Genomic DNA, 129772 nt, shown 5'->3' with positions numbered 1-129772 from the left:
GGCCCCACCTGGAGTATTGTGTTCTGTTTTGGAGGCCGTACCTTGCGAAGGATGTTAAAAAAATGGAAGCGGTGCAAAGAAAAGCTACGAGAATGGTATGGGATTTGCGTTCCAAGACAAATGACCAAAGACTTGCTGACCTGAACATGTATACCCTGGAGGAAAGGAGGAACAGGGGTGATATGATACAGACGTTCAAATACTTGAAAGGTATAAATCCGCAAAAAAATCTTTTCCGGAGATGGGAAGGCGGTAGAACGAGAGGACATGAAATGAGATTGAAGGGGGGCAGACTCAAAAAAGATGTCAGGAAGTATTTTTTCACAGAGAGGGTGGTGGATGCTTGGAATGCCCTCCCGCGGGAGGTGGTGGAGATGAAAACGGTAACGGAATTCAAACATGCGTGGGATATGCATAAAGGAATCCTGTGCAGAAGGAATGGATCCTCAGAAGCTTAGCTGAAATTGGGTGGCAGAGCAGGTGGGGGGAAGAGGGGTTGGTGGTTGGGAGGCTAGGATAGGGGAGGGCAGACTTATACAGTCTGTACCAGAGCCGGTGATGGGAGACGGGACTGGTGGTTGGGAGGCGGGAAATACTGCTGGGCAGACTTATACGGTCTGTGCCCTGAAAAAGACAGATACAAATTCAAGATATGAGTTTATCTTGGGCAGACTAGATGGACCATGCAGGTCTTTTTCTGCCGTCATCTACTATGTTACTATGTTAGATGACCTATTAAAAAATTACATTCAATCTGTGCAAATTTGTATTTTAGTAACCCATGAAAGTTCAGATTCAAATGCTATTCATTTTTCAGACTTTGACTCCAATTAGAGACAGAAACCTAGGATTCTAGTATTTTGAAGGCTATAATACTGTGTAATGATATTTTCATGTGGTTAATTTTCTTCAGTGAGAAGATGATAGCCTATCATTCTTTGCTATGAAGTTTAATTGAATATCCGCATTTTCTGCTAATTAATGCAGTGATTTGTTAGGCTGACAGTCACAAATGAATTTTTTTTCCCAGAGAATTGAAAGCAGTTTGAAAGAAGAATTGTTTCTATGATACCCAAGAGGGAGAGAGCTCAGAAAATTAGCTTCTCCTTTTTCTAATCCCAATGATGCTAGAAGACTGTTTCTAATTTTAGTTAATGCAAACTACATTTTATTTACTACAGTGTTGATGGTTTTTATTTCAACTACTCTGCGAATTTCAACTGTCAAAATCTATGATACTCAGGTTGTAGCAGAATTTACGCCAATCTTTGGCATTGAACATATTTGTAATAATAGTTTGGTAAATTTAAAAGGAAGGGCTGGGACTTGACATACCACCTTTCTATGATTTTTGCCACTACATTCAAAGTGGTTTACATAGTGTGTACAAGGACTTATTTGTACCTGGGGGAATGGAGGATTAGGGGGGAATTGAACTTATTTCCCCCAAGCTCAAAGTCTGCTGCATTAACCCCTAGGCTACTGCTTGACCTGTTGTATAAAGTGGTTTCTAAATTAAGGCATCACAAAGGGGTATGCTTAGTGTGAATTCTATAATGGCATTAAGATGCAACTAAACCAATATAGAATAATAGCACAAAGCCACTTAGAAAGCGCGAAAACATAGGCGCAACAGCTTACACCAGCTCAATGGCAGGTGTAAGTTGGTGCACCTATGTTTGCCTTGCAATGCACACAACTGATAGCATTCTATACGTTCTGCACATTGCTAGGTGGAACGCCCATGACACGCCTAGCACTTATGCGTGTAAATGGCAAAAGCACATCAAACACATCAGATTCAACATGATCATATCTAGATCTGCACTACCCAAGCTGCAAAGGACGTAAATACAAATCAACTTACGCATCCAGCTTTTCCGACATAAGCACACAACTGTGGAATGCACTACCAAAAGCCTTGAAAACGACGTACGACCACCTAAACTTCCGGAAATCACTAAAAACTAACCTGTTCAAAAAGGCATACCCCACCGATGCAACATAAACACCTGTCCCCTGCAACACAACAAAACTAAAGTATGTAATGGACAAAACTCAACTCTTCCGATGTACGTTTCCCTAATGTGGCCGTGCCACATGAATTTTATCTCACCACAACATCACTTTGTGTTTGTTTTCACTGGAGTCTGCAAATGCCTCTCTGGTACTAGGTAAGCCACATTGAGCCTACAAACAGGTGGGAAAATGTGGGATACAACTGTAACAAATAAATAAATATATAACTAATTAGTGACATCATTGAGGTGAATATAGTTTATAGTTTATTTAAATTTGCTAGACAGCTCTAGCTACCAAGGCAGAGCAGAGTGGTGTACAGACTGAAAATCAATTTGAACGAGAAAAGAACTCCATTTAATGCTTGGCAAGAGAGGGAAGCACACAAAGGGAGGCAAAAGAAAAAACAATATAAAAAAATTAGGGCTCCTTTTACAAAGTGGCAGTAAGCCCAACGCGAGCTTACAACTCGCTATAAAGGAAGTATCACCGGGCTACCACAGTAGCCCAGTGGTACTTCCCACCCCCCAGCGCATGTCATATCTGGCGCTACAAAATTACATTATGTAGTGGAGGAGTGGCCTAGTGGTTAGAGCACCAGTCTTGCAATCCAGAAGTGGCAGGTTCAAATCCCACTGCTGCTCCTTGTGATCTTGGGCAAGTCACTTAACCCTCCATTACCTCAGGTACAAACTTAGATTGTGAGCCCCTCTAGGGACAGAGAAATATCCAATGTACCTGAATGTAACTCACCTTGAGCTACTTCTGAAAAAGTGTGAGCAAAATCTAAATAAATAAAAATAGGCACCATAGACATAGTGCCACATGTTGTCCAGTTACCGTTGGGTTAGTGCTAGAGCCCTTACCACCTCCCCAATGGGTGGTGGCAAGGGCTCCCCTGCCTCTAAAATGGCCACACAGCAAGTGCCTCACTTGCTGCATGACCATTTCTTAAAAAAAGAAAGACCTACCTTTTACCCGCTGCGGTAAAAGGTGGCCTCAGTGCGCATCAAAAAGGTCCCCCTTTGCCACAGCTTGGTAAAAGGGGCTCTAAAAAAGAGATATAAAATAAAATAAAAAAGCCTCTCTATAGTGTTGCTATTCTATAAAGTTGGGTACACAACTGAAACTAAATTCTATATATGGTGCCTAAAAAAATTAATGCTGAAAAATATAGCACTTAACGCTTTTCTATAAACAGCATTTAAAGTTGGATGCCATTTAGAAAATAGGCACAACTGTTTACACCAACAAAACCTTCATGTAAATCCCTTGCCAAAAGTAAGCACAGATCCCCTTTATGAGTAGCCTAGTGGTTAGTGCAGTAGACTTTGATCCTGGGGAACTGAGTTCAATTCCCACTGCAGCTCCTTGTGACTCTGGGCAAGTCACTTAACCCTCCATTGCCCCTTGTACAAAATAAGTACCTGAATATATGTAAACCGCTTTGAATGTAGTTGCAAAAACCTCAGAAAGGCGGTATATCAAGTCCCATTTCCCTTTATAACAATGTACGTAAATTACAGGAACACCAGTGATCCACCCATGACCCTCCTGTGGCTGCACCCCATTTCTGGAGCTGCGTGTAATATCTCTGTGCAGATCCAGGTCCGTAAATATAGGTGCGTAATTTTGTAATTAATGCCAATTAGAACGGATGATTGATTGTAAGGGCCCAATTATTGACACTAATTGGCTCCTTATTCAATTAAATTGTGCACGCAAATATGGGCACGTGCCAAAATTTGCACACAAAACTTAAAGCACCATTGATAGAATTCAGGGGTTTGTACCTAATTGTAGGCACTTTTTATATAATTGCCCTTCACATGTCTTAGGTATGATTTTTCTTCTTACTATAATAAATATATCTGCCAACTAAGCTATATATAGATCGTGTGTAAGGGCATTTTTAATATGACGTTGAAATGGCGAAATAAGTGTTTATCATAAAACATTTAAAAACTGTAGAAAAAAATTAAACGTTTTATGATATTCAAAAATAGATAAAAAATATGTTTTGAAAGGCGACATATCGAAAACATCATAAATGTTCAAAGATAAATGTTTCCACCAATCGAAAATACACTATGCAAAGCATGCAATTGCAGTACTGGTCCTCGCACAGAGAAAATTTCTGCGGCAATGGCAGGACGTTCCCTAGGCATGCAAAACATTCATATATACCTTTGCACTTGGAGGAACGTTCCTCAGTGGGCCAGTGGCGTACCAAGGGGGGGGGGGGGCGGTCCGCCCCGGGTGCACGCCGCTGGGGGGTGCCGCGGCACGCGCCTGCTCTGAGTTCGCTGACTTCGCGCGTTCGCTTCAGCTCCCCCTGCCCTGGAACAGGTTACTTCCTGTTCCAGGTCAGAGGGAGCTCCAGCGAACGCGCAAAGTCAGGGAACTCTGAGCAGGCACGCGCTGCGGCACCCCCCCAGCGGCGTGCAGCCGGGGGGGTTCCGCGCTGCATCAGGGGGGTGCTGCAACCGGGGGGGGGTCTGCACTGCATCGGGAGGGGGGGTGCTGCACCTGGGGGGGTGGGGCGCCGCCCCGGGTGTCCGCCCCCCCCTAGGAACGCCACTGCAGTGGGCACAGCTATGGCTTTGAGAAGGGAGCCTAATTTTTCCTTGCAGGGGTCAGAGTTCCTGGTCCTCCTGTGCCTGACAAATCATGATGCACCACCACTTCCTGCCCCCACACAATGTCTCCATGAGGGCATGGAGATCAATAAGGAGCAGCTTGGAAAGGTGAGTGTGAAGCATTGCCCCCAGGATCACAGCACCACTCATGTGCAAGCAACATACATAGGCAAGGTCACATACATAGGCAAGGTCACATGCACTGAGGTCCCTTTGTTGTTGCAATATATGTTATTGCTTTTTCATAAGAAAGTAAAAATAACATTGCTGAAATCAGAATGTACAGAATATGCAATGACAACTAATTATAGGGCCTCCCCTCCACTTACCATACAATGCCTGAACCCTATTTCTTCAAACTTGTGTTGTGCAGATTCATGAGTGCCCATAGCCAGACCACCCTCTCTGGGGACTAACATCTCTGATTTCATTGTTTCCACAGTTCCCTGATATTTATTTATTTATTTATTTATTGCATTTGTATCTCACATTTTCCCACCTATTTGCAGGCTCAATGTGGCTTACATTATTCCGTAATGGTGATCGCCATTTCCGGTATGAGGAAATACAAGTTGGTAACGCATACATGTTCATAAGAGAAAAGCAGATTATAAAGAGTTCATTATCAAGATCAGAGATACAGTGTTGTAGCGTTAGAGTTCATTCGTAACCATTGTTAAGTCAATCAGGTATATGGAGTTTGGTTATGTCATCTTGTTGGTGCTACACCTCAGACATATCCCTCAGGTACAACAACTAGCCCTAGTTGTCCCCATCCCTGCTTCATGAGAGCCAGTTGCACCACTATGCAAGCCATGTTGGATGTGTTGGATCTCAGTTGAAAACCTTTTACATACACAGGGCACATTCCAGCTGCTGAGGAGCCCTACCCAGGACCAGCCCATCCCGGAAAAGCCTGCCTAGAACCAGCCTGACCCAGATCAGTATGCCTGAGAACAGCCTGCCACCAAGACAGCATGGGAGGAAGTCACAGTGAACCCTGGAGATGCCAATTCCTTCAAAGTTTCAAGATGATTAAATCACTTGATATACCACTCAGGGAATAAGTGGTGCTTAGATGACAAGCTGGTGCTGGGCAGGCTTGTACGGTCTGAGTCCTGCATATAGCAATCTGGTTTAGGATGGGCTGTAGAAATCTTTGACGGAAACTCCAGCAATTTGGAATGTGAGTACAGGGCTGGGCAGACCTTTGCAGTCTGTATCCTGCAAATGACAAGACAGATTTGGATAGGCTGGAGTGGGCTTTGACGGTAACTCCAGTAATTGGAACATAAGGACAGAGACAGGAGGACTTCTACAGCCTATGTCCCAGAAACACCAAAGAAAGACAAGAATCAAGTATATAATATCACTTTCATTGGTGCTTTAATCTTGAATTGAGAAGGAATATGACTGTTGCCTCGCCTCACCCTATGCTTGGAATAAACTTCCTGAGCCCTTACGCCAGGCCCCCTCCCTACCCGTCTTCAGATCCTTGCTCAAAGCCCACCTCTTCAATGTGGCCTTCGGCACCTAACCTTTATACCTTTCAGGAAATCTAGACTGCCCCAATTTGACTGCCCCTACTTGACTGACTGTACACTTGTCCTGTAGAGTGTAAGCTCTTTGAGCAGGGACTGTCCTTCTATGTTAAACTGTACAGCGCTGCGTAACCCTAGTAGCACTTTAGAAATGTTAAATAGTAGTAGTAGTAGTAGTACAATTCAAGTCTTTATCTGCCGTCACTTACTATGTTGCTTTTCATTAGTCCGACATGTTTCAGCTACTTTAAAGTCTTTCTCTTTGATTTAGTACCCTATCCAGCTTATAATCGAAAGAGAAAAACGCCTATATTGCGACCCAAATTGGGAGATGGGCGTCTTTCTCCCGTGGGCGCCCAAATCAGTATAATTGAAAGCCGATTTTGGGCGTTTCCAACTGCAATCCGTCATGGAAACAGGTAAAGTTGATGGGGGCGTGTTGGAGGCGTGGTGAAGGCAGAACTGGGGCGTGGTTATTGGCCAAGGAGAGATGGGCGTCTTTAGCTGATAATCGAAAAAAAAAAGGCGTTTTTACCGCAATTTTGGGTCACTTTTTTTGGACCCTTTTTTTTCACGAACAGGTCCCAAAAAAGTGCCCCAACTGACCAGATGACCACTGGAGGGAATCGAGGATCACCTCCCCAGACTCCCCCAGTGGTCACTAACTCCCTCCCACCAAAAAAAACCCCACTTTAAAAACTTTTTTCCAGCCTTTATGCCAGCCTCAAATGCCGTACCCACCTCTATGACTGCAGAATGTGTTCTATCCTGTGACAGCCTTTCCCTGGTTCTGATGTGGCTCTCGGGTGAGTGTGACACCTTTTCTGTTAAGGGCACTGCAGAGTCACATCAGCAATGCATTGTGGTAGGTGTAGGGTATTGGGCTCCGTGATTCCACTAGCTTGTGGCAAATGCTCACGATGTTGGTAGTTGGTAGGCTCTACTCCCATGGTGCTTTTCCCCCTGCTTACTGGATCAGAGTGTGCCCTGTTTTGTTTCCGGTAGTCCATGAGGTAGTGGTCATTTTTGTAAGCCAGTTTTAGATCCCTTTCACGTGTTAGCCACATTACAGAACTTAGTTCTTCCTTTGAATGTGGCTGAAAGAGGGCATTGTACACCATTCTGCCAGCTCTGACCTACTGCTAATCTCAGTACCAGGGAGACTCGTTGCCAGTGGGGCACAACCTCTGATCTGCAGTTAACTGTGAGTAAGCGTGCTTATTCCAATAAAGGACGTTTTCGGAGAGATTAGTTTTCAGGTGTCAACTGGTGTGCCAATGTTATGTAGCAGCAACAAGTCCTAGAGGCCTGTGTGTATGCAGGTCCCTGGAGCACTTTTAGTGGTTACCACAGTGCACTTCAGCCATGCGGACCCAGGCCCATCCCTCCCCTACCTGTAACACTTGTGCTAGTAAATGGGAGGCCTCCAAAACCCACTGTACCCACATGTAGGTGCCCCCTTCACCACTAATAGCTATGGTAGTGTTGTACATTTGTGGGTAGTGGGTTTTGGGGGAGGGGGGTTGGGTGCTCAGCACCCGTGGTAAGGGAGCTATGCATGTGGGAACGTTGTCTGAAGTCCACCGCACTGACCTCTAGAGTGCCCAGTTGGTGTCCTGGCATGTCAGGACGGCGAGTGTAATACAAATCGTGGCCCCTCCCATGACCAAATGGCTCGGATTAGGACGTTTTTGAGCTGGGCGTTTTTAGTTTCCATTATCGCTAAAAAAAACAAACGCCCAGCTGAAAAACGTCCATTTTTTTCGAAAATACGGTCTGTCCCGCCTCTTCACGTACCCGTTTTCGGACATAGACGCCCATGGAGATAGGCGTTTGCGTTCGATTATGCCCCTCCACATCACTGGGGACCTGCTCTGAGTTGCTATGTTATGAGCTGAAAATCTTTGCTGAACACAGCCTTACGAGGCATTATAAACAGTTGCCTAGGTGGAGTGTTGATCCATTTTTACTTTTTAGATTTGCCCCTGAAGCAGGTAGTAGCCTAAACATGTTGGGCTAATGAACTAATGAAAAGCGATTTGGATTCAGTATTTCTACTGATAGTAAGGTGGTTTTTAATATTTAAAGACATGGAAAATTGAAAAATTGGCTCTCTGTTGCTGCTCTGTGCTTGTGATGTAATTAGATTGCAGCACTTTGGACCTCTATTTTTTTGCCTATTTTTCAGCACCATATACAGAATTTAATCCCTAGAGGGTTCTCTGTGACACCTATTCTGTAGAGAAAAATAGATGTTTGATTTCCTTTATTGAATACTAGAGTAACAGCTAAAACATGTGCCTAGAATTTCAGCATGAGAACTTAACGCCGGCCATAGAACTGGAGTAAATATTTGCACCTAAGTGCCAGAGAATTCTATAGGTTACTCTCATAACTGTATGCCCTGCCTATGCTCCATAAAGACTCTGCCCATGTATATACCCATCTGTCAAATAGGAACTATGGAAGATCGCATGTAAGTGGATTTTCAGCATTTATTTATTCACATATGTGCTCACATATGCAGGTAAAAGCTGACATTTTAATCATTTATACATGTAACCTGTACATACATGTTAGCACCTAATTTATGGAGAGCTCACTAAAGTTGTGAGCTCAGAGAGTGCAGTTCTGTCCCGATGCCATAAGAGGATGTCATTCACTCGTGTGCCTGACTCAGTCCTACTTCTCGATGGAAAATTGGCACAATTGTGGTGGTTCGTTTCTTGTCCTTTCTATCCCTTAAGTTGATTTTCTGAAAGCAAAGTCCCTTTTATTTCCTGGGAGATGATAAAAAAATAAATTGCTGGGTGTACTTTTCTTATTTATCAGCTGGTGGCACTGTTTGTTCACAGATAAAAGCATGACTGCCTTCTTATTCTCATTCTCCCCAGATCTGGCTCTGGGTTATTTATCACCTTGCTGTATTACTGGATTCTTTGCTGCGTTTATCACTAATGCTGGCAGGCTTCCCAGCTAAATAGTACAAAGTCCCATTTACAAAGTAAAGATCCTCTTGCTTCTTTCATCCCATGCCCTACCTCTCTTGTTGTGTGAAGTGTTCCATAAGTAAACAGGTTTATGGCAGTCAAGTCTTGTGCATGCTTTTAAGCAAGGATTTTAAAAAGTTAAAAATGAGGCCCAAGGAGATATGAGGTGACAGTTGACATTCGGCAGGCCATTTATTTCAACCTTGTAAATATTTGCATTTATTGTCAGCAAATACTGTAAAACTATATCACAACCATAGTATTTATTAGTGGTTTTCAGTCCAGTCCTTGGAACATACATGAAGGGGCATTTTCAATATGACTTAGTAACATGGAGGGGCATTATTGAACGGCACCAGCCATCTATATGGCCGGCGCCGCAAACAGCGATCCCGAACCACATTATCGAAAAAGATGGTTCACCATCTTTCGTTTCGATAATACGGTTCGGGCCGGCCAGATATCAGAGATGGCCAGGTTTGAGATGGCTGGCATCGGTTTTCGCCGATAATGGAAACCGAGGACGCCCATCTCAAACCCAGCCAAATCCAAGGCATTTGATCATGGGAGGGGCCAGTATTTGTAGTGCACTGGTCCCCCTCACATACCAGGACACCAACCGGGCACCCTAGGGGGCACTGCAGTGGACCTCAAAAATTGCTCCCAGATGCATATCTCCCTTACCTTGGGTGCTGAGCCCCCCAAATCTCCCCAAAACCCACTCCCCACAATTGTACACTACTACCATAACCCTAAGTGGTGAAGGGGGGCACCTACATGTGGGTACAGTGGGTTTCGGGTGGGTTTTGGAGGGCTCACATTTACCACCACAAGTGTAACAGGTGGGGGGGTATGGGCCTGGGTCCACCTGAAGTGCACTGCACCCACTAAAAACTGCTCCAGGGACCTGCATACTGCTGTCATGGAGCATGGAGCTGGGTATGACATTTCAGGCTGGCATAGAGGCTGGCAAAAAAATGATTTGTAATTTTTTGGGGGGTGGGTGGGAGGGGGTTGGTGACCACCGGGAGAGTAAGGGGAGGTGATCCCTGATTCCCTCCAGTGGTCCTCTGGTCATTTGGGGCACTTTTTGGAGGCTTGGCCCTAAAAATAAATGGACCAAGTGCAGCCGGCGAAGTGCTCGTCAGAGCCGGCCTTTTTTTCCCCATTATCGGCCAAAGCCGGCCATGTGTTAACAATGCCCCCGTCCCGCCTCCGCCCTGCCTTCCATACCCTGCGGAACCGCCTCCTTTAACTTCGGCTGGCTCTGCGATGGAAAGCAGTTAGAGCCGACCAAAATCGACTTTCCATTATACCGATTTCGCCGCCTTCAGGAGATGGCCGGCCATCTCCTGATTTGTGTCGGAAGACGACTAGCAATCTCCTTCGAAAATACGTTGGATAGTAACATAGTAAATGACGGCAGATAAAGACCTGAACGGTCCATCCAGTCTGCCCAACAAGATAAACTCATTTTACATGGTATGTAATACTTCATATGTATATCCGAGTTTGATTTGTTCCTGCCTTTCTAAGGGCACAGACCGTAGAAGTCCGCCCTGCACCGGTTTTATTCTCCAAATACTGGCCTCACCTTTGAAAGCGCAGCAAGCAGCAGGAGACCACTTTTTCCTTCTGTGTCCCGCCCTTGCGGAAGTTACGTCAGGCGAGGGCGGGACACGGAAGGAAGGAGTGGTCTGCTGCTGCTTGCTGCGTTTTCGAAGGTGAGGTGCTTAAATTCCATGCCAGGGAGCGATGGAGGAGCGACGGAGTGCGGGCAGGTCAGACTGCGGTGGCGGCCCCCCCCCCTGGAGGCCTGGGCCCGGGGAATTTTGTACCCCTGTCCCCCCCTCTCGGTGGCCTTGATGTGGATTAATACCTTTCAAATATTTGAATGTCTGTATCATGTCACCCCTGTTCCTCCTTTCCTCCAAGGTGTACATGTTCAGGTCGGCAAGTCTCTCCTCGTACAGTTTGCAACATAAATCCCATACCATTTTTGTAGCTTTTCTTTGCACCGCTTCTAGTCTTTTTACATCTTTAACCAGATACGGCCTCCAAAACTGAACACAGTACTCCAAGTGGGGCCTCACCAACGACTTGTAGAAGGGCAACAACACTTCCTTTTTTCTGCTGGTTATAAGAAGACGTCTAAATAACATCAGAGATGTTTATTGGGAAACATCGAAAATCAGGTGAACATAACCAAAAATATATATAAACATCTGCTGAGATTTGAAAATGAAGAAATATATGTTTCAAAACTAGACATACCCAAATGTCAGTGGTAAACATCTCCACCATTCGAAAATATACTGCGGAAAACCTTGAACTACAATATTGGTTTCCGCGGTCTGAAAACGAATGCAGTAGGATCAAGACATCACCGTGGCAGTGTCAAGATGTGACAATCTACATGTCTATATATTGCACTGCACGTGGAGAAACATTCCTCAGAGTAAGAAAAATGTATCTGAGAAGGGAGCCAAATTATAGCGTAGCAGAGCTGAGCTCCTGGTGCACCTGTGCCTCAGGCACAAGAGACAGAGCAGTACACCACCTGCCCCCAAATCATAACTCCATGAGGGTATGGCAAAGCATCTGAGACATCCTGGCAAGGTGAGTATGTAACAGTGTCCCCAAGGATCACAGTACCTTCATGTACAAGCATCAGACATAAGCAAGGTCACATGCACTATGTTCCCTTTGTTGATTGCATAAGAAATAAAAACAACTCAGTGCAGAAATCACAATGGGCAGAACATGGAATCACAAGTTATTATGGAGTTCCCCTTACACTATTCATGGGAAGCAATAATGAGGGGCTGGACCAGTGGTGTGCTGGAGCCAGCTCGCACCGGCTCGCAAGAGCCTGTTGTTAAATTTATTAGCAGCTTGCGAGCCGGTTGTTAACGAGTGCGAGCCGGCTCGCCTCTGCTCCCCCGGTCGTCCATCATCCGTCTGCCCTCTGCAGCTCTGCTCCCCGATAGCCCTGGTTTCCTTCTTGTGCTGTCGCCCTGCCTTTAAAAATTTTATTTTCCCTCGAGGCGCACCAGCGTTGAAGCGAAGGCAGCAGGCTCAGCTCGGTTCCAGCCTTCCGTTCCCTTTCTTCACATCATGGCTCCGCCCTCTCCTGACGTATTTCCTGTTTGCGCAAGGGCAGAACCATGATGCGAAGGAAGGGAACGGAAGGCTGGAACCAAGCTGAGCCTGCTGCCTTCGCTTCAACGCCGGCGCGCCTCGAGGGAAAATAAAATTTTTAAAGGCAGGGCGGCGGCGCAAGAAGGAAACCAGGGCTATCGGGGAGCAGAGCTGCAGAGGGCAGATGGATGATGGACAACCGGGGGAGTGGGGGGGGGGGCTGGAAGAAGGCAGATGGAGGGGAGGAGGGCAGGGGGGAGACAAGTGTTGCTGGACATGGGTGGATGGAGGGGAGAGGAGGGTTGCTGCTGGACATGGGTGCATGGAGGGCAGGGGAGAGAAGGGTTGCTGCTGGACATGGGTGGATGGAGGGCAGGGGGAGAGGAGGGTTGCTGGAAATGGATGGAGGAGAGGGAAGGGAGAGAGAAGAAATGCTGGATGGATGGGGGGGAGGGAAGAGTGAGGAAGGAGATGAGAAGAGGGAAAAGGAAGAGAGGAGAATAACTGCACATGGATGGTGAAAATAGGCAGAAGCTGGATTCACTGGACAGTCAAGTCTGCGGAGGACCCAGCTTTTACTTACAGATGTAGGGCAAGAAATGAAAAAGAAAGGCGGAAAGTAAAGAAATAAATGGAAAGGAAGCCCTGGAAATGGAGTTAAGAGGACAGATAGCAGCAGAATCGGATACTGGGCCAGCATGATCAGAAAAACAAAGTCACCAGACAACAAAGGTAGAAAGAAAAATCATTTAATTTTCATTATAGTGTTTGGAATATGTCCACTTTGAGAATCAGGTGCTCAACATTAAAAGTTTATTTTTATTTACTTATTTATGGCATTTTATCCCACATTAAACATGAATTAGATTGCCCCCCCCCCCCCAGGCTCTCTCCCCGGCTATAGCCAGCTCTGCAATTTGGGGGGGGGGGGGCACAGAGGTGGACGGGGGGCGCAGAGGTGGACTGGGGAGAGAGCCTGTTGTTAAACATTTACCAGCACACCACTGGTCTGGACATATCTGTACCCTCTCCCCACCATCCAGGGACATGCATACATAGTGATGGAAATGTTGGCAGCTGGCCACTACCTTGAAAAGCACAAAGGCACCACTACCTTACTCCACTGCCCATCCCCATCTCTCACCAACAGTACACACCCTGCACAAAAAGACCACCATCTCACCGTTTGCCTCCATGGCTCCCACAGCTCCCACAGCACCTGTGCCTGTGTAATGCATGTCCACTTCCGGAGGTTCCCCCCCCAAAAAAATTTGTAAAAAGAATAATGTATTTGACGGCAAGGCCCATCACCTCAACTGTCTCCACCAACTTGTGTTTTGCAGCCGCTTTGGAGGGTATCATGACATTGAGTAGCTCTAGCGCCAGTACCGCCCAAGCATAGAGAGGACCCAGCGCTAATCCAACGCATTTGGGAGTGGCTCAGGGCACAAGGTACATAACACCCTATAACACCTCTATCCCCCCATTAGGCCTGAGGATGCAGCAACCCTCCTACAGTGTGCCCCAAACCCCCTTATCCAGTAGAATGTGTGGCAGCCCCAACTATGAGATGTCATAGAAAGAAATGAGGGAGGGGAGGAAGCCTTCTGATTACCATCCTCCTGCTACCACTACAAAAGCAAATTTGCTAAATAGATACTTTTGTTCTGTTTTCACAGAAGAGAATCCTGGAGAAGGACCGCAATTGACTGGCAAAAGCACGAATGAGAATGGAGTGGATAGAGCACCGTTCACTGAAGAGAGTGTGTATGAACAACTTGAAAATCTAAAGATGGACAAAGCCATGGGACCGGACGGGATCCACCCCAGGATATTGAGGGAGCTCAGAGAGGTTCTGGCGGGCCCTCTTAAAGATTTGTTTAATAAATCCTTGGAGATGGGAGAGGTTCCGTGGGATTGGAGAACGGCGGACGTGGTCCCTCTTCACAAAAGTGGTGATAGGGAAGAAGCTGGAAACTACAGGCCAATAAGCCTCACTTCGGTTATTGGAAAAGTAATGGAAGCGATGCTGAAGGAAAGAATAGTGAATTTCCTGGCAGCCAATAAGTTGCAAGATCCGAGACAACATGGTTTTACCAAAGGTAAATCGTGCCAAACGAATCTCATTGAATTCTTTGACTGGGTGACCAGAGAATTGAATCAGGGACGTGCTATAGATGTAATCTACTTAGATTTCAGCAAAGCTTTTGACACGGTTCCCTACAGGAGGCTCTTGAATAAACTTGACAGGTTGAAGATAGGACCCGACGTGGTGAACTGGATTAGGAACTGGTTGACGGACAGACGCCAGAGGGTGGTGGTTAATGGAATTTGCTCGCATGAGGGAAAGGTGAGTAGTGGAGTGCCTCAGGGATCGGTGCTGAGGCCAATTCTGTTCAATATATTTGTGAGTGCCATTGCCAAAGGGATAGAAGGTAAAGTTTGCCTTTTTGCGGATGATACTAAGATTTGTAACAGAGTAGACACCCGGGAGGGAGTGGAAAACATGAAAAAGGATCTGCGGAAGCCAGAAGAATGGTCTAAGGTTTGGCAATTAAAATTCAATGTGAAGAAATGCAAAGTGATGCATTTAGGGAGTAGAAATCCACGGGAGACGTATGTGTTAGGCGGTGAGAGTCTGATATGTACGGACGGGGAGAGGGATCTTGGGGTGATAGTATCTGAGGATCTGAAGGTAACAAAACAGTGTGACAAGGCAGTGGCCGTAGCTAGAAGGTTGCTAGGCTGTATAGAGAGAGGTGTGACCAGCAGAAGAAAAGAGATTTTAATGCCCCTGTATAAGTCGTTGGTGAGGCCCCACCTGGAGTATTGTGTTCAGTTTTGGAAGCCACATCTTGCTAAGGATGTAAAAAGAATTGAAGCAGTGCAAAGAAAAGCTACGAGAATGGTATGGGATTTGCATTACAAGACGTATGAGGAGAGACGTGCTGACCTGAACATGTATACCCTGGAGGAAAGGTATTAATCCGCAAACGAACCTTTTCCATAGATGGGAAGGCGGTAGAACTAGAGGACATGAAATGAGATTGAAGGGGGGCAGACTCAAGAAAAATGTCAGGAAGTATTTTTGCATGGAGAGAGTGGTGGATACTTGGAATGCCCTTCTGCGGGAGGTGGTGGAGATGAAAACGGTAACGGGATAAACATAAAGGAATCCTGTTCAGAGGGAATGGATCCTCAGAAGCTTAGCGGAGATTGGGTGGCAGAGCCGGTGGCCGGAGGCGGGGCTGGTGGTTGGGAGGCAGGGCTAGTGCTAGGCAGACTTCTACGGTCTGTGCCCTGGAAATGGCAGATACAAATCAAGGTAAGGCATACACAAAAAGTAGCACATATGAGTTTATCTTGTTTGGCAGACTGGATGGACTGTGCAGGTCTTTTTCTGCTGTCATTTACTATGTTACTATATTACTATGCAAAAATGCCCACCTTGTCACACACACCTATCTAGCATATAGCAGCCTGGGAAATAAAAGAACAGCCACAAAAACACCCACAGTGGGAATTGAACCCACAGACCTTATATTCATGGATCACAGCACTAATCCCTACACCAAACACAGAGCTGATAGAGGAAAGATCACTGACCACAGAGGGCCCTCGTTGCATCTTTTGCACCCCAAATGGATCCTCCTTCATGCCCCCTAACCCACACTCATTGGAAAGACCACGTCCAGCTCCAAAGGGCCGTATGCTGTCCTGTGAGACATCCCTCAAGGCCCAAGCTGGGGACCCCTGAAATATCCACATTATGTATCATGTCCCCTACCTCAACGCAAGCGGCGTCCTCAGGCTGTGCAGGGTCCCGTCGACACGCACACTTGACTGGCACAGCTCTGAGCCATGTGTGTGTAGTTCTCTGGCTGCAGGCTCCTTTATTGCTTTGCTTCCATGCACCTGGCTCTGCTCTTCCTCTGCCTGGCTTCCCTTGCTTCTCTCCTATTGGTCTTCCGGTTCCTCCTTCCCCTGGTCTTGTCCTATGGCTGTGCCCCTTCTCTCTGCTGATGTCAGACGCCAGCACTTTATCAGCTGAGCTCTCTCTAGACTCCTTGCTTCGGCTTCCACTTTGGTAGGTGTTACTTGCTCAGTAGTGAGCTTCTCCTCTACTTTGTTCTTCGTTGCTGACTCTGCCTGTACCTGGATTACTCTTGTGTCTGCTGCCTGCCTACTGACCTTGCCTGTACCTGGATTACTCTCTTGACCTGCTGGCTGCCTACTGACTCTGCCTGTACCTGGATCACTCTCTTGCCTGCTGCCTGTCTGGCCATCACGTTCATCACCCCGCTTCCTGCTCCATCTCATAAGCCCTGCAAGCCGCCTGCACCTAGGGGCTCAACCTCTGGGGAACGGCAGTCAGCGCAGGTGAAACCCGGAGTTGTCCGGCTGCCAAGCAGAACCTGGTCCGAGTACCGGGCTCGGCAGCGCTCTACTTGGTACAAGAACTCACAAGTCTGACATTATGGAGTGTACCCAACATCTGCCATTGGAACATACACATGTGTACATTTCCTCCCCCCCCCCCCCAGCCACCCCCAAAGTATGGTCATGAGTTATGGGCTATGTGCAGCCACCACCATCAGTCAGCCGCATAAAACAACCAGCATGACTACCCCATAGTTAGATGACCCCCAAACCTATCTTTCCCATCTTCACGTTGAAAAACCACTATTTTTCTGGGGATCCCAGCAGAGGTGGCCAGAAGGATCTATGCCAATGACAGGGTCCCCTGCCATTGCTCAGCCTGCTGTACAACACCTATGCATGGTCATGGACACACACCCACATACCAGTCAGCAATGAAAACAATGGCCCCATCTGTCCAACAGCGCACTGCCAACCCATCATGCATGGCCATTACTGCCCTCCAGGGTTCCCTGTATGTCATCTCATTGGTGGAACTTCTCAGACATGTCCCCCAGATAAAAACTGCCCACAGTTGTCCCTATCTCTGGCTCCCAACAGCCAGTTGTACCACTATGCAAGCATGTAGGACATCTTGATCTTAATTGCAAACCTTTTACACACACAGGGCACCCTCCAGCTGCTAAACACCAGCAAGCCCCGGACCATCCTTCTGAAGCCCAGCAGTGAAAGGGTATAGGAACCACAGGCCATCATTCTCCCTTACCACTCCATTCTCCAAGTTTGTGGCTATAGGCCATCTAGGAATGGGGCCTTTTCTGACTTTTGTCAAGGGGCCACATATTGCCTTGCTAGGTCCTAGGGGCAGGCTGACCCTTCAGTTGGTGAAATGGACAGGAAAACTGTCTGATAGACATCTGCCAAGAATGTTGCCACTGCATGCACATATGTTTGAAGACACAATCCTGGCTCAGCACCTGGCAGCCTGATATCTGGTCTCTGCTTGGGAATGACTCCACCTTCGCATACCTTACACCCAGGAGCACAGGTAGTATCCCTCTGGGGGATTAGGGTAAGGTTTGGAAGGTACGAGAAGTAAAGGAGATGATCCATGACCTGCACATAAGGAGACTAAACAGATCACCAGAACAGCAATGTAGATAACAATATGGACCAGAGTGACCATTTACTTCACCATTGGCCTCTATAGTCATTTGTCCCCTGGGGGTTAACTATCTGGCCCTTCTACAATACCATTGCTGCCACCTGAGATCTGTTCTGAGGGGAAGTTGGCGTTGATGGGGCTGCATGGTCTGTGACAGAAGCGTTGGCAGACACCTGGCATGCTGGTCCCCAAGTCCAGCTTCATGCTGGAGGGTTGAACCTGGGTTGCATCACGGTGGCCTGTGACAAAGATCCTACGTATATATGTGGCCTGCTGGGCCCAGGTAGAGGGCCACATGTACTGATGTGGGTCACAGCCTACTTGAAGCATTTCCCTGTCTGTTCCTTACAGCTTGCATCGAGAGACCAGCCCCATAAATTCCCTTGATCCTGTAGCCTCACACCCTTTTGACACATGGCATAGAGCTGCTCAAAGTAAAGATATGTTGCCTCGCATTAGCAACCTGCTTGGTATCAACCAGCAGTTATCCATAGTCAGTGCCTAGACTATAGTTTACTCCCCATTCGGTATGCCTCTGTACCCACAACCAACATGAGGGCTTGGAAAGACACGCAAATAGATACTTTCTATTGACATATTTACATACTTACAGCAATGGTGTACATTGATGAAGAGCAAAGGGAAATCAACTACATACAGGTATGGGGGTACATACATGAGTGAGGAGGCAAAGGAGCTGTTTATTTCATCACAATATCAACCATTCAGGTACTACAAAGCAGGGGAGTTTGCCCATAGAAATAATCAGCCTTCACCGGGGATCAGCAGGCCACAGGCTGGGGTAATAGTGTAGCTACCAGGTCAGAGCTGCCTGCAGGGCCTGAAGATCCCCCTCGAACATCATGTCCTTTTCCAGGACACAGTCGGCAGCCGCGTGTATGGAGAGTCTGGTCACGTATGGCTGCAGCTTGTTTTGCCACTGCTGCTGCTCATCTAGAAAAGCTGCAGTGACATGGATGGGTGTGTGGGGGGATTGGGGACAGAGAGGAGGCAGACACTGGATTGGGGGGAGAAACAGAGAGAGAGTTTAGGCTGGATGGAAGGGGGAGCATGAGGGACAGCACAGGATGAATGAAAGGAACTGGGTGAGGCATTTAGAGATGCAGGCAAGGTGAGGCCTACATTGACTGCTAGCACTGACTGAAAAGTGCCAGTAGCAAGATAGGTGAGACAGGCACTGACCTTAAGGTGGACTGGCACTGGATTATTCCTGCATGTCCTGGCCTGGAGGAGTCACAGAGGTGCAGTATAGCAGCCCTATCAAGTGTTACCTAGTAAGGGATTGCTGGTCAATGAGATCCATGAAGTGGGTCCTGGGACTAAATACTCTGGAATTGAGGTATATCCTCCTGGGCCTCCTCTCCAAACTCTCACCAACATCTAGCAAAGCATCAGCCACAACAGCACTCAGCACATCCATGATTGGCGTGCAGGTGTCCCAGAGATGTACTACAGGTACAACTCACTAAGCCTCCTCTGTGCACTCCTCGAACTACTGCACCCAGTGAGACTCAGCACCAGCACCCAGCACTCACTCTTCCAGCACCAACACACAGTCCTCACACAATTGGCAGCAACACACAGCACAGTCTCTCCCTGCACCAGCACACATTCCTCACACAATCTGCTGCAGCACAAAGCACAGTGACAAACTGGGAGTGGACAAACAGAGGAACAATGAGAGACAGAAGACAAGCAGTTAGGGGGTTTGGGGGCAGTGAAGGTGGGGAAAGGGGGTGAGGTACAGAACAAGGGACAGGTATGGCTGGAAGGTTAGCAGGTGTGGGCAAGAATGGGGCAAAGAAACAAAGGTTACAGACTGCTCAGAAACTCTCCACTCTTTTTCACAAACCAACAATTCCACTTCTCCACTCTCCAACACAGCAAAATCACAAATGGGTCTGAAGACAAGTTCGGTCTTATACTAGTCACTTTTAAAGCATATCTAATTCACAATGTTTTTCTTTCTGGCACAAGGAAATCATTTTGCTATCCATTATCGCAAAAAACCAAAAACCAAAACCCAGACCAGCATCTGCCCCCTATCTTTACCCTCCTCTTTGGTCTAGATGTATCCTCTACTCCCATCCCCAAGTCCTGTGTCTCTCCCTTTCCCATTCTCCCTCCAGCACATATTGGACTTAAATTTATTTTTTTAATTTGATACTATGGTTTAAGCATTTTCGTGTTAGAAACACATCCATCTGCCCCGTGCACCACTTTTTGCACGTTCTTTTCTTTTTAAAATAAGCCCCTTTACTGTCTTTAATGAGATGGTCTGAAGAAGCACAGCTCCAAACCCCCCCCCCCCCCCCCCCCCCCCCCCCCCCCCCCACAACATGGGTCCAGTATCTGTTAACTTTGTCCCCTCCTCCCTGCTCCTGCAAATATATACAAATCAGCCCCACCAGCATTAATTCCCCCTTTCTCACCAATTCCTAATTCATTCACTTTCTTCCTGACCAATCACTTCCTTTTCCAAACTCAACTCAACACCACTCACCCTTAAATCACCTAACTCCACCAGCCACACTAAAACACACCCTCTCCTCATCAGATCCCAACTCCTTCTCCCAACCGCCAACGACTCCGTAACCAAGGATACGGAGCTTTCGGTGACATTCCAAGCCCTTCCCAACCAATCAGCCACCTCCCTCAAAATTCCGAGCTTCACTGCTGACCGGCGGAATCTTGGCCAGCAGTGCTAAATCCCCATTTTAATTATGATTTCCCATAGGAAATAATGGGAAAATCAATAATTAAAATAAAAACCCAACTAAACATTATCCAACCTACCCCAAAATTCCCATACACAATAAAACTTTTATTCCCTACCTAGCTGTATTTTCAAAATTTAAATTTAACCCTTTTTAAACCATATCCCACTATTTTCCCCCAAAACCCCTTTTAAAAATCTCAAAATAATTCAAAAAATATCCCAAAAATTCAAACTCCCCCCTCTAAACCTACCCCGTCGAATAAAAAAAATTAACCCTTTCAGAACCCCTTTAAACAGCACCCTATCAAAAACTCCCACTTAAAATATGCAAATTCGAAATCTAACCCGCCACAAAAATCCCCCAAAATTCCCCGACCCCAAAACTGAAAACCAAATTAAAAAAACTCAAAACCCCGATTTTTTTTAAATAAAAAACGCTATTTTCACAATTTTAAATTAAATAAATTGAAATTTCGGGTCACCCCATACCTGAAAGAAGAATTTCTTCTCACTCGAAGACTGTTGTTGGTTCCGGTCCCGGTCCTCCGGTTTTCAAAACGGAACTAAAACAAAAAAACTTCCGAGGCCGGCCCAAAATTTAGGCCCCGGCTTCGGCCTAACCGCGGAAATGCGCGCCCGCGATTCGTGCATGAGGCGCGCCGCCTCATGCATGAACTCCTTCGCTCCTCCCGCCCATCTTCATCTTCCGGCCCACTCCAGGCCTGCAGAACGGGCCTCTCCCGCTTCTTCGGTGCCTCTGCGCCCACGACCAGACCCGATCCCATCTCTCCTGGTCCGGGGACGTCCCCAATCAAACAAATCATTAAGAAGCTTCAAACCGCTCAAAATACAGCAGCCAGACTCATAATTGGGAAAGCGAAATATGAAAGTACCAAACCCCTAAGAGAAAAACTACACTGGCTCCCACTAAAAGAACAAATTACATTCAAAGTTTCCACCCTGGTCCACAAAATCGTTCACGGGGAAGCCCCGACCTATATGTCAGACCTTATAGACTTGCCTAATAGGAATGCAAAGAGATCATCACGCACATTCCTCAATCTCCATTATCCTAACTGTAAAGGGCTAAAATATAAATCCATATACGCGACCAGCTTCTCATACATATGCACGCAGCTATGGAACGCACTACTGAAGGCCACAAAGACAACGCAAGACCTAACCATCTTCCGAAGGCTACTGAAAACAGATCTTTTCAAGAAGGCATACCATTAAAAAAAAAAACCTCAATACCATGGTTTAACGAAGAACTGAAAGAACTAAAAACACAGGTCAGAAGACTAGAAAGAGCATTGAGCAAGAAAAAAGTCGAAAACACACTTAAAAACTGGAAACAACTACAAAGAAAATACAAATACACTATCAGACAAACTAAAAGGACGTATTATAAAACCAAAATAGGACCAAACTACAAGGATACACACAAACTCTTCTCACTTGTAAATAATCTCCTAAATACTACCACGGTTGCATCCAACAACACAGATACCCCATCAACAACCAATCTTGCAAATTACTTCAAGGAAAAAATCATAAAGCTCCGACTCATGATACCTACTAATGCAACGGATTACACAAATATCCTTGAATGCCTAGACCCAAAACCTGAGGAATGCCCAGTAGATCAATCATGGACCAACTTTGACATGATCTCATCAAATGAACTCTCACACTGGCTCGGGAAATATGCCAAATCACAATGCAAACTAGACATCTGCCCTAATAATCTAATAAGATCCGCACCCAATCATTTCAAAACAGACCTCACGAACCACGTAAATCACAGGCTTCAAAATGGGCTCTTCCTCACGGATAAGGGAAACATCCTACTCACTCCGCTACCAAAAGATGCTAAGAAAAGCACAATGGACCTAACCAACTACCCTAACCAACTACCGCCCAGTAGCATCAATTCCACTTACAACTAAACTCATGGAAGGCATAGTGACGAAACAACTTACTGAATACCTAAATAAACATTCAATTTTGCACGACTCTCAATCAGGATTTCGATCAAATCACAGCACCAAAACTGTTCTAGTGTCCGCAATGAACTCATTTAAACAAACAATTGCAACTGCCAACAACATACTACTCCTACAATTCGACATGTCCAGTGCCTTTGACATGGTTAATCATGAAATACTATTACATATACTAGAATACTTCGGAATAGGAGGCACAGTTCTCAAATGGTTCAAAGGATTCCTGACCACAAGATCTTACCAAGTAATAACGAACGCGGATAGATCACTTCCATGGACACCTGAATGTGGAGTTTCCCAAGGATGCCCCCTCTCGCCAACCTTATTCAACCTGATGATGATACCTTTGGCCAAACTGCTAGCCAATCAAGACCTCGACCCCTACATTTATGCAGATGACGTTACAATCTACATCCCGTTCAAGCATGATCTAAATGAAATCGCCAACGAGATCAACCAAAGCCTCCAAATAATGCACACCTGGGCAGATGCATTCCAACTAAAACTTAATGCAGAAAAAACACAATGTCTTGTACTCATCTCACAACATAACACAAAACACTTCTCTACCATAATCACACCATACTGTTCTCTCCCTGTCTCAAAAAACTTGAAAATTCTTGGAGTCACCATTGATCGAAACCTCACTCTCGATGACCACGTGAAAAACACGACGAAAAAGATGTTCTACTCCATGTGGAAACTTAAAAGAGTAAAACCTTTCTTCCCGAGATACATCTTCCGTACCCTGGTACAGTCAATGATAATAAGTCATCTGGACTACTGCAATGCATTATACGCGGGCTGCAAAGAACAGACTATCAAAAAACTACAAACTGCCCAGAATACTGCCGCCAGACTCATATTTGGAAAAACTAAATATGAAAGTGCAAAACCCTTAAGAGAGAGGCTCCACTGGCTCCCACTTAGGGAACGCATTACGTTCAAGATCTGCACGATTGTTCACAAAATCATTCACGCAGACGCCCCAACCTACATGCTAAACCTCGTAGACTTACCTCCAAGAAACGCCACAAGCTCATTCCACAAATTTCTCGACCTGTACTTCCCCAGCTGTAAAGGACTAGATACATGCTACCACATTCTTGTACCTGGGCACGCAATTATGAAATGCACTGCCTACAGACCTGAGAACTATCGACAAAAAAATATCTTTCGCAAATCTCTGAAGACATATCTCTTCAGCAAGGCATACAATGAGAACTAATAGCCACACCAATTCACCCGACAACCCACTCAGTCAAGATAGCTCACCTAATTTAACTACTTTAATCAATCCTTTCCTTCCTCTTTCTACCCTTACTTAACCTCTGCACAATATTAAATGTAACTGTCACCCTGCAATGACAATGTTAACAAAACTATGTAAGCCACATTGAGCCTGCAAATAGGTGGGATAATGTGGGATACAAATGCAATAAATAAATACATTAATTAACATTCATCTTAAATGCTAACTAATAACACTATCTATACAAAACCGAACTCTTATCATATTACTGATGAACCTCTCTGATATCAATGAGCAAGCACTACCACTTTCAACCTATGTTGAATAGAGACTCTCTATAGTCGATGACCTAATGTATGTTACAATCCAATCTATTACTCAGGAACCTTCATGCAATACCATAATGTATTCTTTTTTATCATGTATGTATGCACATGGTATATATATATATATATATATATATATATATATATATATATATATATATATATATATATATACCATGATCTGTTCCGTATATGTTATGTTCCATGTATGTTACCATGTATGTATGCACCTTAACGCAATACCATTTGTCATCCTGTTACCCGGAAATGGCAACCGCCATTACGGCAAATGTCAGCCACATTGAGTCTGCAAATTGGTGGGAAAATGTGGGATACCAATACTACAAATAAATAAATAAATAAACTGTTTTTGCTACGTTATCTGGCAACAAAATCCAGAGTTTAATTACATGTTGAGAGAAGAAATATTTTCTCTGATTCATTTTAATTGTACTACTTTGTTGCTTCATTGCATGCCCCCTAGTCCTATTATTTTTGGAAAGAGTAAACAAGTGATTCACATCTACCCGTTCCAATCCACTCATTATTTTATAGACCTCTATCATATCTCCCCTCAGCCACCTTTTTTCCAAGCTGAAGAGCCTTAGCAGCTTTAGCCTTTCCTCATAGGGAAGTCAACCCATCCCATTTATCATTTTCGTCACCCTTCTCTGCACCTTTTCTAATTCCACAATATCTTTTTTGAGATGCGGCGACCAGGATTGAACACAATATTTGAGGTGCGGTCGCACCATGGAGCCATACAAAGGCATTAAAACATCCTCATTTTTGTTTTCCATTCCTTTCCTAATAATATCTAACATTCTATTTGCTTTCTTAGCTGCAGCAGCACACTGAGCAAAAGGTTTCAACGTATCATCAACGACGACACCTAGATCCCTTTTTTGGTCTGTGACTCCTAACGTGGAACCTTGCATGATGTAGCTATAATTTGGGTTCCTCTTTCCCACATGCATCACTTTGCACATTAAACGTCATCTACCATTTAGACGCCCAGTATCCCAGTCTCGTAAGGTCCTCTTTTAATTTTTCACAATCCTCCTGCGATTTAACGACTTTGAATAACTTTGTGTCATCAGCAAATTTAATTACTGTACCTCACTAGTTACTCCCATCTCTAGGTCATTTATAAATATTTTAAAAAGCAGCAGTCTCAGCACATACCCCTGGGGAACCCCACTAACTACCCTTCTCCATTGAGAATACTGACCATTTAACCCTACTCTCTGTTTTCTATCTTTTAACCAGTTTTTAATCCACAATAGAACACTACCTCCTATCCCATGAGTCTCCAATTCCCTCTGGAGTCTTTCATGAGGTACTTTGTCAAACGCCTTATAAAAATCCAGATACACAACATCAACCGGCTCACCTTTATCCGCGTGTTTGTTCACCCCTTCAAAGAAATGTAGTAGATTGGTGAGGCAAGATTTCCCTTCACGAAGTCCATGTTGACTTTGTCTCATTAATCCATGCTTTTGAATATGCTCTGTAATTTTTTTCTTAATAATAGTCTCTACCATTTTGCACGGCACTGACGTCAGACTCACCGGTCTATAATTTCCTGGATCTTCTCTGGAACCTTTTTTAAAAATCAGCGTTACATTGGCCACCCTCCAATCTTCCAGTACCACACTTGGTTTTAAGGATAAATTACATATTACTAACAATAACTCCGCAAGCTCATTTTTCAGTTCTATCAGTACTCTGGGATGAATAACATCAGGTCCAGGAGATTTCCTACTCTTCAATTTGTAGAACTGCCCCATTACATCCTCCAGGTTTACAGAGAATTCATTAAGTTTCTCCCACTCGTCAGCTTCGAATCCATTTCTGGCACCGTTATCCCACCCAAATCTTCCTCGGTGAAGACCGAAGCAAAGAATTCATTTAATCTCTCCGCTACGGCTTTGTCTTCCCTGATCGCCCCTTTTACTCCTCGGTCATCTAGTGGTCCAACCAATTCTTTTGCTGGCTTCTTGCTTTTAATATACCTAAAAATAAAATTTACTATGTGTTTTGGCCTCCAACGCAATCTTTTTTTCGAAGTCCCTCTTAGCCTTCCTTATCAGCACTTTGCACTTGACTTGACATTCCTTATGCTGTTTCTTATTATTTTCAGTCGGTTCCTTCTTCCATTTTCTGAATGATTTTCTTTTAGCTCTAATAGCTTCCTTCACCTCACTTTTTAAACTTGCCGGCTGTCGTTTGGTCTTCCATCCTCCTTTTTTAATACGCGGAATATATTTGGCCTGGGCTTCCAGGATGGTTTTTTTGAACAGCATCCACGCCTGATGTAAATTTTTGACCCTTGCAGTCACTCATTTAAGGTTTTTTTTCACCGGTTCTTCTCATTTTATCATAGTCTCCTTTTTTAAGGTTAAACACTAACATATTTGATTTTCCATGTATACTTACTTCAAAGGTAATATTAAATCCGATCATATTATGATAACTTATCAAGCGGCCCCAGCACCATTACCTCCCACACCAGATCATGCGCTCCACTAAGGACTGGGTCTAGAAATTTTCCTTCTCTCATCGGCTCCTATACCAGCTGCTCCATAAAGGAATTTTACCTCCCTAGCATGCCCCAATGTTACATTTACCCAGTCAATATTGGAGTAATTGAAATCACCCATTATTATTGTGTTGCCCAGTTTGTTAGCATCCCTAATTTCCTTTAACATTTCTGCATCTGTCTGTTCATCCTGGCCAGGCGAACGATAGTACACTCCTATCACTATCCTTTTCCCCGTTTACATATGGAATTTCAATCCATAGTGATTCCAAGAAGTATTTTGTTTCCTGCAGAATTTTCAATCTATTTGATTCAAGGCTCCTGTTAATATACAATGCTACTTCTCCACCAATTCGATCCACCCTATCACTACGATATAATTTGTACCCTGGTATGACAGTGTCTCACTGGTTATCCTCCTTCCACCAGCTCTCAGAGATGCCTATTATATCTAATTTTTCATTTAGTGCAATATATTCTATCTCTCCCACCTTATTTCTTAGGCTCCTGGCATTCGCATATAGACATTTCAAAGTATGTTTGTTGTTCCTATTTACATGATGTTTAGTACTTGACGATAATAACTTGCAATCTTTTGTCTTATTTTTATTTTTATTTAAGGACACCTGCCAGCTTATTTTTGAAAGAGAAAGACGCCCATATTTTGACCCAAATCGGGAGATGGGCGTCCGTTTCCTGTGGGCGCCCAAATCGGTATAATCAAAATCCGATTTTTGGCGTCCTCAACTGCAGTACATAACAGAGATGAACAAAGATCACGGGGGCGTGTCGGAGGCATGGCGAAGGCGGGACTCGGGCGTGGTTATCAGCAGAGGAGAGAAGGGCGTCTTTAGCTGATAATCGAAACAAGAAGGGCGTTTTGGACAAGAATTTGGTCCGCTTTATTTGGACCCTTTTTTTCAGGTCCAAGTTCCAAAAAAGTGCCCCAACTGACCAGATGACCACAGGAGGGAATCGGGGATGACCTCCCCTGGCTCCCCCAGTGGTCACTAACCCCCTCTCACCCAAAAAAACCCACTTTAAAAACTTTTTTTCCCAGCCTGTATGCCAGCCTCAAATGCCGTACCCACCTCCATGACAGCAAAATGTGTTCTATCCTCTGACAACCTTTCCCTGGTTCTGATATGGGTCTCGGGTGAGTGTGACACCTTTTCTGTCACATCAGCAATGCATTGTGGTGGGTGTAGGGTATTGGGCTCCGTGATTCCACTAGCTTGTGTTAAATGCTCACGATGTTGGTAGTTGGTAGGCTCTACTCCCATGGTGCTTTTCCCTCTGCTTACTGGGCCAGAGTGTGCCCTGTTTTGTTTTCGGTAGTCCATGAGGTAGTGGCCATTTCTGTAAGACACTTTTAGATCCCTTTCATGTGTTAGCCACGTTACAGCACTTAGTTCTTACCTTGAATGTTGCTGAAAGAGGGCATTGTACACCATTTTGCCAGCTCGGACCTACTGCTAATCTCAGTACCAGCGAGACTCATTGCCAGTGGGGCACAACCTCTGATCTGCAGTTAACTGTGAGTAAAGGTGCTTATTCAAATAAAGGACATTTTCAGCGAGATTAGTCTTCAGGTGTGAACTGCTGTGCCAAGGTTATACACCAGCAACAAGTCCTGTCCCTGGAGCACTTTTAGTGGGTACTGCAGTGCACTTCAGGCAGGCAGACCCTGGCCCACCCCCCCCCCCCAACCGTAACACTTGTGGTGGTAAAAGGGAGGCCTCTAAAACCCACTGTACCCCTAAGAGCTATGGTAGTGTTGTACATTTGTCCCTCCCACGACCAAATGGCTTGGATTGGGACGTTTCTGAGCTGGGCGTTTTTAGTTTCCATTATCGCTGAAAAAAAAAAAAAAAAACGCCCATCTCAGAACTACTACTACTACTACTTAACATTTTTAAAGCGCTACTAGGGTTACGCAGCGCTGTACAATTTAACATAAAAGGACAGGCCCTGCTCAAAGAGCTTACAATCTAAAGGACAAGTGAGTAGTCAATTCGATAGGGACAGTCAAATTGGGGCAGTCTGGATATCCTGAAGGTAAGAGTTAGGTGCCGAAGGCAGCATTGACGAGGTGGGCTTTAAGCAGAGACTTGAAGATGGGCAGGGAGGGGGCTTGATGTAAGGGCTCAGGAAGGTTGTTCCAGGCATAGGGTGAGGCGAGGCAGAATGGGCGGAGCCTGGAGTTGGCAGTGGTGGAGAAGGGTACTGAGAGGAGGGATTTGTCCTGTGAATGGAGGTTTCGGGTGGGAACATAAGGGGAGATGAGGGTAGAGAGGTAGTGAGGGGCAGCAGATTGAGTACATTTGTAGGTAAGAAGGAGAAGCTTGAACTGAATGCGGTATCGGATTGGAACCAGTGAAGTGACCTGAGAAGAGGGGTGATATGAGTATATCGGTTCTGGCGGAATATAAGACGTGCAGCAGAGTTCTGAACAGATTGAACGGGGGATAGATGGCTAAGTGGGAGTCCGGTGAGGAGTAAGTTGCAGTAGTCAAGGCGAGAGGTAATGAGACCGTGGACGAGAGTTCGGGTGGTGTGTTCAGAGAGGAAAGGGCGAATTTTGCTGATGTTGAAGAGGAAGAAGCGACAGGTCTTGGCTGTCTCAGAAGGGACCAAATCCATGGCATTTGGTCCGTCCAAACAGTATTTTCGAAACGAAAGATGGACGCCCATCTTTTTCGATAATACGGTCTGTCCCGCCTCTTCATATACCCGTTTTCGGACATAGACGCCCATGGAGATGGGCGTTCGCGTTTGATTATGCCCCTCAAGATCTACTTCTGTCTCTTTTGCAACCTCACTATCAGGATACCCTATCTTCCCTGTTTTGGTGATATCTTTGAAAGATACCTTATCCCGAACCATGCGCTTTTGAGCGACTGTTGGCCTTCCCCCCATTTCTAGTTTAAAAGCTGCTCTATCTCCTTTTTAAATGCCGATGCCAGCAGCCTGGTCTCACCCTGGTTAAGGTGGAGCCCATCCTTTCGGAATAGGCTCCCCCTTCCCCAGAATGTTGCCTAGTTCCTAACAAATCTAAAACTCTCCTCCCTGCACCATCGTCTAATCCACGCATTGAGACTCCGGAGCTCTGCCTGTCTCTTGGGCCCTGCGCGTGGAACGGGTAGCATTTCAGAAAATGCTACCCTAGAGGATCTGGATTTGAGCTTTCTACCTAAGAGCCTACATTTGGCTTCCAGAACCTCTCTCCCACATTTTCCTATGTCATTGGTACCCACATGTACCAAGACAGCCGGCTCCTCCCCAGCACTATCTAAAATCCTAACTAGGTGACGCATGAGGTCCGCCACCTTCGCACCAGGCAGGCAAGTCACCAGGCGATCCTCACGTCCACCAGCCACCCAGCTATCTATATGCCTAATGATCGAATCACCAACTACAACAGCTGTCCTAACCTTTTTCTCCCGGTCAGCACTTGGTGCGAGAGGATAGTACATCCCTGGTGGGCAGGTCCTGGCTACAGGAGTACTTCCTACATCACCAGGGTGATGTTCTCCTCCAAGGTAACACAGGGGCTAACAGACTGGAGATGGGACAGGGTGATGTGCCTGGAGGAGGGGGGTGCTCTCTCCGGGTGCTATGAATGCAGGTGCTGTATATCTCAGTGGGGGAGGGGAAGACATCCAAAGTGGAACTTAGCATGTAAAATGTTGTTAATACAGTTGAATTTTTGGTTCAATCATAAGAAATAGAAATAAAACAAAACAAAACAAAGAAAAGAAAATAAGATGATACCTTTTTTTATCAGATCAAAAATTCAGAAAATTTTTTCTGAATTTCTGTCCTGAAGAAGGATGACCTTTGAAAGCTCATCAAAAAATGTATTTAGTTAGTCTAATAAAAAAGGTGTCATCTTATTTTCTTTTCTTTGTTTTGTTTTATTTCTATTTATTACCTTTAAAAGTGGACTAACATAGCTACCCTACCACTTTACCCAAGATGATTCAATCATGAATTGATAATGAGTGTAACTGTTAGGCAGACTGGATGGCCCATACGGATCTTTATGTGCCATCATTTACTATGTTACTATGTGAAAGAGATAGTGTGTAAATGCAAGGGGTTGTTCATCTGTGTGGAGCATAGGCAGTGCTGACACATGTACACTGCTTACAGAATACTGTCTCTTACATGCACCTTTACCATATTTTGGTGTTCACAGACATGTCTGTGGCTGGGGTATTTGCAGGCACCTAGTTTTTAGGCATCCCTATACTGGGGTGCACTAGCAGTGGCGTACCTACCTCGGTTGCCATCCAGGGCGGAGCACCCCCTCCTCCAGGTGCATCACCTCACCTGGGTGAGTTAGAATATATTGCACTAAATGAAAAATTAGATATAATAGGCATCTCTGAGACCTGGTGGAAGGAGGATAACCAGTGGGACACTGTCATACCGGGGTACAAATTATATCGTAGTGATAGGGTGAATCGGATTGGTGGAGGGGTAGCATTGTATATTAACGAGAGCCTTGAATCAAATAGATTGAAAATTCTGCAGGAAGCAAAACACTCCTTGGAATCACTGTGGATTGAAATTCCATGTGCAAAGGGGAAAAGGATAGTGATAGGAGTGTACTACCGTCCGCCTGGCCAGGACGAACAGACGGATGCGGAAATGTTAAAGGAAATCAGGGACGCAAACAAACTGGGCAACACAATAATAATGGGGGATTTCAATTACCCGCAAATAGACTGGGGTAATGTAACATCTGTACACGCAAGGGACATAAGATTTCTTGATGAAATCAAGGACAGCTTCATGGAACAGCTAGTTCAGGAGCCGACAAGAGAAGGAAAAATACTAGACTTAGTCCTTAGTGGTGCTCATGATCTAGTGCAGGGGGTAACGATACGAGGGCCGCTTGATAACAGTGATCATAATATGATCGGTTTTGATATTGGCATTGAAGGAAGTGAAACTAGGAAATCAAGTACGCTAGCGTTTAACTATAGAAAGGGTGATTACGACAAAATGAGAAAAATGGTGAAAAAAAGACTGAAAGGAGCAGCTCGCAGAGTAAAAAACTTGCATCAGGCGTGGATGCTGTTTAAAAACACCATCCTGGAGGTTCAGGACAAATATATTCCACGTATTAGAAAAAAGGGAAAAAAGACTAAACGTCAGCCGGCGTGGCTAAACAGTAAGATAAAGGAAATCATTAGAGCCAAAAAACAATCCTTTTAAAAGTGGAGAAGAGAACCAACTGAAAGTAACAGGATAGATCATAAGGAATGCCAAGCCAAATGCAAAGCGGAGATAAGGAGGGCAAAAAAGGACTTTGAGAAGAAATTAGCGTTGGAAGCAAAAATACATAGTAAAAACTTTTTTAGATACATTAAAAGCAGGAAACCGGCCAAAGAGTCGGTTGGGCCGCTGGACGAAAATGGTGTTAAAGGGGCGATCAAGGAGGACAAAGCCGTAGCGGAGAAATTAAATGAATTCTTTGCTTCGGTCTTCACCGAGGAGGATTTGGGGGGGACACCGGTGCCGGAAAGAATATTTGAAGCGGGGGAGTCGGAGAAACTAAACAAATTCTCTGTAACCTTGGAGGATGTAATGGGTCAGTTCAGCAAGCTGAAGAGTAGTAAATCACCGGGACCTGATGGTATTCATCCCAGAGTATTAATAGAACTAAAAAATGAACTTGCGGAGCTACTGTTAGAAATATGCAATCTGTCCCTAAAATCGAGTGTAATACCGGAAGACTGGAGGGTAGCCAATGTTACTCCGATTTTTAAGAAAGGTTCCAGAGGAGATCCGGGAAATTATAGACCGGTGAGTCTGACGTCGGTGCCGGGCAAGATGGTGGAGGCTATTATTAAGAATAAAATTGCAGAGCATATACAAAAACATGGACTGATGAGACAAAGTCAGCACGGATTTAGTGAAGGGAAGTCTTGCCTCACCAATCTAATGCATTTTTTTGAGGGGGTAAGCAAACATGTGGACAATGGGGAGCCGGTTGATATTGTATATCTGGATTTTCAGAAGGCGTTTGACAAAGTGCCGCACGAAAGACTCCTGAAGAAATTGCAGAGTCATGGAATCGGAGGTAGGGTATTATTATGGATTAAGAACTGGTTGAAAGATAGGAAGCAGAGAGTAGGATTGCGTGGCCAGTATTCTCAGTGGAGGAGGGTAGTTAGTGGGGTCCCGCAGGGGTCTGTGCTGGGTCCGTTGCTTTTTAATGTATTTATAAATGACCTAGAGATGGGAATAACTAGTGAGGTAATTAAATTCGCCGATGACACAAAATTATTCAGGGTCGTCAAGTCGCAGGAGGAATGTGAACGATTACAGGAGGACCTTGCGAGACTGGGAGAATGGGCGTGCAAGTGGCAGATGAAGTTCAATGTTGACAAGTGCAAAGTGATGCATGTGGGTAAGAGGAACCCGAATTATAGCTACGTCTTGCAAGGTTCCGCGTTAGGAGTTACGGATCAAGAAAGGGATCTGGGTGTCGTCGTCGATGATACGCTGAAACCTTCTGCTCAGTGTGCTGCTGCGGCTAGGAAAGCGAATAGAATGTTGGGTGTTATTAAGAAGGGTATGGAGTCCAGGTGTGCGGATGTTATAATGCCGTTGTATCGCTCCATGGTGCGACCGCACCTGGAGTATTGTGTTCAGTACTGGTCTCCGTATCTCAAAAAAGATATAGTAGAATTGGAAAAGGTACAGCGAAGGGCGACGAAAATGATAGTGGGGATGGGACGACTTTCCTATGAAGAGAGGCTGAGAAGGCTAGGGCTTTTCAGCTTGGAGAAGAGACGGCTGAGGGGAGATATGATAGAAGTGTATAAAATAATGAGTGGAATGGATCGGGTGGATGTGAAGCGACTGTTCACGCTATCCAAAAATACTAGGACTAGAGGGCATGAGTTGAAGCTACAGTGTGGTAAATTTAAAACGAATCGGAGAAAATTTTTCTTCACCCAACGTGTAATTAGACTCTGGAATTCATTGCCGGAGAACGTGGTACGGGCGGTTAGCTTGACGGAGTTTAAAAAGGGGTTAGATAGATTCCTAAAAGACAAGTCCATAGACCGCTATTAAATGGACTGGAAAAATTCCTCATTTTTAGGTATAACTTGTCTGGAATGTTTTTACGTTTGGGGAGCGTGCCAGGTGCCCTTGACCTGGATTGGCCACTGTCGGTGACAGGATGCTGGGCTAGATGGACCTTTGGTCTTTCCCAGTATGGCACTACTTATGTACTTATGTACTTATGTACTCCCTCTTCCGAGCAAGGAGTGCACTGAACAGTCACGCCGCTGTCAGCTCTGCCTGTCCCCCGCCCCGGAACAGGAAATTGATGTCACATGCGCAGGGAACCGGCAGAGCCTGCTCAGTGCACCTCCTTGCTGCCTGCCAGTGGCGTAGGAAGGGGGGACGGTGGGGCGGTCCGCCCCGGGTGCACGCGCTGGGGGAGGGGGGTGTTGGCTCGCTGGTCCTCTGCTCTTTCTGCCCCGGAACAGGTTACTTCCTGTTCCGGGGCAGAGAAAGCAGGGAAGCAGCAGAGCCGACGCAGCTCCCAGTGACGTGCACTGGGGGCGGATCGGCCCTCCCGCCTGCCCCCCGCTGCAAGGTAGGGTGCGTTTCGGGGGGGGGGTGCACTCCTGAGGGGGGGGGGCGCCGTGCCCTGCACCCGGGGGGGTGCGCAGCGGCGACCCGCCCCGTGTGTCAGGCACCCTCGCTACGGCACTGCTGCCTGTACCCGGGTTATGGCACTGTGCACTAGCATTCTGTAACAGAATCTGGGCAGCCAGACACTGTTATTGAATAGGCATTCACTATGCAGCATTGGGGAAACTAAAAGGAGGCATCCACATAGAATTACCCCCTATGTCCATCAAATGATTCTTTTGACATATTTTGAAGAGGAGGGGCCGCTGCTACAATTTCCTGCTATATACATATTTCTTCTACCTTCTCTGTTTGCTATCTCTGTGGGGCCATTTGAAATTTGGGTGTGTTTTCCTCTGCATCATTCCACAACCCACCGCCTCCATTTTTCAAGGTATATTGTAACTCAGTATGACTGATAACATTCCTGTTGACTTTTATTTTTCAAACAAACTTGAATTAGGCCTTGTATTAATCCTCCCTCCTTCCCCCTCCTCCTTTTGGGTACCGATCAGGAGGAAGCAGCTGCTAATGGTGCCCTGCTTAGAGTTCACAGCCAGTAAGGAGGAAGTAAAGAAACACTGAGATATCAGGCCTGAAGAAGGAGGCGTGCCTCAGAAGAAGGAGAATCAGATGAGCTGCAGTACCTCCACACAACCTCTCCAGCACTTCAATTGGTCTTTCATTACAGGATTCTTTTGTCAACTTTCAGAGTTGAGTAACACCAGTTGTTCCTCTTCCTCTTGCCAATCCCATCACCTTCGTTCGAAACCTTCTCCTTTTTTTTTACTTTACTTCTCATTGTTTTCACATTTTTCTGCATTGAGGACCCAGTAGTGCCAGATACAGTCAGTTCTCTCATCCGCTGTCGCTCGACTCCCCATAACGATGCAGGCCATCAAATGTGTGGTGGTGGGAGACGGGTAGGTATCACTTCCCTATTTTTAAATGTTTGATCTGTGTATATTTAGGGTTTTTTTTTTTCTCTTTTGGAACTTCCCAAAAAGGCCTCCTGGCCTCTCTTGCTCACACAGTGGCTTGTTGCAGTGTAATATGTGTTGAGATTCTGTAGCAAGCTAAGAGGTGGTGGGGGTACAGGAAGTGCTAAGGTGATGCAGAACGACACTAAAGAGTTTGAGGACGGGAAGGGTTGGAGGGCAGTAAGTATGAAAGATCTTGTGTAGGATGGCTGGGACTCACCCTTTCTGAATATCCCAGCACTGTCACTGCTCACAGAGTAAAGTGACAACCTAACTGCTATAGATGTACATTCAGTTCATTGATAACTTAAAAAAATCAAGTGTGTGCTAAATCTATGTAACACATGTTAACCAACATGCAAGAACATGGGATATGTCATTAAGTTGATTAATGTGTGTTAATAACAAATGTGGAAACAAACTGGAAAAAAAAAATCCAAAAATCAGAGAAAAGCACAAAAATGACTCAAAAATGAACCAGTTCTTTTTTGGACGTTCCTAAACTGTAGATCATAAGGAGCAGAGGAGTCTGACTGGAATTTTTCATTCCAAGGAGATTCTCACTGTGAAACACAGCAATAGAGGAATTGAAAAAAATCTGTACTGAGTCGCCTGCTTCATACAATCCGAACAGGTCACCATTCTGTCACAAGTCAGGGTGTGAATGTCATTTATTTTTCATTTTGTTTTAGAGAGTTTTCCAAGTGGCTTTTATTTATTATTTTTTTTTTTTTTTGGGGGGGGGGGTGGAATTTTTTTTTTTCTTCACTTCATTTCCGGCTTTAGCTTGTGCTATTTCCAAATAGCATTCATTTAAACCAAAAAAGGAAATAAAAAATGAACTTCGTTGTAAATGCTTTTTCAATCATACAATGCAGGTCCCTATCACAGATGGCCTGTACAGCAAAAAGTAACATCCAGAGGGAATGCAAATGTGACACCCATCAGGTTTAATCTGTGAGGGTATGTTTGTGAACCTGGGAGAGCGAGGGTTCTGCCTTTCTATTTCTGGAATATTCAAGAGCATCTTCACAGGAAAAAAAAAAGTAGCAGGTTTTACAGTGCTAGTTGGGTCTGTCTGGCTCCAGTAATTTAGAATTCTATGCAGCAGTGAATGAGACTTTTCAGCCTTTTTCACAGCAGTAACAGTGAACTTCTTAACAACACCAAATAGTCCTGCAGAAGCACTGAATGGGTTAATGCTAGTACCAGGAGAGAGTCAGTCATACAGATCTTTTTCATATGCCACAGATGAACTGTTTTTTGGGCTTGTCTTGTCTGCACTGTGTAAGAACTTCCTGTTTTAGATCACATGAGGAAGTCTGCACAGTAAATATCAAACTAACTGCAAAGTCCTAGAAGCAAAATGGAGAAATAAAAAAACAAAACAAAACTAGAGAGCACAGATACCACTTTGAAGGGACATCTGTCAATCCCAGGGACATGTAAAAGCTATATATTCCAGGGCAATGAAAGACAGCAGGGGGGAGGGGGAGTCAGAAATCTTTCATCTTTGGTTAAGTGGTCTTTTAAAGTATGTATGTGTATGTGTGGTTGGGGGGGGGGGGGCTCTGCTGTACATCACAGCTGAGATGCACTGACAGCTGGGAGGAGGTGAGGAAAGGAAGGGTCTCTACTAGAAAAGTAGGGGGTGCTGCAGTTTAAGAGTGAGGTTTATTGGAAGAGCTGTATATGGGTGTCATTACTGGACTACCAGGGAATGTTGGATGAAAGGATCACATCCCTTCCCCCATTTATGTCTCCCTTAATCTTACCCCATCCCTGGGATCCAAAAGGGAACAGTTGCTCTTACTTTGCCAGCGCCACATTCCTCATTGGTGATCCTTTTTGGATCCTTAGAATAAGTTAAAATAAAAGGGGTGGCACTAAATCAATGGGATATGTAGAAAACAAACCTGTAGAGCATTCACAAAGGATAAGTTTAGTCAATAGGAAGGAGAATGCAGGCTGGGCAACCAGGTTTTAGTATATACTGCCAATAGCAAACACTAAAATATTGGAAAACTGTAAGGCCCACTCCCCCCTCCCCAATGGAAAAATCCTACAAAGAAATGAAAACCAAAATAACAGGAAAGCCCTGCACATGCATAGCTTGTACAGTTGTGTGGTTTCCAAGGTGCATCTATTTGAGCTGAATTTAAAATGTGGCTGGCACAATGGAGATCTGTTATCAAACACTCACCATAAAATCCCAGTTTGAGAGCAGTAAAATGTCAGAAGTGATTTTTATGAGTCATAAAAAGGAGTAACCCATTAAAAAGCTAATTGTAATTTCACGATTTAATGGCAACACAAAGTCACATGGTCAATAGCATATATATACCATTGTGTTTGGGCCTAAGACCAGTGTAAACTGCCAAGATAGACCTCATGCTGTATATCAGTCACAAATAAATGGATAAACAACATTGATTGGCAGTACACTGCTATGATAAAGGTCACTCAAATTCACAGTCTCAGTCTATCTTGCAGTTACTCTGCCAAGAAAATAATGATGGTTACAGCTCAGGAAAGATTTTGTCCTTCAATATATTAAGTTCATGTCTTTTTGAAACAGAAAACGTGCTCTATGCCCAGCCACATTAAAAAATTAAGAAAGCAAGATGAACTAGGGCATGTTACATCTCAAATTACTGACCAGGCTAGATCTGAAAATTTCAAAATTTCTTGCCCCCAAACAAACCATTTTCCATACATACAGTAGCAACACAGTACATGACACCAGGTAGTCAGCCCAGTTATTTCGGTCTGCACTGCTAGATATATGTTCCAGTTGCAGGCCATAGAAGCCTGACTCCTTGTAGAATCTCACCCCTTATCGAAAGCTTGTGGTCAGTCTTACAAGGTGTTTTTTTTTCTTGTCCTCAGGAGCACTGGCCTGCTAATGCGCAGCTGATGCTCCAAAGGATATCTTAAAGGGCCTGGTGCTAGAGGAAGTGTCACATGAATCTACCCCCTCCCCCTAGAAAAGACCCCTTCCACAACCACCATCACCCCAGAAGACACCTTCTTAGCAGTGGCGAAGTCATCGGTGGGCCCAGATGTGCAGGAGCCAGTGGCGTAGCCAAGGGTGGGCCCAGGCCCACCCAGTAACAGCATACCTATGATGTGGCTGGCAGGGATCCCCAAGCCCCACCAGCCAAAAACTCCTAAGAACTGTCCCTCCTGCATACCTTGTAAATAACAGATCTTCATCTGCAGTGAGCAGTGACTAATACATACTGCTTGCACTGACCCCACAGCCTTTCTTCTGATGTATTCCCGCCTATGTGGAAAAAGGAAGTTGCATCAGAGGGAAGGCTGTGGGGCCAACATGAGCAGCATGTACTAGTTGCTGCTCGCTGACAGTGAAAATCTATTTAAAAGGTATGTGTGTTTGGTCGGGGGGGGGGGGGGGATATTTGAGAGACCATATAGCATGCAGGCAAGAGAGAGAGAGACCAAATCACTTGTGGAACAAGGCGGACTTCTTCTGCCCACCAATCTTGGGCCCAGGCCCACCCAAAATTGGGTGTCTGGCTACGCCTCTGGCAGGAGCCCACCCACTGTGGGCTCAGACCCACCCAGGAACAGTATTCCCTTCTGGTAGTTGGCCATGATCCTGCTGAATTCTTGTCTGAAGTCTCCCAGACCTCAGCAGCCCAGTTCTGTACTTGGTGGCAGCTCTATGAGTTGCCAACACTAGTACCTGTGCATTCTCAGTTTTCACGCATGTGCCAAAAACTGTTCATGCCCTGAAAACTGAAACATACACAGGCACCAGTGTCAGTAACTCATGGAGCTGTTGCCAACTACACAGCTGAGCTGCAGAGTTCTGGGCATGGGAGGAGAACTTTAGCTGGCGAGGCTTGGGGATCCTCTGCAGCTCAGATAATTATATTTTTTTTAAAGTTCAGTTTGTGTGAGGGTGGGGGTGGGGCACCAGAAAGGGCAGAGAAGGTTTTGAAAGGGAGAGAAGCAGATGTCTTTAGACTAACCCAAAGGAAAGCATTCCACCATGGCACCCCCCCCCTGCCCAACAAGATCCCCCCTCCCCAGGACTCTGTGTAGACCTCACTCGCCCTGCCCCCAGGACCTATCAGGGATTCCCCTGGTGTCAAACACCTAGGGCAGGAGTACTCCTCCATTATTCCTCCCCCATTGGATGCCAGGTTCAAAACAGTGCTGGCTCAACCCTAGTGGTTGTCTCACAATACTACTGCTAAGGTTTAAGCTGCCAAATAAGGGCATCTCCTTGAGCCATCATTTTACTATCACACTAATCATTTATATAATAAAATGTTGTCTTTGAGAACCTGTTTTGTCTATAGTAGAGAATGACAAGGGGACAAAGTTTCTTCCCTGTCCCCGTGGGTTCTGTCTCCATCCCCACCCCATCCCCGCAGATTCTGTCTCCGTCCCCGCCCCATCCCCACAGGCATCTCTGTCCCTGCTCCGTCCCTGCAGGTTCTGTCCCCATCCTCGCCCCGTCCCCATGGGCTCTGTCCTCATCTGCAGAAGCCTCGTACAATTATGATTTTATATTTAAACTAGCCGTTAAGCCCGTAACAACGGGCTAGTTTTTTGTTTTCCTATGGCCTCCTCCCCCCCCCCCCCCCCGTCTACCAACCCTGCTTTCTCCCCTGCCCTCTCCCCAAGTCCAGCAACCCTCCTCTCCCCCCTCCCATCTGCTCCATCCACCCGTGTCCATCAACTGTTCTCTCCCCTACCCTCCATCCTCGGGCTCCCATCCACTGCGATTGTGACCTCCTGTGCCCTGCCGTCCTGGCACTGCCGCCGCCACCGCCTTTGACCCTCCCCGGCGTCATCCCCCTCTTTCCGCCATCGTCGTGTCGTCAGTTCTCCATCGCTGTGTCTGTTTCCCTCAGTTCCGCCCTCTCCTTCCCTCCCTGCTCCCTCCTCCTCAGATTTCCATGCCCATGTCCAAGCCCTCCTCCCTATTGGGCTGTACTGCTGGTGGAGGCGGGGCTTGGACTTCTGCACTCTCAGCGTTCCGACTCTACTGCGCATTTGCAGGTGAGTTGGTCACTTACCATTTATATGTTTGATATTTTTATTAAAGTATAAAAAGGAACAATATGCTGTGCAACTGTTGTGTATAAATTACAAATAGAAAACAACAATAACAGCGAGCAGCTATAATAACCCTCCTCACCACCACCCTCTACCCTTCCAACCCCAACAATAGCTGATTTCTACTACCCCAAGGAATCCTAATCCACCCTGTTAAAATGTCCAGGGGCGCAAACCGGTCTGTATTCCCTATGATTATGAAACTGTTATGATTTTTTAATCTGTGGATGACTAAGAAGTCATCAACAATCTCAGGATTCAGTCTAGCTCTCCTGTCTTCTACAGTCCTTCCTGCAATAGAAGACGTCTTCTTAGAAGATGTGTTAGTAGCGGGATGTACAGGATCCCCCATGCAAATTTTGATGGTTGTGGCCAGCAAGTTTGCTTGTTTTTCCAAAAAATCAAAATACCGTTGTCTGCATCACTCAAACATAAATAACAGCCCACTTCATTAACAGATTTCAAATTAGAGAATGATACGGGGACAAAGTTTGTCCCCATCTCAGTGGGGTCTGGCCCCATCCCCACCCCGTCCCTGTGGGATCTGTCCCATCTTTCTCCTACAGTCCTTTAGAATCTCCCTATTCTTCAAGAACAAATCAAACCAGATTCATGAGGGGCAGAGCTGTAACTAGGATTGGCCATGGGGGCAGAAAATTGACTGAAATGCAACTGTGAACTGGTGATAGACGTGAAGGGGCATAATTGAACAAAAACGTCTATCTCCATGGGCGTTTATCTCCGAGAACGGGTCCGTGAAGGGGCGGACCGAACCGTATTTTCGAAAAAAATAGACGTCCATGTTTTATTCGACAATTTGTGAGCTTGACGTTTTTGTTTTTCAGTGATAATGGAAAATGAAAGCGCCCAGCTCAAAAACGAATAAATCCAAGGCATTTGTTTGTGGGAGGGGCCAGGATTCGTAGTGCACTGGTCCCCCTCACATGCCAGGACACCAACCGGGCATCCTAGGGGGCACTTTTACAAAAACAAAAAAAAAGGTAAAAGAGCTCCAGGTGCATATTACCCTTCCCTTGTGTGTTGAGCCCCCCAAATCACCCTCAAAACCCACTGCCCACAAGTCTACACAATTACTATAGCCCTAAGGGGTGAAAGGGGGCACCTACATGTGGGTACAGTGGGTTTGGGGGGTTGGGCGACTAATAAGCATTAAGCAGCACAATTGTAACAGGTAGGGGAGGGATGGGCCTGGGTCCACCTGCCTGAAGTCCACTGCACCCCCTAACAACTGCTCCAGGGACCTGCATACTGCTGCCAGGGAGGTGGGTATGACATTTGAGGGTGAAAATAAAAAGTTGTGAAACATCATTTTTTGTGGTGAGAGGGGGTTAGTGACCACTGGGGGAGTCAGGGGAGGTCATCCCCGATTCCCTCTGGGGGTAATCTGGTCATTTAGGGCACTTTTTGGGACCTTATTCGTGAAAAAACAGGGTCCAGGAAAAGTGCCCTAAATTCTAGCTACAAACGCATACTTTTTTTCCATTATCGGCGAAAGGCACCCATCTGTCCTCGGCCGATAACCACGCCCCAGTTCCACCTTCGCCATGCCTCCGACACGCCCCCGTCAACTTTGTACGCTTCCGCGATGGAGTGCAGTTGAAAACGTCCAAAATCGGCTTTCCATTATACCGATTTATTCGTTTTTGTGAGATAAACGTCTATCTCCCGATTTGGGTCGAAATCTAGGCGTTTTTCTCTTTCAATTATAAGGTGGATAGGAGCCTACTTTTCAAAATGATTGGGACTACTAAACTGAAGATAGTTTACCCCTTCTGAATACAGTAAATGAGTTAGCTCAGTGCTAGGGGTACTCAAGCATCCATTGTACCGTCACAGTCAACATTTTTAGTAGCAAATAAAAGCCAGGAAGAATGCAGGCAGTAGCCTTATATGTCACAAAGGTGCTCTGTGCAACACACCCCCAAGTGCTCCCATTGAACTCCTGCCCTGCCCACTTACATGAGGTCAGCAAAGGAAGCAAGTGGATGGGGTGCAATTCTGGCTCCTCAGCTTCGCTTGCACCGGCCGGCCGCACATAGCTTGCTACTACAGCCCTGAGTGCAGTTTACCTTCTTCCATCTAGATTGGAGAGGAAAGGATGAAAAAGTGAAAGAGATTTGAGGTACAGAGTTATGGAGACATGGCACATATCTGTTGGCCTGCAGCCAGGCACTAAAATACCTAGTTACAGCTCTGTTAAGGGTTGTGGTTAGCACATTCCTGAGCTCTTCTGTTTTTTGTTTTTCTATTTGCAAGAAATGGACTCTTATTGTCACATTTGCTCGCAGATTGCAACAGTTGATATATTTGGATGCTCTGTGAAAACAGTACCTGACATATCAATTTCTGATGGCCAACCATCTATAACTTTGGAGCTGGCTCTGCTTTAATCAGCTCTATATCTGCCATGGATATTTTTTGATTGAATATGTCTTTTACTGATTTGTCTAGTACAACTAGCAGTGCACACTGGTTTGCTAGACAAACACAACAGGAGGACGATTGGAGGATAAAACACTTTATTCTTGAGAGGACCCGACACGGCACCATGTTTCAGCTAAGAGCTTGCTTCACGGGTCTAGAATCAAAACAATGCATGATATAAATCGAATATCTATCTATCTATCTATCTATCTATCTATATATATATATATATATATATATATATATATATATATATATATATATATATATATAGTACATTGATAGGAAATGTATCTAAATCATAAAATAAATAATAAATAAGCTATGAATAATATACATATACACAAGAAGTAGATTTATATAAATGAATGTATGAAAAAAGAGGGGGTACTGAACAATTAAATATGCATATACATATATATAATAACTATAATGTGTAAAGGATTAAAACAGATGTGATATATTAAAAATAAATGCAAACAAATTCAACATTACAGATAAAAAACAGCAAATGGTTATGAAGCAGAACAACACACCTTTATGTGGTTTTTCAGTGTCTTTGAACTTATGTTGCAGTCTGTAGAAAAGAAAAAGGAACATAAGAAAAAAGGTTATAGTGAAACATTATTGCTCCCAATGGAAGCACTAGTCTGTAACATTACATTAGCTAGATATATGGATAATGGAAAGTCTGTCTTGAAAGATTACTAGGCCTGCCTCATGAGATTATCAGTCTGTTGTTAGGCATGTGCACAACCCCCAAAATATAGTTAATCTTTGTCTTAAACAAAGGTTTTGTGATTTGCATGATGTTTTTTAAAGATGTTTTCATACATTCATGGATTTTGTGTAGACAATAACATGGGGACGGAGACCTGCGGTAACGGGGATGGAGACAGAACGGGGATGGGGATAGAGCCCGTGGGGATGGGGATAAACTTTGTCCCCATGTCATTTTCTACTTTGAAGCCTGTTAATGAACTGGACTGTTGTTTATGTTTCAGTGATACAGACAACAATATTTAGATTTTGGGGGAAAACAAGCAAACATGCTGGCCACAACTAGCAAAATTTGCATGGGGGATCCTGTACATCCTGCTACCAGTACAACTTCTGAGAGGACATATTTTATTGCAGGAAGGACTATGGAAGACAGGAGATCTAGACTGAATCCTGAGATTGTTGATGACTTATTCATCCACAGATTTAAAAAATCATAACAGTGTTTCATAGAGCATATTTCTCCCCCGCTAAGGCATACAGAACGGGTTGTATTTTGTACCCCTGGACATTTTAACAGGGTGGATTAGTATTCCTTGGGGTAGTAGAAGTCAGCTATTGTTGGGGTTGGAAGGGTAGAGGGTGGTGGTGAGAAGGGTTATTTCAGTTGCATATTGTTATTATTGTTTTCTATTTGTGATTTATAAACAACAGTTGCACAGTATATTTTTCCTTTTTATACTTTAATAAAAAGATTTAAATGTAAAATCATATGTTTGAGGCTTTTGCAGATGAGGACAGAGCCCACAGGGATGGGGATGGGATGGAGACTGGGACAGAACCTGCGGGGATGGGGCGTGGACAGAGACAGGGCCTGCGGGGATAGGGTGGGAATGGATACAGAACCCACGGGGACAGGGACAAACTTTGTCCTCATGTCATTCTCTAATTTTGTGCATATTATCAGGGTGATTCAGTAACATGGGCACCTACAGTTAGATACACCACACACATGCATGTCATTAAAATACTGGCACATGCATGTATGTTGAATTTTCGCCTAAATGCTATTCCATAAATGCACACGTATATTACATAGTGAGTATAGGTGGACATACACATGGGTAGCATGTAGGTGGAGTTAATATTGGACTTTCACTTATGCATGTAGTTTCCAGAATACCATAAGTTACATGTGTATCACGGGGAACATAGGTACACATATTTATACCAATTCTATAGCTGGCATTAAGTATGTACATCTATTCACATATGTGTGTATATTCCTGGTTACACTAGTATACTATCCAGCTTATTTTCGAAAGAGAAAGATGCCCATATTTCAACCCAAATCAGGAGATGGGCGTCTTTCTCCCGTGGGCGAACAAATCGGCTTTCGATTAAACCGATTTGTTCGCCCACGGGAGAAACCGATTTGTTTCTCCCGTGGGCGAACAAATCGGTTTAATCGAAAGCCGATTTTGGTCATCTTCAACTGCACTCCGTCGCAGGAATGAACAAAGTGGACAGGGGCGTGTTGGAGGCGTGGTGAAAGCGGGACTGGGGCGTGGTTATCGGCCGAGGAGAGATGGGCGTCTTTAGCTGATAATCGAAACAAGAAGGGCGTTTTTGACGAGAATTTGGTCCGCTTTATTTGGACCCTTTTTTTTCAGGTCCAAGTCCCAAAAAAGTGCCCCAACTGACCAGATGACCACCGGAGGGAATCGGGGATCACCTCCCCTGACTCCCCCAGTGGTCATTAACCCCCTTCCACAAAAAAACCCCCCACTTTACAAACTTTTTTTCCCAGCCTGTATGCCAGCCTCAAATGCCGTTCTATCCTCTGACAGCCTTTCCCTGGCTCTGATGTGGCTCTCGGGTGAGTGTGACACCTTTTCTATTACACGCACTGCAGAGTCACATCAGCAATGCATTGTGGTGGGTGTAGGGTATTGGGCTCCGTGATTCCACTAGCTTGTGTTAAATGCTCACGATGTTGGTAGTTGGTAGGCTCTACTTCCATGGTGCTTTTCCCTCTGCTTACTGGGCCAGAGTGTTTTGTTTCCGGTAGTCCATGAGGTAGTGGTCATTTTTGTAAGCCAGTTTTAGCTCCCTTTCATGTGTTACCCACGTTACTGAAAGTGGGCATTGTACGGCATTCTGCCAGCTCTGACCTACTGCTAATCTCAGTACCAGGGAGACTCTTTGCCAGTGGGGCACAACCTCTGATCTGCAGTTAACTGTGAGTAAACATGCTTATTTCAATAAAGGACGTTTTCGGAGACATTAGTCTTCAGATGTCAACTGGTGTGCCAAGGTTCTATAGCAGCAACAAGTCCTAGAGGCCTGGAGCACTTTTAGTGGGTACCACAGTGCACTTCAGGCAGGCGGACCCAGGCCCATCCCCCCTACCTGTAACACTTGTGCTGGTAAATGGAAGGCCTCCAAAACCCACTGTACCCACATGTAGGTGCCCCCTTCACCCCTAAGAGCTATGGTAGTGTTATGCATTTGTGGGTAGTGGGTTTTGGGGGAGGGGGTTGGGGGCTCAGAAGCCGTGGTAAGGGAGCTATGCATGTGGGAGCTGTTTCTGAAGTCCACCGCACTGACCTCTGGGGTGCCCAGTTAGTGTCCTGGGATGTCAGGGGGGCCAGTGTGCTATGAATCCTGGCCCCTCCCATGACCAAATGGCTCGGATTAGGACGTTTTTGAGCTGGCCGGTTTTAGTTTCCATTATCGCTAAAAAAAAACAAACGCCCAGCTCAGAAACGAACAAATCCATGGCATTTGGTCTGTACAAACCGTATTTTTGAAACAAAACAAAGATGTCCATTTTTTTTCGAAAATAAGGTCTGTCCCTCCTCTTCACGTACCCATTTTCGCACATAGATGCCCATGGAGATAGGCGTTCGCGTTCGATTATGCCCCTCCATGGTGCTTATATTTACAAAGGCAGGATATGGATGTACAACACTGCAGAAAGTTCAAATAGCAAGGGGCTTGGTTTGGGTAAGCTTTGAGTGGGACTAGAGAGGGCCCAAAATATAGATGTGCAACAGTGATTACAGAAGGGGAAGGGATAGCCATGTCTAAAAGGAATGACCTCGTTATTTAGATCTGGTACAGGCATGTCCAGGTTTCAGAAAGGTGCTCTGATTGAGCAGCTGTCACTCATAGGGATTAAGGCAGTGGTTCCCAACCTTTCTCGGTTCAAGGCATCCTTATAGGCAGATGATCAAAAGCCCTGCACTGTTCCAAACAGTGCTCTAAAAATAGCACTGGAACAGTGCAGGGCTTTACCGCACCTATGATCAGAGATAATTGCATGCAAATTTAAGCACGCAATTCTCTCTGGTTATGGGGTAGATGTGCAGGAGGATTGTATCTGAGCACATGCTCAGACACAATCCTCCCACACTTGTTTGACAGGTCTGGGCTGTCAAAAGCCCAGACCTGTCAAACACAGGGGCTGGAGGTCCATGGGACCACCAGACCCCAACTTCCCCCGCCCAAGCCATGCGATACAAGTGCTGGAGGTCCGACGGACCGCCGGTCCCCCCCAACCCGAACCGCCCCCCCCCCCGACACAGGTTCAGCAGTCCCAGAAGGAACCCCGAGCCAAGCCAACCCCCCTCCTCTCGGCAACAGGGGGCTGGAGGTCCGACGGACCTTGTCCCCCTGACTCCCCAACAGGTTTGGGGGGGGGGCTGGATATCTGGTGGGTCTCCAGCCTCCCTAACCCTTCCCCAACATCCCTCGGATGTCCATGGTGGCCCAGTGGGCTGCGGGTGAATCCCCCCCACCTGGTGGTCTAGCTACCCTTCCCACCCCCCCTACCTTAAGTCTGAGGAGGGAGGTGGCCTCCCTCCTCGTCCATTGGTGCCGACTGCAAAATGGCGGCACCCAGCCCTGTCCAGTGCCTGAATGTGACTCATCTTGAGTTTGGACTTGGAAAATGAAAACAATAAGTCCAAATCCAGCCCCACCCTCCAGCAATCTTTCTTCCCTGGACCTGATACACCACATCAATGGCATGTTCAAGTTATTTTAAACTATCCACACACTGGAGGAGGGGGGGGGGGGGGCAAAGATTCAAAGACACTGACTACACATTATAGGAAAATAAATTTAACACAAAAAGGTATTCTGGGGTGCACCTTTAATCCCCTGTGCCTCTTACTGCCTCTGCTGTGCCCCCTCAGTCTGTCTGCTGCTCCTGTGTGCTGGAACCCAGGTTAACATGATAACACTGCTCTGCCGCCAGGTCCTCCTTCCTGACGCATTCCCTCCCACCTATGTGGAAACAGGAAGTACTTCATATAGGAGGTGGGGTGAGGCAGAAAGAAGGACCCGACCTGTGGTCAGGGACAGAGCAGCGTTAACGCATTAACACACTATAAGGTCCCGGCACACAGAAGCAGGAGACCAATCAGCCTTCTGTCTGTGTGCCCGCTTGCCAACCAGAAGCCTTGCCTTAGAGGCCGGGCCCAAGGGAATCTTGCCCCTTCTCTCAGAGGCCCTGGTAGAGCCTGGGATTCACTGCGGCTGCTTCTCCCAGGATATGGTGGAGGCATGCATGTGCAGGTGTGCTTATTCTGCATTTCCGCCTGTGGCACCCCTGTGAGTTTGCTGTGGCACACTAGGCACTGCAGCGCACAGTTTGGGAAATGCTGGATTAAGGTATAATACCTCCTTAACCCCCCAGAGTTTCCTGCCTTTTTCCCTCTGCCTTTGAAAGTGAAACCAGAAAGGATGATAGCTTCTGGTATTATGGGCATTCTGCACAAAGCAGCAAGCAAATCTGAGGTGTAGCCTTGAGGTTAATGCAGTGTTTTGTAAATCAATTGATACCAGTTCAAATCCTACTTCAGCTTTCTTTTTTTTAATTGTGAGCCCTTCAGAGACAGAAAAATACATATTGTACCTAAATATATAAGACACCTGCAAGCCTGAAAACTATTGAAGTGGTGTAAATTCAGGTACAGTAGGTGTTTTTCTGTTCCTAGAGGGTTCACAAAAAAAAAATCACACTTAAGTGGGATTTGAATCTGGGTTCCCTGAATCTCAACCCACTGCTCTAACAACTAGGCTATCTCTCTGCTCTGTAAGGGTATCTCTGTGGTCATTTTATAAGATGGATATTCCTATACTGCTATACAGATGTCCTTGTCCCTTGTTTTGTCCTATTCATAATTTGGCCATTTCTGTTTGCAAAATTGCTGTTCATGCTGGATGTTTCCAGCACATGGACATCCATCTCATGTATTTTCGAACAGGATGTACCCTGTTGAAAAATACATGTGAAATGGACATGCATTTGTGATGTTCTGACTTGGATGTCCCTATTCTGAGTTGGACGTCCATCTGAAAATACCATTCTATAGAAATACTGTAGGTGCTTACTTTTCTTTATAGAAACAGGAACCTAAATATTGGCACACTTGAATAAAATTACACCCTGAATACATGCAATAACTTTTCGGTTTGTGCAAATTGGTTGTGCATACTTTAACTCAGGTATATTCTATTCTATTTTATTGTTTTCGAGATATTTGTGTCCCGCTAATATCAATACTGAGTCTAAGCAAGTTACATAAATTCAAAAACAATAAAATTAAGAAAGTCCTACTAAGACTACTCATTCAAGTACTTATTGAAAAGGTAAATCTTCAATCCTTGCAGAACTGCAAATAACCCAAAAACCGCTCGAATTTGTCCAGGTATAGAATTCCACAATTTACTAGCTTGAAAAATAAAAGAACTTTCGTGAAATCTCTTGTAGTGAACTTTTTTGACAGATGGAAATCCCAACTGTAAAGTGGAATGAAAACTGGAATTCACTCGAAAAGCAGGGTATCAGCTGTGAAAGAAGAGAGGAACAATTCCCCTGTAGTATGTTAAATACGATACAAGCTGTCTTAAAAATATTTGTGCAGAAACTGGTAACCAATGTAAACTTCTTAGCAAAGATGTCACGTGATCATAACAAGAACAGCCAGAGATCATCTTGGCTGCAGTATTTTGTAAAAACTGCAACCTTTTGACTAATCTTGAACTTAGTCCAACGTATAAAACACTACAATAATCCAACTGAGATAGCACAATAACCTGAACCAACATACGAAAATGTTCAGTAAAAAAAAAAAAAGAGATCTTATTGCTCTCAATTGCCTTAATTTAAAAAAAGTGATTTGAGTGCACTTCAAATGTATACGCACCTGTACAAAATGAATGATCACACCCCTATCTGTTCTGCTTTTCCTGTTATGTATCTGTTTATTGCATAGATGATACCAACCTGCCTTTGCTGTCTTTCATTTTTAGACCTCATCAGCTTCTCCTGGGTGCTAGATTAGTGATAATGAGCCAAATATTGTACATAAGTACATAAGTAATGCCATAATGGGAAAAGACCAAAGGCCCATCAAGCCCAGCATCCTGTCCACGACAGCGGCCAATCCAGGTCAAGGGCACCTGGCAGCTTCCCAAACGTACAAACATTCTATACATGTTATTCCCGAAATTGTGGATTTTTCCCAAGTCCATTTAGTAGCGATCTATGGACTTGTCCTTTAGGAAACCATCCAAACCCTTTTTAAACTCTGCCAAGCTAACCGCCTTCACCACGTTCTCCGGCAACAAATTCCAGAGTTTAATTACGCGTTGGGTGAAGAAAATTTTTCTCCTATTTGTTTTAAATGTACTACACTGTAGTTTCATCGTATGCCCCCTTGTCCTCTATTTTCTATTCTTCATAGGGAAGTCGTCCCCATCCCCGCTATCATTTTCGTCGCCCTTCGCTGCACCTTTTCCAATTCCACTATATCTTTCTTGAGATGCGGCGACCAGAATTGGACACAATGCTCAAGGTGCGGTCGCACCATGGAGCGATACAACGGCATGCTCCTAACTATGGGGTCCTTTTACCCAAGCTGCGGGAAAAAAGGGCCCTGCGCTAGCAGTGGGGATTGTTTTTCCTGTGCGCCAGGGCCTTTTTAGCGCAGTGGTAAAAAAGCCCCCAGACACACTTGGCCATGCGGTAAGAGAACTCTTACCACACGGCAATGCGGCAGGAAGCCCTTACCGCCACCCACTGAGGTGAGGATAAGGGCTCCACACCAACCAGGTGGTAACCAGAAAGTGCGCGTTGATGCCCGATTACCGCCGGATTGTTATCATGCAAGCCTTTTCTGGGGGTTTTCTTTTTCCCCCGGAAATGACACATGCTCAGGGCGGGACTACCGCCAGTGGCTGCGTTGGGCCAGTAGTAGTCCCAGAAGAGAGAGCGGTAAGCCCACAATGAGCCTACCACAGCTCTGTAAAGGACCCCTATGAGAGATATAGGCCCAAATATTCAAAACAATTTAAATGGCCAGAAACGGCTACTGGGCTTGTCTGGGGCTAACTAGGCACATTCGGTAGCACTTAACCAGAAAGGGGAGGGGGGTTGAGTCAGCCCTTAGCTGGTTAAGTGCCAATATTCAGCCCTTAAGAGCTAGATTCTATATATGGAGCCAAAAAGCTTGGTGCTGAAAAAAGTGCTATTCTATAAGCCTTGCTTACTGTTAGGCTTGGTTTATAGAATAGCGCTTACACCCAGGAGTCATGCTAAACTTTAGGAGCAGCCATTTGCACCAACTGAAACGTGGTGCAAATGTACATGCCTACATTACGCACATTTGCCCATTATTCTATAACAACATGCATTAATTTTCAGAAATGTCCCTGTTATGCCCATGACCCTCCCTTTTCCACGCTTCCTTTTTCAGGTTGTGCGTAATTTATACATGTAAATGCCAATTAAATCTAATTAGTGCCTATAATTGCTTGTTAATTTGCCAATTATTGGCACTAAATAGCTTATTAATTAGTTTTTAATGATTTAGAATTAGGGGGTAACTGGCTAAGATAACCTTATAAATAGGACCACATAAAACATAGTCTTATCTTTATGCAGTTCATCTTAGCCGGTTACGTGCTGAATATCTCAACTAACCAATTGTGTTTTAGCCGGCCTCGCGTGCCTGGATATTTAATGCTGGTGCCTGGACAAGTCCTGGCATTGAATATCCAGGAAAAAAGCCATGAGAGGTCAGCAAAATGCTGACCACAGCCAGCTCCTAACTTGGCCTCTTTGGGAATTTTCTAGAATATTATTTGTGTGGAGCATAGGCAGCTTTCGTGATGAAATAGCAGAGTGTAATAGAATTCTGAGAATGCTGAACTTTCCTCATTTGTCTTTCAGAGCTGTGGGTAAAACCTGTCTTCTGATTAGTTACACCACCAATGCCTTCCCCGGAGAGTACATCCCCACTGTGTAAGTATTCCTACTGACTGAGAATGAGCAAAGCTAGAGGAGCGTTAGATACAGCAGCGGGACTTCACGCCATCGCTTTCTATCTTTCTAATGAGTGAATTGCTCTACAAATTGGTCGTGGTCTCCAGATCGCTAATATTCCTTGCCTGGCAACAGAACTCTGAATCACTAGTGACTCCTAATTATATAACTGAATAAGGTCCCTTTGAATATTGACCGTTCTGTGAATTATCAGAATGACTGTACACTAAGGGCTCACTAAGGGCTCTTTTTACTAAGCGACGATAAGCCCAATGTGGGCTTACCATTCGCTATACAGGAAGTGCCGCCAGGCTACCGCAGCAGCCTGGTGGTACTTCCCACCCCTAGCGCGCCGTCATTTCTGGCTCTACAAAAATTTATTTATTTTTTTAGTGCCTGAGTGTATCAGGCGGTAATTGGGCAGTGCCGCGTGCTGCCCAGTTACTGCCAGGTTAACGTGGGAGCCCTTACCGCCAACTCAATGGGTGGCAGTAAGGGGTCTCCCCAAAATGGCTGTGCGGCAAGTGTGGCACTTGCTGCCCGGCCATTTCCTGTCAGAAAGCGATACTTCTCTTTTACCAGCTGTAGTAAAAGGGGGCCTTGGCACGCATGTAAAACACGCACCTATACCAGCGCCAGCCCCCTTTTGTCGCAGCTTGGTAAAAGGGGCCCTCAGGAGCCATTGTACTAATCAGCATTTAACACATTTAGTGCAGGAAAATGGGATACCGCAGAACAGGTTAAAGCCTTTTGCGGTATTTTTCCCTTTTCTGTGCACTAACTGTTTGCTAACAATTTTAAAAAAGTATATTTTTGGAGGGGGCGCTGCATGAATTTTTGATTTAACAACTGTGATCTGATAGTTACCAGTGGTATAGCAAATATAAATAAAATGAGTGGAGAATGGGCATGGAAGCATTAACCAGCTATTGCATTCAGATTACTATGCGCTAACTTGCGAACGCATAGTTAATGCACGAACACTTAGCCCTGGATTCTATATATATAGCACCCAGATTTATGTACTCAAATTAACTGAATAATGAGCCTTTAACTACCATTAATTGGCTCCTAACAACCAATTATTGATGTTAATTGGAACTAATTAAAATTTGCATGTGCATCTGGCTGTACGCTATTCTATAAGGCATGGCGGCTAACTTTTCTAGCGCATAACTTAAAAGGGTGCATCAGTGACATAGCCAGACCCAGTATTTTGGATGGGCCCAAAGCTAACTTAAATGGGCCCTTCCACGGCATGGCACTCCACAGCCCCCCCCCCCCCCCCCCCCCCCCCCGGAGATATAAAAACACATAGATTTTTTCACCTACCCCACATCAACATTTCTCCTCCTTCGTGGTGTCTTGGTATCTGCCTGCCCATTGCTGAACCCTGTCCCTCCCTGGTGTACCTTACAGGTGTCCCCGGCACCTGCAGTGATTCAATTATTGCTGTATGCGCCGGCCATGTAGGCTTCCATTGGCCGGGTCTCGCCAGACAGGAAATGATGAAAGCAAGGGCAGGACCCAGCCAATGGAAGCCTGCAGGTCCAGTGCAGGCAGCAATAATTGAATCACTGCAGGCGCCGGGGATGCCTATAAGGTACACCAGGGAGGGATGGGCTTCAGAGACGTGCAGACAGATGCAGTGGAGGAGTAGAGATGTTGATGTGGGGTCCCTCCACTGGGAGGGTCTGTGCCCAACCAGGCCCACCTGTAGCTACACCACTGGGGTGTGTGGCCATGGGTATGTCAGGGCATTCCGAAAAGTTACACTTCCAGTTTTACAATACTGGCTCCATGTACTTAACTTGGGTTCCAGTATTTATAGCAGGTTTCATCAGGCTTAAGTCTGGTGCCTAAAGTTAAGCATGGGATTCAGCGCTAAGGGCCAGATTCTATATATGGTGCCTGAAAACTCCACATGGATTAAAATTCTGCCTAAGCATATTCTGTAAACGGTGCCTTTATTTAGTCATGGTATATAGAATATGCTTAGTTGATATCACAGCGCTTAAAGCTGCATTCATTTACAACAAGGAAAATGTGGCGTAAATTCTGGAATGTAGATTTAGGCATATTCTATAACAGTACACATAAATTTCAGAATGTCACTAGGCTACTTCTCCAGTTATTGCTTGTTAAGAGCTGTTAACAATGCTTAGCTTGTTAAAAAAATTAATCTATGTGCGTAGTTATAAAATATGCCTAGATGTATGCACAGAGTCGCACATAACTTTAGGTATGCTATATAGAATCCGGGGGTAAAGGGTAACTTCTACAAGTAGCACTTAAAAATCGGCACGGAAAATTTTACATGCTGAGCACTGTTCTATAAATGGTATATGTCAAATATAGAATAGCACTTAGGGCATAAATTGCACCTAACTTTAGATGCTAGCAATTACACCTGCTAAAAGCTGGTGAAAATGTCAACACCAAGTTCAGCCGAATTCTGTATTTATGCACGTAATATTTTGGAACACCCCAAGCCATGCCCTTAAAAATGTATACACATTAGGATTTATGCATGGATCATTATAGAATACAATCTGCATTTAACTCCTAATTAAGGCCAATTAACACTAATAATTGGCTGTTAGCCGCTAATTATTGGTACTGATTGCTTTGTTAATCAATTAAGTTGTGTGCAGAAATTGACAAGGTGTCCTGATTTGCATCTGCAATTTTCGTCACTGTTTATAGAATCCGGGAGTAAGCCCAGATTTCAGGGCACCTTAGTAAAAGGACCCCTAAATAAAACAAAAAAATGCTAAATGTAATAGCGCATATTCAATTAACGAGGGACCCTTTTACTAAAGCTTAGTGCAATCTTAGGGGCCCTTGTACAAAGGCAGATAAGGGCCTACGCATGTCCAGCATGCGCCAAATCAGCATGACCACCTGTCTACCGCATGCCCCAGGCGGTAGAAAATATTTTCTATTTTCCACCACGTGGCGCTTACCTGGCGGTAAATGGCCGTGGATTCACACTGCATGCCTACTGAGCGTGAGACCATACCGCTATGTCAATGGGTGGCGGTAAGGTCTCAGGCAGAAAATGGACATGCGCTGGTTTTTATTTTGCCACGCATCCATTTTCCGGCCCCTTAAAAAAGGCCAATTTTCCAGGACGCGGCAAAACTGGCCTAGCGCACACACAAAAGATGTGCTCGTACTGCCGCAGGCCATTTTTTGCCGCAGCTTAGTAAAAGGACCCCATAACTAGCAGACATTAGCATGCGATAAAACCCATTATATAGCTATGGGCTTCTTAGAAATCAGCTTGTGCTGATTCTGTTAACACCTGCTAAGCTTTAGTAAAAGGGCCCTTGAGTGTGCAGATAAAAATACACAGATATGGAATGGCTTACCCCCAGCCCTAAAAACTATGGATAATCTAAGCAACTTTCGCAAATCTCTGAAGACACATCTCTTTAATAGAGCCTACAAAAAGACCCCTTAAAGACACAAATCACCTCCTAAACTATTCTATTCTAACATCATCTTCTCTAACTCCTCATCCATCTTCTGCTTACTTTTGATTGTATCCAATATCCTGTCAAGACTCTGTCATAACAACACTCTGTAAGCCACATTGAGCCTGCAAATAGGTGGGAAAATGTGGGGTACAAATGTAACAATAATAATAATAATAATAATAATATTCTAATCAATTCTATAATATGTCAATTTCACTTTTTTACATATATTTTCCTCGAATTTATGCTTTTTTGTTCATTTTTTCTTAGGATGCCCCTCTCTTTATATTTTTGTGTGTGTTTGTGTGTATTGTACCTAATGCCTTTACTTCTTTCATTTGGACACTAGAAACTACAGCAGAAAAGCCAGCAGTCACATTCCTGGTAATGTTGGGGAAAAGGAAAGGGGTTGTGGCAGAGTGAAAAAAAGAAAGAGAGGGACAAAGGAAAGAAAAATTTCTTGAAGACTGAGAAAGTGAATGGTGATGGTTGTTTGGCGTGTCAAAGAAGAGGACACTCCATAAAGCTAACAGTCAGCAGATTGAAAACAAATTGTAGAAAGTTTTTTTAAAAATTTTGTAATGCAATGCATGATTAAGCTGTGGACTCTGTAACTGGAGGACATGGTCAAAGCATCTAAAATAGCAAAATTCCTGAAGGTAAAGTCCATAAATAATTATTAGCCAGGTAAACTCAGGAGAGCCATTTCCCATCCCTGGAAATGAGCTATGAGAAATAGATCCATTTTTTGGGAACTGTTGGGTACCTTTGACCCCAATTGGTCACTGGGCTCAATGATCTTTGACTCAGCATGGCTTCTTTTACTGTTTATATTCTCTCCTGTTCCTTTTCTCAGTCACCTTTTTTTTGTTTCTTAATTCTAGATTTGATAATTACTCTGCCAATGTTATGGTCGACAGCAAACCAGTTAACCTGGGACTATGGGATACAGCTGGACAGGAGGATTATGACCGACTAAGGCCACTCTCCTACCCTCAGACGGTAGGTTGATATCAGGAATGTTTTTCTAAAATCATCTCTATGCAATGTCTATTGGACTTCAACAAACTCCTGTCAATACACCGAATAATGCAACAGGATTTGAAACTGTACCATGCATGTACAGTGCCCACAGCAGAGGTCGATTTGATGTATTATATTTGATAGTCTGCTTTTTTACAAACAATTTACTCTAAAGTGGATTACAATGTAAACATACATATAGAATACAATACACATAAACAGAAACAAACTCTGGTGAGAGACATATTGATTATGAGCTAGTCATGCATGCAATTAGATTTTATGACTATTCTCAAGGATAACCTAAAACCAAAACTGTGGTAGCTTTCAAGAATGGAAGTTTAAGACCCATGGCCCAAAAGCATTCACTGTCCCAAGAGATCCCAAGTCCTCAGGACCATCTGAGATCCCCTAGAGAACCTTAATTCCGCAGATCACATGACAGCTCCAGAGAATCAATATTCCCTAGGGAAAATGCATACAGAACCTTAATTTCCTATAACCCAATGATTTCCAAGCTCTTCCTTGAAACCAGCCAAATGGGTCTGATTTTCAGGATATCAGCAATGAATAAACCCAATTTATTGTATTTATAAAGGCTTTAGATATCGTTTTCCTGAAAATGTTCATTCAAAATAATTAACACTTCTCCATAAAACACAATTTAAAAGATTAAGGGATATGTCTAGTAAAAGGTGTTATGCCCTAATGCATGCTTAACATATGTGAAAACACATACCATAAAGGAGGAAATTCTTTATATGGTGCCTAAAACAACTGCGCGGAAATAAGCGTATTCTATAAAATTAAGGCTTGGTATACAGAATATGCCTTATCAATACTGCAGCACCTAAAGCTATGCGCATTCATTTATGCCAATAAAAACCTGATGTAAATCCATGTGTGTAGATTTAGGCGCACTAAGGTGTATTCTGTAATTGCACGCGTAACTGTTGGAACACCCACGGAAGGCCCATAAACACACCCCTTTTTAGCTACACGTGTTTAATTTGAACTGTGCGTTTTGCAATTTAGACACGCAGTTCTTTATAGAATATGCTTACTGATTTCCGTGCATAAGTTATAATTATTGCCAATAAGCACTCGTTATTGCTTGTTAAGTGCCATTAAAAATGCTAATTTATCTTGTTCCGCCAATTAAGTTATGTACTTATCTCCCCGTGAATCTAGGCGCCCTATAAATGTCCAGCATGCGCCAAATCAGCATGACCACCTGGCTACTGCATGCCCCAGAATCTAAGGAAAGTGTGTTAAAGCATTTTGTATTGAGTAACTTTGTACGGGTGAAGCATGGGGGTACATATTTATTTTTATTTATTTTCTGGAGGGAGTGTGTCAGGGCGCATTTCAATCACCTCATGTTAACCGGTTAGCACATCCATAAGGCAAGAGCTCTTAGCACTTCCTAAATAGGAGGCTCAAGTTCTTCCCCATCAACCTTTGTTTGAGGGGCTTATATTGAGGTGCTCATCTTGGGAGCTGATCTTAGAGGAGTACTCCTGAGGCATGGGGATCAGGTCCATGGGGAATATTGGCTGCAAGGTTTTATTTTGAGCACTTTTGGGCAGCAGCCATGCTACCTGATTGTGGTTGCGTGGCTGCATTTAATACCACTTCTTGAGATGCAACAACTGAGGAGAGTGAGCCTATAGCAGGATTGCCTACATTTATTGATTCATAACGTTAAAGGTGCAGAGAATACTGAATTTAACAGCTCCAGTGGCATTAGACTCCTGATACAGACCAGGAGGCCGAAACACAAACCCAAAGCAAAGATTTAAAAAAATACATAAAACAGAGCACAGTACAGTAGACAGACACCAACCCCCACAGGCATTATTGTCATTCCCATGTATTACCATTATCATAATCATTTATGATAATGAAGGAAGAAGGGTCTGTTGAAAAAGGGCAAGGTACCAGTGGGAAATGTTCAGATCCATCAACTAAGAGATTCATATTTTTTGCATTTGACTCCTGTACCAAGTAAAGATCCACGCAAAGGATGGAATGGGTAGAAGTGAATCGCTTGTTTACTCTTTCCAAAAATACTAGGACTAGGGTCCTGTTCTCTGGAATTTATATTTGAAAAGACCTGTTTAATCAGCTGCCATGCATATTCATTGTGGTTATCCTGAGAACCTTGGTGACCAAGGGGCTCATTTTCAAAGCACTTAGGGGTCCTTTTACTAAGGTGCACTATAAAATGGCCTGCGCTGGTGTAAACACGTGTATTGGATGTGTGCAGGTTCATATTTCAGCACACCTGCAAAAAAGGCCTTTTTTGGGTCCTGAAAATGGATGTGCAGCAAAATAAAAATTGGCGTGTGTCCATTTTGGGCCTGAGACCTTACCGCCACCCATTGACTTAGCTGTAAGGTCTCATGAATTAACCGGGCGGTAATGGTCTAATGAATAGAAAATAAAAAATTATTTTCTGGCGCTCATAGCTGCCACACGTCAAAATCGAAACTACCGCCCAGGCCACTCGGTAGCCGGGTGATAACTCCAAATTGACACACGTTGGGTGCGTGTAGGGGCCTACGTGACTTAGTAAAAGGGCCTCTAAGATTTACAAAGTTTCATAGGTTAATATGGAAGTTTACGCCTCTCAAATATGGTACATCCACCTCTACACTGAAGGGTATCAGAGAATAGTGCCACTTTAAGACAGAATTGGGGACCTTTCTGAGAGTAAAGAGTGCAATGAAATCCAGTTTAAGCAATTCAGGGAACAATTTTACTACGTTCTGAAATTATCTGCTTATCTGAAACATGATTTTCTGAAATTGCCCCTTGTGTTTGGTTTACTTTGTCAGCACGTCAGATTAATGATCAATACTAGGGCTCTTAGGAAATATGTTAAAGCCTTCCTTTTCACTAGGAAGTTTTCAGTGGCAGTTTGAGCCTTATATATCGTAAACATAAATGGCATTCTTAGCTTTGAGATTTTAATGAATATGCCTGATGTTCTGTAATAACCCTCTTAGATTTGTTTATCAAATACATTATACCATTTCTTACCAAAGAAATGTTAGTGACTCAGTTCAATATAGGTGGAAATCAAGAAACAGATACCAGACAAAGCCAAACAGGTCACTAGAATTCATTTTTTCCAGTGGAAGGCAGGGCTGGTGGTTAGGAGGTGGGGATAGTGCTGGGCAGACTTATACGGTCTATGCCAGAGCTGGTGGTGGGTGGCGGGGCGGATGGTTGGGAGGCGGGGATAGTGCTGGGCAGACTTATATGGTCTGTGCCCTGAAAAAGACAGGTACAAATCAAGGTAAGGTATACACAAAAAATGGCACATGCGAGTTTATCTTGTTGGGCAGACTGGGTGGACCGTGCAGGTCTTTTTCTGCCATCATCTACTATGTAGAATGTATACATAGACCATGATGCTTTGAGTGGTTCTCAGACTCTTTGTATTGCTCAGTTGATTATTACTCTTTTTTTCAGAAATTAAGAACTGTTTTCAATATATTTGTTAGTTGCCGAAGGGTTATAAGGTAAAGTTTGTCTTTTTGCGGATGATACCAAGATTTGTAACAGAGTGGACACCCTGGAGGGAGTGTAAAACATGAAAAAGGATCTGCAGAAGCTAGAAGAGTGGTCTAATGTTTGGCAATTAAAATTCAATGTGAAGAAATGCAAAGTGATGCACTTAGGGAGTAGAAATCCACGGGAGACATATGTGTTAGGCGGTGACAGTCTGATATGTACAGGCAGGGAGAGGGATCTTGGGGTGATAGTATCTGAGGATCTGAAGGTAACAAATCAGTGTGACAGTGCGGTGACTGTAGCCAGAAGGTTGCTAGGCTGTATAGAGAGAGGTGTGACCAGCAGAAGAAAGAAGGTGTCGATGCCCCTATACAAGTCGTTGGTAAGGTCCCACCTGGAGTATTGTGTTCAGTTTTGGAGGCCGTATCTTGCTAAGGATGTAAAAAGAACTGAAGCACTGCAAAGAAAAGCTACAAAAATGGTATGGGATTTGCGTTACAAGTCGTTTGAGGAGAGACTTGCTGACCTGAACATGTATACCCTGGAAGAAAGGAGAAACAGGGGTGATATAATACAGATGTTCAAATATTTGAAAGGTATTAATCCACAAATGAATCTTTTATGGAGACAGGAAGGCAGTAGAACTAGAGGACATGAAATGAGGTTGAAGGGGGGCAGACTCAAGAAAAATGTCAGGAAGTATTTTTTCACGGAGAGAGTGGTGGATACTTGAAATGCCCTCCCGCGGGAGGTGGTGGAGATGAAAATGGTAACGGAATTCAAAAAAGCGTGGGATAAACATAAAGGAATCCTGTTCAGAAGAAATGGATCCTCAGAAGCTTAGCCGAGATTGAGTGGCAACACCGGTGGTTAGGAGGCGGGACTAGTGGTTGGGAGGTGGGGCTAGTGCTGGAAAGACTTCTACGGTCTGTGCCCTGAAAATGGCAGATAGAAATCAAGGTCAGGTATACATATAAAGTAGCATATATGCGTTTATCTTGTTGGGCAGACTGGATGGATTGTGCAGGTCTTTTTCTGCCGTCACGTACTATGTTACTATCTATGGTGTCTCTGGCTTTATTTGCTACTCGTTTTTTCTTTATTTCCTTTTTTTTTTTTAATCTTCTGTTCTACTTCTCGCTGTCTGGCTGTTTATTTTTCTAGTGTCATTTGTTTTCTTTCATAGAAGACACCAGAGCCAGTCTTTGGTAAGGTGAACTGGTTGGAATTTCAGCCGGCATCCAGATAAGAACCGGTGGCTACTCTGTCGCCACCCCTCTCGGCTGGACTTTAGTGATGTGCTCCCAGATACCTGTTGATGTAGTCGTGGCAAATATCCAGGGAACACACACTCACAGCCGAGGGAGTGGAACAAATAAACTAACCTCGTCCTTTACTCTCAAAGAATAAAGGAGGAAAATAAGCTCAATTTAGGATTTGTTCCTGAAATGGAAGAACCACACCTTCAGATATGCAAATTATCTTTTCTTTATTGGATACAAATGCAAGCAAATTTTCATTCAAATAAACTCAAATTCACAATTAGTGTGAAGCTTAATAGAACTGCAATAACATATTCAACATTCAAATGTAGTTTTACATATATACCCTTAACTTTTTCTGTTTCTTTCAACAAAATCACCTAAAAAGGCAGAAAAGAACTTTTTCAGATAAATATTTAAATTGTCTTTTATCAAAATCAGATATTTGTTTCTATTTTCTTTCCTTGCTATTGATGTCAGAATTTAAGTCTTTATGGGTATTATGGATGTTTGTGCAAGGATCTCACTTGAACCCAGAACACTTAAGCATGTCAGGAAAACATGGTTTTTTTTTTTTATATTTGATGCTGTTCTGTTCTTTAGTTTTCCCTTAAAATGTTGTGAAAAAAATAATACATTTCTTTCAGCACCCTTGGCAATGTCACTTAGCTGTAGTTGAATTTATTTAGGTGATGTCTTTCTTGTGTTGGAGCTCATCTGGAACCCTTCAGAGGATGACTCCCCCAGATTTCTTCTCCCTAAACCTCACTTATAAAGAAAATAAATGGAGGCAAGACCCTTGAACTCCCTCTGTTCTTGTTCAGGCTCTGGTGACTATTAACCAATTCTCAATACTGTGGCCAAACTCTCTAATTGAAATAAAATAAGTTAAAGGTTTTCTCACTACAAAACCTATTTCTCACTGTTGTTTCCCTAGTCTAAAATCCAGCAGGCTTCACACTGCATTCAGAGATCTCACACAGTAACCCATTCCATATTCAAATGGTGCTTCAACATTTCCTCTCACAGACTTCACATATAAACATAACATTTCCCTGCACAGCTATCAGATCAATCTGGAGAGTACAGCACACTCATACAAAAACAGTGCTGGATTTTCTTTAATCTGCAGTCTGATTCCAAACCCTGTACTGAACTCAGAACTCTCACCAACAACACACCTTTCCCACAGACACAGCTTAATGGCTTCTTTTTCCAAATATCAACTTCACTTCTCAATCCTTCCCCTGTGTCAGAGTTAAAATCCTTACACACTTTTTCCTGATACCCTTATAGTTTCTTTCACTTAGTATAACTACCAGCAGAAATCACAGTCTCTCAGAACCTGAGTCTCAACTGTTTCCCCCTATTCTAAAAAGAGTAGGCAGCCATGTGTCCACTTAATACCTGAGCATACAGACTCTCATTCCACCTTCCTTGACCTTAAATTCCCTTAGAACTTAACCATTCCATTCACTGCATGCAGGGACATACCTCTGTTTCAATCCAAACCAAATTAAATATGGTTTAAACTTTCTCACAGCTTTCTATTAGTACTGCTTTCTCACCCAGAACATCAGTTTACCTCACATGTATTCAGAAACACAACCATGGAAAAGGCAGTCTGGTTCATTTAAGTACTGACTTCTCAGCTCAAATCATCTCATTTTCACTCACTTTTACTATCCAAGTACCCTTTCCAAGTCACATTTCACTTTAAACTCATAAAATCCATGCCTTAATTCTTACTTTTCACACACTCAGCATACGTTTCTTTGTCTCACTCTCCATGTTCAGCCTTTCTCTTCCCTGGCAACTCACCCCCCCCCCCCCCCCCCCCTTTCCGTGAAATAATACTTTCTTAGATGACTCCTAAGCCTATTCCCTCTTAACTTCATCGTATGCCCCCTTGTTCCAGAGCTTTCCTTCAGTTGAAAAAGATTCACTTCCTGTACATGAATGCCCTTGAGATATTTAAATGTCTCTATCATGTCTCCTCTCTCCCTTCTCTCTTTCAGCGTATACATGTTGTGGTTCATAAGCCTGTCCCTATATTTTTTGTGTTCCAGACCGCTTACTAATTTTGTAGCCACCCTCTGGGCCGACTCATTAATGCACTGCCACTACAGTGTAGTCCATGGGTCCAGTGATTCTTGGAGATTTAACATTCCCCAGACATTGCCAATCTGGACCGATGTAACTGTTACACACAGCAGGCAGACACCTAGGGCAGCAGCTTCTGAGGAGCAGCAAAGAGCAGCTGCAGTCAGAACATACCGTATTTTTCGGACTATAAGACGCACCGGACCATAAGACGCACCTAGGTTTTAGAGGAGGGAAATAGGAAAAATTTATTTTTCCTTTTTCCCCTCCTCTAAAACCTAGGTGCTCCGGTGCGTCTTGTCCGAATCCCTCCCTCCCTCCGAGTTCGGGATCGCCCTCCCCCCGGCCCTGTCACCACTTCTCCCTACTCACGCGATCTTCCCTGGTGGTCTAGTGACGTCGGGGCAGGAAAGAGCCCCCTCTTTCCTGTCCAGCGCACTGCTCTCCATCCTCCTGTATGCATTGCTGCCTGACGGTCTCGGCGAGATTCAAAATGGCCGCCGAGAATTGAAGTCTCGGCAGCCATTTTGAATCTCGCTGAGACCGTCAGGCTGCATACAGGAGGATGGAGAGCAGCGCGCTGGGCAGGAAAAAGGGGGCTCTTTCCTGCCCCGACGTCACTAGACCACCAGGGAAGATCGCATGAGTAGGGAGAAGTGATGACAGGGCCGGGGGGGAGGGCGATCCCGAACTCGGAGGGAGGGAGGGGGCGCGATCCCGAACTCAGAGGGAGGGAGGGAGGGAAATCTCTACCTTCGGACTATAAGACGCACCCCCCATTTTCCTCCCAAATTTGGGGGGAAAAAAGTGCGTCTTATAGTCCGAAAAATACGGTAAGTCCCTACAGTCACAGCAGAGCAAAAACTATCAGAAGCCGATATTCAGCCCATGAGAGTTAACCGGGCTGCCTTCTGTGGTTGGTGCTAAGCTTGGATAGCCAATGCCGGGTCGTTTCCAGTGACTGGCGTTGAATATTCAGTTTATTTTTAGCCGGTTAAGTTGAAACCGGTCAAAGATAGGCCTGCTATTTCGGCAGCCTAATTTGTCTGAGAAACTTAGCTGGTGATGGTCTGAATATTAGCGGATAGCTGGTTATATCGCATGATATAACCAGTTATCTGCTAAGTGCTAACTGGCAATATTCAGTAGGAGACAACCAGCTATTTCCCACTGAATATTGCCGGATAGCTAGCTAAGTGCCATTTAACTGGCTAAGAACCGTTCCTAGCTGGTTAAATGGTTTTAAATATTGGGGGAGGGGCATGTACATTCAATGGCAGAGAGGTGGAACATTTTCAAATATCCTGCTACCCAAGCAACTAGCATTATATAAACAAACATTTAAAGCACAGTTTAATATTTAGAACATAACACCCAGTTATGCATTTTTACAGGAGTGCTCTGGCAGGGATGGTGTTGAGGTGAGTATTATTGTGGAGTTTAATTGAGGCTAGGGACTTGATGGGGGTTCAAGGCTGAAGATGGAGCTGCGATGTCTAATTTCCTTGCACTGGACTTGGAGCCAAGAGCATGCACAGTCTCCACATCTCTCAGAATTGTTTATATATTGTGGGTAGTGGCTGTAATTAAGACAGACTGCTGACATTGGGGTTTCCCCTGTACAGTGTCCCACCCATGTGGAAAGAAGACGTTGCATCATAGGAGGCATCAATGTCAGGGAAACCACCAATGTCAGCAGAGACAGTCTGCCTTAATCACAGCCACTGTCCATGGTTCAGTTTGAGGACTCAGGGTGTGAGGAGGAGATGCTGGAGCTATTTCTGGGATCAGGAAGAAAGATAGAGACACTGGAATCATCGAGGGGTGGGTGAGAGAGATGTTAAACCTGGAGATGAGGGAGAGGGAGATGGAGATGTGCTGGACCTGGGTGTGCAGAAGAATATGGAGATGTGCTGGACTGGGAGGAGAGGGAGATGGAGATGTGCTGGACTGGGGGGGGAGGAGGACAGGGAGATGGAGATGTACTGGACTGGGTGATAGGGAGATAGGGATATGCTGGACTGGGGGGATAGGGAGATGAAGATGTGCTGGACCTTGGAGGATAGGGAGATGGAGATGTGCTAGACTGGGGGGATGGAAATGGGAATGTGCTGGACCTGGGGGTGTAGGGATATGGATATATGCTGGTTGGGGAGAGTAAGGAAATGGAGATTAGCTGGACCTGGGGGAGGGGGAGAGATGGAGATATGCTGGATCTGGTGGGGTTGAAGGAAGTGGAGATATGTTAATCCTGAAAGGAAGGGGGATAAGAGGAGAGAGAGAGAGATGGGACTGGAGAAAGGGAAGAGAGGGAGAGAAATGCTGGATCCGCTGTCTGGTACCTCTAATAGATCAGTGACCCAATGTAAACTTCAGCAAACTGTAGAGAGGTACAAAATGGCCCTACATCCACCTCTCTGATGCCATCATAAATATAGAAGACAGATCTAAACCCCTTCCCCCATCATACTGGATAGCAATATAGCAGAAAGGGGGCAAATAGCCCATAGGGAGTTGAAATCATGAACTTCAACAACAGTAGAAATAAAGCATAGCCATCAGACCATGTGATAACCACAAGCATGGAAATTCTGGTATTTGATATAGAAGCAGTCAAAACAAACCTATAAAGAACACATCACAGAAAAGCAGCTGTAAAAGTGTAAACATTCTAAATGAAAAGACACCCATACTCCAGTCACACCAGACATCCATACTCTAGTCACACCAGTATAGAGAAAGTAGAGAAAAAAAAACAGCCCCTAGGGAAACAAGTAAAAACGCCCAATAGGAACCAGTTGGTCATAACGATGACGTTTAATGAGCAAGTGCAAAGTGATGCATGTGGGAAAGAGGAATCCAAACTATAGCTACGTGAAGTAAGGTTCCACATTAGGAGTTACTGCCCAGGTAAAGAATCTAGGTGCCATTACATAAGTACATAAGTATTGTCATACTGGGAAACACCAAAGGTCTATCATGCCCAGCATCCTGGTTCCAACAGTGGCCAATCCAGGTCACAAATACCTGGCAGGATCCCCAAAAATTACAAAACATTCTATACTGCTTATCCCATAAATAGTGGATTTTCCCCAAGTCCATTTAATAATGGTCTATGGACGTTTTCTTTAGGAAGCCGTGCAAACCTTTTTAAAACTCTGCTAAGCTAACCACCTTTACTACATTATCTGGCAATGAATTCCAGAGTTTAATTACACGTTGAGTGAAGAAAAAATTTCTCCGATTCGTTTTAAATTTACTACATTGTAGCTTCATCGCATGCCCCCTAGTCCTAGTATTTTTGGAAAGCATGAAGACGCTTCACATCTACCCATTCAACTCCACTTATTATTTTATAGACCTCTATCATATCTCCCCTCAGCCGCCTTTTCTCCAAGCTGAAGAGCCCTAGCCGCTTTAGCCTTTCCTCATAAGGAAGTCGTCCCATTCCCTTTATCATTTTCGTCGCCCTTCTCTGCACCTTTTCTAATTCCACTATACTGTATCTTTTTTGAGGTACGGTACGGCGACCAGAATTGAACACAATATTCGAGGTGCGATCGCACCATGGTGTTGATGAGACATTGGAACCTTCTGCTCAGTGTGGCGGTTAAGAAAGCAAATAGAATGTTAGGAATTATTAGCAAAGAATGAAAAACAAAAATGCGGATGTTATAATGTCTTTATATTGCTCCATGTTGTGACCGTACCTCAAATGCTATCTGCAATTCTGGTCACTGCATCTCAAATAAAGAAATAGCGGAATTAGGACTGAGTGCAAACAATGAAGCTACTAAGAAGTAATTTTAAAACAAAACGGATAAAATATTTCTTCACTCAATGTGTAATTAAACTCTGGAATTCGTTGTTAGAGAATGTGGTAAAAAGCAGTTAGCTTAGCAGGGTTTTTAAAAAGTTTGGATACTTTCCTAAGAGAAAGTTCCATAAGAGATTATTAAGATGGACTGCTTATTTCTAGGATAAGCAGCATAAAAGCTGTTTTATGGGATATTGCCAGGTACTTGTGACCTGTGGATTGGCCACTGTTGGAAACAGGATACTGGGCTTGATGGACCTTCAGTCTTCCCCAGTTTGGCAATGCTTATGTTCTTATGTTAGTACTGCTGTATATGCAATCCTGACTTCTTAAGGTTTATAGTTTTGTGCCTTCATATCTCTGTTACTGATCTGTTGTTCCCTGTTTCATATTTGCCAAGGGTTTGTGTTTTCTGTGCGTGACCAAGATGTGGCATTCTGCTAGTATATATTTTCTGTGTATAAATCTGTAGCAGTCCCATTTATTCTGTTTTCTCACCAGGTGGTATATTGGTGTAGGGCCTGGTGTAATATTTACAGTGCTTTCTTTATTCCTCATATAAGGTTTTTGCTCTTTTTGAGTCCTGGGAACTAGTGCTATTATGGTATGGTAAGATTCTGAGTGTGCTTTTGCACAGGTTTGTGTATAGTGTTCCCCAGTGGAGGAATTGTTTGTTAGCCTTACTCAGGGGACATGACAACTTTAATATAATTTTAGTTTGTTATAATATCAGATAGTGTTTGTGAAACAATCCTAGAGTATGTGGCAGTTTTCTTTCTGAGATGGCAACCCATAAAAACATAAGAGTAGCCATACTGGGTCAGACCAATGGTCCATCTAGCCTAGTATCCTGTTTTCCAAACAATGGCCAAGCCAGGTCACAAGTACCTGGCAAAAACCTAAATCGTGGCAACACTCCATACTACAAATCCCAGGGCAAGCAGTTGCTTCTCATGTCTGTCTCAATAGCAAACTATAGACTTTTCCTCCAGGAATTTGTCCAAACCTTTTTAAAACCCAGAAACATTAGCCACTGTTACCACATCTTCTGGCAAAGAGTTCCAGAGCTTAACTATTCATTCAGTGAGAAAATATTTCCTCCTATTTGTTTTGAAAGTATTTCTATGTAACTTCCTCAGGTGACCCTTACTCTTTGTACTTTTGGAACGAGTAAAAAATTGTGCAGATAGTTGGTTGTAGAGGTTTGGGGTGGGAGAAGGGTGCAACGGGAGATGTGGTAAGGCACTTGGGGTAGGGCATGGGCATGGAACAATGGAGGGGTATGAGCAGAGCAAGGAAGGGGTTTAGAGCAAGGCGGGTGTCAGGTTTTTCTCTGTCAACCCTATCTATCAGCAGCAGGAGATGAGTTCATAAGACGTCTCCTGCTGCCATGGAATGAGTCTTGGAGAGATCTTCAGCTGCTTAATCCAGAATGGTGCTGAAAATCCAAGAATAAGAGCCACTGAATATCATCAGACATTAGCAAACATAGGAATCCTTTTTCTAAGCTGTTGCAATAAGTGGCTTTTACGTACCCTTGCTTGGGGTTTTTCCACGCACTCAGGGCATTTTTCCCACAGGTATAAAATGGACAGTTTTTTAGCTTTTGTATTAATGACCGTGCACCAGTGTTGCCATGAGCACTTCCTGCCGTCCATTTTGTAGGCAGTAAGAGCTCACACAGTAATCCTACACTAACCAGATAGTGCATGGTAATTTAGTTGTGCTGACTGATTAGCAAAGGAACATCCAATCTCTGCCCCCAATATGCCCCTCCCCCATAAAATTAGAAACAATTTTCAGCACGTGGATTAGCATGCGCTACAATGGCCTGAGTGCTTGTAGCGGTATTAGTGGCATTCCTAGGTCGGCTGCCAACCGGGGTGGATCACCGCTGTGCACCCCCCACCTCGGGTGCAGCGGTGTCCATCCCCCCAGGATGCAGCATGACACTCCCCCGACGCAGTGACACCCACGGCGCATCAACCCCTCCCCGATACAATGACACCCCGGCGCTTCAACCCGGCTGTTGGCTCTTCTGTCTCCCTCTGCCCCCCCCCCCCAACAGTGTGCACCCTGGGCGGACCACCCCCACCGCCCCGCCCTTGCTACGCCACTGAGCGGTATGCCATTTTCAGTTCCCTTAGGTGCATGTTAACGCCATATGCATCTTAGTAAAAGGGCCCCATAAGAGACAGATCAATAATTAATGTCAACTGCTTGTGCACAGCACAGTAATTTCCTATGTGGTCATTTATCCTATGATTTTTCCACAAATAATGACCGCAATTCTCAGACAAGCCTCCTTCCTAATAGCTGAGTTCGAAGACAATCACCCTAAAATAAGATACAACTTATTTTCTTTAAACAACCTCCCTGACATTCAAAGCTATTTAACCGGCCGGATATGGCCGCTGACCAGTTAAGTAGCATATTGGTGCCTAACTACGTATATTCAGCGGGAGATAACTGGTTATCTCCACTGAATATTGCCAGTTAATGCCTAGTACATAATCGGCTATATCACGTGACTTATCTGGTTAAGCGCCTATATTCAGCGCCTAACTGGATAGGAACACATAAGTAGCTGTCCTACCTATATATATATATATATATATTTTTTTTTTTTTTTTAATTCAAAATTCTTCAAAATATAAACATATTTAGATGGTAATCTTGACAGTTTTTTTTTTAAATGCGCGTTAGAAAACATTAACAATAGTGTTAATCAATAATATACAAAGTTTAAGACAGTATCACTGTGAACTCCATATAGAACCAAAAACAGAGAGGTCTATAAAATAATGAGTGGAGTTGAATGACTAGATGTGAAGCGTCTGTTCACGCTTTCCAAAAATACTAGGACAAGGGGGCATGTGATGAAGCTACAATGTAGTAAATTTAAAACAAATCGGTGAAAATGTTTCTTCACTCAACGTGTAATTAAACTCTGGAATTCGTTGCCAGAGAATGTGGTAAAGGTGGTTAGCTTAGCGGAGTTTAAGAAAGGTTTGGCCGGCTTCCTAAAGGAAAAGTCCATAGACCGTTATTAAATGGACTTAGGGAAAATCCACTATTTCTGGGATAAGCAGTATAGAATGTTTTGTACTTTTTTGGGATCTTGCCAGGTATTTGTGATCTGGATTGGCCACTGATGGAAACAGGATGCTGGGCTTGATGGACCTTTGGTCTTTCCCATTATGGCAATACTTATGTACTTATGTACTAAATCTAGAAGTCTGTTAAACACAACTAGGGGCCCTTTTATTAAGCCGTATAAGCGTCTATGCGTGCCCAACATGCGCCAATTAGGAGTTACTGCTACTGCGTGGCTCTTGCGGTAATTTGATTTTTGGCACACGTTCGATATGCACATCCGAAAAATTATTTTTATTTTCAGGTGCACGTCCTCTATATGCACCAAGTGGCATTTGATGCACGTAGGTCATTACCACCCGGTTAACGCATGAGAACTTACCACTAGGTTAATGGCTTGCATTAAGATCTCAGACCCAACACGGACAAGCGTTTTGCCGCACATCCATTTTCGGCTAAAAAATGGATCTGCGTGTGCCCAAAACACGTGCCTACTCTACCGCAGGCCATTTTTCAGCGCATCTTAGTAAAAGGACCCCCTAGTAAGTAAACTAAAGACTCTAATGAAGGGTTATTTGTCTCACAAAATTTGTCTAAGGGGAGCCACACTTTCTTAATGCGTGAAAAATTATGACAACATAAAGAATTAGCTATTTCATATTTCTTAATGACACAGAGATGACACCACCATTCTGAAAAGTTGCGTTTAGGGTTGTCTTACCTATCTTTAACCACAAAAAAGTTAACCGATTAGCGCTGAATATCAACATAATTGCTTAACTTTTTAGCAGTTAAAAAACACTCAGATATTCAATGCTGGTCGCTGGAAACGACCTGCCATTGAATATCCAGTTTTATCGTCAGCAGCGGACAGCAAAAACGATGCCCGCCATGGCTGGATATCAGATCCAATATTTCCATGTTGTTTTAAAAATAGAAAACAAAAACAAACAGAGTGTCGTCAAATTTGTCTGAAATCTGGTTCGCAATGAAAACATTATTTGTTGACTCCAGTATAAAGACTGAAGTACTGTAGCACAGAGACTTGGTTCTAAACTTACATGACTGAAGAAGACACACGTGGCTGTGTACGCAACCAGACAGGAAAACGGTTGGATGATAGGAAGCAATAATTCACAGTAAGCAGTATGTCTTCTGACTGGTATCACATGGAAACCAGTATTTGATTAGATAACGAGCCCTGTACAACCCTGTACAAATGATTTTGAAGTGAGCTGTAATGCTGGATGTCATTTATAAAGGTTTTAGTGGCTGTATTTTATAATGTATGTATACGTTCTGTGACTCTACATCAGTTTGTACAGACTCTTCTGAAAGATGGATAATTAAATTAAGGAGCTCTGTACTTCCCAGATGTTTTCAATGCAAAAATTATCATGCAGTAAGTGAAAAGTCTGTGAGATGTTGGGGTCATTCCCGGTATGTTCGCATACCATTACCGCACAGAAAAGTTCTTGTCCGGCACATCAGGTCTTATAGTTTATCAGCCCTTTACAAAACTATCACAAGTAAATACCCGCTTTAACACGTGTATATCATGTGACCACCTGTAAGATGTCTCCTTATTCAGGACAATCAGTTTTCCTTTTTAATACTCTACCATCTTGGGCAGTGGAATATACATGTTACCAACTGACAGGCCAATGATCAAAACTCCTGCGCTATTCTGAATAGCACCATAAAAATACCACCAGGACAGCACAGAAGAACAATGCCCTAATGCTCAAAACTAATGAGATGTAAATATAGGCATGCTCGTAGCTTTGAGCATTAGAAAGTTGATGCATGAGCAGAAGAGTTCAGCGTTAAGCTCAGCTCCTGTGCGCATGCGCCTGTTAAAACCTAAACGTGAAGCACACATTGGCCTCTGTTTTCTGCAACCTAAATATAAGCGTTTTTAATTTTTTTTTCTGGATGCTTATATTTAGATGCAAGTAACAGATGCCAATGTGCACTTTGGGTTTCTTTTTAAGCATGACCGCTTTAAATTTAAGACAGAGGACAAGAACGCCAATCTGTGCTTCAAGTTCGCGTCTGCTGTTTCTCACAACCAGTGCTTAAGGGCTTGCACAGGCTTCCTTCTGCTTCTAAAAGCAATCAAAACTGGTAAATTTTGTGGGAAAAAATCATGAGAAAAGCATGAGAATCATGGCAAATCATCTCTTCCAATCCCCTAATGCCTGCTCAGACCTGGCGTTATTTTTTACAGCGGTAAGGCACCTTTGTTTCGGGTGTTCTTTTCTGATCATTCAGGAGGAATACATAATGACCTCATTTAAATTAGCTTGACTACATTTGTATGCTATCTGCGCTGAGGTCTGGCGCGGCTAGTTGTTTGCCATGCTAGACCCTTCTGATCATCTTGTGCTGGTAAATGCAGGCACTAGTACCCACGTTTACTTTTGATCATTGGCACCTGGGAGACTATTTAGTCATTTGCTCTAATGTTTTGTAGGTACTGTAGGATTAACTGCGGTGATGTTCCCAGTATCTGTCCATTCGGTAAAGAAAGAAAAAAAGGCTGTATCACCTGTTAAATATATGGACCCCGATATTCAGATCGTGGGAGATAGCCGGGCTGTCTCACGCGGTCAGTTCTAAACCCGGATATTTAATGCCAGTCCATTTCCGGTGACCGGCATTGACTAACTGGGTTTAACTTTGCCCGGTCCAATTTTAACCGGCCACTCTGATATTCAGTGCCGGCCGCTTAAAGTGAGAAAGGCCAAAGTTACTCTAGCTATTGTGGTGCTAAATATGGCCGCCAAACTTGGCTGGTCAGATTTTAAAAATCAGGGGATAGCTGATTACATGTCGCACAATATAACCAGCTATCTTTAAGCCACTATTCGGCGATATTCAGCATTGGTTAGTAGGCTATCTGGCGCCGAATATTGCCGGATAGTGGCTTGAGTGCCGTTTTACCAGCCTTTTTGTTTTCAATATCGGGTGGCATCTATGGTAGATAACAATCCAGTTAGTTACATATTTTAAGGTGGTATTAACTGTTTCATGTTAACTGTTAACATGTAGTAACTACCTCCAAGTTAACTGTATGATGAGGTCCATGGCCATTCCATGCCTCATTCCTGGTTAGCTGTTTCCCAAACAAGTTAACATGTACTAATAATAATTTTCTACCATGGGGCGTTCAGCAGTTGGCACATGTTGCATGGTTACTGCATAGGCAGCGCATGAGCCCTTACTGCTAACTTAATGGGTGACAGTAAGGGTTCAGGCCATAAATAGGCACAAGCTAGTTTTAATTTCATTGCACACCCATTTCCCAGCCAGTTAAAAAAGCCCTTTTTCCCAGACACAGTAAAAAAATGGCCCAGCGCACACCCAAAATGTGTGCCCACACAACTACAGGCGACTATTTACCGCAGCTTAGTAAATGGGCCCCTTAGTTCTTTCCAGCATCCTACATTTCACGTGCTTACATACAGGGCCCTGCAATAAATTAAGGGCCCAATATTGAAAGGATTTATGCTCCTAACTTGGGGGTCTCATTACTAAGCCGCGCTAGCGGCTGTCCTGGCACTAATGCTGGCAGAGCTCATTCACTTTGAATGGGCTCTGTCTGCATTAGCGCTGAGACAGCCGCTAGTGCGGCTTAGTAAGCAGGAGCGTCGGAGAATTATAAATCAAACTCTGAAAATTTATTAGAGCTGAATGCATAAATATTTACTCAAAATTTCACTAAACTCCTAAATTTAGGAGCATATAAAGTAGGTGGAAATGGAGTAGATTTAGGGTGTGGAAAAAAAAGTTAGGACTTAGCACTGATTTGCAGGACTAGCTCAAAAATTAGACCCCATAAATCTAGGCAAAGAAATGGCAGGCAAAAATGTATAACTTTTAGGTTCCTAAAGAATCCTTTTACTAAGCAGCAGCAAAAAAAACGGCCTTAGTGTATCCTTACACAAATCTTTCCTATGTGCTAAGGCCATTTTTACCACAACCGTAAAAATTATATTTTTTGTATTAATGGCCTTACGCTAATTTTGACATTAGTGCATGGTCATTAAAACATTTTACCAGGCGAGCGCTTACTGATGCCTATTTTTTAGACAGTAAAGGCTCACGATGTATTCCTATGGTAATAAAACTGTGCTAACTGATTAGCACAAGAACGCCTACTCTCTGCCCCACGACAGACACCCTCAAAAATATTTAGCATGCACCAATTACCGCAAGACGCCTGAGAGCGCATTAGCCCCTAATGCAGCGTAGTAAAAGGACCCCTAGGTTAAGTTGAATTTTTAGTTGAAAACCTAATCTAAGTTGAACTGAACATAGAGCCCAAATTTAGGTGCCTAAATTTGGGATCTGAAAAAACATTTTTTAATGCATGATTTTTTTTAATGGATGATTTTTGCTATGCAGCAGTTACATAAGTGCATACATGTTGACATACTGGGACAGACCGAAGGTCCATTAAGCCCAGCATCCTGTTTCCAAAAGTGTCCAATCCAGGTCACTAGTACCAGGCAAGATCCCAAAACAGTACAATACATTTTATGTTGCTTATCCTAGAAATAACCAGTGGATTTTCCTGGAGTCCACCCTAATAATGGCTTATGGACTTTTCTTTGATGTTTTGCATTTCAGTTTCCATTTCTCATGGGACAGCAAGTAATGTCCTATTGTTGATTAAAAACTGGATAAAAGATTAATAACAGAGAGTAGAGCTAAATGGTCAGTATTCTCAATGGACAAGGGTAGATAGTGGGGTCCCCCCAGGGGTCTGTGCTGGGACTGCTGCTTTTTAACATATTTACAAATGATCTAGAAATGGGAATAACTGGTGAGGTAATTACATTTGCTGATGACACAAAAAGTTATTTAAAGTTTTTAAATTGCAAGAGAATTGTGAAAAATTGCAAGACAACCTTACGAGACTGGGAGACTGGGCATCTAAATGGCAGATGATGTTTAATGTGAGCAAATGCAAAGCGATGCATGTGGGAAAGAGAAACCCAAACTATAGCTACATGATGCAAGGTTCCACATTAGGAGTCACCGACCAGGAAAAGGATCTAGGAGTCATCATTGACGATACTTTGAAACCCTCTGCTCAGTTTACTGCAGTGGCAAAGAAAGCTTTCTGGGAACTGAGTCTGGACCCCAGTAATATAGAAAACACTGGGGATAATTTGGCAGCGAGAGACTCACCCAGAGGAGGTTGTGACCCATTCGGTGAGAGGAGGGCGCTAGTGTAGAACAGAAGCGGCAGGTGCAGGCGGACCTGAGCTGTGCTGGGGATAGACTCTCTGAGTGGCCGTAGGGTAACCCCAGGCATGTGGCTAGGTGTTTCAACACACGATATAAGGACTGTTTCTGTTCCATAACTGGATATTGAGTTAGCCAGTTTCCCTTTTCTAGACAGTCACAGAGTTGAACACAGACTGTTTATTCTATAAGTTTTTTTTCTAGAAATGGGATGTTAGATACTAACTGGTAACTTTCAAGTTTGTCCTAGTCAAGGTTGTTCTTCTTTAGCAAAGGATACAGACGTTCAAATATTTGAAAGGTGTTAATCCAAAAACAAACCTTTTCCAGATATGGGAAGACACTAGAACTAGAGGGCATTAATTGAGGTTGAAAGGGGGCACACTGAGGAATAATGTCAGGAAGTATTTTTTTCATGGAGAGGGTGGTAGATACCTGGAATGACCTCCTGAAGGAAGTGGTGGAGATGAAAATGGTAACGGAATTCAAAAACGCATGGGATAAACACAAAGGAATCTTGTTTAGAAGGAATAGATTCAAAGAAGCTTAGTGGAGATTCGAAAGCAGCACTGACAATTGGGAAGCAAAGCCAGTGCTGGGCAAACTTATAGTCTGTGCTCTGATAGTGACTGGACAGATTCAGTTTCAGAAGTTGGAGAAAAAGACCAGTGCTGGGCAGACTTCTACGGTTTGTGCCCTAATCCTGGCTGAATAGATTTGGATGAGCTGGAGTGGAGCTTTTCAGGGACTTCGACATTAAATTCAGAAATTTTAGAACAAGGGCAGTGCTGGACAAACTTCTACAGTCTATGCCATGAAAATGGCAAGAACAAATCAAGACCAGGTATACATATGAAGTATCACATACCATATGTAATGAGTTTATCTTGTTGGGCAGACTGGATGGACCATATAGGTCTTTATCTGCCGTCATCTACTATGTTACTATCCTTTTTAATGCTGTTGATAGTTGCCCATTAGAAAGCAAGAAGTTCATGATTTTTTGGCACCTTCTAATGAGGCCCCTGCTTGTCTACTGCACTATCTTTGAAGGGCAGGGGTCGAGGGAGCAGGTAATTGGTCAAAGGTGTGTTAGGATTTTGTCAAGGCCCTCCTCTGTTATTGGGTTAAAAAGTCCCAAATGTCTGTCAGGAGGGGGCAAGTTTGTGAACTCTTGGTTAGCTGATTGGAGACCAATCTAGTTTTCAAGATATTCAAAATGAATATGCATGGTATAAAGAAGCATGCAGTGGAGGTAGTATAGGCAAACTGATTTCATACATATTAGTGGGTGCAATCCTGAAAACCTGAGTGGCTGGATTTGTCCTAATGAGAGGGTTCACAGCAATTGAACCATAGCTATTGTGTGGAAGTATTATAAATGTTCATTGGAGATATTCTTAAAATAAAATCCATTGGCAAATCACAAAGACTAGAATGTTTGTGATAAAATCCTTCCATCCTCCCCAGAGAATATTGATTGGCTACAAAGAAAGCAAACAAAATACATATACCTTTTATTTCAAATATATTTTAAACTGTTAGAAATAGAACATTTTGTTTCAGGAAAAGGAAGCAAATACTTGAAAAGGTCCAGCATAGGGAGGAATTCAAGCAAGATGTTAATTTGGGCAGGATTGCTTTGAAAAGAAAAATTCTGTCTTTTACTTTATCCTTTGAGTCAATGGGAGATTTGTTGTCAGTTTTCTCCAGTTCATCTCTTGGTTTGATATAAAGTGGTAATGTATATTTGCATCTTTTTCTGTTGATGTTTAAATGAACGTCTATGTTTCTGCTAAGTCATTCCATGCACACACCATTTCCATAACCAAGAATATGATGCTATTTTTTGGATGTTGTCTTTATCTCATAGGATGTTTTCCTGATCTGCTTCTCACTGGTCAGCCCTGCATCCTATGAAAATGTCCGGGCCAAGGTAAGCAGAAAATGGTTCATGTTGCATGAAAGAGGTAAGAATGTATCAGATGCATGTGTTGCTGTGTAAAGGTTTGTGTATATATATATGTGACGGTCAGTGTATGTATGCAAATGTTTGTGAATATGTACCAAGAGGGATGGATGTAATATTAAGTTTTATGGGTATGCGCGTATATGTATTCCCATTCTGGTTCCTGCCGCACCAAGCAGCCATGGTTTACTGCTTCTCTGTACTTCTACTGCTGCCAGCTTCGTCAATCGGAATGTCACTGGCAGAACAGCAAACACATTGGTGATTTACATTGCTATAAAATTATGGTGCTACATTACATACTTGAAATCAATCAAAACAATCATGCTCGTCTATTCTTATCTCTAGAGCACCAACCTCAAGTAGACTATACCATACTCTGGTCTCTCACCACAGCACCCTCAATAACATTAGGTTTAACTTATTTGCCTTCTGTAGATGCTCTAGCCTCTCACTTCTGTTCCAAGCGTATAGCTGCTCAACTGTCCTTTACCTCCTATACTGCTACTCTGCTTCCAATGCTCACGGACACTGTTTTCTTTCTGGCTACTCCACACTCTCCAATGTGTCTCTTGGAGTTCACACTTCCATCACCCTCACAGCTGTCAGAGCTTCTTGCCACTGTTTGTACCACTACTGCTCCTCATGACCCCATCCCCTCCCTATTCATTAAACGCTTCGGGGCCACTGTAGTTCCATTTTTGCATGCGATAGTCACAACCTCACTAACAGAAGGCAAAGTACTTCAGGTCTAGAAACATGCCATCATACTGCCAAAACAGAAAGATAAAACCTTAGGCCCTACCTTAATCAACAACTACCATCCCATTGCACAGCTCCCTTTAGCCTCTAAACTAGCAGAACAAGTTGAGAATTATCTAGATCAGTGTTCCCTCCTTCATCCACAGCAGACTGGGTTTTGGAAGTTCCAAAGCACAGAAATGGCTCTTTTAGGACTCCTCACATGTATCTATGAACACTACAGTAGGATGGAACCAGTACTTCTAATCTCACTTGACCTTACTATGGCCTTTGATACTATAGACCATCCTCCACTTCTTCATCACTTGTCTGCAATAGGGGTTCAAGGTATCACTTTGACTTTGTTACGATCCTTCCCACAGAACAGACTAAATCAGGTTCACAATCACAAATCTACTTCTCCTCTGTATGATACTCCTTGTGGTGTCCCCCACGGGTCGGTCTTGGCACCACTTCTATTCAATGAATTTTTTGCACCCCCTACTATTACTATTTGTACCTTCCTCTCTGGATTGCTTCTGTTTCCCCTTTCCTATGGTTTTTGTAGTTTATTTTCTTTTCTAATATAACTAGCCGTTGAGCTCGTAAAAACGGGCTAGTATAGGAAAGGGGGGGGGGTTGAAAGCCCCTTCCCGTCGCCGCTGCAAGGCCCCCCTCCCGCTGCCGAGCTCGCCCCCCCCCCCCCGAGTCGCCGCCACCCCTCCATCCGGCCCGGGCCCTCGCTCCACTATTGAAACAGCGAGGGAACGCAGCACACAGCTCTGCTCTGCTGAGCTGCCGTCATCCTTCCTTCTTCTTCTCTGCCTGTGTCCTGCCCTTGTGTGATGTAACGTAGTCGAGAGCGGGACACAGGCAGAGAAGAAGGAAGGAAGGATGGCAGCTCAGCAGAGCTGTGTGCTGCGTTCCCTTGCTGTTTCAATAGCGGACCGAGGGCCCGGTCGGGTGGAGGGTGGGGGGAGCATTAGCGACGGTGGTTTCGTCCCTTGCAAATGCGCAGTAGAGACCCTCTCTTTTCCACCCCCATCATCACATATTGACACGGGGGTGGGGCAGAGAGGTCTCTGCGCATTTGCGAGTGAGTACGACACTCGCCATTTATATGTTTGATATATTGTTTTTGGATATTGTAAACCGCTTAGCTGGAATGTTCCCCCAGGCAGTATATCAAGTATTAAAAAACTTGGAAACTTGGATATGTATGTTTGGGGAGGGGGCACAGCAATGATATTGATCCACAATATGAAGTACAGCTCTTACAGTGAGAGCTTCTGGTCACTGGAATGGGAACCTACTCAATGACTCAATGGTAGTGTTCACACAAAAGAACAAATTCACTAATAAGAATAGCTGTTAAACAGCACAATGACCGCCAGTGAAGACCAAAATATGTGACTTCTCAAAAAATGGGAAAAATGTCTCATACACTCCTGTGGCAACACTCTCACTTTTCAGGTGCACACAGCGCAAAAAGTAATCATAGACATAAAAAAAACCCTTAGATACTTTTTTTGTTTTTTAAATATGCAAAAAAGTGTATAAAAATATACGTAATTAAATTCTTCGCTTTTGAATGCCCAAACTGACAGCAAGAATTCAAATCACTTATCTTAACCTGCTGTACAGTTCAAATGAAGGGTGGTACTTCCTTGCTTCCAGAAACACTGTCATGCAGGGAACCACATTGCCATAATCCAAATGCTGGAGTGTTAACTTCTCACTGCCTTCAGGTTAGCAATGGTAGTGTTGCCTGCTTTCATGTGGAAGATCTAAGGTCAATTCCCAGTTCAACTTCTGCTCTTTGGGCCAGCCAAGATTTAGGATGCTATGAGATCAGCGTGCATTGTCCTTGGGGTTTAGGCAGGGAAGCTAGCCATCATACAGTGGCACTACCTAACAGAAAGATTCAAGGCTGCATATACAGAGTTCAGGAGGGAGCTATGGTGTGTGGCTCTTGGTTAAAGGTAATCGATGAAATGGTTGAGCTAGGCTGGGACAAGGAGCTAAAATGGAGGGAAATCCACAGGAACCTTCAAATGAAAGCTCATGATGATATAGCTCCAGTAGAGATTTTTCCTATTGTATCCCACTAACTGCTGGATTCTGTCTCCCAAATTTGGACACAGATCACAGATCCGTGTGTAAACTAATGAGCTAATCAGGTACTAACAATCAATAGCTGGTATTAATTGACAGTGATTAGGAATTATGCATGCATCTGCCCTATGCCCTATTCTATAACATGTGTGTCTAAATTTATGGCACACAACTCCAAAGGGGGCATGGCCATGAGAGGGGTATGGGTGGTTTGGGGAATTCTCAGGATTTAGATGCAATGTTATAGAATAATGTCATTTATGCGCCTAACTGCTCTAAGCTGGGTGCCAGCATTTAAACCAGATTTGACAGGTGTAAATGCTGATGCCCAAAGTCGGGCATGAAATGCACGTTAAGCTAGTATTCTGTAAAGGGTGCTTTGCGCACAGTGCCCCTTTGGAATGCTAGTTTAGCATGGATCATCCCGGCGCCCAGTTTTGGGTGACATTTGCTGAATTCCCCTCCCCAAAGGCCAAAGTGTTATAGCTATTCCTCCCCCTCCAAAAAAAAAGTGATAGGGCAATTCTATAAAGTGGTACCTAAATATAGGCATCACAAAGGGATGTGCTTAGCGCTAATTCGATAATGGCACTAGAGTGCACCTAACCTGTTAAAGAATAGTGGAGTGGAGGAGTGGCCGAATGGTTAGTACAGCAGGCTTTGATCCTGGTGACCTAGGTTCAATTCCCACTACGGCTCCTTGTGGCCTTGGGCAAGTCACTTAACCCTACATTGCCCCAGGTACAAAACAAAACTTAGATTGTGAGCCCTCTAGGGACAGAAAGTACCTGCATATAGTGTGTACAGTGTTGCATGTGTGTAGCAGCACTATAGAAATGATTATCAGAATACAAATTTAATGCTGCTTTGGTATGCCAAAATTTAGGCACAGCCTCTTATGTCTGGTCAATATTTATTTGGATTTTTGCTCAATAGTAGCTTAAGGTGAGTTACATTCAGGTACTCTGGATATTTCTCTGTCCCAGGAAGGCTCACAATCTAAGTTTGTATCTGAGGCAATGGAGGGTTAAGTGACTTGCGCAAGATCACAAGGAGCAGTAGTGGGATTTGAACCGGCCACTTCAGGATTGCAAGACCAGTGCTCTAACCACTAGGCCACTCCTCCACTCCAATGGCTGCTGCACCTATATGTGTGCACAGACACAACTGATAGGATTCTATACGTTGCACGAACCACAATGCACATCCATGCTCATACCCACATTCAGGTCAGTTGTGCACCAAGTTTATAGAACAGATCCAGGCACTTATGCATGTAAATAAGTGCCTCTATTCTCTAAACTTTGGTGCACAATTGGTGACTTACTTTAGGTATGCATTATAGAATTGCCCTTAATGTATGTGTCTTTGGTAAAGTGCATGCCGCTCTGTTAGATAAGATGGGGAGTGCGGAGGGGTAGCTATTACCCCTTAGCCTTCAGTGATATAAAATAAGAAACGTCTTGGGGATGTGTTTGATATAACAAGCATCTCTTCACAGAAAAAAAACAGGAAATATTAACTCCTTTCATTTCAATTTTAACTACCTTACAGAGAAAACCTCAAAATGCTTTGATGCCAGAAACAGACATATAGAAGGATTTTTTTTGTGTTTGTTTCTGGTTGTCATGCTCACACCTGTGCATTTTTCTTCTTTCTTGTTTGCAGTGGTACCCCGAGGTCCGGCACCACTGCCCCAGCACTCCCATCATTCTCGTCGGCACCAAGTTAGATCTCCGGGAAGACAAGGACACCATTGAGAAATTAAAGGAGAAGAAGCTGGTACCCATCACTTACCCACAGGGGCTTGCACTGGCTAAAGAGATTGGTGGGTTATCCTAATAAATATATATCTGGAAATGTTGAGGCTATCCTCACCCTATAATTATCTGATTAGCCAGGGAGGGAGAAGAGTTAGATAAAGGGGTGTACACTGTTTCCCAATATTTCACACTCTTATGTAGTAACATGGAGGGGCATTTGTGATATGATGTCTAAATCAGTAATGATACATTAAAACTTTATAAAAATAACATCAAAATTATCAAAGAAAAAAATCTTAAAACTTATCAAATAAAAAAGTTTTCAGTTTCCTTCAAAACTGAAGATAATTTGGCCGTAGACCTTTCAAAGAAGGATATCTTAATAGAAATGTATTGTATACCAAAGATGAAGAAAAGATGATTGAAACAAAAGTTGAATTAATAGATCCGGTGAAGAAGTATTAATATATGAAAAACCAAGCAAGCAATTTTAAAAATAATTTGAGCTTTTAAAGAGAGCCAAAGGATCTTATGAAGATACCCAGAGATGCTATCGTATTTCTTAATCCGGAAAATTAGTCAAGCCGCTGTATTCTGTATTGGCTGGAGTTTTCTTAACAATGCAGATTTTAATCCATGCATATACAACGAGTTGCAATAGTCCAAATAGTACAAAACCAATCTTTGGACCAGTAGGGCAAAATAATGCTAATGAAATTATGATCTAATTAAGTGCAATTGTCTTAATCGAAAGATAGTTTTCTTCCATATTTTAGCAACCTGAGGTTCGAAAGTGAGAAAAGAATCCAAAATGACACCAAGAACCTTTGAATTATCATCAATATATAAACGTTTGCCCTGAGGCAGTGTAATTTTGGAAGGGATTAGAATAGATGGATTTTGAAACCAAAGAACTTTGGACTTATTAGCATTTAACGTAAGCATATTTAATATTTGCCCAGCTTTGATTTTTATCCAGAATATTTTCTCAAAAGTATCCTCCAATTTAGCACATACTGGAACTCTATCATCACCATATGAAAATAATCTTTCACTTCTGGCCAGTAAAATTGTTCCCACGCTAGGAGTCACAGACCAAGAAAGGGATCTAGGTGTCGTCGTTGATGATACATTGAAACCTTCTGCTCAGTGTGCTGCTGCGGCTAAGAAATCAAATAGAATGTTAGGTATTATTACGAAAGGAATTGAAAACAAAAATGAGGATGTTATAATGCTTTTGTATCACTCCATGGTGCGACCGCACCTCGAATATTGTGTTCAATTCTGGTCGCTACATTTCAAAAAAGATATAGTGGAATTAGAAAAGGTGCAGAGAAGAGCAACAAAAATGATAAATGGGGATAGGATGACTTCCCTATGAGGAAAGGCTAAAGCAGCTAGGGCTCTTCAGCTTGGAAAAAAGGCGGCTAAGGGGAGATATGATAGAGGTCTATAAAATAATGAGTGGAGTTGAACGTGTAGAAGTGAAGCGTCTGTTTACGCTTTGCAAAAATACTAGGACTAGGGGGTATGCGATGAAGCTACAATGTAGTAAATTTAAAACAAATCAGAAAAAATCTTTCTTCATTCAACATGTAATTAAACTCTGGAGTTCGTTGCCAGAGAATGTGGTAAAGGAGGTTAGCTTAGCGGAGTTTAAAAAAGGTTTGGATGACTTCCTAAAGGAAAAGTCCATAGACCATTATTAAATGGACTTGGAGAAAATCCACTATTTCTGGGATAAGCAATATAAAATGTTTTGTACTTTTTGGGGATCTTGCCAGGTACTTGTGACCTGGATTGGCCACTGTTGGAAACAGTATACTGGGTTTGATGGACCTTTGATCTGTCCCAGTATGGCAATACTTATGTACTTATGAGAGCTCATAATCAAATTAAACAGCATGGTGATAGGGGTGAACCCTGGGGGAAAGTACAAGTCGAATACCAACTTTGAGAAAATTTGCCATTTTTCCAAACACAGTAGTGTCAATTGAGCAAAAAATCCTTAACTCAACTGAGAACAGATCCTACCATCCAAATTATAATCTCAGCAGTAGTAGGTCATGATCCATAGAATAAAACATGGCAGATATGTGGTACTGTAATAAAATGATCTGTTTACCCTGACAAAGATTTTTTATTTTTTTTTATCTCTGATATCATTGTTAACAACAAGGTTTCAGTACTGTGTTTAGCTATAAAGCCAAATTGTGAGTAATGTAAACGTGAATATTTTTTTATATAGTAAGATAATTGCCTACTTATAAATGTCTCCAAAAGTTTAGTGAATAATGGAATACCTGCAGTAGGTCTAAAGTTTGAAGGAGAAGATAAATCTAGATCCTGTGATTGAGGTATGGGAGTAAGCCCAATGGAGTGAATTCTACATATTGTGCGAAAAAATCAGCGCCCCCAAAAATCATAAACCTTGCTTAAAGTTAGGCGTGGTTTATAGAACAGCACTTACACCAGGGAATTGTGCCTAACTTTAGGAGTGGCCATTTGCACTAACTGAAATGTGGTGCAAATGTGCGTGCCTAAATTAGGCGCATACCCCCTTTTTCTAAAGCAATGTGCGTAAATGCTAGGAACGCCCCCGTTCTGCCCATGACTCTCCCATTTCCACACCCTCTTTTTTTACTCATAATTTAAAATTCCAATTAAATGTAATTAGTGCCAATAATTGCTTGTTAAGCCAATTACTGGCACTAATTACCTCATTATTCAATTAAATTGTGCATGCAAATTATACGTGCACCCAAATTTGCCCATGCAATTTTTGGTTACTTTTATAGAATTAGGGGTTATATGTCTCATATCTAATGGTAATATTCCTTGTTCCGAAAGTTGTAGGTAATAGCACTAGAAAACACTGACTGGAACACCGAGTCAGAATTATCGACCAATGCTCAACACTTTTATTTTATTTTTTATTTGTTGCATTTGTATCCCACAGATTCCCACCTATTTACAGGCTCAATGTGGCTTACATAGTACCGTTAGGCATTTGCTCAGTTGGTTGATAACAAATACAAGGTTGTATAGTGATCGAATGAGGTATATGTGGAGAGTCGGAAGTGATGAAAGTTGTGTGTTGTCCAGTGCGATCATTAGGCATGCTGTGCTTTGGGTGAAGAAGTTTACGTAGGGTCGTTGGGGTAGGCCTTTTTGAAGAGGTTGGTTTTTAGTGATTTCCTGAAGTTCAGGTGGTCATGGATTGTTTTCACAGCTTTTGGGAGGCCATTCCATAGTTGTGCGCTTATGTAGGAGAAGCCGGATGCATAGGTTGTTTTGTATTTCAGTCCTTTGCAATTTGGGTAGTGTAGGTTTAGGTATGATCTTGCAGACCCGACCTAACAGCATGCAAATTATATGCACAACAGCATGCAAATTATATTCATGCTGTCAGTGCTGAGCATTGGTCGGTAAAGGGATCGGAATGTTTCTGGCACTACTCGTCCAGTGGATCCCTCCTGACACCTCCCAACCTTGAAAAATCCCAACTCCCTAGTAGCCACTGGCCCTGGTGTTCTAGTGGAATTTCCCCCAGAGCCCTCCACATACCTTTTGTAGGAGGCAGGAGGAATGCCTACTCCCTCCTGCCTCTGGGCCCGCTCGCTTCAAACTGGCAGCACCCAACTGCTTCTTGGTGCATCCTGGGATGCATTGGGAGTGGCCTAAATACTATATAAGGGAAAAACTCCTCATATTGGTATTTAGTCCCTTCCTAGTACATTCCAGGATGCACTGGGCAGGGGCGGGCACTGCCATTTTGATGTAGGCAGGCCCAGGGCAGGAAGGAGTAGGCGTTCCTCTTGCCTCCTATGAAAGCCATGTGGAGGGCTCTGGGGGAGGATTCCAATAGACAACCAAAGTCATTGGCAACTAGGAGTTTGGGCCCAGCCTAGTCGTGGGCCTGCCAGGTCAAGTCGGTGAGCCTGCTGGACCACCAGGTATTTGTTAAGGTTGGGGAGGCAGGAGAGGTTCACTGGACCACTGGGGATTTTTAAAGATTGAGGGGCAGGCTCGGGCTCAGGGAAGGGTTTGGGTGTAAAGAGCTGCAGTGTGCTGCTGTGTTGACTTTCCTGTTAGTGACTGAGCGAATCAGCACTCAGACACTCACAGGAAAGTTAGCATGGGACCCTATCAACTCAGAGCTGTTGGTAGTTTCTAGCCATTATGGCAGGGGTTTTTTGTGAGCTGGTTTTCTGAGCATTGGAGGAAATTTTTAATACTAGCGAACTGATTAGCATAGGACTTCCGGTCACTGCTTCTGTGCACAGTAAAGCAATGCCCAAAAGCCTCTGTGCACTACCTGCTAAATAATGTTTCTTTTAGACTGGCTAAAACCAGTGTAAATGAAATGTTGTAAGCCCAGTTCGCTTTGAGCATCGGCCCTAAATCAGTTATCGGTATGTAATAGTTCAAAATTCAACTGCAACTCTAAATAAATCCTTGACATTCTTTAAGGACTATGTTTAGATGATCTCTATGCTTCATGATAGGGAGGCATCTCAGCAAAATAACTGCATTAAATTCATCTCGAATTCACTCCAACAAGGATCTCAGTTTTGCCATTAATGGCTTCTTCAGGGGGTATTTCCTTTAAAAGTTGGATTTCATCCAATCCTCAGATTCAGAGTACCTGGACCATAGAATTTGAATCTTATACCATTAGGATCTGGGTTTACATTATTTAAAATTATACGTTTTTCCTTCCGTTTATCTGAATATTAGGGGAGCAATGCCATGAAGAGTGTGCCTTCTTTGCACAGAGGTTGCACTAAGAGTATACATTCCATGAGGATGTGCTCATGCACAAATGCATGAACCTTCATGCATGCACACACTATCAGAAAAGATTGTGTTCTCTTTGAAAACAGTGTGCATTATGACCAGCACACAAAGAAACACAAAATACTGTCTATTCTGCCCGCTTTCATTTGTTAATGATATGCAACAACACGGGATACGTCTTGACTTCAGACTGGTGCAAGGCCATTCCTTCTCATCCTCTTCCCTTTCTCTTCCCAAGGTTCTTCCCCCCCCCCCCCCCACCTCCTTCCCATCACCCTCTCTCCTTGCCATCTTCATCCCTATTGCAATTGTCATCAGTTTCTTTGCTGTTTTCTAGGGATGGGCTGTCATTTGAAATGAATATTATTTTCCAATAAGAATGCATACTATTTGCATATACCTCTGGATTCTATATATGCATCAAAATTTAGGTGTTCTGCCGAGATGCGCATACAATGTAATTGGCTAACAAACTGTTAACTATCAATAATTTCATGCTATCAATTATTGATATTAATTGGTACCTATTAGGATTTGTGTGCGCTTCTGGCTGCATTCTATTCTATAATGCTGGTCACCAAAATCCCATAGCGCACAGAGGGGCCATATTCTACAACAATGCATGTAAATGTTGGAATGCCCACAAAATGCCCATTTCCCTGCCCATAATCACACACCCTTTTGCCTGCAAGCATTAACATTTAGGCGCAGTGTGTTACAGACTATGCTTAAGGAGTTGTGTGCGTAAATTCTAATTATTGCCAATTAGTGCTCATTATTGCTTAAGTGCTGTTAACAACACTGATTGGCTTGTTAAGCCAGTTAAGTTACGCATTTTGTTATAGAATATGCTTGGATTTTGGCATGGAACGCTAGGCACGGTAAAAAGAATCCAGGGGTAAGTGCACATTCTTTAAGAAAGCATGCACTGCGTGCAAATAGAACAAATAGAGCTTTCATTTTGAAACAAACAAAAAAGGAAGAAAACAAAGCAAAAGTTTTCAGACCACCTGTACTTACTGCTTTCTCTCTTTTCTCATTCGTGCTTGCTCATCCTCTCCCTCCTCTCTCATAGTCAATGAAATAATAGGAAGTCAGACAGACAGGAAGCACATCCCTCATTTTCAGTTGATCCCACCTCTTCTTGCTATCTCTTCCCTTTCACTGAGAATCAGTGTTTAGGAAGATAAAATAGGCCTCTCTTCCTTTATGGTTACTGTATCTGTACCCTAGGCAATTTTCTAGAGAAATAGAGTAGGATCTCTGAATCTGGAGACTCCAGGTTGAATCCAGGAAAGTTCCCAGATTTACAAATTTGGATCTTTTTTTATAGTGCCTTTCTCTTGTAGAGGGAGAAAATTTCCTCTTTTTTTTTTTAATATGGGGAAGAAACACAAGGATGTCTATTGCCTGGCTTCAAGCCATCCACCAGATGCAGTAGTGGTTGGTCCAATGGAACTCCACCTTAACATCTTTGGCTGGGCAGCCACAGGGTGGAACGCGGATGATGGGAAAATCAGCATTCTCCCAGGCTTCTATTAGCTGTTTGTCCCCACGAGGATGGAAAACAGCCACCCTCCACAGCCCTGTGTGTTGACATCAGAGGAAGTTTAGAAACACACAGAATGGAATATTTGTGTGCCAGGGCCTCATCTACACAAGCAACTATTTTGAAGGTTCATGAAGCTGCAATGGGTTATAATATACTCTCGGTCACAAGGCCTTTGGTACCTTTTGGTGAGCAAAAAACAGGGTCTTTGCCTGAAATTATGACATTTTTATCATTTCAAAAACCCTATGTTGTGACGCTTTACTCTTTATGAACGCTATAGATAATGTGGGGAAAATACTTTCTGATAAATTTAATTCAATGGAAGAGCAACTAATTAATATTTCTGGTAAATTAGCAAATATATATCTTTGCTATAAGATCAAGTCAAGAGACTGGGTACTTTAGAATTAAAAGTTTCTAAGTATGAGTCCTCCAAGGTTGCTTTAATTAAAGATAATTTAATTTTACTTAAGAAACTAGAGGTGTTAGAGAGCTTATCCAGATCAAGAAACATATGGTTTATAAACTTTTCAAGGTCAACTAATATACTCCAGAACAAATGTTGGACATTTTGAATTTGACAATGGATACTCTTCCACCTGTGATTTGGGTTTATTATATTCCTACTCCTTCCTCTTCAGGTCTTGATTACTCAGTTATTACAGAGTTTTCAGGGGACAGTTTATAATTGTCTAGAAGATCTCCTTACTATGAATGAATATTACCTGAAACGTTAATAGTCATATTTGGTGGAGAGGTGGTTGGGCATAATATTTTGAGATTGTATTTCAGGCACAGAATGCAATTATTTTGGGGTTTTCAAATCTGGGATTACCCAAATGGGGTGACGGCCATGTAGAAGAGAAGGATGCAGTCCTTGGTACTTAGGCCTAAGGCTCTTCATATAGGTGCACAATTTTTTCTTAAATTTCCTTGCAACTGTGCAATATATTATAACAAGGAGAAGTATATATTCTTTGAGCCATCCCAATTATTGTCTTTTCTAAGTTGCAAAACTGATATGGCTTCTGTAGAAAATTCCCTGAAGACATAATCCGATTAGGTTAAATATAATTCCTGCTTTAATATACAGTTAAATTTTGACTTTTCTAGCTGGATATCCTTTTTCCTGCTTCTATTATGTTTTTTAAATTTCCTTTTATTTCTGCTGTCAATGATTCCACCCCCTATAATTAGATGAATTTTGAAATGGGATGTAGATTGTAACATGATAATATCTTCTATATTTATCTCATTTCATTATTGCCTATATAATCCTATTATTTCTTGTACAGTAATATACTTGATTTATATATTTTGAAATTGCACAAAAATAAAATACAAAAAAAAGAAGATAGCCCTGTTTTAGAAAAGAAAAAGAAGTTGGAATTGAGACATCCAGGTCAGGATGTCGTTGGCAAGTGCATTTTTTTACAAAGGGTCTTTTTAAAGACCAACATCCTCTTTCATATTAGATATTTATTGAACACAGATGGTTTATCCTGCACCTTAGAACATTTGCTTGCAGACAGGTAATCCTGTACCCCGGAGCATCAGCGTGCAACCAGCTACTGTTTAAACAGACTCCTGATGCAGGCTTAGTGGCCGAAACACAACGTTTGTGTCGAGTCTTTTCAGCCAATAAACTTTTGATCTTAAGTACACGGCTTTCCAGTCTTTGGCATCCATGGTCAAACTCCCACTTTTGTTGTCTTATCTCTGTGTTTTCCTGTGGGACGTTTGAGTTCTCCGTCTTCGGGGGATTCTCCTGAACATATACCCCTGGACTAAACCAGCGCATAAACATTTATTTTTGCCGTTTTAGAAATATGCACATGTATGATCTTGGCCTCGTCACAGACAGCAGTATCCCTTGCCAGTTTGTTTATTAGGGGGGAGTATGATAAAAAAAACACTGCGGATTAAAGGGGCAGTCCAAGCAGTTTGTCACACTCTAAACATGCTTGATAGCAGGTGTAAATCATGATGTCAATCCATTAGGACATCGTTGTTTATTCCCCTTCTAGGCACACCCTAGTTCCACTGAAACTACACCCAGACCACGTCCCCTTGCCATTTGCGTGCACTTGAGTTTCAGACATACATACTGGCAAGATAAATGTTTAAGGGGTCCTTTTACTAAGGTGCACCGAATAGTGGCCTGCGCTGGTGTAGACGCGTGTATTGGAGGCGCTCAGGTTCACTTTTCAGCACACCTGCAAAACAGGCCTTTTTTGGGGGCAAAATGATTATTGGCGCGCATCCATTTTGGACCTGAGACCTTACCGCCACCCGTTGACTTAGCGGTAAGTTCTCACGTGCTAACCGGGCGGTAACCGTCAGTGCACGTACAATGCTGATTACCGCTCGGTTAGTGCCATGCGCGTAAAAAAATGAAATTACTGCCCGGGCCATGTGGTAGCCGGGCGGTAGTTCCAAATTGGCGTGCATTGGGTGCACGCAGGCACCTATGCAGCTTAGTAAAAGGGCCCCTAAATGCCAGTTTACACACAACTAAAACACAAATATCCCTCCAAAATCACCACCAAAGGAAGCAGGTGGTGCAGTAGCATAAGGAGCACCTTGGTAAAGAGGGTTGAGGAAGTGTTCAGAGATAGTAAGCAGGGGCACAATCGTTATCTGATCCTTTTACTAAGCTGAGGTAAAAGATGGCCAAGGCTAGTGTCAGCATGTGTTTTTGACATGCACTGAGGCCCCCTTTTACCGCAGCGGGTAAAAGGGAAATGGGACTTGATATACCACCTTTCTGAGGTTTTTGCAACTGCATTCAAAGTGGTTTACATATATTCAGGTACTTATTTTGTACCAGGGGCAATGGAGGGTTAAGTGACTTGCCCAGAGTCACAAGGCGCTGCAGTGGGAATCAAACTCAGTTCCCCAGGTTCAAAGCCCACTGCACTAACCACTAGGCTACTCCTCCACTAGCAACAGTCCATGTAGAAGCCTGCCCTTGCAGATCAGCAGTGCGGCCGTGCAGGCTTCTGTTTCTGTGAGTCTGTGACGTCAGACTCACAGAAACAGAAGCCTGCGCAGCCGCGTTGCTGATCTGCAAGGGCAGGCTTCTACATGGACTGTTGCTAGTGGAATAGCAACATTCCATGTAGAATCTCAAATAGTAGCAACAGAATCTCAATAGTAGCAACGTTCCATCTACAATCTCCAAAAGTAGCAACATTCCATCTACAATCTCCAATAATAGCAACATTCCATCTAGAACCTCAAATAGGGAAAGGGACATGGGACTTGATATACCACCTTTCTGTGGTTTTTGCAACTACATTCAAAGCAGTTCGCATATATTCAGGTACTTATTTTGTACCAAGGGCAATGGAGGGTTAAGTGACTTGCCCAGAGTCACAAGGAGCTGCAGTGGAAATTGAAGTCAGTTCCCCAGGATCAAAGTCCACTGCACTAACCACTAGGCTACTCCTCCACTAGCAATATTCTATGTAGAAACCTGCCCTTGCAGATCAGCAATGCGGCCGCGCAGGCTACTGTTTCTGTGAGTCTGACGTCCTGCACGTACGTGCAGGATGTCAGACTCACAGAAACAGAAGCCTGCGCAGCCGCGTTACTGATCTGCAAGGGCAGGCTTCTACATGGAATGTTGCTAGTGGAATAGCAACATTCCACGTAGAATCTCAAATAGTAGCAACAGAATCTAAATAGTAGCAACATTCCATCTAGAATCTCAATAGTAGCAACATTCCATGTAGAATCTCAAATAGTAGCAACAGAATCTCAACATTCCATTTAGAATCTCAAATAGGGAAAAGGAAATGGGACTTGATATACTGCCTTTTTGAGGTTTTTGCAACTACATTCAAAGCGGTTTACATATATTCAGGTACTTATTTTGCACCAGGGGCAATGGAGGGTTAAGTGACTTGGGAATCGAACTCAGTTCCCCACCATCAAAGTCCACTGCACTAGCCACTAGTCTACTCCTCTTTTTGGGAAAAGAAATGGCTGTGCAGTAATTGAACCTCTTGCCAGGTGGCCATTTCAGGGGAGGGCACGTACCGCTACCCATTCAGGTGGCAGTAAGGGCTCCTGCAGTAACTCAGTGGTAACCGAGCAGCATGCGGTCCTGCCCAAGTAAGCACCAGGCTACAAAATTGATAATATTGTTGTAGCACCAGAAATGGCATGCACTGGGGGTGGGAACTACCACAAGGCTACCGCAGGAGCCCAGCGGTAGTTCTGGATTGGCACATGGCAAGCATGTTGCCACGCGCCAACCCTTTAATAAAAAGGGCCCCTGTGTGTGCCCACTTGCTGAAAATGGGGTAGGTGCCAAGGGCATTACATTCTCTGCCAATGAGTTAGTAAATGGAGAGGGCTGGATAGGAAGAACTGGGCACAAGAAAAGAAGGATTTAAAGAAAGTGGGAATTAAAATGATTTTTTTTAAAGTATGTTTGAATCTGCAAAGCTCAGACTGGTTCAATTGAATATTAGTACTTCAGAGAAGCTTTTAGCTTATTTCTCACAAGAGAGAAGTTGGTTGGATGGGGATGATAAGATATGTCTTAACGTCACCCACAGGAAACCCCATCCACTTCCGTCTGTTGCTGTGTTTCACGATTTCATTTTCTCCTTCCTGTTCAGTTTTTTGAGAGGTGAATCACCCTCCGTAGAATTCTCTCTGGCTCCCTCACTCCTTCCATAATTGCTTCTGGTTCCATCCCTGATCTCTCTTTCTCTTCCTTTCAGTACAGCAAGGCTTGATCGAGATCTTTTTGTGATAGGAAGTTACAAACAAGCATTGGCTGAATCCACATTAGTGGGTATCTAGTTGCCTGAAAGTATGGATGTACTTTTACAACACATGCATTTTCTGCTGCATACAAAATAGGCATTTCAGGGCTGTTTCAAGGGTGCAGATGTTGGCTGGACTTTTAGTTGGTGCAATGACTGTCTGAAGTTAAGTGCCAGCACCAGTGCTTAATTTAATATGTATATTCAGCATTGCTCTCTTGATAATATTTTAGTCTGTCCATAAATATATGGATTATATCAACAAATTGAGCAATATAAATGTCCTAATATTATCCATATATATTTTGAAGATAGATGAATACTAGTAAAAAAGGCCCATTTCTGACACAAATGAAATAGGCGCTAGCAAGGTTTTCCTCGGAGTGTGTATGTTTGAGACAGTGTGTGTGTGAGAGTGATATGTGAGAGAGAGAGAGAGTGACTGTGCGAGTGTGTGTGTGTGACAGAGAGAGAGTGAGACTGGGTGCGAGTGTGTCTATGAGAGAGAGTGTGTGTGTGTGAGAATGACAGTGTGTGCGAGTGCGTATGTGAGACACAGTGAGTGTGAGAGAGAGTGTGTTTCACACAGATACAGTGTGTGTGAGTGAGTGTGTGTGAGAGAGAGCGAGTGTGAGAGTATGTGTGCGACACAGACTGTTTGTAAGACCGAGAGTTTGCAGAACCCCCTCCCCCTCTTCTTCCCCCTCCCCCTCTCCCCTCCCCCTTCCCCCCTTCCACCCCTCTTCGAGTTCCAGGACCCCCCTCCCACTTCTTCCCATCCGAGTTCCAGGACCCCCCTCCCACTTCTTCGCATTCTCTCCTCTCCCCTTCCCGCACTGCCTCTTTCCCTCTCTCCAGGTTCCAGGACTCCCTCCCCCTTCTTCCCATCCCCCTGCTACCTCCTGATCCAGGACCCCCTCCCCTTCTAGTGGATTTCCAGGAATCCCCTCCCCCCTCTGTCATTTCAGGACCACCCTCTGTAGTTTCAGGAGCCCCTTCCCCCCCCCCGTGTCGTTCATGACCCCCCCTTCCTCTCTGTCATTTCAGGACCCCCTCCCCACCTCTCTGGCCCTCTCCCTGTTCCTGTGGTCCCGCCCTCAAGGGTGGGACCACAGGAACAGCTGAAACAGAAGCGAAAGAAAAGGCTGTCTGAAGCGGCGTCCCTGCGTGCAGGAGGTAAAAACTTTTAAGCAGCTGGCTCTTACGAAGGGGAGGGCAAGAGAGGGGGGGAATGGGAGGGGGGTCCTGAAACGACAGAGTGGGGGAAAGGGGGGTCCTGAAATGACAGAAGGGGAGTGTTTGTGGCTCCATTATCTTTGACTCACCACTTCCGGTTTTGCTGCGGTGCCGCCGACGCTGCTCCTCGCGCTCCACATTTTCCTCCCAGAGCTCCTTCAGCAGCACTACCACTATTTCTCACCTCCAACGTTCTGTCTTGCCTGGGACCGTGGCTCCCTTGGAATTGGTCTGCTAGGATCACATCATAATGTGACAAGTGACGTCAGTCTGATCTACGGAGCCAAACAGACCAACTCCGAGGGAGTCACAGTCCCAGGCAAGACAGAACGTTGGAGGTGAGAATTAGTATATAGGAAGAGGGGCATAATCGAACGGGGCCAGCCATCTATAAGGGCGGCCATCTCTAATGACAGCCCCGTAAAGCGACGTACCTGACCGTATTATTGAAACAAGATGGCCGGCCATCTTTCGTTTCGATAATACGGTCGGGGCCTGCCAAATCTCAACATTTGGGCCGGCTTTAGAGATCACTGCCATTGGTTTTCGCCGATAATGGAAACTAATGGCGGCCATCTCAAACTCGGCCAAATCCAAGCCATTTGGTCATGGGAGGAGCCAGCATTTGTAGTGCACTAGTCCCCCTCACATGCCAGGACACCAACCGGACACCCTAGGGGGCACTGCAGTGGACTTCACAAATTGATCCCAGGTGCATAGCTCCCTTACCTTGGGTGCTGAGCCCCCCAACCCCCCCAACACCCACTCCCCACAACTGTACACCACTACCATAGCCCTTACGGATGAAGGGGGGCACCTAGATGTGGGTACAGTGGGTTTCGGGTGGGTTTTGGAGGGCTCACATTTACCACCACAAGTGCACTACGAATTTTGGTTGTCCCCGCAACGGAAAGCAGTTGAGGATGCCCAGAATCGGCTTTCCATTATGCTGACTTGGGTGACCCTGAGAGAAGGACGCCCATCTCCTGATTTGTGTCGGAAGATGGGCGCCCTTCTCTTTCGAAAATGCCCCTGCTAGCGTAACACACTGCACCTAACTTTTAATACGCACATCCAAAAAGGGGCATGGCTATGGATGGGGAAATGGGCATGTTGTGGGCATTGTGAAAAACTACATGCATATTTATAGAATATACCTGCTCTCCATGTAATTTAGGCGCTGGTATTTACACCAAGTTTTACTTGGTGTAAATGGCCACGACTAAATTTGGTCACATGGAGAGGCACTCAGCATTATTTTATCTACTGCGCAGAAATTTAAATCTATTCTATAAAATTTAGGCATACTTTATGGAATTCACCTAAGCGTATTTTCCTTCCACATGGAATTTTCAGGCGCCGTACTTTGAATCTCCCCCTAAGCTAGAATTCTATAATGACACATGTTATGCTTATGCTTGCTCTGTACAGTAGTTAGGCGCCTGAGTGTGCACTTAAATAGTCAGAATTCCCATTACTTGTCTATGTTTCTCACATGTGAACGCCCCTTTTGCAAGCTAGAACACTTAGATGCAAAATTATAGAATTGCCCCTAAGGGCACTTTGGCGCCTGCCATTTCTCCACCATTTTGGAGCCTAATTGCCATTTCAGCACCAAAACTTATGGGACAAAACTGACACCTAACTTTTGGAGCACTATACAGAATGGGGGGGGGGGGGGGCAGTGTTAAATAAATATATGTCAGAGTTTTTCTTCACTGCTCTACATTTACTTATGGAGGAGAAAACATGAATAAAACTGTTACAATATTTACACTGTGGAAACTGATATATCTGTCCTAAGAGTCATTGTGAGGACATTGGCTCTTTAAGACTATGAGTCCTGTTGTGACATCAGGAAGCAAAAGCTAACCACGGTGTACTTATGATTATGCCAAATCCTAAGTACTTGTTCCAAGCTTTCTTGAATTCAGATATAGTTTTCATCTCCACCGGAAGGCTCTTCCATGAATTCACCACCTTCTCCGTGAAGAAGTATTTCCTCAGCTTACTTCTGAGTGTCCATTTTTACCTTCATTCTAAGGCCCCTCATTCCACAGCTTCCTTTCAATCGAAAGAGACTCATCTTCTCTGCATTTTTGCCATGGAGGTATTTAAGCATCTCTATCAAATCTCCCCTCTCCCAAGTATATTTATAGAGAAAGAAAGACAAATTCTATGAGCGTGTGAGTTATTTTAAGGATTAATTTTATTTATTTATTAGGATTTATTTACCGCCTTTTTGAAGGAATTCAAACAAGACGGTGTACAGTAAGAATAAATCAAACATGAGCACTAGACAATTACAGCAGTAAAAATATTCAAATAACAATAGAAAGAATGGCATAGTATGCTTCTTACAATATGTAATAGAACATTTTAATAGACAGTGAATGGTATAAGCAAAGATGGAATATATAGATAGGTAAGACAGAGGAGTTAGAAAATAAGGTGACTAATTTAAAGAGCGTTGTACATGAGGTCAGAGAGATGATTAAATATTATCCCAGCTAGGATAGGAGTGGATAAACATATCCTGCTGCAGTATGTGCAGCCTGTGTCATGCATCCTGTATGTGAGACTGACAAGTTAGTTACTTCTTCCATTAAAGGTCTGGTTGAAGAGCCAAGCTTTCACCTGCTTCCTGAAGTAGAGTGATAATTGTACTTAGCAGAATTTGGGTGTGCACAATATAGATTTTAATTTTGTTTATATTGTATAACTAGCCGTTAAGCCCGTAAAAACGGGCGGGTATTGGAATGTTTTTTTCCCCAAGGCCCCCCTCCCGTTGCAGCTGCAAAGTCCCTGCCATCCTCCTTCCCTGCCAGCTCCAAGGCCCCCTCTGTCCCTTCCTCCCAGCTCCAAGGCTCCAGTCCTCCCCCCTTCCCAGCTGCAAGGCCCCCTGCCCTCCCTCCCCCCCAGCTCCCAAGGCCCCCTTCCCTCCCTCCCAGTTCCAAGGCCCCCTGCTCTCCCTCACAACTGTAAGGGGCCCCATTCCCTCACAACTGTAAGGGCCCCCCTGCCCTCCCTCCCAGCTCCAAGGCTCCAGTCCTCCCCCCTTCCCAGCTGCAAGGCCCCCTGCCTGCCCGCCCTCCCTCCCTCCCAGTTCCAAGGCCCCAGGCCCTCCCCCCAGCTCCCAAGGCCCCCGGCCCTCCCTCCCTCCCAGTTCCAAGGCCCCAGGCCCTCCCCCCCAGCTCCCAAGGCCCCCTTCCCTCCCGCCCTCCCAGTTCCAAGGCCCCCTGCTCTCCCTCACAACTGTAACAGCCCCCCTGCCCTCCAGCTCCAAGGCTCCAGTCCTCCCCCCTTCCCAGCTGCAAGGCCCCCCGCCCTCCCTCCCTCCCAGTTCCAAGGCCCCAGGCCCCCCCAGCTCCCAAGGCCCCCACAGCTCCCTCCCTCCCAGTTCCAAGGCCCCCTGCTCTCCCTCACAACTGTAAGGGCCCCCTGCCCTCCCTCCCAGCTCCAAGGCTCCAGTCCTCCCCCCTTCCCAGCTGCAAGTCCCCCCGCCCTCCATCCCTCCCACCCAGTTCCAAGGCCCCAGGCCCCCCCAGCTCCCAAGGCCCCCTTCCCTCCCTCCCTCCCAGTTCCAAGGCCCCAGGCCCCCCCAGCTCCCCAGGCCCCCTTCCTTCCCCCCCTCCCTCCCAGCCCCCAGGCCCCCCCCCTTCTGAGACATCCCATGTCCCCCCCCCCCCCCAAGGTAGCCGCTACCGCCCCCCCCCCCCCCACGCCGGAGTCGCCACCACCCCCCCCTTCACCCGGCCCGGGCCCTCTCTTCGTTATTCAACTTACAGCAGCGCCGAAACAGCAGCAAGCAGTAGCTCCCGTTGGCCTTCCTTCACTGCCTGTGCCTCGCCCTCGTGTGACGTCACGTCGGCGAGGGCGGGGCACAGGCAGGGAAGGAAGGCCGACGGGAGCTGAAGCTGAGCTGCTTGCTGCTGTTTCGGCGCTGCTGTAAATTCAATAACGAAGAGAGGGCCCGGACCGGGTGAAGGGGGGGTGGTGGCGACTCCGGGGGTGGGGGGGCGGTAGCGGCTACCTTGGGGGGGGGGAGCGGTAGCGACGTCAGCGGTTCCCTCCCTCCCCTTCAGCGCAGTTTCCCTCTCTGTCCCGCCCCCCTTCCCCTGTCATCACGTCTTGACGCGGGGGCGGGACAGAGAGGGAAGTCTCTACTGCGCATTTGCAGGTGAGTCGGTCACTTGCCATTTATAGGTTTGATTGTTTGTGATTTCAGATCGTTGTAAATCACTTTAAATTTGTGGTTAGAGGTAATCAGCTATAGGGCCTGATATTCAAAGGGAAGTGGGAAGTCCGGGGAAGTCCGGGGATGGAGACAGCTAGATTGAGGGAGGTTGGGGGGTTGATTATCGGCCGCTGCCTGGTTAACGTCTGAGTCAGTGCACGTACCAGTCAGTCTGTAATTCTCTCCCTATTTTGGTGCATTCTTTAAGTGACTAAGGGGCTCATTTTCAAAAGAGAAAAATGTCTAAAAAGTAGCATAAAGCAGCATTTGGACGTTTTGATTGCCAAACCGTTCAAATCACTACTTTTGCAGACATTTGTCTATGCATTTCATCTGCAGTGCATCCAGATCACAAGGAGCTATGCCAGGGGTGTTGGAGGCAGGATTAGGGTGTTCCGAACACTTGGATCCTTTTCTGCCATAATGGAACAAAACCAAAATGACCAGGACTAAAACTATGATGTTTTGAGCTAGACCTGTTTTAATAACGACTAAGCCACAAAGAAAGTGCCTACTCCCCCAGTGGTCACTGGTCTCCTCTCACCGCTCAAAGATGTGAAAGAAACAGTACATACTAGCCTCTATGATAGCTTCAGATGTTATGACCAGTCCTATTAGAGCAGCCTGGTGCTCAATGCAGTGTACCGTGGAGATGGGGACCCAGACCCATAATCCACTCTGTTACACTTGTGAAGGAAAGTGTCAGCCCCCCCCCCCCCCAAAAAAAAAAAATGTTTTTTAAATAGATACACAAATATATAAAGGCTACTTTAGTGGTGTATAGTTGGGCACAGTAAGTGTTTGGTGGGTTTTGGAGGGCTTACCATGCAATATAAGGGGTAACAGTAAGAAGTGTACCTGGGAGCTTTATGTGAAGTCCATTGCTGTGCCCCCTAGGTTGCCCCACTGCACTGCTGGGATGTTTGTGTGGCCAGTCTACTAAGAATGCTGGCTCCTCCAACATCCCAATGACTTGATTTTGTGCGTTTTTCATTTGGACTTTTTTTTTCACAAAGCACAAAACCCTCTAGCAAGTGCCCATTTTTGGAAAAAAAAAGACATTTTGCTGTTTCAAAAATGGCTATATTTACTATTCAGATTCTGGACATTTTGAACAAAACATCATATCTAAAATGCCCCTCCATGTGATGTTCCGTTAGCAACTTAAAACCTTCTTATTTAAGATATACTGTATGTAGGATGAATGATAGGTTAGAATTTTTAAACTATGTTTGCAATTCCTGGATAATCTAATCTGGTTACCTATTTTGTAATCTGCATAGAACTGGAGAGGTGTTTGTACAACACAAGACCGAAATGTAATGTAATATTCAGTGCTGGAAGCCATGAGTGCCCTGGCATTAAATATCCAGGGTTAGTTCAGCCCGTAGCTGTGAGCAGCTTACACGCTACTTACCACTGTGGGTTGAATATTACTGCCCCCCCCCCCTCACCCACCCATAGCTATTTATTAATTCCTAGTTTCTGATTGACTTGATGGTTGCACAAATACATTTTTTTTATAATGTTGGATGATGAGCTATAAAAATAGACTGAAAACAAAATAATAAAATTAAGTGAAATAGCTGCATTAAAAAGTTTCAGAAACTCCAGAGCTGTAACAGAGATGGAACACATGACATCTTACATCAAGACGCTTATTTTTAAAGCAGTTGAACATCCTATGAGGCCAAAGCGGATGTCCATGTGCTTGAAACATCCAAGTACCAATTTTGCAAATGCAGAAAAGGGATGTCCAGCTCTGCAGTTCATCCAAATAGTAAGGGGGCATGTTTTGGGCAGGAGTAGAGAGGGTCTGACATCTGGACATCCAAGAACGATTACCAAATGGGAAGAAAAGTCCAGGTCTAAAATAAGGATGTCCTTATGTAGACCTGTGTCAGGCTCATCCAGTGTATGAACAGGTGCTCTGATTGAGCAGCTGTCCACTGGAGGAATTAAAGCATGGAACCTCCTTAAGCCCGCAATGACTGCTGTCCTCCTCCCTGTCTCCTAAAAGTGAAAGGGGATTCTAGGCTTCATGACAGTTTCAGGTATTACTGGCATTCTTAACATAACAAGAAGCAAGTCTGAGGGGTAGCCTAGTGGTTAATGCAGTGAGCTGTAAACCAAGTGACCCAGGTTCAAATCATACTTCAGCTCTTCTATATATTTAGATAAATATAGATATATATCTTGTAATTGTGAGCCTCGAGAAACAGAAAAATATCTATGTACCTAAATATATAATCCACCTAAAAGTTATAGAAGTAGTGTACATTCAGGTGCAGTAGGTATTGTTCTTTTCCTGGAGGGTTCATTATTACAACATATAAGAAAGTGGAATTTGAGCCTGAGTCCCTTGGTTCACAGTCTACCGCACTAACCAGTGTGCAATACATCTGTGTGTAGCCATTTTCATAGAATGCTGCTATATATACAGTCATGTCCTATGGCCCTCTCCCCCCCCCCCCCCCCCTGTTTTTAGCATATGGACGTTCATCTCACATATTTTCAAACAGGAAATCTTGACGTACTTCCTGTTTGAAAATATGTGTGAGATGGACATCTGTTTGGGACGTTCTGAGCTGGACATCACCATTTCAACTTGGACATCCTTTCGAAAGTGTCCCTCTAAATAAGCGTTATTCGAGGGGAATTTAAATTTTGCCTACCACTTTCGTGCAGTGTCTGAGTACTTTCCCTTTGAAAATTGCATAGAAACAAGGTACCTGCAGAGACTTGCACCAATTCTTTCTAGTTTTTTTGTCCGTGGGGACCTGCAGAATATTTCTTGGAGAGTAAACCACAACATAATACGATCTCTCTCTCTTTGCTCTTTTTCTTCTCCCTGTATAGATGCAGTGAAATACCTAGAGTGCTCTGCTCTCACACAAAGAGGACTGAAAACAGTCTTTGATGAGGCTATTCGTGCAGTCCTGTGTCCCCAACCCACCAGGCCAAAGAAGCAGGGCTGTAACCTTCTCTGAGGTAAGAGAGAAAATAAGCTACAGTACTAGTACCAGAAAACAAACTAAGATTATTGGTCAGCCACAGCTAAGAGCTGCTGTGAATGGTGGCAGAGCAAGTGATAAAGGAATCCAATTGCAGTTCCTTCCACATCAGCCTTGTACAAGTCACTGCCCTCATCCTTCCACCTCCACCCTCCATAACCCTGGCCAACCTGTGCAAAGAGGTTCTCTTCATATGTGGTTTCAGGCAAAGGAGCTGCATGGGTCCCATTTTGGTGCTTCTCAGTGTTCCCAGCATGCACTGTGCTACATCTGTCTCTTACTAGCCCTGCAGTCCAATACAGATCCACTGATGCCAATATGAGACCAGGACTAGCACAAGAAGATGAGTAGCTTCATACTACCCATGACTCAGTGAGTGACCCCTCACTAAAGCACGACCTTGGCTTGAGCCAGGTATATGCCCTCTGCTGGTGAGGATCATATGCCACTAGTTTACTTATCAGTTTGGACAAAGAAGCCTTCCTTACACATAGGGCATGATTAATGATTATTGAATATGTTTTGTAAAAGCCTTAAGGCATAAGCACAGAACACAAATATATAGAAAGAGAGAAGAATGATGGCAAATAAAGACTATCAGGTGAATTTTCGAAAGAGAATGGCGCCCATCTTCCAACACAAATCGGGAGATGGGCGTCCTTCTCGCAAGGTTGCCCAAATCGGCATAATCGAAAGCCGATTTTGGGCGCCCTCAACTGCAGTCCGTCGTGGGGATGAATAAAGTTCACGGGGCATGTAGGAGGCGTAGCAAAGGCGGGACTGGGGCATGCTTAAGAGATGGGCATCCTCGGCCGATAATGGAAAAAAGAAGGGCGTCCCTGACAAACACTTGGACGACTTTACTGGGTCCATTTCTTTTCACAACCAAGCATCAAAAAGGTGCCCGAACTGACCAGATGACCACCGGAGGGAATCGGGGATAACCTCCCCTTACTCCCCCAGTGGTCACTAACCCCCTTCCACCCTGAAAAAAAATATTTAAAAATACTTTTTTGCAAGCCTCTATGCCAGCCTCAAATGCCATACTCAGGTCCATCGCAGCAGTATGAAGGTACCTGGAGCAGTTGTAGTGGGTGCAGTGTACTTCGGGCAGGTGGATCCAGGCCCACCCCCCCCCCCTACCTGTTACACTTGTGGTGGTAAATGTGAGCCCTACAAAACCCACCAGAAACCCACTGTACCCACATGTAGGTGCCCCCCTTCATCCCTATGGGCTATGGTAGTGGTGTACAGTTGTGGGATTTGGGTTTTTTTTTGGGGGGGGGTGGGAGCTATGCACCTGGGACCTTTTTCTGAAGTCCATTGTAGTGCCCCCTAGGGTGTCCGGTTGGTGTCCTGGCATGTGAGGGGGACCAGTGCACTATGAATGCTGGCTGCTCCTACGACCAAATGGCTTGGATTTGGTCATTTTTGAGATGGGCGTCCTCGGTTTCCATTATCGCCGAAAACCGGGGACGACCATCTCAAAAACAACCTAAGGACGACCATCTCTAAGGTCGACCTAAATGTAATGATTTGGGTGTCCCCGACCGTATTATTGAAACGAAAGATGGACGTCCATCTTGTTTCAATAATACGGGTTGCCCCGCCCCTTTATGGGGCCATCCTCCGAGGATGCCCTCATGAAAACTTGGGCACCCCGTTCGATTATGCCCCTCCACGTGGCCTATCAAGTGTGCCCATCTATACTACCTACTAAGCTGTTCTATCCCTTCCTCTCCCTCAGGGATCCTTTGTGCTTATCCCATGCGTTCTTGAACTCAGATGCTGCCCTTGTCTCAAGCACCTCCCCTGGGTTGCAGTTCCAGGTATCCATCACCCTTTCTGCAAAGCAGTATTTGCTTTGAGTACTCGTCTACCCCCTTTCACTTTCATCTTATGACCTCTTTTTCCAGATCTTCCTTTCAATTGAAAAAGATCTACCTCATCTGAATGTATACCTTTTGGAGGTATTTATATGTCTCTATCATATATCTCCTATTTTTCCTTTCTTTCAAAGTTTACATATTTAGATCTTTAAATCTGTCTCCATATGATTTACAACACTGTCCATTTTCATAGCCACCCTCTAGACTAAGTCTGAACAGAGACTTGCTTATAGAGATGCATTATTACTTCTTTTTCCCTGGTGGTCATTCTTCTCACTCTGCACCCAAACATCCTTCTACCTGTTGCTGTTGCCTTATCTCCCTGTTTGTCCATCTTAACATCAGCAGATATAATCTTCCCAGATCCCACTCTTCTTTTCTGCATAGAACTTCATCCCATCTACAGTCAGAAGAGAGGAGATGGAATCGGGAGCACATGTTAATCTACCTTTGGAACCTCCCAATAGCCAAGGATTTGGGAAGGAAATGGGACTCATGCACTAATTTGGTTTCTAATCAAATCCTGTATTTATAGACTGCTATATCCTACTACGCAGGTCCAGAACGATTTACAATTTAAAAAATGAACAACACTAACACTTGATAAGGTAATCAAAATTAACAGTTGATAAACAAGTAAATCTTATGAAAAGCATCATAAGAAGGTTGTTTCATTCCAAGTCTCTACAGCTTTATAAGAAAATGAGGATTCTAAAATCATTGTATATTGGATAGTCTTAAAAGATGAAAAAAATGAACATATAGAAATCTCTTGCTCTAGAGGCTTCTTTAATTGTAGGAAAAGTTACTAGCTGGGATATGCTTTCTAGGGCACAAACAAAACAATTTGAACATCACTCGTGCTTTGACAGGAAGCCAATGGACAGAAGCCAATAACAGGGAGGCATGATCAAACCTTTTTTGTCTGACTTTGGTATTTGCAAGAGTTGTAGCTTTTCATTGAGAGTCTGAAATCCCTGAAAAAAGGGAGTGAGAATAGTCTAGTTGAGAAATAACTAGAACCTGGACTAACATAGCAAATTGACTTTCATACAAGTAAGGGCACACAGTACTCAGTTGTTTCAATATTTTAAAAAATGCTTCATATATAAGTTGGAAATTTGGGTTTATCATCAAAACTGAATCTAATATGAAACCCAAAACTTTGGAAGAATTTACAATAGTCTGGGTTTTATTTCCATTGCTTTCAACCATGAAAGTCTGCACAATTCTACTTTGAGCAGAGATCCTGGATGCCACATCAAAAGTATCATTATGCCCCTGGCCAAGAACTTTCGACACACCTTCTGCTACTTGATCAACTGGCGAAAAGGCTTGGCCTGCTCTGGAGGGAGCGTATCCACCAAGTCTGACAGCTGTTGCACTGAGATTCACAAGTAAATGCTCATGAAGAGCTGGTAAGACTGTATACGGGAGATCAGCATTGATGCCAGGTACATCTTCCTCCCAAAAGAATCCAGGGTTCTAGCTTCCCTGCCTGGGGGCACCGAGGCATAGTCCATAGTATTCCTGGCTCTTTTAAGAGTGGACTCCACTCTTTAAATCGTGAGGCAACTGAGGCCTAACAAACCCAGTTTCACTGTGGATCTAATACTAGGTGTCAATCTTCTTAGGCGCAACAGGGACTGACAGAGGGGATGCCCAGTTCCTGATGAGGACTTCCTTGAGTGCCTCATGGAGAGGGGCAGTCACAGCCTCCTTAGGAGGAGATATGTAGTCCAGGACCTTGAGCATCTTGGCCCTGGGCTCATCCTCCACTTCTAAAGGAAATGGAATGGCATCAGCGATTTCCTTAACAAAAGTTGGGAATGAAAGGTTCTTCGGTGGAGATCATCAGGTGGTGAGGAGAGTCCAGAGAGGATCCCATAAGATTCATCTGAGGAAAAGTATCTGTGATCTTCCTCTTAATCCCATGAGCGCTCCTTCTTGGTGTTGGAGAGTATCTCCTGATGGGATGTCTGAGACTGAACATGCCTTGATGCTGAGGAACCATGTCTTTGAGAGTGGCGTTGAGAAGCCAGCTCCCATCTCAACTCCGGTGAAGCTTCCTCCACCGACATCGAGAAGGTGACGGCTTGGGTGGCGGTCGACACCAGGGCCACAAGCGACGCTAGCGTTGGAGGCCACACTGCAGGCTGACAGGCAGGACCACAGCGGGAGGTATTGTAGGCGCAAGCACCCCCAATACTGATGCACACTGCTGCATAAGGCCATCCAGCAGCTGAGGGAGCAAGGCTAGGATGCGCTTATCAAGGGCCGACACCAGGAAAAACTGGGGTGCTGGTTGAGGCGCAGGTTGCAGAACCACTGAGGTTGATGTAGGAGCAGGATCTCGACTGCTTGGAGATAGGCGCATAGGCAACTTCTGTATGGAGGAAGAGTGATCTTCCCAGCACCAACGCTTCTCAGGTGCCAAATCCTTCAATGCCCCTGAGGCTCCTTGGTGCTGCCTTGGGGTCAGGTCCGATAATGGATGGTCCCAGAGGGCCTGATAGGTGGAGACCCACTCGACGTCTTACTGCTCCCAGTGTCTAAGGGCCTTGAAGCAGCTATGCTTCCGACGTTCCTGATGTTGGTGCGATGCGACCTTTATGCCTATGCCAACATCGAGGGACTGGACTTGGCTCCAAAAATCTTCTCTCATTGAGCCTCTTGGGAAACCTGTGCCTTCTTCTTCATGCAAAGACAAGAGAACACAGCAGGGCTATGATCGGGCCCAAGACACTGCATACACCAAGAATGGGTGTCCTTTCTTGAGATAGTCTGATTGCACCGGGTACAGCACTTGAAGACATTGGGAGTCTCGTGGACATGGATGGGAAAGACTATTCAGCCTAAAAGCATTAGGCTGATTGATTAAGCTCAACTGCATCAGTAGCACTGGAGACACAATACAGTATCAACAGCTGAATCCCTGATGAAGCCATTTAAGTGAAACAGGCAGCCACCGTCAGGTCCACATAAGTGTTTTTGTTCTCTTTTATATACTTTATTGTCTTTTTTTTTTTTTTTTCTTTTGGGGGGGGGGGGGGGGGATTTTATGGATACGTAGCACTAACACTGCAAACATATATAAAAAACTGGAAAGGAAGTTTTAGACCTATGAAAGAAACTGGTTGTCAGTTGGCAACTGAAATCTTTTTTCCTCCATTTCCATTCACACCATATTAAACGATATGTCAATTTATGGAATACTGTCAGCCATGTCGATGTGCCTAGTTACTATTCCATAAATACATGTTCAACTGCCATAGCACCTAACTGTTAGAGGAAAAGGAAAGGAAAGGAAATGGTATTTGATATATATTTGTAGTTACAAACAAAGCAGTTTACATATTATATACAGGTACTTATTTTGTACCTGGGGCAATGGAGGGATGTTCAGAGGGGAGGAGTATGGGCAGGGCCAACATTTATGTGGACAACTTACACAATACTGTCTCATTTAGACACATTTACATGAGCCATGGACCTGTCATAAATGTTCATGCCTACATTTTGGCATGCTGCTGGCCAGTTTACACTAGCATTGTCTAAGGATATTTGATTACCCAAAATGCCTTTGTAGAATAGGCTCACTACCCATATTATTAGAATACCAAAATGGAGTTACTGTTCCCTTTAAGCTGAGCAGGAGTCTCCATCTACTGTTCAGCCAGTGGGTGGTGCTGTTTCACCATCACACTTTCAGTAGTGAGGAACGGGCAAGCTTTCCCTGTCCTTCCCCACCAACAGTGGATGCAGGCACATAGGTTCGCCCTTTCCCTGCCTTTCCTACTCACCTGAGCCTCCGGAGTTCTATTACCTCTGCTTTCCTCACAGCGTTAAAAAAAAAAAAGGAACAGAGGTTTTTCTTTGCCTTTTTCTGTGGGACCGGAGCTGTGATACTCGGTCCAGTGAGGTAAGAGTGTTTTCTGACTCCTCCGGGGTGGGCCCGCGATCGGGGCGATTTGGCGTGAACCGCCATTTTGAATTTTACCGCCGTTTTCGGCGATGGCTGCGGAGACAGTAAAGCGCTGTTCCAAGTGTGGCAAGTGCAGATCAGCAGCGGGGCTCTGTAAATCATGCTATACAGACGTTAGAGCCGGCCCGAGCATGGCGAGCGACGATTCTTCGCGCTCTGAGCTGGCAGCAGGCACCATTTTGAATTTACCACATGGCGCGACCTCCGCTGAGACTGAGAGTCCTGAGCCTGGGGGGAGGCCTCGGAGTGAGGCTGATATGGGAGCCTCAGGAGCTTAGTCAAGATCGGGAGGTGGGGCTGGTGGTTGGGAGGCGGGGATAGTGCTGGGCAGACTTATACGGTTTGTGCCAGAGCCGGTGGTGGGAAGCGGGACTGGTGGTTGGGAGGCAGGGATAGTGCTGGATAGACTTGTACGGTCTGTGCCAGAGCCGGTGGTTGGGAGGCAGGGCTGGTGGTTGGGAGGTGAGGATAGTGCTGGGCAGACTTATACGGTCTGTGCCAGAGCCGGTGGTTGGGAGGAGGGTCTAGTGGTTGGGAAGCGGGGATAGTGCTGGGCAGACTTATACAGTCTGTGCCCTGAGGAGCACAGGTACAAATCAAAGTAGGGTATACACAAAAAGCAGCAAATATGAGTTATCTTGTTGGGCAGACTGGATGGACCATGCAGGTCTTTTTCTGCCGTCATCTACTATGTTACTATGTTACTCCAAGGAAGCTGCCTGTCCCTAGAAATGGAAAAACACAATATTGAAGCACCACCACCTCCTACTGGCAGCAATGCAGTTAGAGGACATCCACTCAGTTTAGAGGGAACAGTGAAAGGAGGTGCCCTGTTATAGATTTGTGTCCTATATGTAATGCATACTTCATGTACAATGTCAGACAGGAGATCAAAAATGAAACAGCTCTGGGACCTGAACAGGGTAGCTATACAACTAAACAAGCTAGAGAGTGTTGTTCCACTTATAAAGTATGCCATTTAAATCTCTTTTAAAATTGTACTGCAAATGCATTGCTTTCTTAACAAAAAATCAATAACATTAGCATTCTATGAAAAGCTTTAGCATGTGAATGCAGAATCTACAGGAAACACATTAGGAATAAATAATGAGCATGTCAGCTTCAATAAACTACTGGCACGCAAGTTTTGAAACCTTATTTAAACCAGAAAATGGGGTTTTACAAGAGACGAGGATGCAGCATCAAATTAAAAAGGCCCCTGATGGTGGTGCTCTCACTCGTTTTTTTAATCCCATCGTAATCTTTTAAGTAGAAAATTCTCTGGATTCAGTTGTCATAACACATGGGACTTATTTGAAATCCTTGTTTCATGTGCTCACTGCAAAGAGAGCTCTTCAGTGTAGCTTCAAGACCCTTAAGGTTAAGGCTGTCAATCACTTTTGGATTCTTCGAGGAAACTCTTTCCATGCCAGGAAATGGTGTTCCAGTGACACAAACATTTACTTAAAATTCAGTTTCTACAGGATTATCAGCTTGACATGAAGGATCTTTCTTAGGAGATGAATCAATTTCATCAGTTTATGCATTCACAAGTACACTCTCTCTCAGGATCTCCATTAACAAATAGATTATAATGGTTTCTTGACTTTCTTGGACTCTCCTTGATACTTGACATCCATTGCACTGTTCTACTGCATAGCAGAACAATTTCCTCTACTTACTTGTCCCTCAATGCACCAAGTTGCATATACCCTCCTTTCTCTCCTTGTTTTTCATGAATGGTCCAGGGGGAAGAAACATTCAGTTTGTTTGACCTAATTTTCCTGATGTTTTCAGTTGGTTTCAAGCGTTCATTTTAATAAAAACTATTAAACAGCATAAGACATTTTTAATGCATGCTAGCGACTTTCATTTGTAGGTTAACGTACATTGAATCAATTTAGAACACACTGAAATATGTAAAGAGGCACTAAACAGACTGCACTACTAACAAAAGCATCCCTAACATTTTTGTACTACAGTAAAGGTTCACTCTCCTCTCCAATGAGGTCTTTTACTAAGGTGCACTGGCATTTTTAGCTCATGCTAAAAATCAGCTGGCGCTAAACGCTGAGATGTCCATTATATTCTTATGTGCATCTTAGTGTTTACCACCTGATTTGTAGTGTGAGCTAAAAACACTAGCGGACCTTAGTAAAAGACCCCCTAAGTCTTGTATAATGCCCTGGACACAATAATTGAACACACTGAAGTGTGAACTCCTCCACTGATTTTGGGTAACAGCTACCTCTAGTACCACTACATATTGGGCAGGATCCAGTACATATCGCCAAAATATGAGCGCTAAAACAATCGTTACCCTGAGCTATCCTATAGGATAGTGCTGAATTCTGCACCCAGCTTTGGGCACGAGGACTTACACCAACTGAAACCAGGTGTACAAGTTGGGCATGCATCCATGGTATTCTATAACATTGCTTGCCATTTTCCGGAACGCCCCTGACCCACCTGTGCTCCTCCCTTGGGAACGCCCCCTTTGCAGTTGTATGCAAATACACTTAGGCACTATCCTATTACTGGGCACATAAGTGAATTTCCGCACCAATCTGCTATTTTAGCTCCATTTCTTCACCTTGTATCTGTTAGAACGCATTTCCGCACCAAAAGTTGAGTGTGAAATTAGCACCTAGCATTAGGCATCATTTTATAGAATTCCCTAGATTATGTTTATTAGATTTTTAATATTCAACCAAAGCAGTTTACATATTTCATACAGGTACAGAAGGTATTTTCCAAGTCCGGAGTGGGCTCACAATCTTAGTTTTTGTACCTGGGGCAATGGAGGGTTGAAGGATTTGCCCAGGATCACAAGGAGCCACAGTGGGAATTGAACCCAGTTCTCCTATCCACTGCACTAACCATTAGGCTTCTCCTGCATTTCTTACTTACTCTTTATTTCTTGTTATCATTTCAGTAGTGCTAACTGGTTTCTAGATATGTTCCTGACAAACTATAGAAAACACAGCACTCTTGAGCTCCGAAAGAGGATTTTCTTCTTACAAGAAAACAAACCTTATTTTCCAAGCATGGAAAACTTTCACATCTTATATAATATAAAAAATGATGGCAGATCAAGACCATATGGCTTTTCCAGTCTGCCCACCTGTACCATCTGCTAATCTGTACTATCCCTTCCTTGCCCTCAAAGACCCTCTGTGCTTGTTCCATACTTTCTTGAATTTTGATACAGTCCTCCACTAGGAGGCCATTCCACACATCCACTGCCTTCACTAGTCCTTTCTCTTTCAATTTTGTGGGGGGAAAAAACAAGCTTAATAAAAGATAAGATAAAACATAATGGAAATATAACAATATAAAATGCAAAATGCAAATGTGTAGCAGAAGTCCAAACTGTGCCAACCTTGGTGTGTCTAGAGGAAAATTCTGGTCCAGAGTTATGTCACTCATGGATAAATAAAATAAAAAAGAAATATTGATGAGCAATGATGAAATATTTTAGATCGACTCACTGAGGGTTCCTTTTACTAAGGTGTGCCAATAAATGGCCTGCGCTGTTGTAGACGCGTGTATTGCACGTGCGCAGGTCCATTTTTCAGTGCACCTGCAAAAAAAGGCCATTTTTTGGCTGAAAATGGATGTGTGGCAAAATGAAAATTGGCGCGCGTCCATTTTGTGCCTGAGACTATACCACCACCCATTCACTTAGCAGTAACAAGGTCTCACACTTTAACCAGGCAGTAATTGTCAGCGCACGTACAATGGCGATTACCATCCAGTTAGCGCCATGCACTGAAAAATGTTTGGTGTGCCTACTGGATGCGCATACAAAATGGAATTACCTCCCAAACCACATGGTAGACTGGTGGTAGTTCAGAATTGGTGCATGTTGGGTGCGCTTAGGTGCCTACGTGGATTAGTAAAAGGGCCCCTGAATCAATAAATAGAGAAGTGAGTTATTGGATCATATTTTGAGTCTATTTATTTATTTGTTACATTTATATCCCACATTTTCCCACCTATTTGTAGGCTCAATGTGGCTTACATAGTACCAGAGAGGCGTTACAGACTCCAGTTACAGACTTGTTTTATTTTCTTCTTTTTAATAGATGAAAGTTAGGATGATTTCTCATATAATTGATTTTGATATAATAAACTGGTTTCTGAATTGGGTTTTCTACATCATTTTGATTTTTTATCTAACTATATAAATGAGAGGTGACCGACTCACCCGCAAATGCGCAGTAGAGAGCAGCTGTTCTGTGCAAGCGCGGCACGTCACAGGTCTCTCCCAACGTCAGCTGATCGTAACTGCAACACCTACTACTACTTATCATTTCTAAAGCGCTATACTAAACGTACGCAGCGCTGTACAGCGATCCTCCTCTCTCCCCTGCCCCCCTCCAGCCACCCATGTCCAGCGACTCTCCTCTCTCCCCTGCCCCCCCTCCAGCAACCCATGTCCAGCGACCCTCCTCTCCCCCTGCCCCCCCTCCAGCCACTCATGTCCAGTGACCCTCCTCTCCCCCTGCCTCCCCTCCAGCCACCCATGTTCAGCAACTCTCCTCTCTCCCCTGCCCCACCTCCAGCCACCCAGGTTGTCCAGCGAATTCTTCGGGGCAGGCAGGAAAGAACCCCCGTCTTGCCTACCTGCCCACTGCCAGCGCTGACTCTCCCCTGCTCTTCAAAATGGCCACCGAGACTTCAGTTGGAAGTCTTGGTGGCCATTTTGAAGAGCGATCCGACAGTGGGGGAGAGTCAGCACCGGCAGCAGGCAGGCAGGCAAGACGAATTCTTCGGGGCAGGCAGGAAAGAACCCCCGTCTTGCCTACCTGCCCACTGCCAGCGCTGAATCTCCCCTGCTCTTCAAAATGGCCACCGAGACTTCAGTTGGAAGTCTTGGTGGCCATTTTGAAGAGCGATCCGACAGTGGGGGAGAGTCAGCACCGGCAGCAGGCAGGCAGGCAAGACGGGGGATCTTTCCTGCCTGCCCCGAAGAATTCGCTGGACAACCTGGGTGGCTGGAGGGGGGCAGGGGGAGAGGAGCGTCGCTGGACATGGGTGGCTGGAGGGGGATCAGGGGAGAGAGGAGAGTCACTGGACATGGGTAGCTGGGGGGGGGCAGGGGAGAGAGGAGGGTCGTAGTATATAAAAGTGTACTGTAGACATCCACTCTCATTTCTTGCTTTGGCTATTTCATTACATTTATCACAACAAAAATTTGCCCGTTTTAACGGGCTTTACGGCTTGTATTTTATAAAGTACACATTCCCTCTTTTCTTTGGTCCTATTCCTTCTCGACCCCCACTATTCCCCATGTTTCTCAGCTCAGGTGTTCCTGGGTTACTGACTTCACCTGTACCTACCCTTTTGTATTTTTCCTACAGATGTTAAAATGAATACATTTTTGTGTTTTAAAAAGGCTGTTGATGCCCAAATTTATATTTTATTAGGAGAAGTTGTACATTTGTGTGGCAGCAAGCATTTCTCTATTACTGGGGTTGGATCTGGGACTCTATTTTACAAAGGTGTACAGGCAGTTACATTGCTTTTATTTATTTATTTATTTATTAGGATTTATTTACCACCTTTTTGAAGGAATTCACTCAAGGAGGTGTACAGCAAGAATAAGTAAAACGTAACCAATTAACAATTAAAGCAGTAAAAATATTTTATTTATTTAGATTTTGCTCACACCTTTTTCACTAGTAGTTCAAGGTGAGTTATGTTCAGGTAGAGTGGATATTTCTCTGTCCCAGAAGGGCTCACAATCTAAGTTTGTACTTAAGGTAATGGAGAGTTAAGTGACTTGCCCAAGATCACAAGGAGCAGCAGTGGGATTTGAATAAGCCACCTCTGGATTGCAAGACCAGTGCTCTAACCACTAGGCCACTCCTCCACTCTAAACTGCTGGTTGAAAATATTCAAACAACAATACAATGTATAATTAAATAGGCTTTAACAAGATGCCTTTATGGATTTTTCACATAGGTTTTCTCTTATAAAATCAGAATATCCCAAATCCCATCCCTTATGTGCACATATAACTTTGAGTATGTAATGATTTATACACCCAAAGTTATATGTTTAAAACCACTTATGTGACTGATGCTGCTGCTGCTTACCACATCAGTGGTTTTCAATCTCAACCTGATAAATTGTTGCCTCAGTTTAGGTGCTCCAATGCCGTACACCTAGGGCTAAATTCTATATATGGTGTCTGAAAAAACCACACAGAAAAAAATTATGCCTAGGTGTATTCTCTAAAGTATGCCTAAATTTTATAGAATAAGCTTAAAGTTCAGCACGGTATATAGAATACACTGAACGCCTCTCCACGCGACTAGATTTTGTCACGTCTATTTAGGCCACATTTTACTTGGTGTAAATCCTGACAGCTAAATTAGGTGCAGAGCAGGTGTATTTTATAACAATGCACATAGATTTTAGAAAAAGACACACCACGCCCATGACCACACCCCTTTTCAACTAAGCAACTTAGAATTTAGGCATACCTTATTGTATTTCATTGGAAAAATAATTTGCATTTGAACTTTTGGGAATGGTGGAGTCATCTTTGTACTATTAGAAACTATGAAGAATCTGCAGCTTTTAAATGTCATCAATTGCCTACTTTTAAGAAGCATTGGGCTCCTTTTGATCATTACATCAAAACATCAGCATCTCCTAGAGATTAGATTTTTATATTTATACTTAAATTGTCACATTTATCTATATGTAATGCATTTGGTTTTGTTGTTGTATGTTATATTGGTTTAAATTTTCTTGAAAACTCAATAAAAATGATTTAAAAAAAAGAATTTAGGCACACCATGTTATAGAATACACTCAGCGTGTTGTGTGCATATATCTCAATTAATGCCAATTGTTGCTGATAATTGTTTGTTACCATCCAATTAACAACACTAATTATCTAGTTAACCAATCAAGTTATGCAAATTGTTATAGAATACGCTTTGGTTTCCTTGCGAAATTTCAAGCGCCATATATAGAATCCAGGGGTAGTGTCAATTCTTTAATGGCATCTTAGCACCAAGGCTGTGTTATAGAATTCTAGTGTAATGTTGGCATTGGTACACCCATGTTTAGGAGCACCCTCTTACACCATGTCAATGGCAAGCCTAAGGTGGCATAAATGGTGCTCACAATTCAGTGCTGAAAAAACTGGCACTGAACAGTATTTTACAACAGCCATTCTGAAATCAGCGCCCGTTATTAAAAAGCATGTAGCACTGAGATCCATGCTCAACTTTGGACACGAGGAATTACACCAGCTGAAACCAGGTGTAAATCTCAGCGCACAAGTTGAGGGTAGATCCAGACTATTCTATAACACTGCGTGCATTTTAAGGGAACACCCCTGACCCATCTATGTCTCTCCCATGGCCATTACTACTTTGCAGATCTGCACAGAGACACTTAGGCGCTATTCTAGATGTGATATCCCCAGGGGATGCCTCTGTTGTCAAGCAGGAGCTGGGAGGATCTCCTGGGGGTCACTATGGTATTAGGAGCTAGTAAATCTGGTCCCGCAATACCATAGTGGAGATAGAAGGAGCCCAGCTTTCAGAGGTGGGGCAGGAGAATCAATAAAAGGGACTGTGATCAGTGGATAAGGGTCTTTGGTTGCCCAACCTCTGCCGAGACGAGACCTAGAGAACTGAGGGGGAGTCCCAGAGCTGAAAAGGGAAATCCCGGGAGGACTGGCTGTTACAAGCTCTGCTAGGGGGCATTCTGCCTCGCCTCACCCTATGCTTGGAACAACCTTCCTGAGCCCTTACGCCAAGCCCCCTCCCTGCCCGTCTTCAAGTCTTTGCTTAAAGCCCACCTCTTCAATGCTGCATTCGGCACCTAACCCTCACCGTTCAGTGAATCCAGACTGCCCCAATTTGACTGCCCCTATCGGACCGACCGTTCACTTGTTTATTAGATTGTAAGCTCTTTCAGCAGGGACTGTCTCTCTTTGTTAAATTGTACAGCGCTGCGTAACCCTAGTAGCGCTCTAGAAATGTTAAGTAGTAGTAGTAGTAGAGGAGTTACATTCGATTCCTCAAGGCTACTTGTACTGCTACTTATCATTTCTAGAGCGCTACTAGGCGTGTGCAGCGCTGTACACTGAACATGTATGAGACAGTCTCTGCTCGACAGATCTTACAATTTAATCAAGACAGACAAATAGACAAATAAGGGTTAAGGGAATTGCTTAAGGTGGGAATGCTAAAAGAGACATGAATACTGAACAAGTGAGTAGGAATTAGGAGTTAAAAGAAGCCTCAAAAATGTGGGATTTTAGCCTAGATTTGAAGATGGCCAGAGACGGAGCTTGACGTACTGACTCATGAAGTCTATTCGAGGCGTATGGTGCAGCAAGATAAAAGGAAGAGAGTCTGGAGTTGGCAGTGGAAAAGGGCATCATGAGTGGGAGGGAGGGGGTGCAAAGGAACCTCCCGTCCTGACAGGACTTGGATGACTACTCTGGCTACATCAACTAAGGCCAGTACTGGTCTGACTTGTATGATCTGAGTCCCGTATATGGCAATCCTGTTTAGGGTGTGCTGGAGAGAACTTCAACGAAAACTCCAATGGTTTGAAACGTGAGGTCAGTGCCGGGCAGACTTTTACAGTCTTTGTCCTGTAAATGACAAGATGAATTTGGATAGGCTGGACTGGGCTTTGACAGTAACTCCAGGAGTTGGAACATAAAGACAGAGCCAGGCGGACTTCTATGGTATATGTTCCAGAAACACCAAAGAAAGAACATGATCAAGTAAATATCACGTTCATTGTTTATTTAAATCTTGAATTGATAATGAATGTGACTGTTGGGCAGACTGGATTTACCATTCAGGTCTTTAACTGCCGTCACCTACTATGTTTGTCAGTTGTCTGGGGAAGGATCCTTGATCTGGGATGGTCCAGATTTGTAGTGTAATTTAACTGGATGGGACTTATGGCCTCTTATGCACCTATCCGGTAAAAACTGAGGATGTTCTATGAACTGTTGGTTTGGTTAAAGCTGCTACATAAAAGAAAAGTTTGAAATTTATTTACTGTGACTGCTGTCTCATTATGTCCGAGTAAACTCTTACATAACTCAGAGCGGGATTACCCTTCGGCCTACGGGAGATTGTCTTTGGCCCCACCTCCCTAGCTCATCTGAAGAAAAATCTGGTTTGTGAATACTGGTCCCAGGTACCTGACCTGGGAGCCTAGCCAGCGACCCTGACTGAGAGGTAGACCAGGGCTACAAAAACTGCTCGTTCTGCTTTGTTTCAGTGCCTTGCATCCATTAGAATGCTTTGCTGCGCTGCAAAAAACAGCATTGAAGTAGTGCCTAATGTTCGGTACCATATATAGAATTGTCCCATATGTGAGTAACTGGGAGACACATCCACAGCCTGCCCATGCTCCACCCATGTGTATGTCCCCCCTTTGCAGTTAGACGCTATGGCATGTAGGCACTACCTTATAGAATAACACCTAGTGCACATAAGCGCCTGTCAGTTAATGGTGCCTTTGATGCATGTAGGTGGTGCCTAACACTAACTGACAGTTTATATAATTGCTCAGATCACTGTTCCCTCTAAGCCGAGCAGAAGTCCTTCACCTACAGTCCTGCCAGTGAGGGGCGCTGTTTCACTACATTTTCAATAGTGAGAGACAGGCAAGTTCTTCAGGACTCCAAGGAACCTGTCTGTCTGTAGCAATTAAAAACACAATATTGAAGCTTCACCCCCTACTGGCAGCAATGCAGTTGGAGGCCTCCACCTACTGTCCTCCCAGTGGGGGGCGCTATTTCGTTACCACATTTTCAATAGTGAGAGACAGGCAAGTTCTGTAGGACTCCAAGGAACCTGTCTGTCCCTAGCAATTAAAAACACAATATTGAAGCTCCACACCCTACTGGCAGCAATGCAGTTGGAGGCCTCCACCTACTGTCCTCTCAGTGGGGGGCACTGTTTCGTTACCACATTTTCAATAGTGAAAGACAGGCAAGTTCTGCAGGACTCCAAGGAACCTGTCTGTCCCTAGCAATTAAAAACACAATATTGAAGCTTCACCCCCTACTGGCAGCAATTTAGTTGGAGGATTCCCGCTCAGCTTAGAGGGAACAGTGGCTCTGATACTGCTTATATAAGCAAGCTCTTTCAATAACTTGTCACTTTACCACTGCGTTATCATACTGTTTGATTAACTTTGTAACCTTCAGGTGCCAAAGCAGGGTATGCAATGAGATTTGGTATCATTATCTACGGGAAGGATGCTCATGAGCCAAAGCTGGACAGATTTTTTTTGGTCAAGTTTTATGCTTATGGCTAGGATGCACTCTCACCCAATCCGAAAGCTCTTTCAGCCTCACTTTGTTTTTTAAATAAATGTTGATGGGTACATATATGTCATACAGACTTAACAGCTAGATATTTTGTTTTCATCATAGATACTTCAGCCTCCCAGAACCAGCACCACCAGCCATGTGATGAGATAGTCAGAACGAAGGCTTTCCTTTCTTCCAAGAAGTGTATCCATTTCACCCCTTATCCCCTCTTTTCTCTGGTCCTATTCCTTCTCGACCCCCACTATGCCCCTTGTTTCTCAGCTCAGGTGTTCCTGGATTACTGACTTCACCTGTACCTACACTTTTGTATTTTTTCCCCATAGATGTTAAAATGAATACATTTTTGCGTTTTAAAGAGGCTGTTGATCTGGGATATTTTTATCTTTAGTTTTTTTCAGTTCACTTTATAAAATCTAATGGAGAAAACTATTAGCAAGCAGGATGCACAACGCTCTTCCTTAGCAATAAGATGCTTTATTTGCTGTTGCCATATTCTTGTTTGTTGTTATTTTAGTGGGGGGAGGCTGTATTTTGATTTTCTGACCTGCGATTATCTCCAACTTGCCATTTTCATCTACCACAGTTATCTCAGCTCCCCTCTTGCCTGTTGTTGGTACACTCTGTGCTATCAGTTCTCCTCAGAACATCTGTCACCAGGGCAGGAGGAATCACTAAGTTACATCTCATGTAGCAAAACTGTTGCAAATACATTAACAAATGTGAATGTCCTTTATGGAAAACATTTTGCACCGTGGAGAAGCTGAAATCAGACACTGTTCATCTGCATCTGCAACAGTTTGAATCTCTTCCTCTTGAAAATCAGAATTCTGAGTGAATTTCCTCAAGAACCATTAAAACCTAGGCCTTCTACAAACAGACCTTAGGCAAAATAAATATATAAGTACATTAAAAAAAAAAAGATTGCAATAGAATTTAGGATATACTGAAACTGATCGTGGTCAATGTTACAGAGCAATTAGAACAGAAGGGTACTTGCAAACATAGCATAGATGATGCAAGATAGCAGACACAAAAAAGGGGAAATCAATGATTCTTGGTGTGTGTGTGCATCTAACATAGCTTTTCATTAACAACTCATAATCCCTCCTGTTGACTTTAATTTGCTCATTGCCCCTCCTGTTTACTAAGCCGCTTTGTGTCCGCAATGTGGAGCAGCAGCCACTAGAGCAGCTTAGTAAACAGGGAGGTGTATTTGGATGTGACCTGCAGGGGAAAGAAAGCCTGAGAAAGTTCAGGGACTTATAATAATGTTATGTGCTGTCCTAAGACTGCATGAATCTGAAACAGCACGGTTTCAGTAACTGCATGAGTAAAGTGGTATGGTAGCTCTGTTAGTCCACTTTTAAAGGTAATAAATAGGAATAAAACAAAACAGAGAAAAATAAAAAAAATTTTATTGGACTAACAATACATTTTTTGATTAGCTTACAAAGGTAACCCTTCTTCTTCAGATCAGAAATGAGCAAATGTTGACAAATGTCAGAATATATAAGTGAAATAACCACATGCAATTCATTTTGTAACAGAATTGGCATGGAATTTGACATGTTTTCTACAATATTCTGTCAGGTTTCTTGTTGATTTCAATGCAATTAAAAAAAAACTATTGAAATAAATAAAGTTACCAAAAAAGGGGTGGATGGGTGAATCATTATAAGTTTGAGTAGCTCTTGCTAGTGTCCCTGTGTACATCTTTTCATATGCATTCATGATTCAATATATTCCTATTTCATTCCTCTTTAAAAATACAACACAATTAAAATGGAAGTGCATCTTAAAGTCATGCAGCTCATGAAAACTTAACATTAGCTGCATTTCTTAAGGAGTTTCCTTGGAAAATGTAAATATCAACGGGGAATCAGGTTTGTATAGGTATGTGGTTGTCTAATAAGGGGGAGGGGTGTGAGGGCTAGTAGAGAAACATATACCTAACAAAAACCTCTGCTGCTTTAGAAAAAGAAAAATGACCTATGTCTTTAGACAGAATGAGACCCTTTTGAAGCAAAGTTATACTAGAGGAGTGGCCTAGTGGTTAGGGTGGTGGACTTTGGTCTTGGGGAACTGAGGAATTGAGTTTGATTCCCACTTCAGACACAGGCAGCTCCTTGTGACTCTGGGCAAGTCACGTAATCCTCCATTGCCCCATGTAAGCTGCATTGAGCCTGCCATGAGTGGGAAAGCACAGGGTACAAATGTAACAAAAAAAAAGTAAGAGTAATTAAGCTCTCTGATGGACTTCAAGAATGATTTTCTGATTCTGTCATGAGGTTTGTTGCTTTGTTACCAATGATTTTGGACACTCAAGTGAATCATTCCTTAAGAATTCACAAGGTTGATCAAGACAACATTTAATGCTTCATTCAGAGGAAAAACAGAACCGAACCAAACCAAGGGAATACCTCATATGTTAAAAAAACAAACAAAAAAAACTTGCTATTTAAGGTACATGTTCTTTAATGATTTATTTAGAGCTCCTTAGGTTGCCAGGAAAAAATTTGTATATTTAAAATCTGAATTTGACAGCATTAATGCAACAACCATGGGAAATGAATAGCTCAAGGAAATTGCCATAGAGTTCCTGGAGCCTTTTCCCACTCAGTCACTGATTTGAATCCAGTTCAGGCCAGCAGAAACTTAAAAGAGTGGCCAATGTAAGGGCAAATCTTTTACTAAGCCGCGGTATCGTTTTTAACTCGTGGTAGAAATCAACTGGCGGTAAATGCCAAGACACCCATAGGAATATAATGGGCGTCTCGGCGTTTACCGTCAGCTGATTTCTACTGTGACATAAAACGCTACCGTGGCTTAGTAAAAGACTCCCAAAATGAACTAGGGGGTCTCACGCTAGTGTCTGGGGGCCACTGCAGGACCATTCACATCTTGACCCCTTTCAGATTCCCACTCATCTGTGAATTTTGCTGCACATCTTGTCACTGATTTGAGCAAAGAGAGGGCACAACACTACCTGTCATGGGTTATGCAAAACTTAGGCTTGATTATCACAAACAGAATATATTTTATGGTTGTGACCAAACAGAGGAATTTTTCAATAAAAATTACAAGAGAAACATGAGCTTTTCTATGGAGAATATTACTGTATTCAGATGTGCATTATATATTTTTATTCAGGCTTAGATTGGAAGGGAAAGGAATAAAGCCCACCTCTTTGTCAATGTATAATTTTTTAGGGCTTGAAACCCTTTCTTTCAATGAAGACAGAATATTTTGTCTGAATATTTTCTTTCAACTGAGACTGGAACATTTTATCTGAATGGCTTTACTTTTATAACTGTATTCTGTGTTTGGCTTGGTAATTATTTTCTGATATTTTGTAATGATCTGTAACAATCTGATACAAATAAAGTGAAATTGAAAAATTTCAGGTTTCATTCAAAGGAATGGCAGTTATGAATCTGCACAAAATTAACCTGGATGGAAATCATAGTCACGGCCAGAGTCTGCCCATCCCTATCTGCCGTGGAACATGATGCAAACCCTCAAGCTGATGCTTGTACTCATATGTGCAATGACCATGGAGACCTGTAAATGAGCCCAAACCATTAGGAATTCCTCCATATTGATCCTGCTGCCTAATCTCCCCCTTCCATTTTCCCCATTAGGCTTTATTAATGAATTCTTTATATGATTTTTTTCCTTATTGATATGTATTTTGTTTCATATTTTGTATGACTTCTTTTTAGCTTGTTAGCCATATTAAACTCAAAATTTTAAGGGAAAATGTGGAATATAAATGTCATAAATAAATAAATAGTGTGGAACAGGCAAGCCACTAGGGCCACAGTCCGACGAATGTTTTGCACTACACAGCGTCAGCAATGAGACAGATTCAAGGGAAAAGCAAGAGGTTGGTTTGTTGACCCACCATCAACCAAAACAGTGTTTCACTGTCCCTGGATGCTTCCATTTGGTCATGGTATTAAAAATCTTTTGTATTTTATTTGTATTTTTTGCCACCATGGCAGTATCCCCAGATATTCAATGTCAAGGCTTGTGCAGGACAGGACTGTGTTTTATGCAGTCCTATTTATCTGGTTAACTTATCCGGTTAAGTGCTGAATATCGGCATAAAACTCGATATGTGCCAACATCATGACGCGAACGCTTCTTTCAGCTTAGGAATCAACTGGGCATGTTCAGTGGTAATATCTGGTTAGATGCTAATGAATATAGCTCGTTAACCCTGGATGAGTGATTTAAATGCCAAGAGCCTCTCCTGCCCACTTAAATCACTCTGAATATCGACCCCCTCCATACACTAATCCACATGTTTATTCACCCATTCAATTAAATGTTGTAGATTGGTGAAGCAACATTTCCCTTGACTAAATCCATGTAGGCTTCCATTAATCCATGCTTATGTATATGCTCTGTAATTTTGCTCTTTATAATTGACTCTACATAAGTATTGCCATACTGGGACAGACCAAAGATCCATCAAGCCCAGCATCCTGTTTCCAACAGTGGCCAATCCAGGTCACAAATACCTGGCAAGATCCCAAAAAAGTACAAAACATTCTATACTTCTTATCCCAGAAATAGTGGATTTTCCCCAAGTCCATTTAATAATGGTTTATGGACTTTTTCTTTAGGAAGCCATCCAAACCTTTTTAAAACTCCGCTAAGCTAACCACCTTTACCACATTCTCTGGCAACGAATTCCAGAGTTTAATTAAACGTTGAGTGAAGAAAGATTTTCTCCTATTCGTTTTAAGTTTACTATATTGTAGCTTCATTGCATGCCCCCTAGTCCTAGTATTTTTGGAAAGCGTAAACAGACACTTCACATCTACCCATTCCACTCCACTCATTATTTTATAGACCTCTATCATATCTTCCCGCGGCCGCCTTTTCTCCAAGCTGAAGAGCCCTAGATGCTTTAGCCTTTCCTCATAGGGAAGTCGTCCCATCCCCTTTATCATTTTCGTCGCCCTTCTCTGCACCTTTTTTAATTCCACTATATCTTTTTTGAGATACGGCGACCAGAATTGAACACAATATTCGAGGTGCGGTCGCACCATGGTGCAATACAAAGGTATTGTAACATCCTCATTTTTGTTTTCCATTCCTTTCATAATAATACCTAGCATTCTATTTGATTTCTTAGCCGCAGCAGCACACTGAGCAGAAGGTTTCAATGTATCATCAATGACGACACCTAGATCCCTTTCTTGGTCTGTGACTCCTAACGTGGAACCTTGCATGGCATAGCTATAAATTGGGTTCTTCTTTTCCACATGTATCACTTTACACTTGCTCACATTAAACGACATCTGCCATTTAGACGCCCAGTCTTCCAGTCTCGTAAGGTCCTCTGTAATTCTTCACAATCTTCCTGCGATTTAACGACTTTGAATAACTTTGTGTCATCAGCAAATTTAATTACCTCACTAGTTACTGCCATCTCTTGGTCATTTATAAATATGTTAAAAAGCAGCGGCCCCAGCACAGACCCCTGGGGAACCCCACTAACTAGCCTTCTCCATTGAGAATACTGACCATTTAACCATACTCTCTGTTTTCTATCTTTTAACCAGTTTTTAATCCACAATAGAATACTACCTCCTATCCAATGACTCTCCAATTTCCTCTGGAGTCTTTCATGAGGTACTTTGTCAAACGCCTTCTGGAAATCTAGATACACAATATCAACCGGCTCACCTTTATCCACGTTTGTTCACCCCTTCAAAGAAATGTAGTAGATTAGTGAGGCAAAATTTCCCTTCACTAAATCCATGTTAACTTTCAGGCTTATTTTCGAAAGTGATCGCCGGCCATTTTCCGACATAAATCGGGAGATGGCCGGTGATCTCTCAAAAGCGGCGAAATCGGTATAATCGAAAGGTGCTTTTTTGACACCTTCGCCACTTTCCTGTAGACGAGCCAGCAAAAGTTCAAGGGGGCGTGTCGGCAGCATAGCGAAGGCAGGACATGGGTGGGCATGGGCGTGGCTACCAGATGGCTGGCTTTCGCGGATAGAGGAGATAGATGGCTGAGCGGGAGACCAGCAAGAAGCAAATTGCAATAGTCTAGGCGAGAGGTGATAAGGGTGTGGGTAAGGGTTTTGGTAGCGTCCTCGGAGAGGAAAGGGCAAATTTTGTTAATATTATAGAGAAAGAAACAACAGGTTTTGGCAATCTGCTGAATATGAGCAGAGAAGGAGAGAGCGGAGTCAAAGATGACTCCAAGGTTGCGCGCAGACGGGACAGGGAGGATGAGAGTGTTATCTACCGAAATAGAGAATGGGGGGAGAGGAGAGGCAGGTTTAGGGGGAAAGAGGAGAAGCTCGGTTTTGGTCATGTTTAGTTTCAGGTGGCGGCGAAACACTCAGGCAGCGATGTCAGACAGGCAGGCCGATACTTTGGTCTGGATTTCAGCTGAGATATCCGGTGCGGAGAGGTAGATCTGGGTATCATCAGCGTAAAGGTGGTATTGAAAGCCATGGGATGAGATCAGAGCACCAAGGGAAGAGGTATAGATGGAAAAAAGGAGAGGTCCTAGGACAGATCCTTGGGGTACACCGACTGTTAGCGGGATAGATGTGGAGGAGGAACCACCAGAGTATACGCTAAGAGTACATTGGGAGAGATAGGAAGAGAACCAGGAAAGAACAGGGCCCCGGAATCCAAGAGAGAATAATGTATCAAGGAGTAAGGTGTGATCAACAGTATCAAAAGCAGCAGATAGGTCGAGGAGGATGAGAATAGAGTAGAGACCTTTAGATTTGGCCAGTAACAGGTCATAACTCTCCCATCTTATTTCTTAGGCTTCTGGCATTCGCATATAGACATTTCAAACTATGTTGTTTGTTCCTATTTACATCATGCTCAGTACTTGACAGTATTAGTTTGCAATCTTTTGTCTGATTTTTAGTTTTATTTAAGGACACCTGATCTACTATGGTCTCTTTTGTAACCTCACTATCAGGATACCCTATCTTCCCTGTTTTGGTGATATTTTTGAAAGATACCTTATCCTAAACCATGCGCTTTTTAGCGACTGTCAGGCTCACCGGTCTGTAACTTCTGGATCACTTCTGGAACCCTTTTTAAAAACTGATGTTACATTGGTCAACCTCCAATTTTCCGGTATCATGCTCGATTTTAAAGATAAATTAGATATTACTAACAATAGCTCTGCAAGTCATTTTTCAGTTCTACCAGTACTGTGGGATATCTGGTCCAGGTGTTCTGCTACTCTTTAATTTATCAGATTGCCCCTTTACATCTTCCAGGTTTACAGAAATTTGTTTGTTTCTCTGGCTCACCAACATTGAATACCATTTCTGGCATGGTATCTCCCCCACATCATCCTTGGTGAAGACAGCATCAAAGAATTCAGTCTCTCCACTATGGCTTTGTCTTCCCTGAGAGGCCCTTGTACCCAGTGGTGTGCTGGAGCAGGCTGTCACAGGCTCTCGAGAGCCGTTTGTTAAGTTTTTAAGAATTTTGGGAGCCGGTTCTCCATGGCTACTTTAACAAATGGATCCCAAAATGTGGGCTTGGGCCCCTCCTGAATTCTCTTTTACTTTGCTGGCGATAGAGAGCCCCCTGTTAACAATTTACCAGCACACCCTGCTTGTACCCCTCAGTCGTCTAGCAGTCAGCTGATTCTTTTACCAGCTTCTTGCTTCTAATATACCTAAAAAAAAGGTTTTATTATATATTTTTGCTTCCAAAACAATCTTCTTTGCACAGTATCTCTTTGCCTTCCTTACCAACGCTTTGCATTTGACTCACTATTCTTTATATTGTCTCCTATGATTTTCAGTCAGATCCTTCTTCCATTTTCTGGAGGATATTCTTTTAGCTCTGATAGCTTCCTTCACCTCAGTTTATTTAACCATGACAGCTGTCGTTTGGCCTTCCTTCCACTTTTTGAAATATTTGGAATATATACCTGTACCCCTGCGTCCAGACTCGCCTTCCCTTCCAGTGGTCAGGATCCATGGCTTCCCTGGGCTCCTTCCTGCACAGTTGCCTCTGCTATCACTTCCTCTGTGTTCCAAGCCTCACTTGGTATTCAGTGAGCTCCAAGCCTCTTCCCTGAAGCCATGACATCATCAGTCGGGGCTCTCATAAGGAACATTGGGACATTCAAACTTTGCCTTTGCAACAAAAGGTCTCCTTGTGATTTCTTGCTGGTGTGCATGTGTTGCACTTCTAGCCTGTTCCTTGTGTTTTCTTGCCGGTATGCATATGTTGCATTGCTAGCCTGTTCTTGCCTTGTGTCTAGCCATGTTTTCTGTTTGTTCCTGCTTTGCCTTCAGCCTTGCCTCAGTTTGTTCCCGCTTTGCCTCTAGTATTGCTTTCAACTCCAGTTCTGCTTTCTAGTTCCTGCCTTGCTTTCAAGCTCCAGTTCTGCTTTCCAGCTCCTGCCTTGCTTTTAGCTCCAGTTCTGCTTTCTAGTTCCAGCTTTGCTTCTAAGTTCCAGACCAGTTTTCCACCCAAGTCTACTCTGTTCCTGGTTCCTGCTAGCTGTATTCCGGCTCACATTCTCCTTGAATCCTTGAGAAGATGTTTATCACAAAATATCCAAAGTTGGAGGGACTTAATAAAACAAAAAAGTAAACGTTTCCTGGGATTTGAAAATATGGGAAATATGTGTCTTGAAATAATATGTCCCCAAACAGCAGTGAAAAAAGTAGGTCTCCTATAAGACACAAGGCTCATTTTCAAAAGAGAAAAACATAAAAAAAATAGCATAAAACAGCATTTGGACATTTGTCTCCACCAAAACATCAAAATCAGTATTTTCAGAACCCATTTTCCAGATATGTTTCTATGCAGTTCATCTGTAGTGCGTCCAGATCTCAATGGGGATGTGTTAAGGGTGGGGTATGGGCATTCCTAAGTCCTGGATGTTTTTCAGCCATAATGGAACAAAACGAAAATGTCCAGGACAAATACTAAGATATTTTGAACTTGACCTGTTTTAATAATGAATAAGCTACCAAAAACTGCCCTATATGACTAGATTATCAATGGAGGAATAAAGGAATGACCCCCCCCCCCCTTACTCTCCCAGTGGTCACCCCGCAAAGATATAAAAGAAACAGTACATACCAGTCTCTAAGACAGATATTATATTCAACCCTATTAGAGCAGCAAGCAGGTTCCTGGAGTAGCCTATTGGTTGGTGCAGTGCACTATGGAGAAGGGGACTCAGGCCAATATACCACTCTAACTGCTACACTTGTGGTGGAAAATGTGAGCCCTCCAAACCCATCCAAACCCTACTGTATCCACATATAGGTGAAACCTGCAGCTATATGGGCTATTGTAGTTGTGTACAGTTGGGTACAGTAGGTTTTTGGTGAGCTTTGGAGGGCTCAATATACAATATAAGGGAGTAATTGTGAGATGTGTGCCTGGGAGCTTTTTTTTTTTTTTTTTACTTGTAGAGACTGTTTATTTTATAAACACCAATACAGTACAGCAAATAGAAAAAAAAAATACAATGCAAAAACATAATCTGCTACACTGTGTGAATCTCAATACAGGTATCAAAAACAGATCCGGCCTCCATATTTTAATAATAAGAGTTTTAACCCCACCAGGTTCCCCCTTCCCCTTCCTCAATACCACCCTCCCTTCCTTCACCCACCCTATATCAAATAAACCTAAAAGAAACTCTCCTTCAAGCAGAACAAGATTTCAAAAAGGGTTCCCATACCAATTCCCATCTATGTAAAGTCTTCCTCTTCACAGCTGTCATCTCACAGATATACCACATTCTTAAAATCCAACGAACTAATGGAAGAACCACTCTCATTTTCCAGTGCTGCTCCAGATTTAAACGAGCAGCATGCATGGCATGGTGCACTAACAATGACTGTTGAAGAGCCCCAGTGGTTTCCTGCCCAGCAAAAACACAGCCGGATGCCCAACCATAACTGGAGTCGAGACTGTACCGCCCTCCAATAAGCTCGAGCTTTAGGACACAACCACCAAATGTGACCCATCGTCCCCAGTACCAAACACCCCCTTGTACCTGGGAGCTTTTAAATGAAGTTTACTGCAGTACCCTCTAGTGTGCCTCACTGCTCTGCTGGGATGTCTATGTGGCCAGTCTACTAAGAATGCTGGCTCCTCCTACATCCCGATGGCTTGATTTTGTGCATTTTTCGCTTGGATTTTTTTTTTAATGGATCAAATAGATAAATGCACAGAGCACAAAAACATCTAGCAAGTGGCCATTTACAAAAAAAAAAAAAGAAACATTTTGCTGTTTCAAAAATGATTATATTTGCTATTCAGATTCTGGACATTTTGAGCAAAATGTCCAAAGTCGGACTTAGAGGTCATATTGAAAATGCCCGTCCACGTGAGTTAGTAAATAAAATATGTTCATACCAGTAATGGGGAACTAATCCATTTAGAATCTTAAATTTAAAAATCATGCCAATTTAAATCAAATATTTGCTTCTACTGGGAGCCAATGAGGTGTATTTTGAAATTACTTAGATTTACAAAGTTACGTGGAGGGGCATTAAAAACATATCTGTTCAGAAGGGTATACGCCACCGACCCAACATAAAAAATCTGGCACCTGCGACACAACATCACCAAAGACCATAATGGACATATCCTAGCTCTTCCTCTCCCTAATTAAGTCTCCCCAATTGTATTTATCATACATGTACTTCATTCTACCATAATATTACCTGTAACTGTTCATACCTTAAGATTGCCCGACACAGGCCGTGTTTCGCCCACAGGCGATTTGTTCATATACGATATCTTCAATAAAATCTTTTTGTTGTGATATTGATCTGCTGGCTTTCATTCCTATATTGGATTTTGCAGATCGTTTGCCTTGTTGTTTTTTGGGACCCTCACTGTTCATACCTTGTATCTGTTCATATCGGAATCGGCTAACGCCGTTTACGATACTATGTAAGCCACATTGAGCCTGCAAAGAGGTGGGAAAATGTGCAATACAAATGTAACAAATAAATAAATAAATAAAGTTGCAATTTGGACATCTTTGTAAAACGTCCAAATCCGGGGGGGGGGGGGGGGGGGAACCATATTTTCAAAACAAGACGGACGTCCATCTTTCGTTTCGAAAATACCATCAAAGACGTCCAAATCCAAGGACGTCCTTAAATTTGGATGTCCCTACATTTGGATGTCCTTGGATTTGGACGTCTTTTACTTTCGGTGATTTTCAAAACCAAAGACGTCCAAGTCAAAAATGTCCAAATGCAAGTCATTTGGACTTGGAAGGAGCCAGCATTTCTAGTGCACTGGTCCACCTGACATGCCAGGACACCAACCGGGCACCCTAGGGGGCACTGCAGTGGACTTCATAAAATGCTCCCATGAACATAGCACCTTTACCTTGTGTGCTGAACCCCCCACCCCCCCCCAAAAAAAAACCCACTACCCACAACTGTACACCACTACCATAGCCCTTACAGGTGAAGGGGGCACCTATATATGGGTACAGTGGGTTTGTGGTGGGATTTGGAGAGCTTGCTGTTTCCTCCACAAATGTAACAGGTAGGGGGGATATGGGCCTGGGTCCACCTGTCTGAAGTTCACTGCAGTATCCACTAAAACTGCTCCTGGGACCTTCATGCACTGTCATGGACCTGAGTATGACATCTGAGGCTGGCACGAAATATTCTTAAAGATGTTTTTTTGAGGGTGGGAGGGGGTTAGTGACCACTGGGGGTGTAACGGGAGGTCATCCCCGATTGCCTCTGGTGGTCATCTGGTCATTTTGGGCACCTTTTTGTGCCTTATTCGTAAAAAAAAAACACG

At 43.9% G+C, this 129772-nt stretch overlaps 1 protein-coding gene across 1 annotated transcript; it reads left to right on the top strand.

Moving 5' to 3' along the window:
• The first annotated feature begins 35042 nt into the window (after positions 1-35042).
• RAC2 (Rac family small GTPase 2) lies at positions 35043-119365 on the top strand. The gene is made up of 7 exons (XM_030210247.1): positions 35043-35329; positions 51891-51962; positions 56350-56467; positions 77418-77480; positions 82038-82197; positions 101598-101729; positions 118065-119365. The coding sequence occupies exons 1-6, from the start codon at positions 35295-35297 to the stop codon at positions 101726-101728; spliced, it is 579 nt and encodes a 192-aa protein (XP_030066107.1). The 5' UTR covers positions 35043-35294; the 3' UTR covers position 101729; positions 118065-119365.
• Positions 119366-129772: the final 10407 nt, after the last annotated feature.

The sequence above is a fragment of the Microcaecilia unicolor genome, chromosome 1 (genome assembly GCF_901765095.1).
Source record: "Microcaecilia unicolor chromosome 1, aMicUni1.1, whole genome shotgun sequence".
Taxonomy (NCBI): Eukaryota; Metazoa; Chordata; class Amphibia; order Gymnophiona; family Siphonopidae; genus Microcaecilia; species Microcaecilia unicolor.
This window is presented reverse-complemented; position numbering and strand designations above follow the sequence as displayed.

Coding starts and splice junctions, on each gene's coding strand:
- RAC2 (XM_030210247.1), top strand. CDS start 35,295: ATGCAGGCCATCAAATGTGTGGTGGTGGGAGACGG. Junction 51,963..56,349: donor GGAGAGTACATCCCCACTGT/GTAAGTATTCCT, acceptor TCTTAATTCTAG/ATTTGATAATTACTCTGCCA. Junction 82,198..101,597: donor TGCACTGGCTAAAGAGATTG/GTGGGTTATCCT, acceptor CTCCCTGTATAG/ATGCAGTGAAATACCTAGAG.